Source organism: Lonchura striata, chromosome Z, assembly GCF_050655825.1.
Source record: "Lonchura striata isolate lonStrDom1 chromosome Z, ASM5065582v1, whole genome shotgun sequence".
Taxonomy (NCBI): domain Eukaryota; kingdom Metazoa; phylum Chordata; class Aves; order Passeriformes; family Estrildidae; genus Lonchura; species Lonchura striata.
Window position 1 is genome coordinate 26,210,457 of NC_140740.1, and position 120,465 is coordinate 26,330,921.

The following is a 120,465-nucleotide window of genomic DNA, read 5'->3' on the forward strand; positions in this document are numbered from 1 at the left end:
AATACCACCAATACATACTGAACAGGTCACTGTGGAAAAGGATGTGTTCAGAGGATGAGAAACTGAGGACTGCTTCTTCTGGAGTCCAGCTACTTGGTGAAGATTGCATTAAAGCCTGTAAAAATTTTTGCAATCTTGAAAATGAACACAATTAATTAAATCTGGTGTACAACTCCCTTATATTTTTTCTAGTTCACTAATCTGGTTTCACTGCTGAGGGAGCACTGTCCTCTTAAATTCATATCTACTGCTATCTGGGCTTAATTTCTCTCAGTTGTAACATGTGTATGATCAGTCTAGGCTGAAGTAAGATTCTTGCCTTATTTCTTTTTGAATTTTCCAGCAATGGAAGAACAGCTCCACCAACAAGAATTTTGTAGAGCTAAGCCTTCTCCAAGCTCTAGCCATATAACTGGACCCACGGAAGAGCAGTAGGAGAAACCATGGTCTAAGATGGAGACTTGGCAAAGTGTCTTCTATTTTTCAGCTGTTGTACTGACACAGGATTCCTGATGGAGCCATTGGCAGGTTGTTTCTCACACTCAGTCTGTATGTCACTTAGGAAGCAGAGGGGAACAAGTCTCACTTTTCAATCAATTCAGACAGATTTGACAGCAAAAAGTAAACAGCATTTGGCAAAAGTCACTCTCAATGAGAGTGTTGTTAAGAAAGTCACTCACAGAGAATATGCATACAACTTCCCTCCCTCTCATTTTTTCCCCAACCACTACAACGTGGAAAATGATAATTTAGGTTTGTTTTCCTAAAATTATGATCCCCATTGCTACCACATCATAGATTTACCAGAAGAGTTATTTCAACTTCCAGCTAAATGAGGCAGGATTTTTGGACATCTGCCCTGCTTGATTGATGCAAATATATTCTGGAAATAGACCACCAAACCACGATGTTAAAATACACTAAGTAATGTCCCATACATACAAAAGAAAGGAGAAACACAAAAGAGATCTGGAACTTCAGAACTGGAAACCCACTGCCACCCAGGTGTGAATATCCTGTTAAATAAGTGGGAGGTCATCTTGGCACATCATCTTGTCATCAATGCAAAATACCTTGCTTAGAATGCTCTTAGTATAAGATGAAGAGTAGGGTTTGAATGCCCATGGATGAGCAGAAAGAGTGCTTCAGCTAAACTTGTAGTTAAAACTAGGGATATACTCCCCACCTTGTGACATCAACACCCTCTTTTCCCTGGAGGGGCTAAAGCATCATCTTGTGGGAACTGACCAAAACTGTTTAAGTCACAATTGTATGATCCAGTTGCTGAACATAAACAAATACCTATAGAATTTTTTTGACATGGGGCAGAAAATATCCTCTTTCCTCCAGGGAGAAAAGATTATCTGGAAAGGACTTGGTCCAGCGAAGCCACACACAGCTTGGTTTAGCAGCTGCTAGATGAGCTGAGTGTCTCCACTGTGTCCAGTCTTCTCCTTTTGCAGAGGTGTTCTAGACACTCCCAAACTGAGCAGGCAAAGGCAGCAGTGAAAGGTAACAACATGCTAGTGCACCTATGAACATTGTGGTTGTCTATCTTCATGCCAGTAAGTGGGAAGTGTTTGAAGTACATTGAAGTTCCTGGGAGACATACATGTCTTTTTTCCTCTGCTGCTTTCTTTCTTTCTTGACAAGAACCAGTTTGGTCCTAGCTGGGAAACCCTTCAAGACCATCAATGCTTGATCTTCAAAAGAAGCCTGCTATGTAGAAGGAAGTACTGTGGGTCCTGCAAGTACTCACAACTAAGCAGCAACCACGTAAAGCTGTGCCAACTGCATTCTGGAAACTAGCATTCTAATGACAACTTTCCATAAAGACAGCTCTGAAATGTGTAGAAGACAAGGACCTATTTCAGTGCATTTGCTTTTGAAGGTAGGTCAGAGAACAGTAACTGCTCTTGCAATTGCATGAGAAGAGTGAGTCTAGTCTTTCCTCTAAATCTGAGCAGCGAGGCATGCTGTCATACAAGAGAGACAACAGAAACTCTTCTGATGCAGATTTCAGTCCAATTTTCTGTGCTCTCTTTCAAGAGGGTAAAGATAGTAAATAGCATTTACTGTTTCAGGAGGCTAATTCTCTTGTGGATCAAGAGAACAAACACAGGCTGGGTATCTGTACAAACAACCCTGCAAGCCAACCGCAGTGGCCTCAACAAAGTGTCCTTCCACCCTCTGGTGATGCTCTAGTGAAACTGCTCCCAGCATTAACAGTTTTCTTGTATGGTCACTAACACAAATACTTTCTTAAAATGTGGTCCAAACCTGAAAAAGACCAGTTTTTGTGGTTGCCCATCTGATTCTGTTGAACACATCATACTTGCAACACCTGGTGATTATGCCTTAAATCAGGACTTTGCCATCTACTTGGGGGAGAGGAGGTGTTTTAACGTAGTTTGCATTTTTTACTATTTTTTTTTCACAAAGACAGATACAAGAAAAGCTTAAAATTAGGCAAGTGACAAATATTCAATTACTGGCATACTATAGACACAATGACACTTGAAGCTGCTCTAGTGCCCAAGGGCTCTGAGCAGAATCTGAGCAACCATGAGTTACTGAGATCATTATTTTCATTACACCCACAAGTGATTTTAAATAAGCAGCACAAATGAAGCAAAGAAAGTCAATAAACCAAGCAGCTAGTCACTTCTGCCTGGTGGCATAATCTTATGTGTCCTCACAGCTCAAGAGGCAGGGTAAAGGACACTGCAATGTAAACAACAAGTGGCATTTTCCCATGAAGATTTTCCAGAAAGATTAGCCTGCTTTGAGACTGCAAGAAAATAGATATTGTAAAGCAAGAGCTGTCAAACGGTGTCATTTCAACACACAAACAAAATCTGAATAGATAAGCAGTAATTTTCATTTAAAGATCAATAATACCTTTTGTTTGTTTCAGCCCAGCACTGTTTTTTTTCAAAAATTTTCCTCTCCATTTCAGGATGGTAGAAGAATGACAATCTTGTCAGCTGAAGACATGGGGTAATATTTTGTCCCTCTCTTTTCTTGTCCACTCTTTTCTCTACCTGGTTGCAGCATCTGTTACCACTTCCATTATAGCTAGGCCATAGGAAGTGGCCCCTTATTTGAGGACCAGGTAGGTGCATGTGTAGAGATATCCATCAGAATTGCTGGTGTCACAACATTTCAAGTGCAGGGACAGAGAATGATGTTGAAAGCAGTAAGGGAAAAATATAGTTCTGATGGACTTTGAAGGGTTGATTCAAAATCCATTGAAGCAGATGTTTTTCCAGTCCCAATTTTGTGTGACTTCTATTTGCTGCTCTTATTTTTCCCTTACCAGGGACTTTATGAATTGAAACAACATTTTATAATAATTTTACTTTGATCCCTTCCCTCACAAGCCTTTGAGACCACTTAGGGGAGGATGAGAGAGACTGCAGTACAGAGCTGGGGAGACACCTCAGAGTTCCGAGAGAGGCCAAACCTGAAGGGTAGCTTCTCCACCCAGCTGTGTCCTCCATTCCCCAGACAGCTTATTTCTGGTCAGAGCTGACAGCTTGACATTTGCTTGTTGCTCTCCCTGTCACAAAGTTCACCTGCTATCCATATCAAAGGAGCCCACACATGGCAACATTTGCTGTGGGTGGCCATGTGCCCTTCCAGAGCCTCCTCTTGTAGGCATCACTGAGGTTCAGCCAAGCTGGCAGCGAAAACCAGGAGGGGAGGCTGGCATGGATTTTATGACATGTTGCAAATGCAGATTGTAAAAAGTGAAGCCTCATGTTTTTGTGGGAAATCTTCCTATTCTCTAAAGGTTGCTTACATCTCTCAAGAACTGCAAGTTCTTGTGCTCCAAGGAAAGCCCATTCCAAAATACCTAAAATGCAGCAGACCCTGCATGAATTAAGGCACTGCACAGATCTTCCTGAGGACTGCTGCATGGATCTTACTTAAAGTAAAACACTCTCCACAGCTGCTGAAAGGCTGATATTGACAGCAATACACTCTAAACATGAATAGAAATGACCAGAGGTACAATCTCCAGCTTTTTGTCTGGTGTAAATACTTAGAGCTTTCCAGCCATGAAGTTAATTTTAGCAGTGTGCAGCTGGAATGATTTTTCCAGGAGAAGCAAGCATTGTCATCGGGCTAGAGAAAGAGGTAACTAACCATTCAATGCAGTATTCTCTCTGAGCTCACATGAAAACTGGAATAGTCTCCCTCAAAAGATCTCTGCCTGGAGTTTTTTGTTTGGTGTTTTTATTTTGTTTTGTTCGGTTGTTTTGGTTTTGGTTTTGGTTTGGTTTTTTTCTTTTTCAGGAGGCACTGAAATGAACAAGTAACAGTTGTACTACTCTGTAAAACCCCTCTTCCTCATAGAGTCTTCCTCCTGCACCATGCCTCCCACAGTAATAAGGATGTCTCAGAGGGAATATAAGTTGCAGTGTTACAGGCATCACTACAGTGATGTGCTTGGTAATTGCAGCCTGAGCCTCAGACTAAGCCTCAGACCTAATTATCCACAAAGGTTACTATGGCTTTAGGCAAGACATTCCTGCATGCTTTCATGGCCAGGGATAAATATTGCATGTGCTCCACACCACACCAACTAATCTTAGTGACTTCATAGAACTGGTTAGACATTACATGAAAAAAAAGAAGTGATGCTGAATTAACACAGAAATTAATGTAGAGAATTTGTCCCAAAGAGATATCAACATGATTGTTTCAAGGCAAAGGAAAAACTGAGTGTCTAAACAAAGACAAAAGGGACAAAACTCTCCTGTCTCAGAAATTTGTTGCAAGCTGAGATGGTTACCTTCCTAACATAGTTATCTTCCTCCTGTCTCAAGCAGAGAGAGTTTAGAAATGTCAGCCCATCTTAAATGGGCCCAAAGAATGTTTTGGCCGTACATGTTTCAGAGGAAACATCCCTGGGGCCAGAGGTGGAGGGAAGCCAGGGAAGGGGCAGAGCAGCTGCCTGTGTAGGGGTTTGCTGGTGTGCATGGGGCACACGGACCATGAAGGATGTACTGTGCCCCATGGAGAAGGACTGTAGGCTCTTTGGGCTTTGCCTTTGCCAAGTGCTGCTGTTCAGCCACAAGCTCCACGCAAGGACACAGCAGCTCTTGTCACACGTGGTTTGCATGCATAATGTATGACTGGTCTGTGAACACCCGGTCCATTTTTCACTGCTTGAGAGAGATAGAAGATGGTCATATAATCTTTGTGGGTTTTAAGAGAATTCCTGTTGCTCGTTTCCCTCACAATCTGTGGCTGCCACTTTCATGGGAAGAAGGTCTTTTTTCATGCAGCCCAGAAGAAACAACTTGCATGTTTGAATTGGAGTAACTCCATGACAATTTAATAATCCGTACAGCCAAACATTATATCTGCTGCCTTTCCTCTTCACATCTTGTCTATTTCCTTTCATTACAGCTTCCATCAATGCAGTACCACAGACTTTGTTAAAACTCCTTGTATGGAGAAGGTGAGATTTTCAGTGACAAACGGGATGTTTTGTGGCCTGAATGTCATGTTACTCATCTGTCCTTATTCTTGATTTAGCCAGCATTTGGAAATGCTCTTTGTCATGATCAGAACAGATCTTCTAGGTAAGCATGTTCACAGCAGTGGTCTGTGTCAGTCCACGTGTGCAGGGGCCTGGGGAGGAGGGCAAAGCTGGGACACCCTGAGTAGGGAAACCCCAACAATAACTTCACCTTCCTCTATCTGAAGACACTGCAGTAAATGATGGAAACTGAACTGAGTCTCACCATTGTAGCTCTGCTAGAAACTATGAATTCTTGCCCTTCAGTGTTCCAGAGTCTGTTCAGCCACTTTAGAAACAGCTGTTTTTAAAAAAATTCTTCTTTTCAAGTTTAGCATCTATTTTTCCCTCTACTTTCCCAGAATAAGCAAAAATAATGCAACTTATGTAAAAATTTAGACTGTCCCTTTCAGAAATATCTCTTCTAATGTGAACCAGTCACAGTTTCAGATGGCACCACAAGATGTCAGTATGTTCACAAAGAACAAACCACAGGAAATTGTTTAAAACTATGCTGAGGCCAGTCTAAGGTTGCTTATTTCCCCTTCAGAACTCAATATTTACACAAAATCAAAGATTATGCTGAGTAGGAAAGGACTCAAAAGGTTAATCAAATCTAGCTCCAGGCCTTGCAGAGCACCACCCCCAAGAGTCACACCATATGCCTGAGACCATTGCCCAAACACTTACTGACACAGGCTGGTGCTGTGACCACTTCCCTGGAGAGCCTCTTCCAGTGCCCAACCACCCTCTGGGTAAAGAACTTTTTCCTAATAGCCTAAACCTCCTCTGACATAGCTTCAGGCCATTCCCTTGGGTCCTGTCACTGTCACCACAGAGAAGAGATCAGCACTGCCCCTCCTCTTACCCTCACGAGGAAGTTGTATCTGCAGTGAGGTCTCCCCTCAGTCTCCTCTTCTCCAGGCTGAACAGACTGAGTGAGCCCAGCCTCTCTTCACTTATACGACATGGCTTAGGAGAGCAGTTCATCCTGGAGAATTAAATATTCACATGGGAATGTGAATATTCACAAATTTGAATGTACCTGTGTTTTACTCATGGACAGAATCAAGCAATGGCCATGCTATTTTTAGGTAATTTTTAGGTATTTTTAGAATTTAGCATTTTTCCTGCCCTCTGTAGATTATTCCATGAAAGTGCTCCAAGTAAAGAGAAACCAGAAGAAGAGGTGCAAATCAGGGCTGGTGTTTATTGGAAATGCTCATGACATCTAGATTTCTGAGACATGGCCATGTATCAGATTTTATTGGTTGAACACTGGTAACATTTGACACCTATTTTGTGCCTTTGATTTAATGACCTCCATGGAATTGCTCATGAACAGACTTTCCCCATCTAACAAATAAATGCTGTTAACACACAAAGTGAGGATGGCAAAGAAACCAAGAAGTGATATTCACAAAGGGTGTACTGCCTGTACAGCACACCTGTCCAAGCTCAAGACAACTTGAGGAAGCAATAGGGATCATCTCAGACTTTATTTATGTCTTAGGCAGTCAACACATTCTCTCTCACTCGGAAGAATAATTACTAAGTTAGTAAGATCAAAGGTGACAATAAAACTTAATTATTTGCCTTGTCAAACTTGCAGAAGAGCTCTCCTCAAGTTGAACCACACACTGGACAAGCTTCCATATATATATCATTCCACTGAACATAGAACCTACACGCCCATGATAAGGAAAGCAAATCTGAAAGACAGATGTCTCAACAGGTTTAGGAGCTGTCTGAGGCTGCATGTGTTCAGCTCTACTTGTCTAGTCTGTAAGGCTGGCTAAACTTCTCTGTATTCAAAGGAGGCAAGATAATATATTCCTGAATAACCTATTAGGAGCCAAATTCTGTTTGCTTTCAAGCTATTTGTTGCAATTCATACCATGTCCAAAGAGATCATGTTATCATCTACAAGAAGAACTCAGGTTTTCTCACTTAGTTGAGAAAATCTTCATGTGTTATGTAGGTGCACTGGTGGTTTCCATCAGGACTGCAGCATAGCATTCAACATCTGGTGAGTGCAGATGCTAAAATGCAGTATCTACTGAAGCACAATTGTAGCTGTACTTCACTTCTGCTCTGTGTTATTTTGAATAATGTTGTGATCCATTCAGCTAGGAAAAGATATGCATGAAATTCATGGGTCAAGAGATTGAAGATTATAGACATAGAAGAAGAGATAAGAAATAGACAGGATATAACATATTTTCAAGTTTTTGACTGAGTCTTCGGCATCTTGTTCAGTAAATCTGAGAAAATGCCCTTCAGGTCTTGATTTGTGAGCACTGTGAGTACTGTGGATAACATGCTGGCATGATGGTTTTCTCAGGCAGTGGTTAGAGAAACTTGATGAACTTTGGGAACAAGCCCTCGGGTCCAAACATTTTCTAATACAACTGAAAGAAGTGAAACTGCTACTGGTATAGAAAAAAAGTAATGCCAACACCTTCTAACACCCAAAGGGAGCAACCGTTTCCCTCCTCAGGTCCTTCTTTAATAAGATTTTTTGTCTGATGCAAGAAGAACCAAGTTGCAGACCAATACATCATGTAGACTATCTGAGTCCTGTTTTTTCTCAAGTCTGAAATACATGTCTGTATTTCTACAGTGCTTAAAACCAGACAGCCATGGTGAAATGAAGAAAATGGTGCAGTTTAACTGTGTCATGAAGAGGGTGTTGTATTGCTTCAAAATATGGAATATGCATCAGTCTCACAGAAAGCCCCTTGGAATGAGTTTCACAATATGATTTGGTTTCAAGAGCTGAAATTTCACCTGAAAAAGTGGAGTTTGCAGACAGAAAGCCCACTGTTACTTCCTCTGTTTATTGTCAAAGCACATCCTGGCATAATGAAACATTTAAGTGTTAAACTAGATGTTTGGAGCCTCTGAAAAGAAGCTGACATTTCCTTTGTCCACAGGTTCTTTCACAGCTGGATACATGTGCTGTATATCCAAGTTGCTATGAGAGCATGAGCACAGTGCTGAGAGGGAACTGTCACCTCTTCAAAGGTGCTCGGGGCAGGGAGCAATGCACCAGCCTGGGTGAAGGGAGCAGGTGGAGGTGTGAGGTGGATTTAGATCTTACTCTTGAAGTACAAGGCAGGTAAGCTATTGGCTATGATTCCTCATTGGTCACAGAAAGTAGGCATACTTTTCCAGAGACAAAGATGGATTCCTACACATGTGGATGAGAGCTTTAGGCTTCCTCACTGCTGGAGTCTGTTTTCAATTAAAGTTATTTTAATTTTAAGTCTAATTTCTTGCAGCTTTTCTGACTGCATCACTTTCAGATATTAAAATATCACAAAACATCCCAAAGTACACACCTCCAGCTTACAACAGATTTAAATTTCAGTAAATGCTCCATTTAGTTTTTGAAATAAAAATCCCTTAACAAAGAAGAAAGGCTTCTTTGGCCTCTGCAAATGAGAAAAAGCTCTTCAGTAGAAAGAGTTTAGCATTAGGACTCTTATTTATTCACTGTTCAGAGAATTTGGAAGCAGATCTGAAGAGTGCCAGATGAAGTCAGCTAAATTTGCAGCTGTCTCATTCATAATCTACACTGGGAAATGCAGGTTAAGCCACCACCTAAAAACTGACCAGGCTGTTGCAGCCTTGGTGTATTGAAGAATAGCAGAACATATCCAGAGATAAAGACAAAATTGTTGCACAAACTGAACAAATTCCTGCTTTAACAGGCAAATAAAAACGGAGAAGAATTTTATTTTATATTTTTGTATGAGAATATACCTCTTTTCTCCTACCGCAGTTTTTAGAATCAAAACACTTATGTGGAAAGCTGGTCTGAGATTTTGCTTGAAACATTGTGAGCTTGCTAGATGAATGGCACAGAAATTAACAGGGATTAGAAGCCAGTCCTTTAGAAAAATAAATAAACAAAAAAAATTTCTAAATACTTCATTAACTCATGTAATAACTCAGATGTGAAGATACCTCTAGCTATGCAACCCCCTGCATGAAGCAGGACCCATTAGAACAGGTTACTGTGTGCCTTGTGCTATCAAAGTGCTGGTGTTTCCAAGGCTGGAGGTCCTGCAATATCTCCAAGCCTATCTTCCAGTGAATAACCACCTTCAAGGTGAAAAACCTTTCTTAGTAGGTAAACCAAAATGAACCTTTTTGCAAATTATGTCCTCTTGCCTCTTGCCTGGACATAAAGTCTATCCTTCCCCTCATCTCTGCAGGCTGAACCACTCTCTGCCATCCCTCATATGGTCCATTCTCCAGCCCTAACCACTGCAAGGATCTTCTCTGGTCACCAGATAGAATATACATCTTTTTGCTTGTTCTTTAATTGGTTTCACTGTATTGTGGCTTAATGGAGGTGACACCCTGGAAAGGGTGTGAAGAAATGAAGACACACTGCTGGCTCCAAGGGGACAACATTCCATGCACTGCCATGTTGTCAGTTGACTTTGGACAGAGAACAGCTGGCGGCACTGTGAATTGATAGGAGGCACAACTTTTATACCATGAAGTCCTCAGAAGAAACTTTATTTGTAAAGATGCTAAAAATATACTTTTTCAAAGTCTGAAAGAGTCTAAAGCCTTTATGTATTTTTCAAAGATGCCTTCTCCAGGCCTCAATTTCACATGACTGTTCCATTACCTAAGCAAAACAACACTTAAAATGCTTTGGCCATGGAGAAGGCAGCATGTACAAGGATGTTCAAGCATGTTTTGGTTTATTAGTTCTGCTACAGTCACTTGAGCAGATGAATGTAAGAGGAGAAACTTGCTTTATAGTAAAGAAAGAGACCTACAGCAGTGACAAATTAATTTCCATCCTGTCATGACTCATGACTCAGCGCTACAGTAATATTAACAAAACATCAGTTAAAGTGGTAGCAATTATTTCCATTGCTAATACTGACTCTGGCTTAACAGCATTTACTGACTTTGTTACACTGTCATAAAATAAACATTAATATAGAAACTAACCAGATTCACCACTTTTGAAAGAATGGACTTTATCTCTGCCCTTGAGAGAATCGTGTGTTGTAAAGGAAGTCAGAGGTGGAGGCATGAAAACAGCTCATAAAAAATCCCAGTGAGGACTTGCACAAGGCTTTTAGCAGCATTACATTCAGTATCAGAAGGGTTGTGGCTTTTGTTTACCAGGCAGACCACAGGTGAAGGCTACAGGAGTAGGACTCATTCAGTCCAAGTCAACTCTGCAGTTTTCTATGCACCACTAAAACAGCAGACTGGTAGGAACTAGTGTCCCAACAGTTAGCTTTTCTTGTGCTGTCAGTGCCCTGGTTCTTCAGCTGTGAGGAACAGCATTATCTGCCAGAATCCATGGCTAGATGTCCTTGTGGCTTCATATTAGATTATTCAGGATCATGTATTAAAAAAGCCCAAAGAGAACATGCCTTGACAAAAAAATTGTTGCAGAAAAACACTTTCTCAGTGAAACTTTGTAATGATGAAACAAAAAGGCCCTAGACAAATTATCTTAATAGTTTTTATTTATTCCTTTTGTTGAAAATTCCCAGTATTATCCAATTGCCAAATATTGGTTTCTTGAGCTATGGATGGGTCTTAAGACTGCATGTTCAAAATAGGGATTTAAAGCATGTAATTTCACATCACAGAACATTATTTCTTAAGGGCTGTGCTCCTCCACACGAGACAAAAATGGGGCCAAGTTTTAGTCTTCTCCATGAAATGTCTCCTACCATTGCAAGCTTGACTCCATTGGAAATGGGTATCTTAGTCTCTGGGAGTTTAACAGTAAAAATACCTGAGACCTAGTCCTGTCATTTTAGTGGAGAACATGTGCAAGGGAAGCAGGTAATTCTGCATGTGTCCTTAGACAGCATAGTGGCTCAAAAAGCAGCCCACACAGCAATAACTCATTTTCAATATAGATTTTTTTCTTTCAAAATGATCTTATAGCACAATTGAACTTCTTATCTGCTTTTCACTTGGTTGTTATCTCCCAAGCTTATCCTCAATCTTTCTTAAAGTGATCTCTAGTTCAGTAACATGCACATATCTAATATAATGCTCTTATGAGCCTCTCTTCCCAGAAATTCAGATGCCATGGCATCTAATGCCATGGCATTTCAAGACAGAAATGTCTTGATGAAAGATTGAGTTCACAATTTCAGATATGTCCCTGAAGTGCCTCATTCTCATACTTCAACCTTTGTACTTGCCACTGCCAAGGACTGTGTTTTAAAAGGAATGTAGCATTTTGTACCAAGTGAGGTTATTTTTCAGATCAGCTGATGCTTACTGCACCATCGTATCCCATTTGTCTTTCCTCAAACCTGAAAACTCCTGGCAGATGTTGTATTAATCCAAACTTAGCTCGATTTGAATGAATTTAAATAGAAGAAGATTATCCATACTCTATTCCTGTGGTTTACCAGTACTTTTAATATAATAGAGGCCTTGTATTCCAAAATTCTCCTGGGAATTAGTTAGTCCCAGGCTGCATTTTGCTTTTTAAGGCCTCACTTATTTTTCTGAGTGAGTTTAACTTGGCAATGTTCAATGATTCCTATAAATTGACTTTTAAAAAGTAATACATCTTAGATAAAATCAGGTACTTAACACAGTATTACAGAGTGATTATCTGAAGATTGAATAAGAATCCAACTTAAAATCAGGAGGTTTCCTTAAATTTTCTTTACTTGATGGTTTTTTATATGGGGTTCTGCAGAATCAATATTTGGTGCACAGCAAAACCTACACATAAGAGGCTTCTGCTGATGACTCCTGGTAATAATACAAAATCTTGAGAAATTAATCCATATCTCTCCAAAGAAGTGGAACAAATCTTTGTAATCCTGGTTAAAAATTTATATATATATATATATATTTTTTTTTAATTCTTACAGGAGTTATATTACTTGTTTAATATGCTTGTAATGCATATAAAATTAAAAATTAGGTCTTTCACTACAAAAATGTTCTGGCACCTTGGCAGACATTTTAGAACTCTCCTTTTGTTTGGGTGTCAGGGTTTGTTCCCTGTGAGTAGTCTGTGTGTTATGTAGGATAACACTGGAGAGCCTCCTGCCCTGCAAGAGACACCAGCCCTGCATATTGGCTCCCAGGCCACCAGTTACCTGCAACAGGATGAAATCTACTAGATTTCATTTTCTAATTGCTGTTCTATTGTCCCACTTAGCACTGTGTAAGCCCTCTGGTTCTGCTGCCTCATAGTGCTGGGTACCAGTAGGGAAATGTTCCCACACCTTGAGCCACCAGGGTCGGGGATTTTCTGGCTAGATTTATTTTTCCACACTCTTGATCTAGTACTAAAAGTGACAGCAGCTAATAAAGAGAGAAGCTACTGCTCTGGTTGCATAATTTCTTGGTTCCTGCTGGTACTCAGTGATTGATGTGGATATTTATATATTAATACCTCCATACTATAAGTTTGAACCCATACAAAGGGTTAAAGAACATTCCTTAAGCAGCAGACTGGAAGCAGACTCATGCTGCCTGCACCATAATAGCAAAAGAGTCACAAGATGTATTGTAAATTATGTCCTAATAGGCTTTCCTCTGATTTTAAGAACTCTTGCTTAGTTCCTCGGTTGATTTTTTATGCTTTTTAATTGTCCTGCAAACACCATCCTCTGAACTCTTGCTGAAAAGAAATTAGCTGCTCATCTTTTCAGTGGTGTTCAGAGTCAGTGCCTGACTTCACCTGGTGTAGGCAGCATTGCAAATACACGGTGTGCAGCCTCTCAGTGTGGCAGCCCAGGTGAGCCTGCTTCGGCTGCAAAATGCCATTCCTAACAGAGCAGGCCTGTTGGCTGCATATGCTGGTGAGATTGGGGGAATGACCCCAAATCTCTTTCTGACAAACACCACTAAGCACAGTTTTTTTTCCATTAGCACAATCCCCTTTGTATAAAACCTACTTCCAACCTACGTAGTGCCTTCATGTTTCAAGACCAAACTTGGCTTCTCCCTGCATCCCTGGTCAACTCCACATTTCTCAGGCTCCACCCTCTTCTCTGCCTATTGTGAATGGGCTTGTTCGTCACTTTTTTTATTGTTGCCTCCTTTCTTGCCACATGTAATTTGTTCTACAGTAGTGACACACCCAGTTTCATCTCTGATTACATGTGCCTCTTCCTTTCTTTCAGCGCTGATGTTGAGGCCAAGTAGTTGCAGAGTGGAAGCAAAGGAATATGTCTCATGGCACACAGACATCAAGAGAGGCTGTGCATTGTCACAGACAGGTACTACAGCCTGAGAGAGAGCAGCAGAGTCATTGCCATGAAACAGCAGGTCTCCATTAGCCCCAGCTGCTCTTACCTAAGGTACCTAAGGTACTTGCATAAGGTACTGTATGAGAGATTCTGAATCCTCCTGTGCTGGAGGACCACATTGACAGATAGGCTCTTGACTAGCACACCAGGAGGGTCACAGATCTTTTATCAAGCCTTGTAGGAGCTTGGACTGGGGCAAAGTGATGCCTCTGAGCTCATGCAAGGGAGAAGAGAGTCTAGACATTACCACAGTTGCTCAAGTAGCAGCTGCACAGAAAGGATTGCATAATTTTGTGCTTCTGACAGGCAGGGAGCAGCCCGTGAGGATTGCTTGAGCATAGAGTGCTACATTGGCAGCACCTTTGCTTTTAAGGATAACAGCTGATGAGGAAGAGCCTCATCGCTTTTCTTAGCAAATGCATATGGTGCTCTGTCTTTTGTAACAGAGCCATGGCCAGATGCAGCATCACTTGGCAAAGAAATTGTGATGAAGCATTCTTGCTGGAAATGTTGAGACATGCTTTCTGAAAAACATTTTGGTCATTGTGTGATGTATGGCAAAAACCAAGGTCGGGTGGGTCTGAGGGGGTGAGTGAAAGGTCTGGCAGAGGATTATGAGAGGTCTAGCAGAGGATTATAATCACCTGTGTTCCAGGAAAAACCCCAACATGTGAAGGATATGATGTTTAGCATGATTCTGGAATGTGGGCTTGTCCCCAGTCAAATCTGGGAAGTGCTTATTCCAGTGCAAAGTGCATGGTGGCATCCTTAAAGACTGGGAAACCATGCCAGATACATTCTCAAGTGTGATGGTGGAGACCCAAGGCCCCCAGGTCATCTCCCAGCATTAGGAGCTTGACAATTGGAAGAGCTTTGATTTATTTAGGAGAGGCCAAGCATCTTGCAAGGACATTTGGAAGTTTTGGAAGCTGAGAAATTTCTTCCTTTTGAGTCAAACTTTAGGTCCTTTTAAAAGTTAAGTTGTTAGCAAATAAGTGTGTTTTAGCCAAACCTAATGCTACACATGAATGTCATCACAATGTAATATAAAGAGCACAAGTTTTAGAGGAACACAGTGCATTTATTGAAATACAACAGGTAAAGCCCTGAAAACCTCAGAACCTCTGTTGAAATGTTGGACTTTGTTCTACTAATTTGTCACTGCAGAAGTCTGTCCCTCAGGGGTTTTTATTTTCTCTTATTTAGAGAGACTTTTTCCATTGAATGAAATAGAGATATCACATAATTTCTGACAGCCGCTATCCAAAAACTGCACCCTAGAAAAATTATGTCTGTGAATGACTCCACCAAAGCACACCATTCCTGTTGATGTGGGTTCTTGAACCAGCCCTGAAATCTATTGCCAGGGCTACACAAATAAGTTTAGCTCCAGCATTGTCAACTGTTCGGGTTTTATCATATTATGTAGTGTTCTTCTAAATGTATCAGCCCCTGGGGCTGGTAGATTATGTAAGAATCTCTACTTTTATTACAAAATAAAGTTCAATTTCCATTTTTTCCAGAAGAATTTAGGAATGTGACCATTAATAGTGCAGACAGTGCCAGGTTACTAACCCCCACAACCCTAATTTTCAAGGCAACTATGATTTTTTAAAGATCTGACTCATTAATTTTGAATGCCCGAGGGACACTAGTGTATTTTCAAAAATACAACAGTTCTTCAGATTTTCAGCTTGTTATCTTATTTTCTCAGCCTGACAGAATTGCCTAATTCAGGGATTTTTTTCCTCTGGATGTTTTGAACATTGTGGCTCTGTAATGCATTTCTGACATTCCAGAAGCAAGCCCCCAGGAGCCTCTGTCATACATCTGTTATTGATGTATGCCTTGACAAGTATGATACCACACATTACTAGATCCAAAATCATGCTTGTCCACAAAAACAAAAACAAAAACAACAACAACAAAAAAAAACAAACAAAAAAACCCCCACAAAAACAAACTAAAAAAAACCCTCAAAATCAAAGCAAAACAAAACAAGTCATCCCAAAACCAAAAACCACAAGCAAAAAACAAAACAAAACACCCCCAACAAAACAGTCATTTTCAGATATGGAATGTATCTTCTGGCAACTTTCTGTGATTACATTTTCTTCAGAATGTAAATTTCATCAAGGAAAGCAGATGTTTTTCCTTTTCCAATGTTTGAAAGCAGACACATAACTGCTGCGGAGCACCTGTGTTCACACCATGACTTTGTGTGCAGCTGTCCCCACATGCTTTTGTCATATTACAGGTACAATTGTTTCCTGCTTTTTTTGGCCTAGTATCTGGGGAGATTAAGTTATGCATTACCCAGACACATGCTATTATCCCCCTGAGGGAACTCCTGGAAGAAATGCATCTCATGTTGTCTGACCCCTGATAATGCTGGTGAGTGATGTTACCCCTTGCATGACTGTGCAAGGCTTTTCCTTGCTCACATGAGGCAAAGAAGAGAGCTGAGAGGAAAGAAGACAATGCCTCCACTAAAGTGTAGCTGAATTTTTATGCTATAACTCTGGAGAAAGAGGACAGGCAGCAGTGTTTTAGGGAAGCTTACTGGGATAAGCACACGGGCTGGGATAGGAATCACCAGCTGGTATTAGTGACAACAGCTACCAGAGCTAGGGCTGTGGTTTCTACAAGAGAGCTTAGACAGCTGCCTAATAACTGCCCAGCTCAGCTGGGTGAGGAAAGGAAAGTGATGGCTGTTCGTGAAAGGCAGAGTACTCCTGTTGGTGTGAAAAGCACACTCGCAGGAAAAGGCACAGCTTCTCTGGGGCCACGCAAGCTGAGGGAAGGCCAAACACCCAGATATCCGAAAGACATTTTGTTTGGTCTTGACTAAAATTCTAGGCTCTCTCAGAAAGTGGTTCCCTGACTTTGGGTGGATGTTGTAGCTCCATATATACCTGGAGATTGCAGTGATAGATGGTCCCAGATTTAGAAGCTCAAGGTGCATCCTATTCAGTAGCTTATGAGCTCTTTGAAACAGTTTTGGGCTATGTTAAAACAATTCTTAGAGACTGTTTGCATTTTAGAATGGGCCCTTGCCAGAAGGTGATGGGAAGGCTGTTCACCTTGAGTCATTCAACAGCACAGATGGAGACTGGTGGGTGGTGGTTGCTGTTATAAAGCCTTTTCATCCTAACCCGAGTAAAAAGAAACTGCATTTGCCTCACACATGGTACATTATAAGAATTTACAGGACTTATAGAATATTCTGTGTTGGAGGGGACCCACAGGGATCATCAAGTCCAAATCTTAAGTGAGTGGCCTGCATGAAGATCAAAACCACAACCGTAACATAATTAGCACCATGTTGTAACTAAGCAAGTAATTCAGACTTTTTACAGAAACTTCATATTAAAAATGCAGAATCTGACTCCTGCCCTGATTTGGCTTCAAGTAGGAATATAGATCCACTGAAGTTTCAATTTATGTTCCACACAGTTTCTGTGTCACAATATTCACAGGCTTGATTTAAAGTCTTCACAGACTGGATTTAAAATGTGTCCATGAGCTAAACAACTTCTTTCTTAGCTGAAGGTAGGGTGTTGGGAGAGAGTAGTTCACAGAGCAGAGCAGCTGCACAGGCAAACTCTGATGTACAGATAAGACAAAGAGCTGAATTATCAGCGATACCAATCAAATATGAAGTTCTCAAGGAAAGGCAAACTGGCATAGTTTCACTATTGCCAAGGGAATTATAACAGTTTACACCACTTGGAAATTTGTAGACATTTTGCTGAAAAATTCAGGTCCATCTTGCTTTTTCTGTCTTGCATCTTCAACTATCTTGTTGACACCATTAGAAATGTGGTCTCTGGTGTCAATGAAAGTGGGATTTCCATCTCCTGCTAAGAGAGGTGTGGGCTTCTGTGCATAACTCATGGACATCCCCTATGTCTTTAGATGGCTAGGGGAGAGTAATGAAGTTGGGATGCAATGATCAATGCCTTGATGTAGGACAGAGAGGGCTGCAGGACATGGATGATTTCATCTTGTGGCGCTGTGTGGCCTGACTGAGCAGTATGGATGACTCTGCATTTTGACAGGCTTGGTCTGCAACCACACAAGGATCTTACCATGGGAAAACCCCGCCTGCTCCAGGCATGCTGGCAGGCACTGCTCAGCAGCTGCTGTGCCTTGACCTGGTGCTGGGCAGGGGGAAATCCAACCTTGCTGCATGCTTGTTGCAATGGTCAGAGGAGATGAATTTGGCCCAGAGAATTTTTTATTCATCCAGATGCTCCAGAGTTTCTACTTCTACTCAGAGAAAAAAGGCAAATGCTATGAAAATATCCTAAGACAAAAACTTTCTACAGAAGCACTGACTGGAAGAATTGACTGATTGTGTTGTAAGTTATTTTAGGGGCTGAAACCCATTGCTACTTGCCAAGTATGATTTCTAAGACAGGATGAAACCTTGACCACTACTGCAAAGATGCTCAGGTATCGTTCTACTCCTGGGCAACATCTACATCCTGAGCCCATGCAGGTTTCCCTAGTGTGACCTCTTCTCCAGTGACCTTCTGACCACAGCAAATCTGCCACTAGTGAGGGAAGAAGATCCAAGGTGGAGATGTCCTGAAACAGTGACCAGAACATCCCATCTGGAGTGGGATGGAGAAGAGGGAGAGAGGGAGGGAGAGGGAGGGAGGGAAGGGAGAGGAGAAAAGGCCCTCACCCAGGCTAATGTACCTCTCTAGCTGCCATATGGGGAAAAAATGTCAGGGCAGGTGTATGTAGGACAAAGTCACTGCCACTCAGCAACAGTAGCCAGGGCCCTCGGAAAGGGTTCTAAGCCTGCCTTTTGAGTCTTAGCCTCTTGCAGAGTCACCCAAAATGGCTTCTGCCCTGTGTGATTTTCAAGTGAGTGTTTTGCTTTAGTTAGCTACGAGATGATTTTGTTTAGGTGCAAACCCTCAACCCCATCTGTATAATCTTGTGACCAGCTATACAGCTGATGCACAATTCATTATTCACTCACAATATTGTAAATGGCAGAAGCACATCCCACACACCTGGGCTCTAGGGGTAGGCCCACAAACTGTGAACATTGCCCTCACGTCAAACATATTAAATGATAATGATTTTATACTGCCAATCTGCAGGGACAGGACCCTCAGGTCGAGTCTAATGAAGTTAAAGGACTAATGTTGTGGATATGCCAATATTTTGGATCAGGTTTTCTATTTCTTTGTTCTTTCTCAAGACTAAACAAACCCAAGGAAGATTATTGGACTGTGCTAATAAATACTGGACAGAAAAGCATAACATCTCCTTCATTGTCACAGATGCCACATGCTATGCAGAACCTGCTGAAGGTTCTTCTCGCTGTTGCGCTTTCTTCCCTAGGCTTATAGAGCATGTGCAAACTCCCACACCTATCCCTCTTTTGTAGCATCTTATGGGCTCCTGAACACCCTCCTCTCACTCTGTGTACCTCAAATACTGTTAAATCTGCATAAGGGCACAAAACACCACTGTGGTTCCTGCAGAAAGCACTGTTCTAGTTGCATTTCCCCTGAAGGAGCCTATTGTCCTCAGGCAATTGTGTGTTGCTAAGAATGTTTCCTTGAGGCTTCTGTCTTTGGTTCTCCTCCCATTTCTTCCCTCACATCATCTGGATATCACTTTTGGAGTGTTTGCTCTTAAATGTGCTGAATGGGTTGGGTGTGTCTTTGGACCATGATCTGCCATTTGATTGAGGAGACGTACTCACTTATACTGCTGTGCTAGATATTGTGCTCCCAGATAATGCACAGCAATGTTTAAATAGCTGCCAATGTGACTGCTGTAGCAGGTAGACATTGAAATGATCCAAAATGCCATAGCCAAGAATGCCTCATTGAGTGAAGTTTGCACTGGGACCTGATCTCTGCTGTGCAAGCCTCTCTCTGACTGGGATGTCACCAAGGATTATGGCTTCAAATGAGCAGCAGGTGAACTCTGAGTAAAAAAGATCACAGGCAGCATTCTGCTCTCAGTTACACTCTATTGACGTCAGTGGGGTTGCCTGGGGTGAGCTCAGAGCAAAATTTAATTTCTCATTTTTAATATCTATAGACAAAGCCCCTCAAAATGACTTTGAGCATATAGCACAGTGTATAAAAACTCCTCAGCTACTCATGCTGTGAAGCTCTTCTTCCTATCAGAGCAACAGGAAAAAGCTATCTTGTCTGGAAAAAGAGGGTGGAGCTGTTTTGCATGTTGCTGCACGCTGCCCACATTCAGTGAAAGGAAAGGGGATAGGATGCCCCTGGGACCTGTGTGTTGCACACCTCCTGCAGCCGCTCATGGCAACCTGCCATCAGCTGGCAGGATGCAGCAGCTCCATTTCAGGTGTCCTGTTCCATTGGCAGACAAGCTATTGCATGGGCGCAGTACTTCTGAAACTTGAGTGTTTCCTCGTATCACACCCCTATGTTGTAACACCTCGGATCCCAGTTGGCTGCAGAGAGATGCTGTGAGTTTCAGAGGTGTCATGGTGATGGAAGGAAAAGGTATTTACAGGCCTATGATTCTATGATCCCACAGGACAGTTGATTTCTACACTGTGTACAGGACCACAATCTTTGACTTGAAGCTTGCTGTGCTAGAGGCTGTATGTGTGAACCAAGCTGGTTGTTTGCTTTTCACATGCCTATAAACTCTCACTGCTTGCCTTTTGCTCCTCCACAATATAAAACAGCAATCAAGAACAGCAAATAATGACAGACAAAATCTGAAAATTGAACATTTATTGATCTGACACATGAGATATCATATATATTTATTTCATTATGCTTTTCTTTGGTTTTAGCTTTAATTGTTTTAAAGAGATGTTGACAATAATTAAAATACTATACACAGGAGTTTTGATATGAAATAAATTTTATTTTGTAGTGACTATATTTTTGCAGTAACTGCCAATATTACTGTCAGATCAAGCTAAGTTTTTTTTTCCTTGGTGAGAACAAGATATTACAAGGTGCAGTATTCTGGGATCAAAATCAGTGGGATGTATTAAGTCCCTAATGTATTCCTGATGTGAAACACTTCCTTATTTCTGCAAAAAGGGACCCCATAGGTAGATGCTCTCCTTCATGTGGCTCTCATGGCCTGGAAATCCACACTGGGTCCCTCCTTTACCAGTTCCCTGAGCAGGGGTCAGTAAGAGCTCTGCTATAACTATATCTAAATGCAGGTCTTGTTTCTCACTTGCTGGGCTGTGATACCATGTGATGGAGAGCAGGTTTTGTGTGTCAACAGCCATCCTGGTCCCTAGATTGCACACTTCCAGTGGCAAGCACAGGATAATAGACTGAAACCAGAAGCTAAGGGGCAAGGGTCACCATTTTTTGTGGAACTCTCTTTGGGGAAACAGGACATCTCTGTCCCACTCCAGCTCAGCACCATGACAGAGTTATCCTCTGAGAGGAGAGGGTTATTGAGGGTGGGGTCTTTCCTTGTGTTATGGTGTGGGGCTGGATAACATCGGCATCAACTGAAATAGGAGGCAGATCTCCCAGCAGAGGAATTGGTTTTATATATTATGAAGTAACTGCATTCAGCTCACCCTCTGTGCTATATATACCGTGCACAGCTAGCTAGGTGCACGACAAGGATTATTTCTCTTTCTTTACATTGTTTACATTATTCCACCACACTAATTACATCTCATAACCCTACATAATTTTGCCCCACCACAAAACATAGTATGGCATCTTAGATTGTTCTTAGTCAATACTGTCAGATCCTGTCAGCTGAAAAATTATAGGGAAGTTTATAGCAAGATGATAGCAAGAAATTAATGCAAATTTTAGGTTCCCCAAATGCCACAAAATCTCAAGAGAATAAAAGAGGATTATTTTAGATTGAGGCATCAGAGCTTAGTAAGTGTTGAAATATTAGTAGGAGACCAGAGATTGGTCCAGATGGCTGAGGGCAGAGGCCAAACCAAGCATGTCTGAGGCCCTCAGATTTAAACACTAAGTGGGCCTTTGGGAACTGTCTGTGTTTCTTGAATGACTTTAGAGTAAAGCCTTTCTTTCACCTTGACAATTAAAAAATTAAAACGCTAAACAAAAATCATCAAGTGCAGGATAAAGAACAGCAGTAGTACAGCTCACTCCTTTAATATTACACTGAGTTCAGCATTTGCTGTTCTGACACAAGCAACAGGACCTTACTGGCCACATGTGTGTTGGAGGCTGAGTTGAATCCTTTGGAGCTGGTGGCTACATGAGCTGCTTCAACTTGGGATAACTATAAAGAAGCAAATTACACTGTGTAATAAGAGAACTAAAATGATGTTTAACTCCTCCCTTATGCTGGCATGCATTGCCAAAGATGCTTTTTCCATGTCAGACACTCAGGAGCTTGTGCTGCCTGTAGATACTGCTGGCAAAGTGGGCAGGGTGGAGTGGGTGGAGTGGTGTGACCATAACTCTATGACAATGTGACCCTGGTTCATTTTTGCATAGAAAGACACATGTTCAGCCCTAAAATGGGTTTCACTGTCAAATGTTTTGTGAGAATTAGCTGCTACCTAAGAGGCCAGCAGCTTTAAGGCAGGAAGCAGCAAGGCTGCATCAGGCATCAGGTTGGTACATGTGGGGACATGCATGTGCAATCTGTCTGAAGGGAAGACCACATAGTACATCCTTCTCATCTCTCTGCCGGCTGGAAGAGGCTTGGAGCCATGACATGGCAGCTTGGGAATTGAAAACCACTTGTCTTCTGTGTCTGTATACATCTGCTATCTTGGCAGGTTAGGGCACGCTCATTTTCTGGCTTACCTTCAGCAATACAGCAACAATCCAGGAGGTTCTTGGAAAGTATTGATGATCACTTTCTCATACAAGAGGTGGAAAGGCCAATGACAAAGGGTGTGGTATTGCACCTCATAGCAACAATGAATCTTTGAAATGTTGCTGTGTTCAGGAGAGGTGCCTGAGAGCAGGAAGAAAGCAAAAGTCACCCAGTTAAAGGGCAAGAAGGAGGATCCAGGGATCTACAGGCCAGTCAGCCTCACCTCAATCTGAGGTCAGGCAAGTCAATTACTACTCGGGCTGGGTTAGTGCTGACTTGCATTATTTCAGTGTAAATCACCGGATGCTTGGGTGATTAGGACCACTGCCAAACTGATTTCATTAAGTCTCTCTCTATCTGCCTGGAGTTTCTGCTGGAAATACCTGTCCTACCTAGCCTGTCTACTTAGATGAACATGTAGGACTACCTAGGGAGAAGACATCCCAGAGGGTGATGTGGGAGAAAAGGCAGTTTTCAAATAATTCAGTGGTTAAATTATGTCACATTAGCATGCAAAACTGTCAGTCTCCAGCAGAATACTTGGGAGAAGGAGGAAAGTGTACAGAGGTGTACAGAAAAAAGGTCCAGCATGGTTCTGTTCTGCAAACAGTTTCCACTCATCATAGTGGTGAAATATCAGGCAATTCATTGACTGCAAGACAATTATCTCTTCTGCCAACTCTAACAAACTATGACTTTCTTTTTATTTCTGCATTTATTTCAAAATACTGTATTTGTCACTGGACAGTTTGCAGTGTGAAAAAATGGTAGCTAGGTGAATGAACACAACTTGTTTTGTGTACTGAACTTCATGAACTAACTTCTTGGGAGTGTTTGAAGTGCAGAGAGATAAGCAGAAATCCATGGGAGCAACGCTTCTCCCACAACATCTGAAAGCTGGGGACTGGACTTCTCATTATTGTGTAGGCTGCTGGGACTTCATCTCAGCAGAAGCCTTGGGGCATGACTATAAAAAACAACAGATGTAAATACAATTATCTGTAAACTGCATGCATCTCAGCTTTGTTAGGAAAAACCCTAAGCAGAACAGCCAATAAGTAACAAACTCATAACCCCATGAGTAAAAATCAGACGCATTTTACTTGTATAAGGTATGCTTGGAAAATACTCGGAATCAAAGAAGGTTTGGCGTCACCAACATTTGTTTTTCATTGATTTCACTGTGAAATCATAGAAACATCTTTCCATGATAGGCACAGACGACCACTAGCTTCCCAAATATATTCTATGTTAGTTGTGTGGCATGTGTAGCTGGAGCTTGTGTACTTTTGCCCATGTATTCTCTCTACTCTCATGTACTGAGTAAATTTACATCCTTTCATTTTAGAGTAATGGAGTTCATTATGATCCTTAGTTAAAATATATGAAGTAGAGGAAATGAGAGATTAAGAGTACTGTGGTAATCCCCAAAATGCAAAGGCATTATTAGCATTTAACAGCCATTTCTGGCAGTGAAATTTCTAAATGCTGCAATTGGCAAATAAAAGGGAAATATTAATTTCTGCACTCATATGGATGGTGCTGTTTCAAAGGCCTTGTGACACATTCCAAACAGGAATCCAACAATGTAAAGGTCTTTGGCCAAGTCCCTTCATGAACAGAATTTTACACTAAAAATGCAAGCCACCTTTCTATGGAGAATTTTAATTGAATATGTCTGGACTTACATAAAAGAAATACTTGTAACTTCAGCCATGAATCAGGATTTCTCTGTTCCTTGGTAGGATTATTGTTGTTTCATCATCATCTTCTTGTTTTGCTTTTTTGTCATTGCTAGCTCCAGATTTTTTGTGACTGTTTCTGCCTTTATTAATCTTCAGAGGAACACTTGTCTAGAGATTGTTGTTCTTAATAAAAAATGGCATGTCCCCAAAGTAACATTGCTATTGTAAAGCCATGCAAACCATAGGGATTCACACATTCTGCACTGGTCAGTTTTACTCCATTTGCTCCTCAGAAGAAGCACTGCTGAGCCATGCATGTTCATTGCAGAAATGACTGTTTAGAAGAGGTTAAAGTTAAGAGTTTTGGCAAATAAAGGAAATTCCAGAGATCTCAAAGTACCTTTTACTGTGATGTGTTATGACTGCACATTTGCTTTCTTCAAACCATGCAGTTTAGTGCAAAGATCTCCTCTGATAAAATGATGAAAAATATGCGGAATCATGTTCCAAGAGGATCATCATCAGTTAGGTTCTTCCCGGACTGACTATTCATCTTTTTCCTTGCTCATGCAGATATTGCTCCCGCATCAGCCTTTCCACAGTGGTAAGCCTCTTCGCTCTTTATATAAATATTTATGTTGGAAAAACAGGCAGTACAAATTATTTGACATTTTTGGAAAATATAACATAGGGCTTTGTGGTAGGATGGGACAAGACAGAGTGAGTCAGAAGATCATGATTCTGATGTTTCTTTAAATCTTCCTAGAAAATGAGTGTTGATTGTCTTTCATCTTAGGCAGAGACCTGGTGGTTAACAAGATATCTCTAAGATTAAGCCCCACTGTCATATTTCCCTACAGAAAGGCACTTTTAGTCATCAATGCCAACCTCTTCTGCTCCAGCAAATGCATCTGTTAAGAAAAGAAATACTATCAGCAGGGCAACAGGTGGCATATTACAGACAATTTTGAAAGGTTAGAATAAGAGGGAGTGTGTGTGAGTGACAGGAGAAAAACTGGAAAAGAAGGGGACTAAGATGAAGGAAAAGGCAATGGCAAGCATTTTTTCCCTACTAGTGCACCTACAGTGTGCTGGAATTAAGGTCTGGTGACTTTGCAACACTGGGGTAGGGTACTGCCCTGGAAACGCATTTGCCCATTGTACTGTTCTCTGTTTGCTTAGAAGGAATTCAGAAGGGATTTGCTTTCTCTTGTTTCATGAACCCCACGCTTTCACACTGACCAAAGTGGATACACACCAGCTGGCCACGTCCATCACCACCACTGGGTGGAAGAATTCCTGATTATACTTAGATCCCTCAGACCCCACTCTGTCACTTGCAGGGAAGCTCGGCTTGCACACTGCTTCCGAAATGCAGCCGGCTGGGAAGTCTGCACACCTTGCCTGAAGGAGCTGGATGCCTTCTGGATCAAACATGAATGACCTGCTGAAGGTGCCCCTGCTGCATGTCCTCACCCTGGCAGCCCTCAGCTTGGCTGAGACACTTCTGAAAGGTTTGCTTTTTCTCTGCTCTTCTTCTGCCATTTGCTGGTGGAGGTTTTGCAATGGGGAAGGTGTCTCTGCTAACAGTAGGGTGGATGGTGCTGTAGCATTCTCAAAAAAGACAAAAATGGTCTGCTTTCAATGGTCACTTCTCTGCTTTTAAAAGGATAGCAGTGAAGACATTCTGACATTTGTGTTTGGAATTGAATTCTTTGTCTGTGAAGACCACATAGTCCATTGTAATAGGCAGGGGAGACCTTTGCGTTCAGCTTGGGTGGGATGTAAATTTCCCATGTGAAAGGAAGCTCAGAAGTGTTAATGGCTGGTAGCACCAGTTACTACTGAGCACAAGATCTGTTGTGTTCAGCATACCTGTGTAGGTTTGTAAATATATAAAACTTCAAAATAAATAAATATCTATGGTGTCTTTACAAAGAATATGTATATAAATACAAATATACACCGTTTGTTATAGCATATAACACAGGAGTTATTATACCTTCTTTCTGTCTTGTGTGCCCACATGTATATGGGCATATGCTCACATACTTTTAGCTAACAAAAGAATTGGTAAAAATATCTGTTTAGAAAAGTCTTTGAGGTACAAAATGCATCTTTGGTACCATTCTGGATGTACCATTTAGTAAACCTGCGGACAACAATTTTTGCTGAACGATGATTCAGTGTTACAATTCAATGCTCCCAAATTCAACGCTTACTAGAAACTTTGCAGCTTCACGTAAACAAAATGAAATCTTAAGGGGAATGCAAGTATTCACATGTTAGGCCATGTTAGCCCTGCTCTTGCAGGGCTATGCTTTTACAATTGTTAGTCAGGTTATTCCCAAAATGAAAAAAAAGAAATAATGTATCTTCTTTATAAAAATGTTTTGAAAAAAAAAATTAGTATATTCATAAGGTACTGAAATACGTTTGTGAACTTTACATTTTTGAATATTGTGGTAAGATAAGTGGTACTGGAGAGGCAAGAAAAACAAAGAGGACAGGAATAGATTTTTTCTGGTGTCACAGTGTAATGGAATAGATACATTCCATTTTCTAGGACATCACAGCTGAACTTTTTTTTATCATACGAACTGCAGTTTCTCCAGGTGTCTGCAGTATTGCAGAGGGACTGGTTCTGTTTTCGGTATTGTTTTGTTTGCCTGGCTGGTCTGGTTTCAAAAGTGTGAATCCAAATCCAAAGCCAACACATTTGGAAGCTTCTGGTGGGCTGGGGACAGAAGGAGATTTGGCTTTCTCATGGTCCCGTGACCAGCCTTGTGTCATTTTTCTATCTCGGGAAACTACAGCTGACATCCAAAAAAATGGCACCTGTGTGGCTTTACACATATATAGATTAATTTATTTTCAATTTATTTAAAGCCCCAAGGATACCTTAAAAATATCAGAAAGCCCCAGTACACACACATGGAGAGGCCTGGCTCCATTTCTGTGTGATGGTAGATATGTCTGTACACTGTTCAGCTCTTATTTTCCTGTGTTAAAATATGGTGATGCACACATCATGAGTTTAGAGTGCTTTCTGGAGAAAACATGGACTGACACCAGCACCCAAGCTGTTTGAATGGCTTTTAGAAGTAAGTACCAACTCAGCCATTTTGGAACTCTGTTGCTGCCTCACAAAATGACAGCAAGTCCCACTGCTCACTGCCCTCACTTGGGTTAAATATCACAAAGGTGAAAAGAGCATAAGAGAAAATTATACATCCCTATTGCTGTCATGGTTGCTCTTTGAGGATGTAGAATTTGGGAAGGCAACTTTAAAATTATTTATTTTCCTGTTACTGTGGTGCTGTCAGTTTGGACACTATTTCCTTGCAAGCATGCAGCTTGATTCTGCCCAAAAAGGTGTGTGCTGGCTTTCAAAAGGTACCAGGTCAGATGGTGTCTATGCAATATTCTGTCATCTATTGAATAAAATACACACTTAGAAGTATGTAACTGTTTCTAGAGAATTTATTTAATACACAAACCTGACAGGTCTTGTTTGTCCAAAGAACAAATATTGTCAGTATGCATAGCTGCTCTTGGTACAAATGTAGTTTTTTTTACTTGTGGGAGTGGCTGTGTTTATTGTTACAACCGTTATAAAAATGGTTGTTTTGAATTATTGTTACTGTAAAAATTTACATTTTTCAGGTTTAGAAAAGCATCCTTCCAGAGATCAAGAAATGTGGACAACAGCAACGGAAACATACTATATAAAATTAGATTGCAAAATTCCGGGGTTAATGCCATTAAACACTAATAAACTTTGTCTCATTTAAAGTAGACAAGATAACCATTGGTAGGGGTTATTTCCCTAAGACAACCTTCAGTAGTAGCAAAATGAGGACTTTACAGAAGTTTTCCATTTGGTTTCATTGGCATGGGATTCATCTGGGGAACAATACAGATGAATATTTCTTTTAATGTGACCCAAAATTACCTAATAAAGTGATGCATGATACAATTTGAAGCAGTGATCTTAAACAATGAACTTGGCACAGACTTGTTCTAATTGAAGTTTCATCCACGTGACCTTTAGAGCTGTCTTAGATATAGTTTTGAGATTTACATACATATAGTCATTATTGTTAATCAATGATATGATCCAAAGTCATAAAATCTAGAACTATTATTGAGGCAGATTCATTCAAATGAAACATCAAAAGCATTTAGTTTTACATAAACCTGATAGTGGAAGCTGATCTTTTCTTCCTCTAACTTCATTCCAGCAGAACTCCAAAGACATTCTAATTTTGACTTCCATGTAAATTGAAAAAGGATTAAGGTATTGACTTTCTATTATTCTCAGTCACTTAAATCTCAATGTCTTATCTTTTGGTCATTCCTTAGAGAAGAAAGGGTAAAATTTGCCTGAATTTGAATCTCACTGTACTATGGAGGGCCGGTAGATACACAGCAGTTTGGATTCTCTGTGAAAAAGTAATGGACCAGTAACTGCTATGCTCAGTGAGGAACAGGAAGACTCCTGAATCTATGATATATTTTCAAGGCTGTGTTTCAGGATTTATAGTAAAAACTAATTTATCTCAGCACAGTTGTCTGTGAAATCCACTCCAACCAAAATGGATGTGAGTCTCTTGCAGCCATTGGTCAAGACATTCAAGTGTTTTTGGAGACAGTGGCTGCAATGAATAATATGAGCAGGGAAAGTGAGTGGCTAGGCTTATGCTTTGATCCCTTCCAGCTGTGCTTCAAGTCTTTCACCAGAGCGATGGCAAATGTTTCTAAAGATACATTCAGGTAATGTATGACTACAGGTCTATGATAATAAGCATTAGACATAGCTATTAAACTTCTAATCCTCACACTTCTTGGTTAGAAAATGTGAGAAAATGAGAATGTGTCCTAGACATGACACAAATCTGAATGACCTGAATGGTCTTTGTAAGCCTGGCTTAGAAAAATACAGTGCTATATAATGGGTTTGGTGTTTGTATATAAGAGGTTTTTTGTTGTTGTTAGTTTTAATTTTTTGTTTGTTTGTTTGTTTTTTTTAAAGATAAACAGTAGAGTGAATAAATCCTGTAATAGTGACAAAAAAAACTCCACCTCATGCACTCATAAGGAGGCACTTTTCCCACTCCAGGGGCAGGTCAGCTTGGCTTCAATTTGTGTGCTGCCCCTTGTACTTCCAGCCTTGTAGCAGTGGGACAGCCTCACCTGTGTCCTTGCACTTTGCATGAGTCTCAAGAAAGAGATGGGTCAGAAGCACAGGATGCACTGACCTTGTTGGAGCTTGGTTTGCTCTGTTTTGCATCTTATGGAGAGACCTCAAAGGAAAATGCCATTGAGTGACCCTGCATGGACATGGCTCCCTTCACCAAAGGTGTTTGGCAGGCTGTGTAACTCTCTCCAGTAGGCACCAGAAGGCCTTCTCATTTTCCCTTCTTCACACAGCGCCCTTGATCAGCACTCCTCTGGAAACAGTGGATGCCCTGGTGGAAGACATTGCCAAGTTTGTCTGTGTAGTGGAGTCATATCCTGAGCCGGAGATTACATGGACACGCAACAGCATTCCCATCAGGTAGGGAGCAGCACCAACCCTCACCAGCACCTTCTGCCAAAATAGGCAGTGCTTCTTCTAATGATACATATATCATGGAGATATCCGAAAATACAAAAATGGGTCTGTGGCAGGTGAGAAAATGAGTGGCTGTTATTAGCTAGTATTCTGTATTTCCAAGGGAGTGGTAAGAGCATTTGAGAGTTGCTCTTGCACTTTTACACACTTGAGCTTGCAGAGATCTGGTTTCTGCTGCAAGGATGTTTCTCTCCAGCTTCAGACAATTCAATCTACTCTCTTCCTTAGTTTATGCATTTATGAAGGAGGAGGATGCTGTATAATATTTAAAAGGAGTTTAGCAGGACTTGTTGTCTGTCTCAATGTTCTTGGAAACTTTGCATGGAAGGGGCTGAGCTGTGCCATTCTTGTTTGTTTCTAGTTCTGGATCTGGAAATTGTCTCCTCATTGTTATGTACTGTCAGACATTAACCACCAAGCATCAAGATGTCAACAAAGAAGGCAGACTCCTGGAAGTGTGGAAATGTGTTATGGAAGTTGCTATCATTATTTTTACGCTTTTACTGTAGACAGGTTTCTACAAAGTAAACTGTAATAGATCTTCTAGCTCTGAAATCACATTACATCTGCCACATGGCTTTACATCAGTTTCTCATTCTAAATGGCTTTAAGTGACTTCCTCTGTGAGGGGAAAATGCAGTACAACACAACTTTGTGTAACATAGTCAATACCCGGCCTCCAAAGGAGATGTGCATGTTGGGCAGATGGTCACCTCACTATTGTGGTGAAACATCTAAAAAGCTTTTGAACCACTGGCATAGGAGGCTCCAAATAAGTCAGCAGCAGAAGGAGATCTCACTGCTTGAAAAACTGCTTTAGAGTAGGACAAAGCAGAAAGTTACAAATATGAATATAGGCCTTCAGAAATATTTTTTTAAATTGTCTGCAATCTTAGCAAAATTTGGCCCTAATCTTCTGACCCTGGCTTTGTTCCAGCATGGAGGTCTATAGATGTTATTTCTAAATCAGGTCACCTTTCTCATAATTCCTTCCCCATTGGTGACAATCATGACTGAAAAACAAAGCAGGGAGAGGAAACCATCCATGAAGGACTGTATCTTTCTGTCCTCATGTCTATAAAATGATCATTCCCCACATGTTTTAAGATAATTTGAAATACAGATAATTTATCATCTCAACTCTCTCTTCCAGAAGCCCAACACATCATTCTTAAAGCCATTCTACTTTCTCTCTGAGACACAGTGTTTTGACCAAAATGGAAAATAAAGATAAAAACGCCTCTTCTGGTAAGGCCATAGAGCTCAGGTGCTTCACTCCTTTACTGCTTCTTCTGAAGCAGCATTAATAACAGCAAGTGTTTCCTTTCACAAGGTATTAATATTCAGTACTGCTGGATACAAAAGCTCAGACCAAAGACAGAGGAAAATATAAGATTATTTGATAAGATACTTGTTACTTTCTAAAAACTCAGATGAAAGTTTGCACAATGGAAAAGAATCAGATCAGAAGACTTTTTTTCAGAAAAAAACCACCATATAAATGTATTTCTGTGCCTCTCTCTGTGTGTGTAACAAACTTCAAAGGGCCTATATATTGAAAGCAATTAATATCGGTTATTTCATTTCCAAAATTTTCTTCTCTTGCCAAGGTCCCATCATCCTGGACAGACAGCAAAATTAACCTTCAAAACAAAACAATATGTAAATTTTCAACTTCAATGGGAATAGAGCCAGGACAGAGAATAGAGTCAGCACTAGTCTTCTGGGTGTGCCTTTCCTTTTAACATCAAAACTTATGAAAGTAAATCAGCAGGTGCCCAGTGCTGAGTGAAATGATTACCTGTCCCATCTTCCAGAACAGGGCTGCCTACAATGAGCCTTCCTTAGGACAAGCAGGAGACGGAGTCAGCATGTGTTTTACACTAAGGATGACTTCATGGCACTCCTTCTTCCCACTTTGGAAAAGAGGAGGGAGATGTAATATTGAGAGATGCAGTGCTGTTGAAATGAAATACATGCCTAAAACATCATAATGATACATTCAGATTAGTCAATGACTACTGTAAAAGTTTTAACAGTAAAAGACAAACTTGACATATGTAGTGGTCAGGTATTTGTGATTGCTTGGGACAAAATCCTCAGGTCAGAACCCTTTTTCCACTGTTCATTAGACTCAAATGAAGGTGCTTCCAAAAGCATCAATAAAGTTGTGAACATAAAACACAAAGAAATTTACTATTAGTAGTGTCTATTTATACTATTTGTTTATATTTTTCATAGCTTTGCAGTGAAAATCAATACATCAGCTCTCTGATGTCTCATCGTCTTTCTTTCTGATTTCCCTGGCTCTCACACTTGAATATATACTTCCCCCCTTCTCACATACCACACTACTCTTGTCATGCTACATATGAAATTGGTTTTTACTCCACAGACTTCATTACAATATCCTGTATTTTTGTTGCTCCAGCTTCAGGGCTTCCTTCAGTTCTCTGAAATATCCAGGTTAAAGCCTGCTGTCATTAAACTATAGCTATCTTTGAATCCTCTAACTTTCAGATGGCTTCAGTACATTTCTTTGCTTGTTTGTTGGTTTGGTGGTTTTTTTTCACAACAAGTAGACAAAACTACTCCAGGATGTAGACACAAAAGTTCATGGTTTGTGGTTTGTATTATTTCGCACAACTTTAAAAATATTTCCATAGCTTTATCTGTTTAATAAAAAAAAACCCAAACTTTTTTTGCTTTGTTTTGTTTTGTTTCCTGAGGAAGAAAAAACAATTTTTAAACAATTTCAGCTTTTGTTCCTATGTAAGCATCTTTCTCTTACACTGAACAATGATACCTAAAACAGGACCGAGCCAGAACAGATTATTTGTGCTTATGCCTATCCTTGGCCAGTCAAAATCACAAACATGATGCCTACTGATTTTACCAATGTCTGTGTGGAGGAAGAATTGCCACTACACTAGTGACAGTCAGGAACTGCATGGTCTAGTGAGAAACTGAATCTTAAGTCTGAACTCAGCATTTTCAGCACATTCCCTTCTTTTGTGGGTTGAGAATTAGAGGTAGAGCTTATTGCCATTTGTAGTGACATAGCAGTCTTCATATTTGAATGCAATTCCCTTTCTCTGTCCCTGGTTGTCCCTGACAATCTGTGCTGTGCCCTGCAGGCTGTTTGACACCCGGTACAGCATCCAGAGGAACGGGCAGCTCCTGACCATTCTGAGTGTGGAGGACACTGATGATGGAGTGTACTGCTGCACAGCAGATAATGGAGTTGGAGCAGCTGCGCAGAGCTGTGGGGCTCTCCAGGTGAAAATGCGTAAGTGGGAATGCAATTTCATCCTGACACCATGTGAGTGTTTAATTGAAAGCCTGAGAAAACTCCAATCTATGGCTCCTGGGGATCCAAGTTCAGGGCAGACCCATGTTCCTTGGAAGCTGGGTTCATTTCTTTTAGTCAGAGACATCCCATATGGGAACATAATGCAGTTGAGATTATTTACTTTGAATAATACACACTTGTTCTAAGACCAGAAGACAAAAACTGATGCTTTGAAGAATGCCCCTTGTGCAAAACTCTGTAAAAGAGCAGTTTGATGGATTAGACTTCTGCAGCAAAACTGCATAGGTCCCTGGTGAATTTTAATTGTAAAATTTCACTAATCACATTTCTTCCTGAGGATGGCAAAATCAACCAAACTATGTTCAGATGCTCTCAATAGCAGCGTTGAATGGTCTGGAACACTATGTTGTAAATCTCATCATCCCATGTGAAAGGCGAAAGACTGCTCTTGCTGAGAGATCCATATGTGCCAAACTCAGTAAAGCTGGACTCACATGGCTAAAGTTATTTACACAAACACTTTAAAAGGTAGCAAAGTATCATCTGGCTAAAGCATCTGTTTGTAGAAAAGGATTTGTCTGCCAATAGGATGACTCTCAAGGTCTGGTAATGCTGGAACTTTGCATCATCCCAGTCACATGCAGGTGGTGGCCAGGAGATGATGGTCTCTGAAACTTGTTTTTCTGCTGGTTGATTATCATGTAAAGGCCTCAAAATGTCAAGATCTCCCAAATACTGAGATAATAATAATTTATAGTCTCAGCTCAGACTAAGGCAGGCCATGTTCTTTCAGTAAAATGAATTTAAATTTATCCCTCATTAACTTTAAGAGAGTTTGATGGCTTTTTCTTTAAGGCTCAGTTGTCCTTTTCTCCTTCAGCATAATTATAAATCCTTCAGTTAAGGATATTAATTGTGTTTACATGCCCTGCTTGTTGAGCTGGAGGCAAGCCTGGGTTAAAACTCTTTCAAAATCAATTCAATCCAGATCTGAGCTTTGAGACAAGACAGTGTTTACACAGTGAAAAATGTCAGAACCTGCAATGCTAACATTCTTCAATACTGGAAATACTCTCATCTGAATTTGGATTTAAGCCCAGGCCCTAATTCAAATGACTGTCAAACTCCACTCAGGAAAACAAACAACGCATGCAAGTTAGCTGCTTTTGCTGCTTTTTAAACTGAATGCTGTGCAGAAGAAAGTTCTTTCTTACCAAATAACTTCCAACCAAGAAAGACTGTTTTCTTTTTCAGTAACACACAGAAAAAAGCCATAAATTTTTTGATGTCATTTCTGAATTTGTCTTACTCTATTATCTTGTAGCTTCATTTCAACTTTAATTTTTGGCTTTTAAAATTTTAGGACCCAAAATAACCCGTCCACCTGTAAATGTGGAAATAATAGAAGGATTAAAGGCTGTTCTTCCATGCACTACAATGGGAAATCCAAAACCTTCTGTTTCATGGGTCAAAGGAGAAACAGTTGTAAAGGTGAGTAGAGAATGGTTTTCAATAATGTTGATTATTTGCTAAAGCTACTGTGTTAAATATTAGCATTAGTTATAGTATTTGTAAATTCTAGTAGCTAGAAAGGAAGCATTTGGAAAATCCAGGGCTCATCTAATAAATATCTTCATTTGCAATAATTCTACATACAAACCAAATGTTCTCTGTGTATCTATATTTTATGTGTTATATTCTTGTTACTACTAAGTATGGCTAAATATTGAGGAAAGCACTTATGAGTGTTCTCATAAATAAGAGTTCTTTTGAAGTTATGATTCATTGATCTGCAAAAGTAGCATTGAGTGAATGTGTCATGACAATGCTGAGCAGGATGAACTGGCCCAAAATCCTTGAGTTGTAGGACATGTATAGTGTTTATGCATGTAAGCCCAAACTTTGTAAAGAGATTTTTTTATGCTGTTTGTATGCAGCCTGCATGTAGAGTCCTCACCTCAATGGCTCCTTCCTCTGGCAGGAGACTGCTCGCATTGCCATCCTCGATTCTGGAAATTTAAGGATACACAATGTTCAGAGAGAAGATGCAGGACAGTATCGTTGTGTAGCCAAGAACAGTTTGGGCACAGCCTATTCAAAACCTGCAACTGTGGTAGTGGAAGGTGAGTGACTTTTGAACCAGTCTCAAGCTCCATGTGCCAGCCCCTTGTGCATACCCAGTTAGCCTGAATTAACCTGTAGTATTGTCTTGATGTTGTCAAAACCACCCTGGAGGGTAATAAAAAAAGGGAAAATGAGAAGGAGAAGGAGAAGGAGAAGGAGAAGGAGAAGGAGAAGGAGAAGGAGAAGGAGAAGGAGAAGGAGAAGGAGAAGGAGAAGGAGAAGGAGAAAAGAACTTTTACCTTTGTGGACTTGAACATTTTCTGCCCACTAAATGAACACCAGATTGATTTTTCAGTTTCTAGTCCTTATGTACTCTGTGTCCAATTCTTAGTACAGAAGGAATTTGCTTTGTGGTGTGAACCACCACCAGTTTCAGAGTGCTGAGAATAGTAGACAGGGGTACCAAAATGTTGGCAACAAGGCATTTTCTCTTCCTGAATCCTATAAAAGACTTTGGTTTGGTCAAGGGCTTGTGGACTGAGTGGGAGAATGTCTGATTTAGTAGATTAACAAATTTTTATTTCTGATTCAGGATGACTGCAATGCAGAAAGTAGAAAAGAGTCTTTGTTTGCTTCGTAAGCTTCAAAATACTATTGCAAGTTACATTTGGCCTGGAGCTATCAGAAGTTACTTAGCGTGCATTCCCATTTCTAGGAGGAACATAGACTTCCTTCTGGGACCAGTATCAGATATATTAGATCCAACTACATATTACTGTAGGTCTGCTATTTTCCTAAAATATGCATGAATTTTTCAGGGTTTTTTTGTCCCTTTTTAATATTTATACATACAGACAGTTTATGCTAGAAATTCCTTAAATTGCTTTAAAACAGGAAGGCAACTACTCTTGACCTAGGTTCAGAGCTGTACTTCTCCCAGGCTAAAAGCGATGAAGCAAACTGAAAACTGTTGGATCTTGATGTGAATAGCCTGAGTCCTGGGTTTTAGTTTGGCCTATATCATTGAGTCAATGGGCAAAGGCTTGTCAAGAGTTAAACTTTGAATGGCAGATACTTGGTGCTATGAACACAAATGCTGAAGGGCCTCTGTTAATGCAATTCTTTGCTCCAGATCTGCCAGAGCCAGTCAGGAAATCTAAAACAAACAAGAATTGCACCAAAAATCCAGGCTGCTAAGGTTGATGGCTTGTTTTTCTCCATCTCCAGATTTATGCAGTGGCCTGTTAATTCAAGGACTGGCAAAATAAATCACAAATACCCTACTTTGGGTGTGTGTATGTGCGCTCTTTTTAGAAGGAATAAGATTAGTTCTTAATTGATCAGTGGCAGGTCAATGCTTCCACACAAATGGTCCCCTCATGTTCCCTTCATGTGTTGAATGAACAAATAAATGCTCTCCTCTAGGCTTACCTTGGTTTCTTTGGTAGGAAGCCTGTATAATATACCTAATTTCAGGTGATCACCCAAACTAGACAGACACATGTTTAGGTTATATTTTTGGCTTCCACAATCCAGAGGTATTAATCCTGACTTAGTACATAGAGCGAACTGTGCAGGATCCATTTGCTCAAACTGACAACAACATTCGTAATCCTGACACAGCAGCTTGCTGCAAATCCCTTTTCCTCATAGTATTTTAGATCAATTTTCATGGATATTTAGCATAACTAAATGTGCACATACCTGTGCACTTTCCTGCAAGTTGGTACGTGCACACATCACCCTCATACACCTCTTTTATAATTTTTAGTATCCCTCCAGTCCTGCTTCTCCTACCCCATTAGTATCAGCGTTTATAAATAATTTCAAGTAAATAAGACATTAAAATTATTCAAAGTGGGAAAATCACACTCCAACATTCTCTGAGCATTCATAGTGTTCATAATATTTATGGAAATTGTTGTTTATTGCTTCCCTGTAATAACATTATAATTTTTTTTTTTAAATCTTGGTTCTAGTATTTACTGGAGTCCCCAGCCTGCATAGTGTGGTTTAATATTAAAATAAAATGAATAAGCATGGCTGGTTAACTAGGAATATTTAATTCAAGGCAAGTGTCCATTCAAGGAAAAGTATAAATATTTATGCCTAGCTAGAGCTAGATCACATGGATCCTGATTTATTGTGTGCTTCTATTTTAACGGGTCCAGCATTAGTCCTGTGTGGCATCCCACCCTTACATGGAAGGGAACACTGAAGGATAATATGTCCTTGTGGTTGAAAGGAATTACAAAAGAGTGCCTGCAAAAGCTTACAAAGTTTTATTAATAAATTACACATTTGGCATGGAATTGTGTATGGTAATCCCTGACCTCCTATATAAGCATGGGGCAGTGGGTTTTGGATAACAGGCTAGGATGAAAGAAGAGGGACTGAAAGAGAGAGATATGGATTAAAGAGGAGGAGGGAGAATGAAAAGAAGAAAGGAAGAGTGTGATATTACCAGTCCTGGTTCCAGCATCAATCCAGATGATGGGGTATGCAGGCCCCTGGAACACTTGTGTGTCCAGGCTTTGTAGTCCTTTTTATAGTGAAGTTTCCGTTCACTGGAGCTAAATTTCTCACTCACAATGCAAATGAGTTATCATGTGCAGTCCATTCTTGTAGACCTACGTGGGTTGGGGGGTTTCAGGGATCTTGGGTGCTCTTGATCCCCCCTTACATTCCACGCCTGCTCATCGGCCTCATTCCCATGCCTCAGCTATACTCTCTTGTGGTTAGCTCTGGGAGCCAGAACAAGGACACTTGTGCCAGAAAGGCACTGTCCTACTTCCATAGGGCCCCTTCCCCTTTCTTCAGTCATGACTGGTAATTGGCTGTCGCTACCAGCAACCCTTGGTTGGCTCCACAGTTATGTAGCTATCAATGTTTGAGACATACACATTAGCCCCTTGTCTTCTAGGCTTCCACGTCTTGCAATTAGCTTAAGACATTGTTGAAAGTACAAAAGTACTCTTGAAAGATTGACTCTCTCCCTCTGCAGGCAATCCGGCTCCTAAATGTGCTTTTGGTCAGGTGCATGCTTAAATTACTTGCTCAGAAATTGCAGCAAGTCACAAGTACATAGGGTGAACTGTGCAGGATCCATTTGTTCAAACTGACAACAGACTTGTCCCAAGTGTTTACACTACAGTACTACTTGTCTGGTTTCAGTGGTTCACGGTAGAATTGTTTGAAAAATGCTGCTATTTTGATTTTCCAAATATTTTTTCTTCTATTCCTAGTCAGCTTTCCTCAACATTACTGTCTCTATTTATTACTTTTAAAGCACAACTTTAGTATTTTAAGATTTTATTTTTTTTAAAGCAAAGTTGAAATGATTTGGGCAACAGGCTTTAGATGAAAATTCAGATGAAGTTCTTGTCAGGAAAAAGAAACCACTGAAGGCCTCTCTTTGGGGAACCAATTTTTCAGTTTTCACTAGTGAATGTCATGAAGGAGATAAGAATTCTGTAGGTTCTTCACTCTGCACAGACCAGTCCTAAGTTAGAACAGCCTATTTGCTTTCCCAGGGGAGGTTTCAGGAACCAGGGCTTAGGACATGAATTATAAGAAGTTAATCCTGGGTCAGGATTTTAATTAAAAGGATTAAAAAGCCTGCTTTTTTACATCTTTTATCCAAGTCTGGGGCAAACTCAGATGAATTTGGACAAGTGATGGTGAAATAGATTTTTTTTCTTTAAAGGCACAATCCACAAGTGGTAGATACATAATCATAATGGACATAATTGGTTTGTGAGAAAAGCTTGGTTCCTGACTGGGAACTGTGTTGAGTCTATGGACAGCACTGCCCTCACTTCAAGTGTGCCTAGGGTGCCTGGGGACTATTAGGAAAAAAAACAGGCCATAGAGCATCCCCTTGATTTGACATCAGGGAACATGCTCTGGAGATAAGGTATGGAGAAAGGACGAAAGAGGCAAGCATTGGCCAAGTGAGTCAAATGAGTGACTACACAAGATAGGCATCACTCCTGAGGAAGAGTTCCACACAATTTTTATTATCTTGATGTGTCCTGTAGCAGTAAAATGATACATGTCTTTGGTTCAGTTCTGAGGAATGTCTCAGAGGAGTAGGGTTGGCTCTTTCTGACATCTGCTGGGGTCATTATAAATTAGTTCTTCACTAGTGAGCTGGTTCACAGCTGTGCAGAAGCTGCAGCTGTGCAGAAGTTGCATGGTTGTCTTTTCCTCACTTGGTTCTTCTAGTTACAGTCCACTCATATTAAGAAAAAAATTCCACTAGTGAAAGTAGTGGAATGAAGCAGAATTTCAATAGGCAGAAATAATTGTTTTGGCTTTCTGCAAAGTCAAACAAATAAGAAATGATGAGTTTGTTTGGTCTGCTAAAATTAGCATGTGAAGATGACTTCCTCTTCCTACTGTACATCCAGAAGGTAGAAGGTACATTGAGATACAGAAGGTAATGTGTGCATTGAGATAAAGAAATAATATTATAATCCTGATTGTTTGCCAAGAAATGAGTTTTTAATTTCTTGGAGGCAATATTTCTGACCTGCAGTTTTGTATTCATTTTCTATCATCTTAAGCATTTTGCTAACTATCTTTTTAATCACTGCATTATCCACTTTGGTAGTGTACACTTCTGCAAAACCTAGAAGAGTATTTATATACTCAGTGAAGCAGTACATTGCCAAAGGATTTCCATAGAGTTTTGTTGTTTGCTGTGTTGATTCTCAAAGTGAATCTCTGGCTGAAAGGTTCCAGAATTAATCCAAGATTCAGGTCTATGGTTGAATAGAGGCATTCGTTTGCTTACATAATCTGTAGTTCACACAGATATCCGAAGGCTGAAGTTTATTGACAGATGTTGACTGAGATGGCTAAGATGCTCCAGTTTTGTCTGAAATCTGAAATCACTCTTTTGGAAATAGAGAAGCAGTTGTCATCAGTAGTGTTGAGATTTGTCATTAAATGTAGAAATAACCATTGATGAAAGTGAAAACTTAGGGCAGGGTATAAAGATTTAAGCTGTGCCAAGAAGGCATTTTTGGGCCTTCTCTGAGCATTTGAAATCTGTAGGGTCTGTAAGACCTTTGGTTTTTTTCCTTTATGCATTAGACAGCTATTTATGTACATAGGCCACAGATGTGGAGGAATTTTCATTTTTGTTGGTATTTGCAGTGACATTGAATCAGTCCATTAATAGCACCAGTTCCACAAAAGCCATGCTAGAGCTTTTCAGGTTCAGCTTCTGGGCCTGCTGCCTAAAACTGTACAGTCTCCAAGATCTGACATAAGTTAAGAATGATATTCCCCATATCCATTATGTATGAATTGTGTGATATTAAAAGAATATATTTAAAGCCATGAGCTCTTGTGTGGTAAGAGGCATGGGAATATTCCTGTTATGAGCATGCTTATCACTCAGACACAGAGTGAAGCTGCCTCATTAATTTTTTCTTAAAATGCAAAATAAATTCCATTGGATGGTTTTGCTTTAATCTCTTACTATCTTTTTAAGATATTGTCCTTATAGTCAGTGTTCAGATTATATGTAATTCCTGCATCAAATAAGAAGCGTATATTGCAGAACAGCCAAAACCCAGTAAATTTTGTTATGATTTACACCTAACATTGCCCCTTCTGGGCTCAGTTTTTTTCTTTGTTTTGGAGAATGTTTCTTTTGTCCTTGGGGGAAGGAAAGTGCCACTTTGTGAATTGGTAGAATTCACATGAAGAAGGGCTCTCGTTCTTCTTCATTCTTCAAAACAACAACAACAAAAAATCACAAGAGAAATTGAAAAATTGTCTAAGAATTTCTGACAGCTTAGAAGCAACACCTGCTTTCACCTGCTTAAATGCAAAAATGCCATGAATCGCATTTCAGTTGAAAGAGTATTTTCTGGAAATTAAAGTAAATTGAAAGAGAATTTTCTGGAGTTATTGTCACTGAAATGTACAAAGGGTTATGGTGGATTAGGCACTACTAACACAACAGAAGATAAAATATTTTTCCGAGTGTTATCCTTTGAATCCAACAGCAGGATGTGAATGGCAGTTTTCTGATGTAGGAAGACAGTGTGAATGGTCTACTGGAATGTAGTGTGCAAAAGTTTTTTCTTCCCCTGAGGGTAAATAACAAACTTCCTGTCTTTCTAGGTGTTGTTTCAGCTAGTGAAACCTCTGAAGTTCCAATTTGCTTAGAGATGCATTTTTAATTTTGAAAAGTGTAGAAAAAGGCAATAAATACAGGGTCTGCTAAAGAGTATGTGGATGGTGCTGTTGTTTGTGTACTGAGTTAGATGCAACTCCATCTTGTGAATTATATGAAACTGAGCTTGATCTCCACCAGCCTGTGCCCCCTGAGATTTGTGGAATTCAGGAATATACTGTGTGATAACCTTTAGTTTTGAAGTCATCACTCTACAGACACAAGTCTAGAAATTATCAATCATTCCTCTGTAAGGAAACAACCAAGCAAAATAGCCAGGGCAAACATTAGAAGATGCAGCGTATTTAACAAAAAATCTACCTGCGTATATTAACATTTTTGGTTCAAATCTCTGCATTTTCCAGCTGTCTGAAGAGGCATGGGTTAAGGACTTCTGCCTTTCTTTAATTAGGCCATTAAGTGCTGCTGCTCCACTTCATCCTGTGCTACTATGTGGCAGCACATAGAACAATCAAGAAGCAAGGCTCCTTATACTCCCCTGACTTAAATGTTGTTTGGTTTTCTTTTCAGCCCTAGTAGATAGATGACTTTTCCTGGCAACATTTTATTGCTTATTACTAGCTACTAAAATAATACCCTGCTACAGGCCACAAAAATGTTCCCCTGTAAACCTCTTCTGAAAACTGCCTTAACCTTAAAAATAGGAAGATTTTCCTTGGACAACCATCCCTTCAGAAGAAAGGACTTGCCAGATTTGGTCCATATTTTTATTTTAATCATGTAGTCTAATTCTTGTGCTACTGAGGGGATGGCAGACTAGTTGACAATAGACAGCAATGCCATTGCCACTTAGTTGACAGACTGTCCCCTGTAAAGTACTAGTTTCCTTCAGCTGTTTTTTGGATGTCTTATACAGTCTTGGGACAGCTTTGCATCACAGATAAATCAACAGACTAGCAATTCTCATCAAAATTAAAGTAACAGGAATAAAAGCATGTATTTAGTGCAGAAAATTCTATCAGTTTGGATAGACCACATTCCAGAGGTAGTCTGAATTTTGAATGAAAACTGACTCCTGATATGCCATCCAGAAAGATTTTTACATTTTTGTATTGACCTGCCTGCACTTGGCATAGGTGATGTAGGAAAGTGACATACCAAGAGACCACTGAAGCAGCCCATCAGCGCTGTTACCTTGCATTTCCTACAGATTAGATTTCAGTGTGAAAGCTGAATTTTTATCTGTATCATCTTTTGAGGCAGAGTGTTTTGGGTCAGGTGAATTGCCAAATAGGAAACTGGCAAGGTTCTTAATCAAGTATTGGGTGAAACTTCCTCATGGAAATTCAAATACCAACACTGAAGAAAAATCTTTGGCTTGGCCTTGAGCAGAAGCAGAAACTCCAGGAAAGGATGCCTTTCCTGTTTGTGTTGGTGCTGGCATACATACCTGCAGGTAATGTTTTATGACAGTAAAGGGTGAATGCAGCAGTTTGATTTTAAACATTGCAAAAGGTTTATGGGGAGGAAGCATTACAAGTTTGCCTGTAATTACACCAAAGTATTTGACTGACCTCAGTGGGGTGGTGTGGGCGTAACTGAAAACCCAGAATATCTCATTAAATCTCCTCCTACCTGTAGCACTCACCAGAGTCATCCCAAGGTTCTGAGATGCTGTAGAAATAATCATGGCCCTAATTACAGGGTAACAGGGCAAGCTGTAGGAGGAGGAAAACAGCCTCAGACCTTCAGGAAATGACAAGTATGCGTGAGCTATTAAATTTACTCCTGAGGCTTATTCTGCTGTGACAATAGCATGAAGTTCATGCTGCCTTTGAGCCATTATTGCAAGGGCCTCTTGCAATGAGGAGCTGCAGTGAGGCTTCGGACAAGACAAAATTCTTCTTTAAAAGCATTTGAGCCTGTTATTTCCTTTCATGTAAATCTCTTTCCCCTAAAAAAAGGCCTTGGGAAGGCACTTGAAAAGTTTATGACCTTCTCACATCATTGCATGAATTGTGGTTTTAAGAGAAAAAATTATATGGCAGTTAAAATCCCTCTCCTAAACCATTGGCTAGCTAGCAAGCATGAGCTTCCCACAGTACAATGAAGAGAGTGTAGGAGAGAATATCCATAGCTATCAGATAAAGGGGACCAGAGCAAATGAGACAAATATTCTGAAGTGGCTGGAGCTCTTCTTAGACCCTCACCAAAAGGGCACATCAAACAGGGAGTTGAGAATTTGGAAAAAAAATGCATCTCTGTTGTAGGAGGAGCTAGATGAGTTGTCAACACTAAAAATCAAGTTAAGGTGAGAAGGGAACAGGCTCTCTGCTGTCGCCAAACCAAGGAACAACCTAGCAGCTACTGCTAGTAGCACTTTAAAGCAGATGAAGGGTAGTACTTTTCACACGACATGTAATTAAATTTATGGCATTGCAAATACAAGTGGTGGAGACTAGATGTCATGATGATGAATTAATTATCTCTTTTTTGGTTATTCCAGTGATTCCCCTTAACTGTTTTCTCAATTTCTTAGAGTGGGAGAGGGAGACTTGTGCATAGCTGTGATTTTAATGCATGTACACAGACTGGTAACCTTGGCAGTAGTCATGGGTTGTGATCATGAGTAGAACAAGCAAAGGAATTGCTCCTTAAACAAATCCTCCACCTTCAGGAGGCTGGGAACTTCCTTTCAAATTTCACATTCAGTAGTGGGTAGAGGCAGAGATAAATGCACCTTATATGACTGTACTGTAGATGAGAAAGAGCATGGGGAGGTTTAAAAGGGGAGGTTTAAAAGGCTCTTTCCTTCAAAGAAACCAAACACATGTATAAGACCAGCAATGACATGAAAAGAATTTCCTCACTCATTTCCTTGGGAAGTAATTTGAACGCATTATCCTCACTTGTCCTTGAATCTACTGTTTACTCTGTATATATAGATGAACACTTGTACAGAACAGGTTTTATATAGTCACACAGGATATAAGCTATCTATTTACATTTTACTCCTGGTTATTACATCTTTGCGTATTTGTGGTGTCTCCTTTTAGGATTCTAGAGACATCTACATGCAGTGTAAAGTCTTTCACAGCTGAGAAGTTAGTGGCTGGTATGTTTTACCTTCACATGAATACTTCTATGAACGCAAATTGTCCTACCACCCATAAATTAAGGAGTCCACCCTAAAATAAAGTTAGCTTGAAAAGTTATTGCCTTGATAAGAAAAATTTTCTTTTATATCAGACACTAGAGCTTTTAATCTGAAGGCATATGATTTAGGATGGAGATGTTGTGGTTTGCTCCATCTTCCTTCACACAAATCTTGAATTGTCCCTGGTGCCCATCTCATAGCCTCAAGCTCCAGGTTGAGTGTCTATGTATTGGTGTCTATTGTGGCCTGTGCTGCATGATGCTTTAAGGACTAAGACAAGACCCGAGTCTCCCAATTAATATAACAGGAGCCAGAAGAACTTGCATCTTACCATTGCGTACAAAATGCAGATATTTCAGGTGTACTGGAGGCTTATCCTCCTGGGTTACCACAATAACAGGGTGAGGGTCAGTGGATGTTGCAGAACTGCTTGCTTACAGCTCTTCCTCACCTTGCTCTTTTGGGCCCCATACATAACAGTGCTGTTCCTTGAGAAATAATACAGTGATTGTATGGATTTCTTACAGTGTGTGCACTTTTTTTTGTTTTGAAAACTTGTATACACATGGTTCTCTAGTAATAAGCATGTTTGTACATAGATTAAATAACACAGGTAAGCAATTTGATAGAGATAAATGGAAGTGTCTCATATCAACTTTGCGGGAGCTGTTTTGCTTCTCTTTGTATTTACTTGGTAGGCTTACAAAAAAAGATAAGTGCTGCAACCTAGGTAAGAAATAAGTGAAACTGACCTTGCAGTTATCTTGGGATTTAATTATTGACTCATCCTCATTTTGGAAGTGCTAAGCCACACTCAGAACCTGCTGCTGCTGCGAGAGGAGTGGTTGATTCCTTGTCTCCTTGTCCTTGCTGGAGAATATGTTCTCTGAGGTGGGATTCAGTTCTGTCATGTCAGCTGCAAGATGCAGAGACTGTATCTTGCCTGGTCAGCCCTGGCTCTTGGAATGTGATTAGCCGCTGCACACAGCTTGGTGTGACTGTCTCCATGACTGCTGATCCATGAGCATGGTGTGTGGCTTGTTCCTGGCCCTGATACTTTGAGATTTTTTTTTATTTTATGCAGGTAATGTTAGAAAACACATATGTTGCAGGTTTCTATGTATTTAAAAATGTATTTGTCAGACCTTCCCTCATTTCTCACCAGTGGGAAAGAAATGGTAGTCCCTCTACTTTTTACCCCTCCTTGACTACCTGGTTTAGGCTTGTCAGGAAGAGTGAATGGTTATGAGCTGAATGAATCTGAATGGGGAGTTAGGCAAATGGACTTGATTTCTCACTGGCAAAAATCACAGTGGCACAAGTTCATGATTCTTCAGAGCATACATCTAGCAAGCAGAAATGTTTTTTCTACAGCTTAGTAAGCAAAGTCCAAGCCTAGAGACACCTCTGCAGACAAGAAATAATTCTGACCTTTCACGCTTCAGGTACAAAAGACTTGTGGGGGCACTGACAAACATAAACAAAAAATACTTGCATTTTGACGAAGTACTTACACATGAATTTTGCACAGTGCAAAGTCTTTACCAGGATATTTATATCTGGAAATCTTCCAAGACAATATGTGGTTTACCAGTTCCAGCAGCAATGGATCTCAGCACAACACTGGATGCAAAAGAAAATGCATTGTGCACACAAGATTTACCTTTACACACCGTGTTCTGCAGCTTAATTGAAAAAAAAAAAATATGCGTAAGACCTGGTTTCAGTCACCCAAAAGGCCATGTTTCACTGATAAATACAAAGCAGGTGGGGAAAGCAAGGCAGATTGTGATATTGGATCTGACAGGATGGGCACATTGGGTCTGGCTCATGGATGAGGGCAGGCTTTGGATGCAATGGGAAGGGAATGTTGCCAGGTGGTTGCCAACACAAATTTAGCTCCTGGCCTTACCTTGCTTTGGACTACTAGGGATGCAGATGCTTTACAGTATGCCAGGACTCTGCCAACAAACTCTTGGATGTGAACACCTGTGGATGTTGACAGGCTAAGTTAATTAACATAATGGGAAAGTGTTACTCATATTCTCTTAAATACAGGGTTCACCAAAGCAACTATGGCCTCTACATAAAAAGCAACCTGTCCCACACCTCAAAACTAGTGCTTGTCTGGTCCTGGTGTTGCCTTTTTCCCAACCTGGAAATAAAACTTGAGATCATTTTAGTAAGGAGGTAATATTAGAGTGGATCTTTATTTTAAGGCCTTCAGGGGAAATATGTCCATAAAAGCCCACCCTCCCTAGGATGAGTGTATTTTTACAGGTTTTAGGAAATTAGCATAATTGATAAAAAAGTATCAATTAGGAGGATAAGTGGTGATGTAATTCCCTGCTCCAGGTCAAGCCCCTCTCTGGAGTCCCCAGCCTCGGCACTAGCTGGGCTTTGTCCATGAAATGTGTCCCAAAGAGTTGTAGGCCTTGATTCCCAGGAGGAACCAAGCCAGCAGAGGGGCCTTGACCTACCAGGGCTTGGAGCCCTAGAACTTCTTTTGTCTTTCTGACTAGGGAAAGGCTATGGAAAAGTACTGGGAAAACTAGCTACTAGTACAGTAGGCTACAGAGCTACAAATATACGTGTGGAGCATACAGAGAATATATTAAAGTAAAAAGGCAAAACCCAAACAGCATCACTGGTGTTCTGGGCATCACTTTGTCCTTTACCCAAAGCAGCAGCATGGCCCCAGGCCACCTACATAGATGTCTGGTTGTGACTGGCCAAATCCAGACTTCAAAAAAAAAAAATAGGCCTTACCCAGACTGAGGGCAGGCATCTGCCAGGACTGCGGGACCAGACCCCAAAGCTGGGAAATGAAAGGAAATGGGAAAAAAAGTCACCTGGAAAGAGTTAGCCATTCAATGTGGAGGCAGGGGGGAGGGCATGCTGCTTTGATCTTTTAATAGTATAAGAAATTTGTGACTGAATTAAAGCCCTACTGTTTGGACTGGGTGATGTTACGTAATTCTCAGAAATGCGAGCAGCTGGCCACGATACAGATACCTCCTAGTAAGCCCTGCAGTGCACAGAACATCATTTACCACGGCTGTAAAAAAATACATTTATTAAGGGGCTTGGGAGTGAAATTTGACATGCTGTCTTGGCTTTTAGCTGTTTGGATTTCATTTACAACTTCTCTGTTTTATTTTCCACTAAATAAATAAATAAGTTAAGCTGTCTTTGCTCACTTTCCCTAACTGCTTTTTGGCATGCCTGTGGGTGAACCCAGTGCAGAGAGCCCAGGGGTATTGATGATGTTGCTAACCTTCTAATGGTAATGTAGCAAGTGAAGGCAAAATCCAGATTCAGGAGGATGCGCAAAAGGCAGACAAGTAATGGAACTATTAGAAATCATCTGATTGTTGGAAAATTTCTCTCTGAGGAAAACTGAGAACAAGACAAAATCCTGAGCCTACCAAAAAATGTGAATTTTACAAACATTTATTGCTACTTCCTGATCCCTCCTCTTTTTGCCTTTCACTCGCCTCTTTCTGCCAGCTACACTACCACTAGATTTGCCATTTTTTATTTGTTTTTGCCTCTTTTCTTTACTTGTGGAACTGGGGGGTGGAGGAGGTGAGGGAGGGGGCAGTAAAATCATGGTTTTGTGGACTGTGTTCTGCCATTTAGATACAGGACAGATCTTGTTGCTCATGCAGTTGCCAAAATGGACCCTAAGTTCATCCTGGTGTTCTTGCCCTGCTTTACAGTGGAAGGTGACACTGGCTGCACTTATGCAACCCATCCTGACTTTACCACAGCACTCAAGGTTGAGAGCAATATCAGTGTGTTGATCATCTACCTGTAGATTATGTGGTTGAGAAATAGGTGATACTATTTTTTTAATGCTGTTTCCCAAAGTGATTGGAAAATATCACCCTGGATTGGTCAATCAGCCATGCTCCAAAATCTGCTAGGACCTGGAAAATATGGCCCTTGTCCCAGAAAATTTCTCATTTAAAAATAAAATAATTTAATCCCCTTCCTTCCCAGTTTATTCCAGTTATACCATCTACAACTACATACTTAAGGTACATAGCTGAACTTTAAATAAACTATTTGAAAGCACGCAAATGTAAATATCTTAAATGTTAAAGAATAAAATCTGTAACTTCAATTTTGAAGGTCTTGAAAAATGCACATGATAGCACTGGGGATAGAAGGAATTTCAATTTTTCCACACTTTGGAAATCAGCTTTGTTCCAGATTTTATTTAGCCATCCCTCCCTGCAGTACTTGCCACCAGAAACATGTGAATGTTTAGGATCTGTGGCTGGATTTTCTGTCCCTATATTTGGTGTTTTAGGATTTTAAGAATGGCCTGATGCTTTACCATCCCTGTGCTGGTAGACAGCTGCTTACCTAGCAGTGTGCTGGGCTGCTAAAGCAAGTGCAGTGATCAGTGCTGGTGGTTGGACCCTGGGAAGAGGAATGCAGCTTTCTTACCTTCTCATAGGCACCAGTCACGAACTGGGCCAGCCGTAGTGCTTTCTGTGGCTTTGCACCCTGCCTGTGCTATTGCCATTTTCAAAGTGTGTCTTTTACCCTCCTGGCTGAAAGATCCAAGCAGATTTTGGGAGAGCAGCTAGTACAGAGGAGGACATATGTGCCACTGTCCAGCATTAGCTAACTGGAGGCTGGTAATTTGTCACTTTGGTATTAATTTTACTGGGCAGGATCTGAGCAGCAGAGCCAGAGAGAAGCATCAGGTGGGCAAGGGTCCCAGCAGCCTACTGGGCAGCACAAGAAAAGCACTAAAGACCGTATTCCAACTCTGGAAGCTAACATGCTGGCTTCAGCTGGAGCCATGTGAACATAACTGCTGCCAGAGGACAGGCCTCAAAGTTTAGTATTTCTCCAAATGAAGTATAAAAATAATTATGAGCTTAGCCTGCAAAACTTGGGTCTGAATTCATAACCATCTGGTGTTAATGGCCTGAAGCGAAACTTCAGACAAAGGTTTCATTTTACTTATTCATGAGAAAAGCTTCTGGCCAGTGACTACAGCTTTGCTTATTACTGATGGAGCTTCATATCTGCTGCCTCACTGAGGGGTGAGGGAGTGTAGAAGCCTGATGCTGCTCTGCTTTGACTTTAGGCAGGTAGCACTGAGCAGAGACAATGGGATTGCTTGAAGCACACAGAAGAATTAAGAAGCCAAATATAATATTTATCCTTTTGCCATTTTCACTTTATTGACATTAAACTTAATCTTTCAAAAAGCCCCTGCCCAAGAGTTTGTTGAAAGGTAAAAAGGTTTCCATGCTGCAATTAACTCCTACACTACTTATCTATGAGCAAAAGCTGTTTTTAGGCTCTTTGTCTAAACAAATCTCAGCTGCATACTAGCTCAGAACTGAGTAGAAGGACTATGTGGAAAGCATATTATTTTTTACAGTTCAACTGAAATTTTGCAGACAAAAACTTCCCATCCCAAATACTGGGGAAAGATGTTCTAATTCTGAACAGGGCAAACAGAAGATGGTGACATGGTGAGGTATGCTGATAAGGAGAAACACACATAAAAGTGGCAAACAAGATCTCAGGCTTTTCTGACAACTCCAAGAGACACTTCACTGCTTATTAAAGTTTCTGATGGAGATTTTTAGACATTACTGTGTGGTCCAGAAGGTGTTACTCACTAAGCATGAGAAATTTGAGTAAGAAATGGCAGTGCTTTTGAGCCTGCTTCCATACAGACATTCTGGTATTTTCATGAAAAGTTTTAGGTCAAAACTCAGATGTTCCAGGTGGGAAGTTTCTCTTCTCTGCTTTTCTCTATGCGGTCCAAGTACAGCAGCTTGTTAAGACCATCGAGGTTGTGTTTCTGGATCAAAATAAGTTTTCAGCAAAAATACTTCAGTTGTTATTTCTGGCCAACAATCCTCCCCCTTGTCCCCTCCCCCAGTCCCCCCCACCCCCCCAGCCCTCCCCCTCCCCGCCCCCGCCAACAAAAAACAACAACAACAACAAAAAAGGAAGGGAGGGTGGGGTGAAGGAATGCTTATTTTGCTTATCTGCAAAGTACTCAGTGACCATATTTCCACAAAACAAGCAAGAGCTGTAGAAATGAGGAGCCACTTTAAAAATCTACTTTTCCACTGCAATCTCATCTTCCTAAAACTTTTGCCAGCCATTCTCTCATAACTTGATGCATGATGTTAGACACTTTCCCCTTAGGGCAGCTTGTTATTGCATGGAAAATGCCAGTGTTTGCAGCACTCTGTGGCAAGTCTTAATCACTGCAATCAGACTGAGATGTTTATCTGACCCTTAACCTTCATGGCACATGTCCATACTGGTGGTCCTTAATGGTTCAGACAGGTCAACCTGGGAAGGGCAGCATGGTAGCTTGCTGCTTTTTTGCTGAAAGCTGTTCCATCTGCAGGCTACTGAAGGGTTTCCTCTTGGCTTTCTTGCACATTACCTCCTCTGAGGATTTGGACTCGACACAGAAATTTCCAGAGGTAAATTTTAGTCTGTAAAGTGCAGAATGTAAACACACTGAATATTTTTTCTTCTCCTCCTCATTTGTTTCCCAAGAATGTCACTCACTGGGAAGTCTGGTCTAGGCTCTACTTTTATTCATGGAGCTGTGACTTACATCAAGACCCTCTGGGGAGGGAGTACCCCCATGTCAGCACCAGTCTCAGCTTTACATTATCATTCAGCTAGTACCTTTGTCTTCTCTTACAGTGTTTGCCAGGATCCTGAAGGCTCCTGAATCCCAAAACATCACCTTTGGGTCCGTGGTGACATTGCGGTGCACGGCAACTGGCCTCCCAGTCCCTACTGTCACCTGGCTGGAAAATGGGAAAGCTGTAAGTGCCTCTTTTTCATGCTTTTGGCACTGGAGGACAAGGACTGCTTTCAGCTGGAAGGGCTAGTAGTCAGCACCAATGGTTTCTATTCCTTCCTAACTTAGCACCTTGTTTTTCAAACTTTTTTTTTTTTTTTTTTTTTTTTGAGTCCAGATAATCTCTCTGCAGCAGTTTTCTCTGGAAAAACATTTTCTCCCTTATCCAGGGTGTTGTGTTCATTTGTTAGGATCTGAAAAGCCCAAGATGAAAGGTGCTTTAGACCCTTCCAACCATCCTCCAAGGCAGAATTTCTAGGACTTCATCGTGTATGTCTGCAGCTATCTTTCCTTTTTTAATAACGTGGTAACAATGAGGCAAAACTGCACATTTGACAAAGTAGCATAAACCAAGGAGTTAGATAGAGCAAATTATTTTGAGGTCAAATACCTTTGGACCCACATTATGCACAGTATATTTGAAGAAGATAATAGATCTCTAGGCTGACGTAGGTGAAGTGAAATATGTTATGAATTTATCTGTGGGCAGAAGCATGTTCTTAAGAAAGGCACACCCTCTTCAGTGGCAGGCACCAAAGGATGCAAATCCACTGTGTCTTGTAGGAAAGATTCTGTCGTCTAATGATTCTAACCAGTTAATACGGATGCTTGTTTTCAATTTGCTTGGCTTTCATGCCTGTGTGTAGGCTGTTGCAATGCCCTCATTTCAGTGAACTGAAAACCTGCTTGACACCTAGTATTGCCTGTGTGGAAGTGAGTGGGAACCACAGTCATGGCAGCTCCGCAGCCCAAGCCTACCATAGCTTCTCTCTAGTCTTCAGGTGTTTAAGGTGAACATATCTATTTCATACTCTCCTTGGTCTTTTGACAATTTTTTAAAGGATGTGAACCCCAGAGCATGATACTGTGGAGGCAGGAGAAGTGTCTGCTGAGTGCAGGCTGGCAATTTGCCTCTGTCTTTTCTCATAGACCTCCTATGAGCCCCAAGTCCTTCTGAGCACAGGCTGATCCTGACCATTCCTGTGGAGTTGCTGGTCCAGAGGACCAATAAATCCCCTTGGTTCTTCAGGGGGCTATCATCATCTTGGTTTATATCTCCTCCCTCCACACATTAAAACACGTTATTAAGACCCCATGGCTACTCTGCAGTCTGTCTTGCCTTCCTTGCCTCTTCTATACCTCATTGTGTCCTCCAATCTGATTAGGGCTAATTTTCTATATTGCTTCAATGTTGCTAGGCAGAGCAGCAAAGGGATCAGATCAGCCTCTGCTGAGACCTGTGGGTGCTTGGTGGTTTCTGGCACTATTTAGTTTGAGACAACTGCGGGTGTTTTATTTAAGACTTCTTCCCCACTTTGCAGGAGTCTGGGGTACCTGGAAAGAGCAATATATTTCCAGAGCAAATATCAGTGCTCTGCTGAGATCCCAATGAGTGTGTCCCACAGAGTGCTGAGGTACATGAGATGATGCTCAGCCCCTGCCTGAGCCACTGCCTGACTGATCATATCTGCTCTGCCCTATTCCTGTCTGAAAAGTATAGCCCAGTCCCAGGAGGATAGTGCTCCTCACTTTAAATATGGCAAGGAAACCTTAATGAGAGCCTGTCTCTGGGAGAGTCAGCAGGAAGCCAGTGGATGGGACATGGTGAATTTGAGGGATGGCTCATAGCAAGGGTGAGTAATTGATGATGCCTCATGCCTGTGACATTAGGTCTCTGAACACCAACCTGTAATTGTCCTGAGGTTCAAAGAACAGGAGTCTGCTGAGCTTATTGAGCTTCCCTGGAAGAGGAGTATGGAAACTGCTCTGTGCAGCAGCTGCCAGACCTACCTATTTAGAAACACAATTAATTTTCCTCCTGTTATGCACCACAGAGCATCATGTACCTTATAATAGTTTTCCTTGCTACCTTATAGTAGTTTTCCACATATCCAGGAATAAATGAACCAGGTGTGAAGATATGAAGAGGTCTTTAATTTCCTGGTAGCTGAGGTGATGTTTCAAAGGCTAAAAGGAGAACTCCTGGAAACAAAATCTCAGGAAATGTGTTTGAAAAGGAATAGGAATCAATTAACACAAAGGAACATCTTGAAGTTTCCAGTAAAGGAAACAAGAGATGGCCAGTGTGGAAGTCCTAGGCACCACTGCCTGTGGTTTTCCACTGTACATGGTGCATACTGCTTGTACTGCTGCAGTTACTTGAGCAACCTCTTCCTCCTCCATCAATCTGGAATGAACAATCCCAGCTGTCTGAGCTCAGCAGGCATAGTCCAGTGCTGCCAGATGTGGAACACCTGAGACCTGAAGAACCAGCAGGGAAAGAAGACTGGACTAGCACAAGATGCTCATGGCAAGCAGCCACGTATCCCACCAAGATGCTGGAAGACAGGGGTGGCCTATAGGAAACACCTCCTTCCCACTGAGGAGGTCCCTTCACCATTTTGGTTATGAGTGATTTCTGGAGAGAAAGGGATTCTAAAACTAAATTTGAGCAGGTCTGTAACAAAAGGCATATCTGTGAAAAAAATATCACCTGGGCTCCCACCTTCTTGAACTGATTTAATGTTATAATACCAAATATATCCCTGCTCCCTCCATATGCACAGTGGCTGACATACCTGGTGCAGTACTTACAAACTGTGCTGGTCTGATTATTTAGTGATTTCTTCCCATGAACATTCTTTCACTACAAGTCCAAGTTGACTCTGAGAGACAAAACAAATACATTCTTTTCAGCCTTTTCTTTTTATAGAGAATCCAATCTGTTTACAAGACATGTTACAACACTGATTAATTAGTTCCTTCTTGGTTTTTCAATTATTGCTGTCAATACCCATGGGTATTTAATTTTACTGAAGGGTCTCATTGAAAGCACATTTTTACTGATGTCCAGGGAAGTCAGATTGATATTTCTGTCTTAGTTACATGTGTAGGTAGAGTGCTTTGCCGGGGAGAATCCTGGGAGACATTCTGCAATATCCTTGGAGTCAGGTCGCATCTAGGGGGTTCACAGGCAATATGCCTCACTTCAATTGTGTTTGATGCTTCCTATCAGTATGAAGGTTAGAGCAGGCAATGCTCTCCTTCCTACTGCCATTGCAAGACAGAGTATGTACCATGTATGTACCATGCTCTCCTACTTCAATGAATGCCATATTGGCAGGAAAAACTTGATGGTAAATCAAGGTCAACTGGCTAAAATCATCAGGCTTCAAGCTCATTTAACTGTGAATTACTGATTCAGGAAAAGAGCTGGCCAAAATCATAGTATTTTCAGCCCCTTCCATATTTCTAGATACTAGATAAGAAAACTTACCAGATATCTGCTGAAGTATTGGAGCCAGAGCACTTTCTATGCTCATGAGTGCTTTGAGAGCATTGCAGTGGTTATACTAATCCAGAATCAACGACTTCCAAACTATTTTCTTTTCTTCCTCTGTATAGTGGATGTTCACAAAGTCATCTTGTGCTGTTCCTTCCTGAGGCATGAAGAGGCAAACAATCTGCAAGAAACCCTGTAGTAATTAGCCAGCTCAATTATATAAACCAAATTCTGACTATGACCCTCTTGATTTGAAACCTAATTGCAAAAAGTATTGCTGAAGTGTGAAATAGGAGAGATCTTTTAACATTTATTTCTCTGTGTGAAGTCAGCAGCTATGAAAGTGCCAAAGTGATGCCAGCAGCTTTAGGTCTTTGCCACTTTTGTCTCCTTGCCACATCTTCCTCTGCTAATTTAAGTGCTTGGGACTCTGTCTCTTATATTTTTCCTTGGTTTGCCTGTTTGTGTCTTTGTTGGAAGTATTACTGAACTGGACTTTTACTCTTTTAGGTTTCTGTGGGGTCGATAGCAGAAAGTGTCAAGGACAGAGTGGTTGATTCCAGACTGCAAGTGTATGTCACCCGACCTGGCCTGTTCACTTGTCTTGCCTCAAACAAGCATAGCAAAACTTTTGGAGCTGCAAAAGCAGCAGCAACCATCAGCATTTCAGGTATGCAGGGAAAGAAGAAGCCATTAATTTTTTTAGTCTTTCCTGCTAGGGAAGAGGAAAGGGGTGTGGAGTACTGTGGTGGAAGAGGGGAAGCCTTGGAGAGCTGAAAGTGTGTGGGGGCCTAAATTTGAGTACAAGCACATCCTCCACCAGGCTATTTCCTCATATACTCTTACACTTCGGAGACGGGCATAGCTGTCATTTCTTGAATGTTTGATGCTGTCTTGTACTTTGTGTCCCAGAAGCACACTTGGTAAGTTCATCCATATGGAGGAAGTTGTGGCCATGACCCAGCCTTGGTATCATCTAACAGCAAAGTGAAAATAGCTTCAAGCAGTTCAGCTTCACAAGGGGTTGGCATCCAGAAAGCAGGGTGGCTGCTGTCAAAGCAGCACCCTGCCTTGCCCGAAGTTATCTCTTCCCTCAGAGATGACTCCCAAATATGAAAATGAATTTCCAAAGAGGAGAAATACCTCTGTCAGAGCTAACTAACAGCATTTGCCATACAGAGAGAAAGGTGGTAGCTTGTGCCATCCATCTTTGTACAGGCAGAGGGATTTAGTAAGAGGAAAGAGAAATCACATTGGACATGGGATGGTAGCCCTGGTTCTGCTTTTAACCAGGCATGTACTTGTTTTCTCTCTGTGCCTTAGCATCTGCTTTCTTGAGGAAATGATCATGACCTTTCCTACACTGGACATTGAAACCTAGCAGTAATCTCTGCTCCATAATGTACTCAGCACTTGGTACTGTATTTCCCATCCCCACTTCTGCTTTTAGCCAAGGCCTACAAATGCAGTGGAGCAGGCAGATACTCGGGGCTGGTGGAAGTTATACTCCTCCAGGCTGTGTGTGCTCAGCTGGAGAACTACCCCCTAGTCCTGAGCAGGAGGTGTCTTGGCCTTGCCCCAGCTCACAAGGCTCCAAGGGCAGAGGTGCCCTGGCCCTTGGCTGATGCCCAGTGTCTCCTCCCAGTGCTGGCACTGCCCAGCTCCCTGTGGCATGGCAAGCAGGGCCACTGCTGCCTTGCTGCATCTCCAGCCCTGGCTTCTCCTACTTGTTACAGCTGCTGTCTGAAATAATGGGTATCTATGTGGCTTAAACAAAGGATGCTACCTGCTGGTTACATGGGACACAAAAAATCAGGATAAAAGTGTGGATTTATGGTGTAAAAGTCCACTTCAGTTGGCACTGCCATCAACAATCCACTTCCTCCTCCTCATTCTTTCTCACTTTATAGTGTTCAGTGTTGGCCAACTTTTCTTCCCCACAAGAAGATACAAACAAAGGACCAGAATTTAGGTGCATTTTTTTAATACAGCTTACAGTTGTCAGACACATTTCCTAGCATGGAAATCTTGACTTATGCATCTCAGAGGGAACAATGAAGTGTCACTGATGTATTTTCAATTTCTTCTTTCTCCTGGTTCATCACAATTCCTGGATCTGATGTGTCTTGGCAGAATGGAGGTAAGAATGACTTTTTGTGGTTTTGTGGTGGCTCTTTCTGGGCCAGGGAGAAGAAGAATGATGAACCAAGGGGGTTTGGTTAATTTGGCTTAAATGAAAGGGTAGGATTTATGCATTCCAACTGCGCAGATGAGGTTCACCTGTAGGGATCACTGAGCTCCTTTACAGAGGCATAATTGGAGGCTAAGCTTGGGTGGTTAACAATGGTTTCGAGTCAAGCCAGCAGTATGGATATTTGAAATATGGTAGTGGGGAGAATATTCTGAAGGAACTTCTATTTGGTTACTGATCCACAGTTTCCCTTGACTTTATAAATTTTCATGGCAAAGCTTAATTGCAAGGTAAACTCCTACCTGTTCACAGTTAATAAATGCAACTTGGTTTGGTACTCACCATACTAGGGCAAGAGAAGGCTATATTTGTTCCAAGCAGAGCTGTGGATGAATAAAGGCACTCACATGTGATGAGAAATGAACTTCTGCTTAGTAATTTTTTGCAGGACTGAACAATTTAGCTGGCTTTTTCTCTTTAGAATCCTTCCTTCTTTCTACATGCTGCACTGGCTGATCAGTCTGGAAGGAGAATGAGAATGTTAGCCTGGGAGATGGGCTGGGAGCTTCTGGCCACTGTAGAAAGGAACAGAGCCTGGGAAAGTCTGACCAAATGGTTTTGCCACTCTGCTGACACAGACTGCCTTCAAAGGCTATTGCCTTCATCACAGGAGCTTGCAAGATAGATTCAGGAAGTTTGTAAGTGATTAAGCCGCCACCCAGTGATGATGGCAGACTTATGCCCTACACCTGCACCCATGCAGGTATGACAGTCATGGGGACACAGATAAAGTGCTCAGCCCATCTGTCCCATAGGTATTCTTATTTGCTGCATGATGTTTCTTTTCTGTGATAAACCATTGTGAAAACATGTTGTTGCTACTTCTCCGTTGCAACTTGGTCTATGCCTCCTTGCATCTTTTAGAAAAGCAAGGAAATGTAATGTTAGCACTGTTAGCTCTTCTCAGTCTGCCTCTGGAGTCCCCTGAAGTCAGCAGCACAGCTACCTCATGCACACCTGTCCCTGTTTTTGCCCTTGAAGCACAAGAAGGATGCAACTTTCAGATTAAGCACAACAGGAATCATTAGGGAAATGTAAATAACATGACCCCTGCCATGCCAAGAACAGTTCTAGCAGGCTGCTGGGATCAGGAAACCTGCTGTGTGCTGGGGAGATGTCATGGGCTGTGAGACTAGTGCAGCATGCTGGGGGACTCCCGTGTCACGTGAAGATGTGTCCATGGATCCTGGGATGATGCAGTGTCAGAGCATCACTGCCATTTTGGTAAACCCCAAGGGATTGGTGCCTTCCTGTTTTGTATCCAATGTGACACAGAAAAAAAATTGAAGAAAAAATTCACATGGAAACCAAAACAGAGCAGCTAAAACAGGGACAGGGATTGTTATCTATAGAAAACAGCCTCTGAAGAACAGAAATGTGAGCATCCTCTGTACTCCCTTGTCCATGTACCTCCAGCTTTCTGAAAAAAAAACCAGCAAGAAACCCCAGAGCTAACAATGGGTGATTATTTGGACAGGGGAAAGAAATAAAAGGCAAAGATACAAATAGCTCTGTTGACTGCTCCAAATGGTTGGCATGTTGTGAATTGAACTCTCTGACCCTAGTTACACTGACCGAATGGCAGTGGGGACAGCTGCACCCAGCCCTCCTCTCTGCCCTGATTTGGCCATGCCCCACACACAGGGAGTCTGTTTTCACAGCTTTGCCTCCCATACTCAGGACACTGCATCCCATGGGCTGCCTAAGCAGGGGGTACCTCCTCACCTGCAGACCTTGCTGCTGTTGGGTGACCATGGGAGCTACTGGAAGTATGCCTGACCTGTGCTTTGCCCTTACCCTACTTCTTACTTTTGATGGCCATGAGGAGGAAGGGAGGAAGGAGGGGGAGAGAGATCTCCTTCTAGAGGAAAATAACACGGGAAAGATAAATAAATGGCCCTCAAAGAAGATTACCCTACTGTGATTTTTACTGCTGCTGCATAGCTGTGTCTCAATGCTATGTGTCAGGACTTTGCAAAATGGGAAATGTGGTGAAGAAAGAAGATGCACCTTGCAGAGAAACACCAGGAAGGAAAACACAGAGACTTATGCCTTCCTTGTCTCTGAGTCCCCTATCTAAATGTGTGGAAAGGTAGGATCAGGAGTGGTGCAGGAGCTGAGGAAGAGCAGGCAGGAGCTTGGTCTGACCTTGTAAAAAATTCCCTGGCACATGATGGGTTGAACTTACCTGTGTCCTGCTCATCAAGTCTATCTTAAATTGAACCCTGGTTAGACAGCAGAATGAAAAATCCTGAGTTATCAGAGGACTGCAAGCAAGCAGCAGATCTCTACTGCAGGAAAGAAGGAGAGTAAAGTATTTTCCTATTAGAGCCCAGAGGCAGGGTGAGGGGCCACGCCAGGTCATGGTTCTGTGTGATCTCTCAGTCCTCAGTCCACTTATTACTTTAACAACACCTGGTCAGAGCCTCATCCCTGGAGCTCACCTGCGCTGGCACCAGGGTACCCTGCAGAAGTTTCATTCTTGCATTATATTAGCTGGTTTTAGTGCTATAAACATTTACCATCTTCTCTGCCCTCTGTTAGACTTATACATGCCACTTTATTCAGAAACAGGGCCATTGTGCTCATGCAGATGTTTATATCTGAGAGCTTACTCTGTGTGTGTGCTCTTGTCCTTGACAGCAAGCTGTACAAGGGTGACGCAGGCTACTGCAGCACATACAGAGGTGAGGTGTGTAGTGCTATCTTGGTGAAGAATGCTCTTGTTTTCTTCAACTCCTCGTATGCTGACCCAGAGGAGACCCAAGAGCTGCTTGTGCACACTGCCTGGACTGAACTGAAAATGGTGAGTTCATTCTGCCAACCGGCTGCTGAGTCTCTGCTGTGTAACTACATCTTCCAGGAGTGCAATCCCTCGGGAGCTGGGCCAGCTCCAAAACCAGTGTGCAGGTAAATGAAGAAAAACATGCTCATATTTCACTTCCATTTTGTGGGGATATGTATGCAGCAGGGGAGTGGTGAGGGACTGTGCAGGCTTGCAGAAGCAAGTGAAGCTGAGTTGGGCCCTCTAGGTTTGCACAGGTTTTCCCTTTGCTGTCTCCTCTGTACACACAGACTGATTCAGCTTTTGCTGTGCTCATTGCTAGGGTGTGATCTGAATTTGAAGTCCAGACCTCTACATTATATCAAGTGTTTGGAGGACGGTGTTGAAAAGAAGTATCTATTTGAATTATATAAGTAGCTTCAATAATTAACATATTGATTCCAGTTATTGGTATCTTACTATGCCCATATGTGTGTTTTTTATTACTATAAAAAGATATTACTTCTTTTGAATTTTGACTAAATGCAGCTCCAGAAGATGCAACAAATCTGGCCAAGACAATATACCAGCCATTTAGCACTTCCTGCTATGACAAAAATGTGACAAAAATGATGAGACCAGAGACATTGCCTGTGTAATTGTACTTGATAAACCAAGAACCAAAAACTACAATTGTATCCTTCTAGATGCAGAAAAATGTGCATTGAAATCAGGCTGACAGGGACCCTGAGGAGTCCAATGCATCTCTTACCATAGCTAATCTACTGTTGACAGGTATTTGTAAACACATCCCAGTGACAGACACTTCTCTCTCCCTACACAACCTACTGAACAGCGTCGTTGTTCCTTGTCCTCCCACCATGGTCATGGAGGCGAGTTTCTTTCTTTCCTCTTTGCAGTAAAATTTTACATCTTTCCCAGATTCTCTGGCTAGAATAAAACAGATTTTCCCAAGCCCTGCACATAGCTTTTGCTCTTCTGCCCAGTCCAGGTTTGGTTATTTTTAACTATAATGGAATTATGATTGCTTGGTGTGCTTTGCAGTGTACAGCCCCACACACATATTAGGCAAAGCTTTCTTTCTCCTGTTATATTCAGCCCCTAAAAACATAGTCATTACAACCCTGCCTAAAGTTCACTGCTTTGTTCTTGTCCTCTTTAAACACATTTTAAAATACTATTCAGATCTGGAAGATTCAGAAGAGTAGCCCCAACTCTACTGTCCCAAATAAAATACAAATCTTTTCTACAGACATGGCAAGCACACCACTTTCTGGACTTGGGCCAGATGTCTAACGGCAATAATTTCTCCAGGGATGTAGGTGCTTTTTAAGACAATTAGCAACATGTTGTTTTTGTAATCGGGACCTTTTTTGTTGCTTCTCCTTTAATATCTCTAAAACAAAGGCATAGAGGAAAATCCCACTGTGAATATTGACCATACATTTAGCTTTTTATTTGGTACCTATGCTGCCTAGTATTCTACCATTGACAAAGAGGTAGCATTTATCCTATGAAACAAGTTTATGTGCAAGTATCCAGAGATAATCATGCAGCCAGGTGCTACTGTTTGCTTTTTGCTGGCAGGCTCCTCTCTGTCACCTCAATATTCTGCTCTTTGTCATTGTGCCCTTAAATACATAATCATTCTGCTTTTTTTCAAGATGAGTGGCAGTATTTATATCTCAGCCACACATGCACAGCTCATCAGTCAGCTAAGGGTTTCATACATTGCTCTGCAAGGTATTTCAGTTAGATCTCAGCCTTGCTTCATTTGCTTCTGCCCATGAGTGGCCTTGCAGGACCAGAATTCACAGTGATTTGACTGAACACCTGTACTTCTGGGACACTTCTGAAGTCAGAATTATATAAACTAACATAAATATGCACTTAATTTTGATGCACCTGGGCTAGCAGTTACAACACTTGCAAATATGTCTAAATGTTAATGGGCTTGCCTGGACCTATTTTTCTTCAAATCCATGAGTCAATGTTGGTTTCCATTAATTATTCCTCCCTCCTTCCACCCTGATTTTAATGCAGCTTTCCTCATAAGAAAAGTTCTGGAATAGCATCCTTCTCGATTCCTGTCCTCAGAAAGCATCAGCTGGACAGCAGTTCTTTCAGAGACCAATACTCCTTTTGATAACTCAGACATCTAATATATACTTCTTTATGGCTGAGAGAGGTCTGGGGGCTCTTGAACACGTCTCACATGGTCTTAGTTACTTTGCAATTCTCTTAACTTCTTTTTACTGACAACTTTATAGCTTTCTCCAGAAGCTGGCTAGACTACACAAGTTTTCAGCTGAAACAGTTCATGAGTAAGAATTTAACTCTCTCAGATATGGGACAGCTCTCCTAGTTTTCCAGGGACATACTGCCCTCAATGTATGTCCATGTATTTTTATCTTATTATTATTTATTTTCTTCACCAATTTTTCTCTTTCCATGTTGTTTTCTTAGTGTTCATTTGGTTTGGAAGCTAACTAGCAAGAATAACAACTGACAGGCTGAGTAAAGGTTTTATAAAAGAAACCAGAGGGTAAAACAAGATTAAATGAAACAGAAGAAAGCCACATGGGAAAAACTCACTCAATGTAAATTTAGATGCAAATTGATTAAAATGAGAGTTCTTAAGGGAAAGTGATGTCTCATCTCATAATTCTTGATTACATCTGCCTCTTGTTGCTGGCTGCTATTGCAATAGCAGAAGTATCCCCAGTTTCTGTTTCAATCACTGTTGATAGGAAGTGATCAGGGTCTAGGGAACAGTCTTGTGTTGGAGAAAGTCTCTCTTTGTCTGGGTCTGTGTGTCCCCACCTCCTCTTACAGAGTCTCTTGTGGTCCCTAGAAACACTGCTGGCACACTTGCTGTTTTCTGCCATTACTGTTCTTTGTCCATCTGTCAGTTACATGACATAACATTTCTAATAATAACCTGAAGTAATCTTTGCTTGTGACCTCAGCAAACTCTCCACGTGCAGCATCGGGTTCGGGTGCTACAATAATGGTATGAGCCCAGCTAGAAGTGATTGACCATCCCTCCCTCTGGCTGCGTTACCATTCTTCCAGGGTGCAGATAGCCTTCCTTTAACCCTGGAGCAGACAGCATTGCAGAAGAATGGCCTTCTGCATTTTGCAATTGAACACTGAATAAAGGGCTTATTTAAGAATGCTCAGGATCAGGAATGAACAGAGCTAATTCAATCCAGGTCTCCCAAGTCTCAGCCAGTGCTTCAAATGCAAGTTTTTCTCATTTCCCTATCTAAGCATTTCTTTACTTCACAAGGTCATTCCTGTTCCACATGTTGTTTAACATAAAAAAGATAAATTTGCCATCTGGCTGCATTCTGGCTTCCATGGAAGTGAGGACAGAATAAACTAAAACCAAACACAGAATAGCTGGGCATTGATGACTTCAGCCTGCTGAATTGAGAGGCATCCATTACTGCTGCAGAAAAGCTGTTGCTCTAGTAGATTTCTCAATTACCTCCATCCTTCAGGTGCTTTAGAGGGTTTGCAGTGTTGTTAGCCATTGCTGAAACTCATTACCATCTGCTCTTGTTAAAACCATTGTATAATTAAGGAGGTTGGATCAACGTGCCAGGTGGTGAATTTGACTAAATCCTTCACCACACACCTCAGAAGTACATTTCTCTTTCTGCATCATTGTGTGATAGTTGGAAGAGTTGTGGATCTGGGTAAGACTTCACCTGAGCTGTGCACGAGAAATCTCTGCACATGACCTCAAAGCTAATTTTGTAACCCAGGCTCTCAAGAATGGCTACATAAATAAGCAAATCATTGATAAATTGACCAATACAACAAATCCACAAACTTCCCAGTATGGTGTGTTTTCTTTTTTTCTTTTCCTTTTTTTTTTTCCTAATGTAGGTATTTTTTACCTTGCCCTTCTTCACAATTTCTCATATAAGGCCCATTTAAAAATACAAAACACTTCTTGTCAGTAAATGTTTCACATTGTTATAGAGGCAACACATTAGATGGGAGACAGGTCACTTTTTTACCAAGCAATTTAAAGATTTTGCTGCAAATATCTACAGAGGAAAAAAATAGATTTAAAGGTGCCTGTAGAGACAATTTAAAAATCCTGTTTTTTAATTCAGTGAGATTAAAAGTATATGGAAATGTTTAATATAAGAAGGCTGCAGCTCGCCTTTTGCTTTTACTAAATGACACTTCTACTGTACAGAATTTACAGAAGCCAAGTGAGATTTTTAGGATATACTGAAAAATTCTAACTCTAGAAATGCGAAAGAGACTGTTTACAAGAGCATGTAGTGACAGGATAAAGGAGAATGTCTTCAAACTGAAAGAGGTTTAGATTAGATAATAGGAAGAAATTATTTACTGTGAGGGTAGTGAGACACTGGCACAGGTAGCTGCATAAGCCTCATCCCTAGAAGCATCCAAGGTCAGTTTGGATGGAGCTTTGAGCAACCTGGTCCAGTGGAAGCTGCCCCTGTCCATGGCAGGGAGTTGGAAATAGATGAACTTTGATGTCTCTTCCAACACAAACCATTTCATGATTCTATGATATTTATTAGAAGAAGATGTAAAAAAAAAAAATCTGTAGAAAAGATAGGAATTAACTCCTCATGGCTTGGTGTGTGTTGTGTTTTGAGCATAACCCTGCTTCATTAAAAATGTAAGTTTGTATGTTTCTTAAAGGAAGCTGTTGCATTTCATACAGTTTCTTTTATGGTTTATGAGGCAACCAGACTGGCTATAAAGAAGTGTCACCCCAATAATGGATTTCTGTCTGCCTGATAACCCCTGCACATCATTGCTAAGTGCAGCCATTTTTTTATTTCAAGCCATTGACAGCTGTATTTCACTGTTTTTTGCAAAACAATGTAGAGAGAATTGCCTTGCTGTAAAGGATCTCTACTGCTTTAAGGAATGGCTCTCAATGGAGGAGAACTCTCAGAGGGGAATTTATAAGCCAGGACTGATGCTGCTCACTCTTCCTGAATGCAACAGATTGCCCAGCCTGCACCAGAATCCCAGCTCCTGTACCCGAATCCCTTTCTTTGGTAAGGTAGCACATGCTGCTGATTGTCCAGAGAGCTGTGTTCTTGGTAAGGGAGAGGGGAAGGGTACAATCCATAGTTTGCAACTAAAGTAAAAGCTGATGGTAGGTACTGCCTTGTCAGCAACTGTGCATGGAATTGTGACAACTGTTTCAGCTGTTTACCTCTCTCATGCAATTGGGGTGTGGGAAAAATCCCTCAAGTAAATTAAGCCTGGATCTTTGTTGAGAAGACTGCAACAATCTCAAAAAACAGTTTTAATGATAGCAAAACTGCCACTCAGGTGATTTGGAGAGAAACAAGCTTTTTAAGCACTGGTAGGGAGGTAACTTTTCCCTGTAACATGCTTTTAAGTGAGTGTCCAGTGATATTGCATCCTGGACAATCCCTCCTTACATCTTGTTTTGTCTTTTTACAGATTTTAAGAAGGAGAACATAACCAGTAAGTAGACTGCTCAGACTCTATGTTTTTAGAGATGGACATGATATTCTTTATTAAAGCTGCCATTTGCACATATTTTTGTGTTTTCTGCTGGTCCTGGCTGGCTGAATTTAGATTATTACTGAGGAATATCTGGGTTCCCACGTCCAAGGCATGAGGAACATTTCCAACTCTTTGGAGGTTGGGGAGACCATGGGTTGGTAACTTTTTATGAGAGAGGCATGGTGGTTTTAGATGGTACCCTTCCCTCCAGCTATTTCCTTTTCTATCTACACATTGCCTATCATTCCCTTCTATCCATATTTGTATTTCTGATTGTGAGGTTGTTCCAGCCTTGTATGTTAACAATATGGTTACCTATGACAGGCTGGCCTTGCAAGACCTTAAGCTCCCAGCACTCTCCTCAAATCACCTCTGAGGTCTGGCTGTTTCTTGCATGAGCCTCCCATGACCAGTGGTGAGATCCAGACATCCTCTGCAGTGCTGCTTTGGCTTCTGTCAGGCTCTCCCCTGCTGCTAGTTGTGGCTGAAGCACACATATCCAACTCTTCCAGTCATGTGCAATTGCAGTTTCAAGCTCAGCCACTGAATTTGCTTCATTGGAAAAAGGAAGCATCTCCCTCTTGCCATGCATCTAAGCAGGGGCGGTTTGCAGATTTGGCAGTGGCAGGCACCTTCTGCATGGAGAGAAAGGGAAAGTAAAAAACAACAACAACAACAACAAAACCAAAAAAAAACCAAACCAAAAAAACCCCCAAAAAAACCAACAAAACCAAACAAAACAAAAAATAAAGCAACAATTTTTGGGAATATTCTTTCATGGAAAGATCTGGGCTCCACCTGACATCCCAAGACCTAGGGGCCTGGTGATTCAAGCACAGAGACAAGGGCTTCAGCACCCTCTAGGCCAGTGCGTACAGCCTGCAAGTGCAGCCATCCCTGCCCTGGTGGAGGGACCACAGGAGAGGGGTATCAGAATATGAGTGGAGCATTTAAGGGATGGCTTCCATCTCCCCACAGATGTTTCAAGACGTATCCTCTGTCTCCTGTGTATTACATAAGCACGAACTTTTCTGTTTGGAGTCCACAGTATTTTCCCAGAGTGGCATTGCACAAATGTACAATATTCAGTCATGGACCAGGAAGATATAACATTTTAGTAATATTTTAGTAACATTTTAGTAATATTGCCCCCTCTTTTTTCTTTAGACCCATTGTTATGTGTACAAGGCTTTGTTGAGCATGAACTGAACTGTTTTCTAGCTTGTTATCAAATTATTCATTAATGTCCAGGTAGACCACCTATATTATTTCTCTGTCCTTATTGTAGGAAGACAGTCTATGAAAATATCTGGATTTCCAGAGTATGAAGGATTCAGAGGCTCTTTGTTAGTGTTGCTCTTGCCCCTAAAGCTCTCCACATTCATCCTTTAAGGTGTCCCACTGACATTTATTTCAGATCTGTGCAGAAATCTTTTTCTTGTTTATTACTAGCTGTATCATGAGGTATGTTTCAGGCACTGCTTTCCTTACCTTTGAATGTGAAACAAGTAAAATTCTAGTCTCAGGTACACAAGTTTGTTCCAGGACAGTTTAACACCCTCTGATTAAGATGCTTCACCTCTGCAGAGCTACAGGTGCTGGTCATGTGGGGCTGCTATCTTATTGCAGATGTGAGTCATAAATGGTATTTATGTATCAGCCAGAGAAATCCACATTAGAGTATTTCACTTTGCACTTGTCATGGGTTTAAATGTTCCCATAAAGTCCACAGTCATTCCTCTACTTAAGGGTTTGGATGCCTCAGGGCTACATGAACTCAATCCTTTGTTTAAGCTCACTCGACTAGAGTTAACACTTTAAAGGCAGTCTACCTACAAGTGTATAGTGTCTGTTACCTGCTGAAGCCTCAGTAAGCTAAGAGTCTATCACAATATGTAACTACAATTCTGAGTGCAAGAAGAAAACAACAGATAGTCATTATGATGCATTGACTATGGCCCTTGTACATGAGAAAGAGTACAGTCCACAAAGACAGCCTTGTGTCAAATTTAGGTCAGCCTTTACACAAAGCTTTCAGGAAGATGAAAAATATTTGCTTAAAAAGGTCATTATTTTAGAACACATCATGTTTCTTCTTGTTCTTCTTTTTTCCTGAGCTGCAAGATTATGAACATAATTATGACAAAATAATTTGCTGGTTTGTTAATTTTCCTATAAAGGCTAACAATGCAGTGGACCCTAATATATGCCATCTATTACAATGTTAGCCTCGGCTCAGCTGAGTTTAGAGATTATGTATTGATATCTGTAAGGCTGCATCTCCTCTACTGTCTTCTCCTCCCTAGACTGTGCCAGAATGCATTAAACTCTCCTATGGGGACATGTGTCCTATGAGGACATTAATGCACTTTCCTGCAGTAAAATCTCAAGCTTTTCTGCCTAATTTTTCTGCAGCCCTGTATATGCAGTGGCTACACTATCTTCATTATAAAGAACATTGTTTTATACCGATACCATTCCTTAGATCATAGTTCAGATCATACTTCAGGGTACTGTTTGCATCCACGCTGAAAACCATAGGCTGTTTCCAAATAAACAGAGAATAAGCACTGTACAGAAGCAGGAGGAGGGCAATTTTATGAATCCCAACTCCCTGCTACCAACCTGAGGAACATGAGCATTTTCCTATTAGTGCCCCAGTAAGAATGCAGGCTGTGAAACAAGGAACCAGTGCTGAGATTTGCTTTCTGCCTTGTTTGGTTTGGGTGAGTTCAGCATGGTTATGCCCTGCACTTTCTGCATGATGTACTGTGAACTTGGTACTTGCAGCTCAACCATCACAGGCACATGGCCTGTTTTCTCAGTCTGAGAGAGCTGCAGTGCCCTCTTTGAACTTTTACCAGATTTCCACCTATGTATTGAGTGCAAAATCCATTAGAGAGTAAACAGAAGGCTAAGCAGTACCCTTCCTGTGTTGTCTAGTTCTGCGTGCTTCACATCTGATGCTGCTACATGGTCTCATGTAATGACACAAACTTTATTCTTGTGAGTCTCTGCTGCAGGACATGGTCTAAGATGCCTTGACCCCGTGTTTTTTTTTCTCTCCCAGGGACTTGCTACAGTGGCAATGGCCAGTTTTACCAGGGCACAGCCAATGTCACAGCATCTGGCATTCCCTGCCAGAAGTGGAGTGATCAGGTGAGTGTCAGTGTGAGATCCTCCAAATGGAGAGCTGTGCTCGAGGTTTGCTTTTCCAAGGAGTTTCCTAGAGTCAGGGAGCCCAGTCTCAGTGAAAAGGAAAAATGGGGAACAAGCTGCCTTCATTCTTGAGCTCACTGGTGTTTTATAATCTCATAATATTTCAATCTGCAAGTTTCCCTTACTGTGTCAAGATGTGTTTGGCTGAAATGCTGTTTCACCAAAGGCTGTCTTCTTTCATTCCTTTGGTTGTTTTTTATTTTCCCCATTTTGTTTTAATAATAATAGCAGGAAAATCATGCTGAAACTCTAATACAATTTACTTCCTCCTCCAAGGCTCCCCATTTGCACAGGAGGACTCCTCAGGTTTTCCCTGAGCTGTTTGATGCTGAGAATTACTGCCGCAATCCAGGAGGTGAGAACGAGCGTCCCTGGTGCTACACAAAGGATCCAGCTGTGACCTGGGAATACTGCAGCGTGTCTCCATGTGGAGATGGTAGGCAGCTACACTTTATGATTTCTGCCACTGTGGTTGTTTCATGGCCATGCAAGGTTGTTCACACCCTGAGTACACCAATCTGTTCTGTCTTCTGGATTCAGCTATTCTGGGTCTTCTCATAGTTTTATGTTTAATGTGCCCCATGAAGGGGGGAAAATGAAGACAGATGAACCAAACACCTTCCTTAGATTATATAAATGCCAAAGATGAAGTGAAATGTCCTGTGGTATTCTGAAAAATTGATAAATTGATTTGTCACACTGTTTAGAAGGTAGGGCTTCAGGCTGTTTTCCAAAGTTGTTTAGTTTAGGCTGATTTTTTTTTTCAGTAATAACTGCCCCTCCAATTTTAACTAAAAATAAGCCTAAAAATGATGGAAACATCTTTGTTCTTTGTTAAGCCTTTGTGTAATTTATTGTTCAAAGAACAGACCAATTTTTGAAAAATATTTCATCTAAGATTCCTAGCTTCTGGATTTCAGTACTTAGAAATAAGACTGCATTTGGGAACTTCCTGCATTGGTGAACACAAGTAATTGTCAGTTTAGCTGGAAATTAAGAAGAAGAAGAGTTTAAATTTCATTCTGTTCTCAACCATTACATGCAGAGTAGCATTTTCTAGAATGTCTCAGAAACTACTCCACAGGTAGTTATGTGTTTTTTTCCCCTAATAATTCAGCTAAGTGTGCTTTAAACTAGTTTTTCATATTTGCCCCTTAAATACACTGAGATGCAAATGGCTGGGGCAAGAGGATATTTTGGGAAATTTTCACTCTGTAGTTACTTGGTCTAACACTCCTTCCTGCAGATTCCTTTTAGGACACATGATACATTGTGGTTTACATTGTGCACCGTTGATCTTTCCCACTGCAGACATTACTATATTTGAATACTGTTGAGACTATCAGATGTGACCTCCCATTTGTAACTCTTGTGAATATTCTATACCAAAACTGTGTTCCGAGCTTAATGGGAACTACATATTAGTCTTAGCAGATCTTAGATTTTCACATGTGGCAAACAAATGGGTTTTGCTTCCTGCAAACCAAGCTTCCCTATTATGGTCCTCTCATGTGGTCATAGGGCTGTATCTGTAATGTCAGTAATTCCCAGGGTGACAGGCTAGCTCTGTAAAATCCTCTTCTAGAAAGCTCTATACACTAGCAGAGGCATAACCCTCTGATTTTATTTGTATTACAGCATTGTTGTCCCTGGGAACAAGAAAACCAAATGGAGAGACTCTAAATCTTCCCCCTCCTCCTCCATTCTCCCCTACATACTCCATGACTGTTATCATCTCGATCATCTCTAGCTTTGCTCTGGTTGTGTTCTTTGCCATTATCACCCTGGTTTGCTGCCGTCGCCGAAAACAGTGGAAAAACAAAAAAAGGTAAAGCTTGGAACTTAATTCAGTGCAAGAAATGCTGCTTTGGAAAAAGGGCTTTCTTGTTCCTGAGAGCCAAGTCCTGTGAACACCTGGGAGGGGAAAGTAGTAGCTCTCTCTTTGCCTGTTGGCAGCCCAGTATAGGTTCTGTTGAACTCCTGTGCCAGAGCAGAAGGTGACCTGGTGACTAGCGACATGGACATCTTGCTGCAAGGCTGCTTCAGTAGCCCTGCTGCACCTTCCTTTTTCATCCAGAAAGAAATAAGCTCAGGAGGAGATGTAGCTAGTTATCTCCTGGCTAAGGGCTGTGCATACACTGACCAAAAATTGCTCCATTTCTTCAGAGAGTCGGAGACACCAACTCTCACCACTCTGCCCTCCGAACTGCTCCTGGACCGGCTGCACCCCAACCCAATGTACCAGCGCATGCCTCTTCTCCTCAATCCAAAATTGCTTAGCCTGGAGTATCCCAGGAACAATATTGAATATGTGAGAGATATTGGGGAAGGAGCATTTGGGAGAGTCTTCCAAGCCAGGTAAGCACTCTCTTTGTGAGTCTTCTTTAGCTGAATGTACTTGTGAAAAATCAGCTCTGGAAATCATCCCTCCGTCCATCCATCCATCCATCCATCCATCCATCCATCCATCCATCCATCCACTCAAATGCATGCGTACACAACATTCAGGTTTGAATAACTATTTTTGTTGTCCACTGCTATCTGTCAATATTGGTTAAACCTTTGCCACAAATTACTCTTTTCTACTTTCTAGTACAGAAAATGCCTTACTCACATACTAAAGTCTGGTGTAAAAGTTCAGCTAAATTTTGCCAAGAGTACTGCCTGTGATCTATTGTGAAGTTCTTGCATTTCCCAGTATTTACAAATTGTCAGTGTGTGGTGAGCTCCATTATGACACCAGTACTGCCCTTTGTAATTATTTTGTAATTAACAAAAGTCATTGCATCATGCTACAATTCAGTCCAAACCGAATTTCAATTTGATTCTGTGGCAAAACCAAACCAAACCAAAAATCCCCAAAAACCCCTCCCTACATAAGCCAGTGCGGAGGCAGAGGGGGGATGGGTGTATGGTCATGTGTCTCTTGTGTCCCAGCCTTAATGGAAAATGCACATCCAAGATTTATAGATGCTTGTGGGTGAAAGAAATGGCAAAAGCCAGAGTATCTGCAAAAGTATACATTTTTTTATTGGTAAATGACTCACCTTCCATGGAAATAGCTTTTATTGTCCCTAACCTCCTGTATTAGCACAGCCCACTGGGTTTTGAATAAAGGGGTAGTGTGAAAAAGAAGGGAGACAAAAAGATTGATTAAAGATAGAAGGAGAGAAAGAAAGGAAGAAAGGAAAAAAAAGAAATCAGTGGTCCTGGCTCCACCATCAATTCAGCTGACAGAAAGTTTATGGTCTCAGGGCACATGTATACCTAGGTTTTGTGGGGGTACCTTTTTATAGTAAAATTTCTGTGCCCTAGAGCTAATTTCCTCACTTTCTATACAAAGTGATTTATCATGGGTACCCCCTCCTTCCAGACCTTTCTGGAAATGGTTTGGGGGCTTTGGGGGTCTTGAGTGCTCTTGATCCCCCCTTGCAGTCCATTCCCACCTACTTCTCAGCCTCATTCCTGCGCCTCTGATGTATGGTGTTGTGCTTATCTCCAGGAACCAGAACAAGGACACTTGTCTCAGAAAAATGTTGCCCTACCTCTGTATGGCTCCTTTCTCCAGCCATAACAATCCTCGGTTGGCTCCATAGCTATCTGGCTATCAGTGTTTGAGTAACATGCATAAATTCTCTTATCTCTACACTTCTACAGTGTCCTCTTTAGTTAGTTTCTCAATTTTTTTTTTTGGAATTTGCAGCCACTGTTAAATGTTTTAAACCTAGCATATTAGAGAACAGCCCAGTTTTGATAATAGCTTGGGAAGTGAGGTTGCATACTTTCACAAATGTGAAAAATCTTTAATTGACAACCCCAAAAATGAGGAGGATGGAAGATATCTAGTTTTTCTTGACAGGATCCATAATTTCTGCAAGACAATCTTTGGACAATAATGGTTTCCTCCTAAAGTCCCATCCCCAAATTCCTAGAAGAAAGTGTACAGTTCCCTGCTTTGTCAGGGCAGTAATCTTTGTCATTTGCAATTAACAAGTATGGAGCATGGCTGATTTTGTAGCTGTATCTAGAATAGTGTATGATGACCTCATAAAAACCCAGGGAAGGTTTAGAGTCCCACCATGGGCCAATATCTGCTTGGTGAAATGCTTCTGTTGACTGCCAAAGTAAAGGACTATCCTTGCAAAAAGCAGTCATAATGCAGGTATTTGTAATGTTTATAGTTAAGCTGTTGATTTACTTGCTAGAAAATTAGTTCCATACAGGTTAGACATGTTACAGCTGGGAAACAGTTTAGATAGCTGTGATGGACTTCTTTTTTTTTCTAATGAAGAGATAAACTATTTCTAATGGAAGAAAAGTAAGCATAGTTTTCTTTATTACTGAGAGAACTAAAAATAACAAATTTCAAAGGGCACACAGAGGGATTGTCACAGATGCCTAGCCTGTGATGAACTATTAGCCTGGATGGCCAAACACATCGGAGCTTGAAACAAGAACACAGCTATAGAAACTGCACAACAGCTGTGCTTGGGGCACTGCACACCAGGGGCACAGGGCAGCTCTTGTCCCAGCCTTAGCACAGCACTCAGGGTGCCCTGAGGTGCATCACCTTCCTGCTCATGCTGCAGGAGTCTTCACCTGTGTGAGCAGGGAAGACATTCTGCTTCCCAAGTGCTGCTTTGGCCCTACTCTGGGAGCTTTAATACAATTTGAGTGCTTCACAGACCTTTCTGAGGTTGAAATTACTTTCATGGATATCAAGAAAAACTTCTCAAAGAGCATTCCAATGTCACCAAAGTGCTAGTTAATCAAGTGCCAAAGTGGTGTAAAGATATTTCATGTGGATTTCATACACTTCAGCACTGCAATTTCTTTCAATTAAGCCTTTTTGTTATTGTCAATGGAAACTGAGAGAAAAAGACACAGGAGAAAAAAAGGAAGTATCACATCTTATCTAGCATTTGCAAAGGGAGAAATACCATATCCTGAGAGATGCTTGCTCTCTGTGGCTCAGGGAAGGAGCCCCAGAAATATTGCTTCTTAGGGACCTCCTTTTTTATTACAATTTCTATCAAAAATGCCTCCAAGGCTTTATAATTCCTTATAAGATATGGACATTTCTGTGCACTTGCTGGCAGATCAGTGCAGACTTCTGATCCCCTAGTACAAGCTGTGTGTCCATCCAGGTTACTGAAATTATCAAAACTCAAATTATTGCCGTCCCATCTCAGAAGGATAAAATGTACTTTCCTGCATGTGTTAAATGGACATCTTGAGCTAAGTTTAGCAATCCTCTTACTTCTCTTGCTCTCATGTTTCTCGCTCTTCTGTAAACACAGCTCTGCTGTCAGTGCCAAGCAATGCCTTTGCCAGTTGGCTGCTGTGAGTCCTGATTCAGTGTTTACTCACTCCTGGGTCAAGCAACATGTTAGGACAGGAAGTGTCTAGCCATCATTTACTAGCTTCTCCTGAAAGGCTGCTGTCTTCACCAGGAGCAGCTTCACACTTGGAAGGATAAGGAAGTAACCATGCTTAAAACAAAATTCAAGACTGGCTCAGGTCTGTGACTGCTAGGTCCTCGTGGCTGATTCTCCTCCTGGGAGGACCACGCTGGCCTCACAAGGCTGCCAGAGCACCAGCTCTGTGCAGTTCAGCGCAGACCAGCAAGCAAGTTTTCTTCCAGAGCTGGAGCTGTGTGGTCCAGGCTAAGCCTGAAGATCAGGATTGCCTAAAAGCCTGGATGTGGAGTCTTTGCTAGAAGGCCAATATGGAGCTTTTGCTAGTAGGCTGGTAGACCTACTCTACAAATGCACAACTTGTTGTCCCTCCTTAGGGACAAGGCTGTTCCTAAGGTCAGAGTTTCTTGACAGAAGTCTGCTCATGTTCTCTCCATCTGCAAAGGGTATTTATTTGACCTGCTGCTTTATATATAGCTGAAAAATAGTGTGGATTCAGACTAATACAGGTACAAAATACAAGTTCAGACTGCTCCTCATTTTTTTACATAGTTACTGCTTTGGAAAGAAAACCTGACTGGGATCTTAAGTCAGACATTGTCCAGATAGGCTCAGAGTGAAATTCTTAACTGTGCTGCTGGTTAGTTCTTTGAACGGCATGTACTTAAATGCCAATTGATGCCTCTGGTGCACAAATCTATTGGTGATGAAGCAGGCAAAGGACTGTTGCTGTCCACCCTGTGCACAGTGTAAATTTCTCCTCAGCTTTTCATTAATTGCAAGAGAGATTACATAAGTTAATTTCTTTTTATGCTTCCCATTTCTAGGAGAAAATTAACCTATTTTTCAAAAAAAACTTCCCCTTCTGGCTCTTCACATGAATTCTCCAGGTTCAGAGGCAGCAGTTTTCCACTGCTACCCTGTAGATGTGCCCCTGTCATTACAGCATGAAAGAGGTCAAATTTGATAGCTGTCTGCCAAGACTTCAGACTGTGCCAGAGCAGTGTGAGTTTCTCAGGTCTGCTAAAAACTGTACTGCATCAGTATGAGCTACCAAAGGTGAAACTTCTTTTACCTGAGGGCCAGTTAAAAGGCATTGTGCAACTTAACCTCTCTTGGTTACATTTAGGTTAGTTTTCATTACAGAATTCAGTGAAATTGGGTGGCTGGGTGTGCATAAGCCTGGGGTGAGTTTCTGTCTCCAAAGCAGGCAGGACTGAGTTCCGTCCACCCCTGCTTTGGCTTTGTGCTGGGTCTGCTAGTCGGAGCTGATGGTATTCTATGAGACTATTTGGAAGACATAAAGCTGTCCTATTTTTACTTTTAAATTCTCTATTTGTTCAGGTTGCTGCTGCTGTCTCTAGTGCTGAGAACTGACAGCAGGTGGTAGGTGCTCATACTCCTCCCCTCCTACTAGACAGGGAACTGCTGCCAGCACAGGGGAAAAGAAGGAAGACATTGTGCTGTAATGGAGGCAGTAGCAGACAAGTGTGGGGTCCGATCCTCTGCTCTGGAATGCCAGACCTCCTTGCCTGTGTGCCTCAGCTGTGATGTAGCCACCTCTGATTCCTTTCTTGATGGACACCCTGCCATCCAGTGACATTTGACATTTACAGCATCCAAGCACAACTCTTGCAACTGTCAAGAGAAGTAGAAGACAAGGAAGTAGAAGTCTGAAGTAGAAGACAAGGAAGCTGGAGTTTGCTTTGGAAATCGGAATCTCCTCTAGGTGCTACTGAGCAATAAAATAACCTGGCATTTGAGCAATGGGAGGGCAATCAGGCTGGTGTAGCAACATGAATGGGCACCACTCCCCATGGGCTCTGGCTGGCTACCTGTATGGAATGTGTTCTAGCTGCAAGGCCCCTGGGAAGAATTTGTGCAGGACACAAAATGTGTATCTGAGGTTTACTGCATGTTTGAAGAGTGGAAAAATACTCTTCTCTGGCAACAGCTACCTAAATCTTTGGCAAGCCCATCTAATTAAACTTGTTGAAGGTGCAGGGATCTGTGGATAAGAAAACAAGTTTGTTGCTCTAAGCCAGGATTCTGTTTCCTAAGGATTTGTATTGGTAAGCTTCAGTTGAAGATTTGCAAGTGTATTTACACACTAACTTGTTTTTCAGATAAGGCACAGGTTTACTTTGTCCTGTCATGCATTTCCACAAATCTTGAAGAAATATTAACTGTTTTCTAGACCTCAGCTACACCACATTAAATGCAGCTGAAATTAGCAAATGGTTTTATAACTTGTTAAAGGCGCATACACATGCCACAAACATACACAGAGAACAGTAACAAAAGGCTATTTTCCTTACAAAACCAAGGGAATACACTTCATGTAATTGTTACTTTCACTCTAACAATAGCCAGATATACCAAAGTCACTACTGCCAGGTATGGGAAAGAAGGCTCTTTCATAAATGTAATAAAAAATAGGTTTATTTTTAACTCCACTGTTACACACCAAAAGTGAATTGTTTGGACTGAAGAGTCCATCCTGTCCTCCATTAAGTTTATGATGTGATCTCCAGCCTAGGGAGCAGTTGCTTCTTACCAGCCTGTTACTTATTTATGTCTTTACCGGACATAATATTGAATTTAGACCTACCTGAACCAAATTAAAGACCTCTATATTGCAGTCCCAAGAGATGAAACTGGGCTTTAAGGTTCCTTCTGTTTGTTGGTTCTGGGGCCTTCCTTTTTTTTTTTTTTTTTTTTTTCCTGGTCATCTTCTCCTTTTGCATCAGAAACAGAACCTACATACCTACATTTAGTGTTGCATGTATTCATCACTGATGGTTTCCTCTCTTACCTTTCCTTTCAGGGCCCCAGGGCTGCTGCCATATGAACCTTTCACCATGGTAGCAGTGAAAATGCTGAAGGAGGAAGCATCTGCAGACATGCAGGCTGACTTTCAGAGGGAAGCAGCTCTCATGGCAGAGTTCGACAATCCGCATATCGTCAAGCTTTTAGGTATCTCAGTGAGGCATCCTGTTGCCTTAACAGGATGGTGCATCACATCAAAGCCTCCTCATGTTGCACTGACTATACTGCTGGCCATTTTGCTGCCTAACTCTGTTTCCAGTCTAATAACATTGATCCAGATGTCTTACAGGGAAGATGTGAACTTCCTAAACTGTGATTTATTTTATGGGTACTGAAAAGAAATAGCAAAACTCTTGCTAGATTCATAGGCCCCACTTACTATTGTGATGTCTGAACACTTAATAACATTTAAAAAACCAAAATTAAATGAACAAAAATCCAGCCACAAAAACGGTCTCTTCCTTTCCTTCCATTCTCATGTGAAAGGAGATACTTCTTTGTTGGATTTTTTTAAGAAAGTCTTGATCCTGAAACTTGGTTAATAAGGCACTTTTTGAGAAGAAAGCTGCTGACCAAAAATATTCTTTTAGAAGATTGTATTTTTTTTTTCTAAAGTAGATGCTGCTGGCCACCTTTATCTAGCAATCCTGCTCTAAGTTGCTGTATGCAGATCTGAGTCTCATGAACAGGGGCTTCTGAGTTCTTAATTTATTTCAGTAGGAAGCTCCACAACATTTTGGATAAACCACAATTTAGGGAAAGCTGGGTTGATACAGGTACTTTGGCTACAGAAAAGAGAAGCAAGAAATGCACCATGCTTGACTAAACTTTGTGTTTATTGTTAACATATTTCAGGCTAGAAAAGAACAAAGGTACAGGCACAAACTCTATGACATAATGGGGTTGTGGAGAAATAGCCACATTGTTAAAAACAGCTTAGATGATAAATGTTTCATGTACACTTGCCATGCTTGTCAGATCCTGATGTCATCAGATTGGGAACAGCCATTTGATTTTCCTCAAATATTCAAATATTAGGTCATCAACCAGAATTTCAGTTTTCACAATAAGTTGCATCACCAATTGCTAAATGATGACCCTAACAAAGCAAAACACATGCATTTTAAATGTTGGCCTTTGCTGGTTAGCAGTTAGGAGCACAAATATTACTATATCACTGTATGATCAGTAAGGCTCATGGAAGTGTGGTTAATGCAGGCCCACCAATAAAGCTGATAAAGTGCCAAGCATGTGCCCTTCAGTAGGACTGCATTCTGCATCTAACAGATATGGCAAATGTTTCTGTTCTTCTATCTGTTTTTGATTTGTCTTTCTTTCATTTTTGAATATCTGTCATGCCAAAAATAATTCCTCAACTAAATTTATTTGCATGACTTGTTTGAAGAAAAGAAAAATCCATAAGGGCAGGAGTTTCTTTGCAATTTCCACTGAACCCTTGAACACTCCTCTTGCAAATACTTTTGAAGTCTTTCTGCATATGTGTCATCCCTACAACAACATTATTTTTGTAATAATACAATAATCGCAAGAAAGAAAAGTATTGAAAAAATAACATGATCAGAACTTTAAATGTTACTTCCTGAAAGGCCTTGCAGTTGCACCTGAGAAGAGGCAATACTTAAGTTGATGCTAACTTAAGCAGGATTGGCCCTTAATTAAACATAGCTCCAAAACTCTGTGTTTTACCTGGGATGTCGAGAAAAATTGTGCATGCAGGCTTGTACATGACTTGTTAGCATCATCCACAGAGCTCAGCATTAGATCCCTGATGAAGGAGCTTCAAAAGAGGCAACATGCATGATGGATGCATGCGGAGTGGATGGTATTTGCATGGTCATCTCTCTCTTGTTGAAAGCCTCCCTTTTGTGTGAGCATTTTTGTGCTTTTTGGCTTTGGCACAGCAGAACTCTCTTTGCTACAGAAATGACCTGTTTGGTCTGTCCTCTCCCAGGCGTGTGTGCAGTTGGGAAGCCGATGTGCCTGCTGTTCGAGTACATGGCCTACGGGGATCTGAACGAGTACCTGCGCGACCGCTCACCCCGCAACCTCTGCAGCCTGGCGCAGGGCAGTGGGGACACGAGGCTGCGCCTCCCGAACCCCCTGGCGCTGTGCTGCACCAGCCAGCTCTGCATTGCCAAACAGGTTGCCGCTGGCATGGCGTACCTCTCTGAGCGCAAGTTTGTCCACCGGGATTTGGCCACCAGGAACTGCCTCGTGGGGGAGAATATGGTGGTGAAAATTGCAGATTTTGGTCTCTCGAGGAACATGTATTCGGCTGACTATTACAAAGCAAATGAGAACGATGCCATTCCCATCCGTTGGATGCCCCCTGAGTCCATTTTCTACAACCGCTACACCACAGAGTCTGATGTGTGGGCCTATGGGGTGGTGCTGTGGGAGATCTTCTCCTACGGCATGCAGCCTTACTATGGGATGGCTCATGAAGAGGTCATCTACTACGTGAGGGATGGGAACGTCCTCTCCTGCCCAGACAATTGTCCTCTGGAGCTCTACAACCTGATGCGCCTCTGCTGGAGCAGGTTGCCTGCTGACCGGCCGGGCTTTGCCAGCATCCACCGCATCTTGGAGCGCATGTACGAGAGGGCCGTGGCCAACATGTCTGTCTGAGGGATACGTTTCCTTCCTTGTCTCCTGTGTCCACCTATTCAGACTGACTTGGACCAGCGCATGAGCTCCTGAGCAATGGTGGCTTGACACAATGTCCCACTCAGGGAGGAGAAACAGTTCCACTGCCAAGCAGAAATATAGACTGTACCCCTCTATGCACCTCCTTGAGCAGGACTGTACATGCCAAACAACAGGGCTGACCTTTAGCCACCAAGGACTCCTCAGGTTGGTGAGAGTGCTGGTCATGCTAACCCAGTACTTATATTTAGCATTTCCAGGAGCACAGAGTTGCCCAGGGAAGGCAAATTTCTGTTTCTTCCTAAGCACTGCTTCTTCCCTTCCTAACAGATCCCACCATGCCCTTCTGCATTTGCCTTCTTGGCTTTTACCTTTTTTCCCCCTTTCTCTTACATTTTCTAGTATTATTTTTTAAAAAGGTTGCAGAGTTCAATCTTCTTTTGGGGATACCATTTATTATGTTATTTTTGCAGAGTGTTTACTATTTTGTTTTTGCATACTCAGTCATTTTTGCAGAAAAAGGATGTTTCTAAATCCATACACCACTTTAATTTTCCTTTTGACTTCCACTCTCTCTCATTGCAATAACACTGACAGAGTCAAAACAGGAGCTGGACCACTGGCAGCCACCTGCATCTAGTGTTACAGAGATAGGCAAACGCCTGTAAAGCGTGACACTTTCTGTTTTCCAGTGTGGGAAATCCAGAGTCACATTCACTTGATGTTTGTTAAAGTCTCACCTAAAAGCTTTCCTTAAGCATCTCAGCACATCTTACCTACCTTCCCTTGAAGCAACAAAGCCATTTGGTACTGTGGGAGAAATTAATCCCAAAGGCCTGGTGCTGCACCTCATAGGCATCCAAGGGGTATTTATTTGCCACTGCATGGTCCTCACCATGCCAAAAGCAGGAAGAACTGCATCCCCTCTTGCAGAAGCATGGCAGGTTGTATTAATTGCTTATTTCCTTTTCCTTTACAATCTTTGCCTCCTGTTTCTGGTTTCCTTTCCTGACAGACTCTCCTAAGTCTGACTACAGTATTTGCTGGCCACCTTTCCTTGTGCTGCAGGTTAGAGACAGAGAAGTAAGGAAGGTGCATGTCAGCCACCAGTGTCCTTCTGGGAAGGTGCATGTCAGCCACCAGTGTCCTTCTGGGACAACCTGTCAGTTAGGAGAAAGTGGAGAAAGTGGGTGCATGTAAGAACTGCAAACTGTCCATCTGCAGGGCAAAGATGAGACTGCCTCAGGTACAGATAACCCACAGCCCATCTCCAAACACCAAAGGTTTCTCTGCTAAAGGTTCTCCAAATTGTAATGGATACTTCAGTACCAAAGAAAATTTTATTCTTCTGGTGACAGGTGTGACCTTTTAGCTCCTTGTGAGTGAGGAGCAGTTATGCCAGAGCTCCGTTGCTAATACAAAATACAGCCTGAGGCAGGGATGTGCACTATGACTATAGAGCAGGAGTGCAAATGAATGAGTGTTTAGTGTGGCTTCTGTAACTGGCACACACTGGTTTAGCCTACACAGAAAGCAGCACCAGAGAGCAGCTATCTATGGTTTCTGAAAGGTAAGCTTGAAAAAGTCTGTGAACCATTATAAAGAATAGAACTGGAAAGTCCATACCTTCTTCTGCTGCTCTCCTGTTTGTTTGGGGTTTTATTTTGTTGGTTTTGTTGGATTTTTCTCATATAACCATAGTTTGTTCCGATTGCAGCCACAACAGCATGATTTAATGTTTTCAGACCACTGCTGTCGCCTTCAATTGGAGCAAAGAGCTTGCAATTACCAAAAACAGTGGCAAGAAAAGAGATCTGGGCTGCAAAATGTTGAAATGCTAAAATGGTATCTGCACAGTGAGCACAAAATGGCCAGTGTTGTCTTACTCATTTAGCAGTCCTCATCATGCTATCACACAACAGTTTACTGAGGTCTGGATGCTAAAGACACCCTTGAAAATCCCAAAGCCCTCAATTTCAATAAAAAATTTTACTGGAGTTCCTTATACAGTTCCTTTTATCACATTATGACCACGTTGCAGTGTACATAGTTGAATTTGTTAGGTTGTATCAGCTCCCTGTCTGTCTTCCCTGTTCTGAGGAGGCAGAAGTGAGGAGGCAGGTCTGGAGGGATGAGGGGGTGATGCTGAGCTGAGTCCAAACACACAGCCCAGGACTTGCATCATCTCTGTAAGGGAGGGGGCACATTCAAGATCCTTGCAGTGCTCAAGGTATCAGGCATTTTGTCACACTCTTTAGAGAGGACAGGGTCAGAAGCTGTGTGTGGGTAGTGGTGTGGGTCCAGGTACCCAGCACCTCCTCTGAAGCTGGAATGATTCTTGTGCTAAGCAAAGCGCGCAGTAACAGGTGCAAAATCTGCACCATGTGCTAAATGTACACAAACACACCCATTTACAGCCTGGAGGACAGTCTGCCTTTCTGTCTTCTAGGATCCCAGTGCTGCCTTCAGTTGTTCATTCTCCCATTCCCCCAGGAAAATTATTTCAAAACCATAATCATAGTCTTCTTCTTGTTAGCTGCCTGTAATGCCACATGCTAGGAATTTTCACTCACTTTCTTTGTGAAAGAAAGACTCGTATAAACTTGGAAGGGTAGCCCTTTTAATCTCATTTTTCTAACCCAAACACATGTCTCAGTGGCCCCCTATTTAGGATAACAGTGGAAAATTTGGTCTTCCTCATCCAGCATTCCAGCCTTTGCATTGTAAGCATATACTGAAATGTGAAGTAGTCAGTGTCTGCAGGTCAGGAGGGGAAAAGCTTCCTTTCTTGCAGGAGGAAAGAGATAATTTTGAGACAGAGAAGCTCTCAGCAATACATTCTCCAGGGATGGTAATCACTTCTGTGCACTGATCCACCAGGAGGGCTTAGCACCTAGATGGTGCTGTCCTTTGAGGATTAAATTGTAGCAGGATTTCTGCTGCCTTAGTGTGTAGCTGGATATTACAATTTTCTTCTGCTGTATGCTTTTCAGCTTGCTAGGAGCTGGAGGTTGACTGCTTTCATGATATGACTTCTTTCACAGATTTTTTTTCTCCTCCTTATGTTTAAAATTCTGATGTCTTCATTATGTGTTATACAGTGTACAATGCCAGATTCTTCTAGACTTTCTGTACAACTATCATGTAACATGAAATTTTTTGAATGGGAGTAAACAAAGGGATTATGAGAGAGTAGAAGAGCAAGAAAAGTTTGTTGCTCAAAAAAGTTGCTTGGAAGCAAAAATATTTTGCTTTTCTAGTTTGTATTCATAATTCGTCTGGAGAGAGAGGATGAATCAAAAATGAACATTTTTGTGCTCATTTTAGAACATTTGTATCCTGCAAGGTAGAACACTTTTCTACATTTAGTTCTGTCCATACTGGCCCAAAAAATATGGAATGCTTCATGATTTTGCATGTCACCCTTGTGCAGGGACCATACTAACATGCAAATTTAAAATTAACCTTTTTGTTGCTTTGGTTCCCATTCCCACTGATAGCAAAGGGAGCCAGCAATCTGGGCAACTGGATAAGAACCCCAAGAAGAGGATTTGCAGCACATTTTATGTACCTATTCCCTTTGCAGGTGTGCTGCCTTGAGCACTGGCAGCACATATACATCTTTATCCTGGGTGACACATCTTTATCCTGGGTGACATATGTGAAATCTGACCAACTGAACAACACAGAAATCCTTTCACGTTCCTGTGCCTTTATTTAACAGGTGCATTTAAAATGCACTTTTATAAGCATAAATTCCATAATTGATTGGACACTGTTTACAACATGATCAAGTTTGGTTCAGATCCTCTCGAACACTGTAGGCTAAACGTAACTGTCTCATCTCATTTACTCAAGGGAATATACTAGTTAAGTTCTTATTCTGTGAATGTTTGTTATATCTTTATAAATGATGGCTTTGAAAGACATCCCTAGCAGAGATGTACATTTCTCACTATCTAACCTGTGTAACTCCTGTGTGCAATATTTTATAAAATAAAGAGACATTGAAAAGGATAATACTAGTTCTGTTATCTCTGTTCTTTTCCTTCTCCAGCATGTTTCTGGGGTTTTTTTGCTTTAGTTTTTGTTTTTGTGGGTTTTTTTTTCCTGAATAGGGATATGTTTCATTTTACTAAAATATCTTCATTACAGTGATTATACTGCAGGCAGTTGCAGTAATAAGTTAATTTATTATGTGTGCTGAAAGGCATATTGTTTTGGTGGGTTAAATTGGGTGCTGTAGGAACACATTAAGAAATTTTACATTATGAGAGCACAGTAAGGTGGGACAAGGGAAAAGAGAATGTTTTTACAGTAATGTAGAATGGAGTCCCTTTATGACTATTCCAAGGTGTAAGATTCCTCACACAGATAGGAATGACATCTGTCTCCCTCCAAATATCTGCTGGTATTTGTGCCTGGATTCTGGTCTCACAGCTAGATGTGTGGAATTTAAGTGTGATATAAAATCAAAATGAAATTGTTTGTTGTTTGTAGAATACAACTGAGCAAAGTTTCATGCTTATGAGTTTATCTAAAAGGCTATAATTTCTTTTTTTCTGCACACGATCCTTGAAGATGAACTCACTCAGTAAGTCTATGGGAATTTTAACTATTTAAAAATAAATTGCAAATCTATTACAATCAGAAATGGGGAATCAAACAAAACTTTCTGACTACAATTAGTCAGGCAAATTGGAAAGTACATTCTTTATTTCTCTCTCTTCCCCTTGACATCCCCCAATACAAAGTGTTTTCTGCAAATCTTCTTGCTAGAAACCTTAGAGGAAAAAATGTTTTGTAAATATTGCTGAAGAAGTCATTAATGAATTAGGAAAGGAGTAATTTTTTCATCTTCTCAGTCAGATTGAACCATATTAAAGTGTTGACTGTTACATGCCAAGTTTTTTAAGGCACAAGAAGTGGTGCACTCATTTCCCACCACCAAATGAACAGACTTTTGAATATGTAGAGAAACATTCTTCTAGCCTGGCTAAAAAGTTGACCCTATGACAGAACCTGTTGTCTTCAGCAATACAATCTCTGCCAGGCTTCCCTCCTTCCAACCCCCTTCTGAGGTCACCTGAACCAGACAGCTCAATGTGATGATGTCCCCAGTGCCTTGTGTCACCCTGAGTATTTTGGGTAATTCAGCCATCTGCATGAAGCAATGAGATTAACTTGTGGCTGGGAAAAGCAGAAGCATGTAATAGATAATTTAATTTTCCTTGACTTTTATATGTGATTTTGTAAATGCATATCCTTTTGTTTGTGTAGGTGTGTATGGGAAGAGGGTGAGCAAGCTTGATTTGTGGGGAGGGCAAAAGAAGTTTCACTAAATCCTCCATGCAAATTCCTTGTTGTGTGTTTTCATTCATTTGAAATCTTTGTATCTTCAGCTGAATGTAATGACATCTAGCTTCCTCAAAGCAAAGTCCTAAGAGGCCTTTGCTAAGTTTCTGTCATTGCAGTGATGTGGGAGATGCTGCCCCTCTGCTGCTGGTGTGAAGCTCAGAAGTACCATGAAGCAGCTTTTCATATTTCATAAAGAATCCACAGGATTTCAGTGGTGTTCAAATGCAGGATTAGGATAATTTTATTATTAACAAGAAGGAAAAAAAGAAAAAAAAACACCTATCAATTCACCTATTCTACCAAAACCACAGACTATCATAATAATGTCACGGGTGTTTTACAAGTTTCTCAGCCTTGGGAGAAAAATTATGTACCCATTCACTGACAAATCTTTAGAAACTCACCTTTTCATACAGTGCTGTGCATAGCCAAGAGCATTTCCGGGAGGCCTCTGTCCGTACTTAGTGGCACAGTGGCCAGTTGTAACTGTAGAAAGGGGAACATATGAGGAGTTTGAAGCTGCCATTAAAACCAGAACTAGAAATTTTCTTCAGTGCTGGAGTGGTAGCCCTTAGCAAAGGTTATACTTTACACCACTGACATATTCATGTGCTAAAACAGCATCTTATAGTATCCCACAAAATTTAGTATTGAATAAATAAGGGTTTCATCAGGAACTGATAGACAGAAGATTTTATGATAAATCTGGACCAAAAAGCAATAAATTAATTAATTTATTATATTTATTGAAGAAATATTTTTCTTCTGACTGCTGGGATGCTTTAAATCTTTTTCCATTTATAGGCCAGTGTGCTTACTTTGACTGTGAGATAACCACACCATACATTTCTACAGGGCATGAGTGAACATATTGAAGCACTTGTATGTTTATTTGCCCTCCTCCATGGCTCTTACATAAAAGAGATGTTACACTTTAGGAGTTTATATAGGCTAGCTAACTTTTATGTAAACAAAAATCTTAATGGAAGAGGGGATCTGTGCAGAAATGAGGAGTGCTAGATGAATGAATGGGCATTATTCACCTTCTGGATGTTGAGATCATGCTGTGCTAAATTTGACTTCTTATTTAAAGCAGTGCTAACTTCAAAGCAGTGACACTGAAGAACAGGAGTGCTTTGGTTATTGTGAAGAAGCCCGTGTCTGGCTGCAAACAGAGGAGATGGTGTGGGACCGCTACACAGGAAGTGCAGCAAGAAGTAGGGCATTCGTCAGCTGAGGAGCACACCATTTTCCTGAGCGATACAATACCAGGCACAGTCAGTCCTATGCTAGACTATCTCAGATTCGACCGACATTTATTTGCAGTGCTTTTGTTAGTTTTTCTTCTGTTTAGGAACACAATGAGTTCTCTTGATGCTCATGCTCCAAGACTCTGAACTCTCCACACCTTGTGCTCTTCTCAAGCAGCAGGGCAGCCCTGCTCTCTTTTCTTTCCTCCCAGCAATGCACCACTTTCATCTGATCACAGGGTCCAGGTAGGTGTCTGTTTGTGGAGCAGGGCAACATCACTAAACAAGTATGTTTCCACACCTCTTACAGTGGTGAAGCTGTGGCTTTTTGGCCCCTGTATAGAGCAGCACCATCTCTACCCCCAGCAGGTACCTGACCCACAATACAGATGCAAGTCTTTTTGGGGCTGGGAGGCTGCATTTGGTTTGGAAAGAGCTCCTGGAGAGGACTGTACAAAATGTTCAGCTCAAAACTTCCAGCAATGAAAAGCCACCCAGGTTTGGGTGTCAGTACTGGCCCTGATGAACTTTGCCAGGAGCGTCTGCATGCCGCTAGGCTGCTGAACAGCCACATTTCAAGAGAAACTGCTCTGATTTATAGCTCTGTGTCAGTAGCACATTGCAGTCCAACAGCTGTGGACTGGCAGGGGAATGGACAAGACAACTTGGTATTGGTATGTCTTACATGTGAGATCTTCATGTCAACAGCAAAGCATTTTAATGATTTGTCCTCTCAGTAATCTCAGATGTGAAAAACTGTGACTGTTTGGGCACCAGGTGACACCTGTCTAGACAAAACAATACATTTTTGGCTAATCTATTTTACTATGTACCTCACCTCATACAGACACCACCCTAGGATACTTACAGACTGTGTTGAAGAGAATTGTTGTCTCTTTTGCTAACAATATGCACTATTGCCCTGAGCCTACAGGACAGAAGAGTATTTGATTTTGCTTGTGTGAGATAAATCCTGTCAATAAGAGAGATAATCTGCCTATTTAGAAACATACCCTGACTCAGCAAGACTTACACAAATATTTTTCTTGGACAGCTACCATGCAGTCAAGTAGCTGCTACTACTACACTTTTACCCTTTTATGCCAGTCCATACAAAGGATTATCTGTTAGCAAGAAGTTTTTTTAAAAATAACTTGAGATAAGATGTTAAATTAAATTCTTACACATGAAATAAAAATATCTCTGTCTACAATAAAAAATATGCACAGTTCATGCTTTTGGAACTCTGAGATCCTCTTTGCCTTCACTGGAAATTCTCACTTTACCCAGAGATTAGTGGGGCTGATAATTATTCACTGCTTCTGCCAGCACTGAAATGAAGAGGCTTCCAATGAACTTCAAAACAAGGATGCAAAAAATCACATATTGGGCACAATTACATGCACAGGAGGCTACAGATGCCAAAGTATGAACAAATTTAAAGAAAAAGAAAACAAAACAGATTACAAAAAAATCATATGGAAGAGGCCTGTCAATTTACATTACATTTGACATTTTTAATGCTTTACGCTGCTGTTTGCTAGAGCATTTTGGAGGAACAAAGAGCAAAAACCTACTTTATGGCTGTTGGTATGATCTGAACTGGTGCTTTTCTTAAACTATCTGCTGGTAACTGTTGGAGTAATGATACCAAATATCTGTCCTTCTGATACATGGTTTACTGCTCCTCTTCTAAGATTTCTTTGCAGAAGGGCCTAGGTTGTAAAATCTGGGCCCAGATCACAGGTGGCTCCTACCCAAAGGATAATTGGTTGGTCTGTCCTTGGCATTGGCATGTTACTGGACAGAAAAATGTTAACTTTTTGTTTTCTTGTACTGTGTTTTACTTTCTCTTGGATAATGCTTATAACACCTTCTGAACCAGAACCTGAGCATCCTTCAATAGGCAACTGCCCGGTGTGCACCTGCTGGGCTGCAAGAATCAGAATAAAATTCTCGTGCATCTCGAATTGTTGCTACCCACTGACTGTGTCAATGACTTTTGACCATGTTTCTAGCTGACAGAGATGCAACAGTATTAAACATTGAAGGGAAATAACTGAAAAGCATAAGGAAAAAAGACTACATGATACAGAGTAAGAAGCCAAGCTCATTTGCAGAGGAAGCTTCTAGGGACTGATGCTCCTACAACTGCACATAGTACCTACACTTCAGCTGAGAAGTCTAACCCTGTGATCCCACTCTGGCAGATGGGATTGAACACAGACATTTTCCAAGTTAAAATCACAAGCACCTGTGTTTGGAGCACCTGACCCTCAGCAAGCCATAGGGAAATGTGCACTGACAGGTGCATGCACACTCCACTGGATTCTGAAGTCCACCTGTGTCCCTAAGGCAACCCCTGCACTGAACTGATTTGGTCACACACATCACAGGGTCATGTAATAGTCTTCCTGCAGATTTGGCAATGCCGTAACTTGTAAAACACCAGCACAGTATCAGCAGCAGTACTTAGCAAGTACTTTTTCCATCTAGTCACTAACAGCCCTCAGTCCTCAGCTTTAAATGATTGCAGCCAAATGCAGTTCTTTCACTTCCAAACCCTGAAACCATTGACCTAAGCAGCTGGCTGCCTTGTGTGTCTCCTGGGGCGATCTTTTTCCAAAGAAACCCATGATTCATCTGCAGATGGCTCCCTGAATCAGCAGGCAGCTCCACCCACAGCCAAAAAACCTGACAATCCCAGTGCTTGCTGCCCCAGCAAGGATGTGAACCCAGGGCTGGCACGGGACACTCCGCATTTTCAGAAACTCCTTGCTTTCTTTCAGTCTCAGTGCTTGGCTGGGTGGTAGGAAGGAGAAAGACTTGTGGGACACACTGTTCACAATGGTGGGGATTTGTGTTGGAGAGACACTGTGATACTGCAGGACAACATCCACAAGGCAACCCAGGATGGGTGTGACTACTTTTGGGATGGCTTTTCTGTCTTTCTGAAGAACACAATTTGTCCTAGCTGAGCAGCAGCAAGTGTGTTGATGCTGTTACCAAGTAACAGACATGGTGGGATACAGCAGGGATCATTTCTTGATCTGCTCCATTTCCTGGGGAAGGAAAAGTGGGGCAGAAGTGTGAGACTCATCCTTCATTCTCCCCTGCATTGTTAGTGCAGCTTGCTGACCCTTGAATTTGAACTTCCCATGATTTTGGTACTATCAGGAGAATGTGGCTTGCTCATAACATGCATGAAAATGCCAGCCTCACTGTTGACAGAAAAGTTTTTGTAATATCAACAGTCTGCAAGACAAAGATTTATAACACCTATGCTGCTGTAAATACATACATAACACAGTTTTTCGAGTGGATGCAGATTCATGCTAGAATTATATAAGAATGACCTGTACTTGACCTCCCCTTGCAGTTTCCCGCATGCAATGAAAAATATTCTGGTGACAAACTTATTATTGGATCCAAACAGTTTAGCAAATTTCAGATATAAAAATTTCTGGTAAGCTGAGACTCAAAATAGCCTGATGCTGCCTTCAGCACTTCTTCCAGATGTGCAGTTTTGGTGGCAGATAGACAAGGAAAATTTCCTCTCTCCCTCTTTCCCCTTGCTTCAGAGGTACTTCCATAAAGAAGAGCCTTCTGGTAGTCCCTGCCTGTCTGAATTAATAGGTTACAGCAAGCTCTGAGGGAGTGTCTTTCCTGCCCTTCCTATGAGATTTGTCTTATTATTTTTTTCTTTAATTAAATGCATATTTCAAGAAGGCAAAAATCTGGCAGTTTGCCACCTACAGCAGTACAACTTAATCTTGTGGGTCTCCCAGGTCAAATGACAGGAGGGCACTGGAAGTCCCCTGCCTCCTAACACTTGCAACAGATCCAATGCAGCAGCGGGAGAGCAAGAGGGAAAAACAAGGAGACATAAAATACTTTGCTTGGTTCCATAGTTGTTACCTAAACCTGTGTGGTGGGAAGAGAATGCTGTAACTTGTGGCTCCAATCACCACATCCAACTCATTATTTGAGGTTCATTCAATATGAGATAGTATAGTAAAAAAAGGGCAACACTGACAGGGCAGAAATTATGATGTCTGGCTCCAGATCAGAAGGCTGAAGGATCAGCTTTATTAAAACTATACTAAATTACATTAATACACTATTTAAAGAGACACTATTCTATTCTACATACTTACTTCTTACTTACCTATCAACTAACTACTAACAAACTTGTGACTGCCTGCTGAGGGTCTGAGACACAGCTGGATTCAATTGGTCATTGAACCCAAACAACCTTCACCAGAATCCAATCAAGCAATCACTTCAGGTAAACAATTCCATTACCAAATTCCACATGGAGAAAACAAAGGAGCAGAGATAAAGATTGTTTTCTCTTCTTCTCTCTGTGCTTCTCTTGAGAGACAGAATTATGTCTCTCTGCCCAGAGAATGTGAATGCCACAAGATAGTCTGCCTGTTGCTGAGCAAGGAGAGATTCTCTGCTCCTATTGTGAATGGATTGAGATCAAGATAGTAATTAATCCCTATTGTGTATTTTGTATGAGCTTCTGAGAGCTGCTATGAAGTCAATAGGTGAGAATACTTAAGCAGGCTTGCCCTAAGGGTGTGTGCAGTTTATCCCTTTCTGAGCACAGAAGTTCAGTATTTGACAGAGACTTGCCTATAAACATCTGACTAGGAACCAAAAACTTATTGCCAAACAGGATAGTTCTCTGAAACAGGTTCAGCCATGTTCTTTACACTGCTCTGGGTAAAGTACAGACAAAAATATGTTATATGTCATTACAACTATTACATTTGGCATAATAGGGTCTCATTCAGCTCTCACTGAAGACAGCTGAACAATTCCCATTGACCCCAATTAGGAGATGGCTACAATTCATGGCCAACTGCAGTTAAGTTAAACACAAATCTGAGCATTCCAAAAGCAATAAGGAATGCTGAATTGGCTGGTTTTCCCTGGGATTGGCATCTCTGGAGGTTCAAGATGACAAATGTACCTGAACCTTTCTTTGAGAATTTATTTTACAAAAAAACCCAGGCCCTTAGAAAGCCCTTTCATGGGCTCTTTTTACCAGTACAGAACATTAACTTCTTCAAGAAAGATACTTTATAAATCAGTTAAACTGAAACTGCTAAAACAGTATTTGGGAAACCGAGGCAGAGGGTGAAGCTATCCATTCCTTTCTTTCATTTTAACATATATTACATTAATGATTATTCCCTGACTTTCTTTGACAAAACAATGACAAATTTCTGCAGTTATTCTGGGGCACAAAGCATTAATGGAAAAAAATTAATACTGCTGCAGAGTTGGAAATGGTTTGGATTACACATGTTTCATCATCACTAACTGTGGTACTGGCTGGGTACTGTTGCGCTGTCTCTGTTTCAGTGTTAATTGGCAAAGGAAAGAGAAGAGCTGGAGGAATCAACTCTCACAGTGATTGCCCAAAATATTTGACAGTCCTGTCCAATGGAGACCTTCCCCCATCCTCCTTTCTGATCTTGAGAAAACAGGGCAGTAACTCACATGACTCTTCAAGTCAGGCTGCTATACTCTCCTCCCTCTAATAAAACAGCAAATTGAGGACAAGATAAGGATAAGCATTGCACTCAGTAACATTGAGGTTTGTAGAGGCTGAGACATGAGTAGTAAGTAGCTCTTGGCTGCCTAAAAAGCTACAGGGCACTTCATCAAATGGAAACACAGAAAGTTAGAAAATGGATGGAAAAAAAAGCCCAAATAAAAATCACCTGTGTTCTTCTATCTAAACAGAATTAAGAAATTTCAGGAAGAAGTAAGTTTCTCCCTCCAAAAATAAAAAAACAAAAACAAACTCAAGAGGAGCTATAACTGCTGTGTTCTGTGGCTTGTGCTGTGGTGTGGATCAGGGTCACACAAGAATGAGCTATACAGGTGTAAAGATGTAAAGGGCTGAGAAAGTGTCAACAGGTTTGTCCAGTTCGGATACCTTGCAGGAGGTGTGTGTCTATTTCTTAGGGGATGTTGGACTTACAAAATACGATGCATATTTAAATCACACCCACAGATCATGCTGCCACAATGGAGACAACAGCACAGAATATTTTCTGGGGGAGGAGATAGAAAATCTGTTAACTTCCTTGAAGACAGGGAAGCCATGCAGAGAGACCTTGAGAAATTAGAGGGCTCAGGAATCATCAACTGTATGAAGTTCAATAGGGGACAATACTACATTCTTCATCTGTGATGGGGCAACCCTGGATGTACAGACAGAACAGGGAATAAGAGGCAGTGTTCCAGAAGGGAACCTGGGGGTCCTGGTCAATGACAAGCTGAACATGAGCCAGCAGTGCCCTGGCAGCCAGGAGGGCTCCCATATCCTGGGGTGCATCAGGCACGGCATCACATCTGGGCAAGGGAAGGATTGTCCTGCTCTGCTCTGCACTGGGGCAGCCTCTCCTTGAGTGCTGGGGGCAGTTTTGGGTGTCACAACACAAAAAGGACATTAAATAGTTAGAGAGTGTTCAGAGAAAGGCAACAAAGATAGTGAAGGGTCTGGAGGTGAAGCCCTGTGAGGAGTGGCTGAGGTCACTCAGACTATTCAGCCTGGAGGAGACTGAGGGGAGACCTCACTGCAGATACAACTTCCTCATGAGTGGAAGAGGAGAGGCAGCACTGATCTCTTCTCTGGTGATGGTGACAGGACCTGAAGGAGTGGCCTATGAAGGAGGGTTTAGGTTGGATATTAGAAAAAATTCTTTCCCCAGATGGTGGTTGGGTACTGGAACCGGCTCCCCAGGGAAGTGGTCTCAGTATTGTCCAAGTGTTTGGACAATACACTTGGGTGCAAGTGTTGGGCCAGGAGTTGGACTCAATGATCGTCAACTTCCCTTCCAAATCAGAATTCTGTGAAAAGCAAAAGTCATGAGGAAGAGCTGGCTGAAGATAATTTAATAGCTCCTTCAGTTCAGTTCTTCTTGCACGCCCTGTGGGGGAGATAAAACTGACTCTTGGCTAGCTGATATCTCTTCCAGGAGGGGAACAGAAAAGGTTTAGAGCTTTTGTTTCATACTTTGTTTCTGGACCACAGTTCTCTTTGCCTGCACATTTCAAGTGTCTTTGTGTGTGCTCTCAAACTTGTGGCAATGTCTGCCAACTCAAGCAGTCTCAGGCCACACACACAGCATCTATGGACTCTTAGAAACAACAGCCATTGCATTTCAGGGCAGGGAATTAGCTCATAAATATTTACAAGGCTGTCAGTTACAAAACTATTAACAAGACAGCTCTGATCAGAATAGGGGAGATGGGCCACAGCATGTCTGACTAGTCTGGTAGTTGCCCAGCAAAATAATTTTTGAGCGTAAGGAAAGCAGTTTTCCTCCTCCTTCCTCACAAACAAAGTAAGAGTGTACACTGCAGGATGGCTGCAAAATCCAGTACTGCTCAAAACATGTCCCTTGAGGCTGTATTTTTTAATCCATAAATAAGTATACTTTTTTTTTTTTTTTTTTTTTTTTTTTTTTTTTTTTCCAGAGAGACTAACTTGTCTCCATAATCTCACACATTGCTGGAAACGGAGCCTGAATACATCAACTTGATCATGACCCAGAGTCCCAGTTCACAAAGTCCTGGCCCCACTCAAGCCAGTGCCAACAGGACAGAGCTAAACATCACTCCAGTATCCTGACTCACTGTTCTGCTTCCTAATGAGAAGACGCAGCCATGCCTAGGGTCTCCTGAAGACACACATGCTGCTCTCACCCTTCTCTTGGTAGCGAGATGTGGTATTCACACCCCTCTGAACAGAGAGATACTGAGCTTTCTCAGGATTTCTCCTGAGAGAAGTTGTGAGAGAAGCAGAGAAAAGAGAATCAAAACAGTTCTTATCTCATTTGCTGCTCCTGTGTTTGTGCCCATGTGGAATGTGTTCTGGAGATTGTTTATCCATTGGTGATAGTTGTTTGGGTTCACTGCCCAATTGGATCCACGTGTGTGTCGTGTGTTGGGACTCTTAGGAGAGACTCACAGGTTTTCTAGTTAGGTGTTAGTGGTAGTTCTTGTTAGTGTAATATAGTTATAGTATAATATAGTTTAATAAAGTACTTAATTAACCTTCTGAAATCATTGGATCAGAGCATCATTCTTCCTGCTGATTGGACTCTGCATTTTACTATAGCGAGGTCCAGGGACATACCAGCAAGATGCCTCTGCCTGTGGGCTTGGTCCTAATCTCCCTTGGAGCGCCTGCAGCCAGACCACACCTGCAGGCACTAAATCAAACCTCTGAAGGCTATGCTGGCGTTTGCCAAAACAGAAATTCACTGCTGCAAACTGGGAACCATCCTTGTCTGAAGGAACCAATTGGCACTCTTCAAAGACAGGCTCTTGGAAAATATAAATAGGAAGCTGTTGGTATTTTGGTGTTTTTTTGGATAGTTTGTTGCTTTTTTAAACTGATCATGGTAAAAGACCTGAAGGCTTAGCACAATGTTTTGAACAACAATATGCACCAGGGCATAGAAAGGAAAAGATGAGCTGTAGTAGATAGGTGCGAGACCCTTGCAAATGGGGAAATGAGAAGGTTGATATAGATGCAAATTTTTTCCTTGATCCAAATCACATGAGACACAAACACAACCCAAATTATCTGGGAGTATGCGCCAGATTGCCTGAAGCAAGCTCAGCAACAGAGATTGAACAAAACTTGGAGCTTCTAGTTTGGTGAGAAGTCCACAGCTTTGTGAGACAAGGAAAAGCCTGAAGCCCATGTATAATGAACAGAGTGAAAGTATGTTGCTCCATTTCCAGTTATTTCTCTTCTGCTTCTTCCTTCTCTTCTGCTTCTTCCTTTTGACCTAGTGGCATTGGCTTAGGTCCTGTTCTAACTGGCACACTTTGAGGTAATGCTCCAAGCACATCCCTGGAGCACAGAAAGCTATCGTGCTTTAGCAATGGTATTCACCAATTAAGTGCTCTCACTGAGACTCTCCAAACCATGAGCTGCTTTCTTGTTATCCCTCCCTTTCTCCCTCCCTCTACAAGTGGCTGGAATTGAGAACTGGAGGCACAAAAGGTGGAGATAAGAACATTTTACTGGAAAAAAAAATGAGGTAGGAAAATGAACCACAACAGCAACAATAGTAATTGCAGAGGGTGCAAGAAAGAGGCAAACAATTCACAGGAAAACCTGCACCACAGTATGCCAACCTGGCAGGGACTCCTTCTCCTGGGAACAGATCCCCAAACCCTCTCACCTGGCAATGACATGAAGTAGTATAGGATATTGTCCAGGTCCTATCCATGCCTCCTCTTGGCTAATGTAAAAGTCCTGGCTGGAAATAGGATAAAAGATCTACCTACATAGATTTAACTTAGGGGTTAGGTCTTAAAGGCAAGTTTTTTAGAGAGAGCCTGCCTCTTATTTTGCATAACCCCAGCACTCAGCTTCATGTATCTATGAACCCATTGAACTCGGGAAAAGGAGTCAAGAAGCAATGGCATGAGAGCAGCAGCCTCTTGGCATATTTTATCCACTAGGCACTCAGTAAATTATAAGTCTTAAGCCATGGTTCAAGGAGTTTTTTGGTGAGTACTTCTGCTCATCATTGGATCTGTGTGGAAAGATTCTGAAATGACACACTTTTTGCTGGCTGGTTTGGCTCTCAGCTCTCTTCATGGATACATGAAAAAGTGGGGAAAGATGCAATTTTGTTAATTTTTCCATGGCTCTTGCAAGGTATAGAAATTCAAGGTGTTGGATGTCTTTTAAGGTGTACTAGGAACAAAAGGACCATGCCAGTAGAGGCTGAAAATCATGAATCCTGCTTAATTTTTTTCTGCCACACCCACTCCAGGGAGTTTTTCAAACTTCACTACACTTCCTATCTCCAAACTGTTGTGAGAGAACAACACACACATTTGTTTCACCAGTGACCACATGAGACATTCTGATGTCCAGTGAGATGAAACAAGATGACAGGCCAGGTGTTTCCAGAACCTCTCATGCAACAGGAATGGACAGCCAATAAAAAATCTCAGATTTTTGCCAAAAATGACAATAGTGTACCTAATGCTGCCCATGCTGTCTACCCCTGAGGCTGCTCTCAAAAAGCATGGCACTGGCAGATCTGTTATCCTACAGATGCTACAGAGGTGAACATCTGCAGGGCCAATTCATAACACAGCTGAAGTAATGGCATGCAGTTTCTTATGTCCCATGGAATGAAACCCTCCAGCCTGGATGTGAGTCCTAAGAGCAAGTCAGTCTGGCATTTCCACTGAAATCTTCAGTTTCAAAGCTCTGTGTGCACTCTGCATACTCTGATCTCGTGGTAAGCTATAGAGACTACTTGTGACTGTTCTGTGTGTGGTCAGGAGGTTCCATGAAGATGTTGAATAATGAAACAGACTCCAGCATGTTCTTTTCACATCTCTTGATTTGACTTATACTATAAAATGATAGGAGACTGAGACCACAAGTTTCTGAAGATATTTTGGAGATAAATTTACAAGTGGAACAAATAATGGAAAATTGTTATGATTAAAAAACCCTGAAATATTTTGTAAAAATCAATGTCACAGTATGAAAGGACTCACTAGAGTGCTACTTCTTCTTTGCTGAGGAGCAGAAATAAAAAATACCCTCAGTTTTGGTGGGACTCAGTCTTCTGAAATAGAAATAGAGGAATTGTAGGATTTTTTTCTGGATGGAGATCAGGTCTCTATTCAGGGTTTACTTCATTTGCAGACTTCTTGCAGAGAAATATAAAACTGTATATGTAAAGGATAAAACTAGATGTCTGAGGAAAAGCCACATTCTGAGGAATGCAACAGATATTTTCCAAAAATAAGAAGGATTTGGAACAAGATATGCACTTTCTTCAAGACACAGAAAATATTTGTCTAAGTCCTTTTCTGACAGGCTGCAAAAGGTGCATAATGCAATGAGTTAACTCTCACTTTATACTATACTTCAAAATACCACCTTTTCCTTATCACTGACCTCAATTCTACTCCTTTCCTCTACTCAGCAAAACAAATACATGCATGTTTAATTTCAACCATGCGCTCAGATACTTTGCTGGAGCAGTACAGACACTTAGCTCATGATAGAAGCTGAATTTTGCTGGGGTTGCTGTGACACCCCAGTACTCCAGAAACTGACAAATCTTACCCCACGGACTTTTGCAGAGCTTGGAATTTAATCAATTACCCCATGGGAATCTCTCTGTATGTGGGGGGTCAAGCTCTTCTCTTTAATAGAAAATGGGAGCTGAAATGTGGCTCTCTGCTGTTCCCAAACACACCCAGAATATTTTTTTTGTATCCTTTGCAAGATCTTCTTTTCCCTCAGCAAAGCTGTAGGTCCATGAACGCCCTGGTGAAATTACAACCCTGGACTTTGCAAATGCTTCCTTGCCCATTTGTCAAGAGGAGGAATGCATGCTGCAGGGGGAATGTAGAACTTTTACAAGAAACAGCAAGTATCAGGTGTTGCAATATATATTCTACTTAACGCTGTATTGGTGACAGGTTACTTTTTATTAAAGAGCTTAAGAAAGAATGGGTAGAGATGAGAGTCCTTAGAGGACAACCTGTTGTCACTCAAGCCTTATGTCTTCATTCTGTGACAGCAATGTCCACTGAATCAGAAATAACAGAACAACAAAAAAAAACCCAACATAAACTGGTTTTCAACTAGTTTTCTCCTAATTAATACTGCAAAGTGTAGAAACATTGTAGGATTTTTTTCAGAAATACAATATCCAAAGGCCTGTGCTGGCTTTCTGAAATGTTTTCATTACAGGTGTCTGTATGCAATTTATAAAGTCTCCCACTTTGTCAGCAGGCAAAACTCAGGAGGACACATGTGCCCTGCCTACCCTTTTATTCACATGTGCCTTGTCAAGTTCTTTCCAACTCCTTTTATTTAGTGAAGATGCCACATAAATTTCTGGCTGAGGTCCTGCTACAGGTGGGAGAGAAACTCTCCCTAAAGATGTGATCTTCCTGCATTATTCAGTGCAAAAAAAAAAAAAAAAAAAAAAAGTGCCTTTCCCTGTCCTGTGCAGCACGTAAAGTGCTGGAGCTCCTGCAGTCAGCACAGTGAGAAGAACAAGGTCTTCCTTTGGCAGGTCCCATCTGTGGCCAGGTGGTGACTGTCATGTAAGAGAAAGGTCACAGCCTCTGTGACATTACACGCCTCAAACAATGGGGCAATGTCTTTTGAGCAGAGAAACTACATCTCCCAGAGGGGAGCACATATTGTTTCACGCCCTTCAAGATGGAAGCTGTTACAGGGCTTTGATTGTGGAGGTGCTTGTGCTTGCAGCTCTGGATGCCCTCTCAGGGCAGGATGTTCCTCCGCTCCCTAGCCAAGGGAGACTTATGAATAAACTATTAAACAATATTGTTGGGGGGAATTTTCCAGGAGTTCCATAAAACACTGTGGTCAGTTGAAAACAAAGCAAGGCCCAGTCCCTGGAAGGAGATGTTCAGAACTTCGGAGGATTGAACTTGAGCTGAGCCAAAACAAATCCCAAGGGACAACAATAAATCAGCAACCTCCATTCCAAACAAGAGTTTCCGTCAGATTATCCACTCCTGTATTGTTAGTGCTTTAGTGTCAAGGTCCTGAAGAAAGCATTCTCTGAGACCAGAGGTCAGAAAAGATTCTACAAAAGTAGCAGACACCTCTTCACCTCTCACAGTTTTCTGGACCACACACTACTGTAAGTTAATGGGCATGCCTCCAAAGGGAGGAGAAGAAACTTTGGCAATGTTTCTAGCTACAAACATCTTTGCTGCTATTACCTTAAAAAAAATGTAGTAAAGGCCCCCTCAGCAAGCTGTAGAGACTGCCCCAAGCCAGTACTTTAGGAAAACTCTCTGCTACTCCATTGCAAATTCCCTCAATATGAGGGCAAAGACAGTCTGTCCAAAAACAAGTCTGCAAAGGTATGAATTGTGTCAGGGAGACTTCTATCTGACACTGCAGGCTACCACAGAGGTGCCATTGATGCAAGAAAGTGCAAAGAAATTGGTTTAAAATCACAGATTGGGCCTTTTAAGGCAGCTTGTGAAACCTGGCCATTCAGTTCTCTTCAGGCTATGGGGGACCTGAGTGATCAGAGTTTAATTGGGGTAGGGCAAAAAGCAGGTGAAAGAGTAACACAGAGTTACTAGTTTCAAACATCTAGTTTCCCTATCTAATTGCAAACACAAGCATCCCAGTTTACTCAATTTCAGATAACAGATTCTGCATATGCTGGTTTTGAGTCTGGGCATATGCTCTGAACATTTCTGTAGCTGATAGGAATATGCTAGAAAAATTCTAGAGGAGGGACAAGCAAAAGTGCCCTAAAGGCATTATTTTAAACTAAAAATAGCTTCTAATGAAATGCCACAACTTTTGGATGTTTGAGTCTAGGGTAGTTGTTAAGCTTTGGTACCAAAACAATGTATTCATTCATGGTTTTTCAAACAATATCTAACAAGCATTGTCTTAGTTGCTCAGAGGTTGTGTTCCCCATCAAACCTCTGACATTATCAGAGATGTAGCTGTACACCGTATGGTTTGAATGCCAAGTTTCACACCACAGATTTTGAATGTCTCCATATATTCCTTCAGTTGATCTCATGGTTTGAGTATGCTGTTACATGATAATTCATTACATATGAAGAATTATGTCAAAATGCTGAAGAAAGAGGCTGCCAAAGATCCAAAAAAAAGAGGTGACATAACTTTCTGACAGAACAGAAAAAACACTTATGCATGCATTTATTTTCTTATCAGATGATTATGTGAATCAGAAACGATATTAAGTTAATGTCAAAATTTAATATTATATACGATTTAAAAAGATGCAACAAGGTCACACACTCAAAAGTGACTTGAATTGATGGATTTACACAGCATTATTATGTTAAAATGAAACAAAAGTAAAAAGCAGAAAGTATGAAAGAACTCCTTAGGGCTACTGCAGAAAACACAGAAGGGCTGAAACTTTGTTCATTCCAGAATGGCACAGAGATGAGTGTGCTTGATGTCTGATATGTGTCATTTTTGGCTTCATGCAAACTAGGAATTTCACAGAGACCAACTGTTTCAGTTTATTTCATTCCATCAATTAAAAAAAAATAATAAAAAAGAACCTGACTATTTTTTATCCTGAGTGTAATGAAGGTCTGGAGATGCTGAAAATGTGGGTGCAGGGCCAGAAGGGTCCTTATTTCAGCAAAAGGGACTGGTGAAGACCTGACTTTGAGGTCTTTGGACCCAAACTTGTTGCCAGCTAGAAAAAAAGTGCCTAATATTTGTCAAGTACAAACAGGTAACTTCATGGCAGGAGAGCCAAGAGAAGTGAAAAATAGCAGGATAAGCTCTTGGTGAAAATAGAAAATTGCTGAAAATCTGTGTGCACATATAAAATTAATATATTTTTTCTCTTCTCTGCCTCTTGCCTAAGACCAAAATTATTCAATAATTCAACTAAAAAGTGGATTCCTGCTATCTTACAGTGACAAAACCCACACACATCTTTATTCAGATGGTCTGACTCAAAAGATAAGCCAGGGACAATTTTTGAAGATTGTGTTGCAAAGTAATCAAATTAATGTATTAAACACCTTGAGAAAATTCAGAATTGGGAAACTTCACACAGGCACTCACCATATGTTTTCAATGGAAAAAAAAAGGTACACATATCTTCCTTCATGAAAGCCAGCATCTTTATTGCCACCAGTCTGCATTGTACCACATCAGCATGGGAATGAGCCACAGCCACTCTTCTACTCTCTTATCTTTGCACTGTACTTCTCCAGCACAATGCAAAAATGAAACAAGAGGAGAAAAGTGAAATTCAGAGATAAAAGCAAAGAGAGGCAACATACTGAAAATACATGGGAAAAAAAAAGACTCTGAAAGGGCAAATAGCAGGGCTGTTCTGTTCCGCTGGGCACTGTAACATGACAAATAGCTCAGGATTTCTATTATTTTATTACAAGCAGATCACATGCAAGGGCTGGATTATCTATCCTGAGCAGCCTGCTGCTTCCTGCTTTTTGGTCTTTTTTGTAAAAAGCTTTTTATATTCCTCTTCAGGCTTCCTCGTTTTGCTTTTGCTGGTGTAGCTGAGCTTCTGACAGCAACAGGAAACATGCTGGTACATGGCATTAAACCATGGTGCAAGCTAGATCTCCACCCAAAAGATTTAGAAAGTGTCTTGTTTGCAAAATACCAGCTTTCTCAAGATATAAATCACACTAATCTGCCTCATTTTCCTGCTGATGTGAATGGAGCAGCATCTACGGGGAAAGAAGGGAGAAGGCACTACTATTTATGAGTTCTCCAAGCCCTGAAATACTATACTAAGAAAAATTTAACTGACAAATACCAAAAAACCCAAATGAAACCAAAACATTCCAACACGGTCTCATGTATCCCCATGATTTCCAGGTGCTGATCCATTAAAAGCCCATGAAGACTACAGGGGGCATGTCACTAGCTGGGGCTGTGGGAAGTAGCAGGGACAATGTGAAGCCAACATGTCAGAGGCTCATTTAACAAGGTCTCTGTGTACAGATGGCCCAGCTATGGATCATGAGTGACACACAGTGGAAGGGTCTGTGAGCAGAGAGAGATGCAGCTAAAAAAAAAAAAAAAACAACAAAAAAACCCAGAAAAGTGTGCAAAACTAGAGAAAAACCGCATTGTACAGGACGTCTTCACAGCCATGCACCCATGTGGTGCTCCTGGGCTTTCATAAGGGGACTGTAAATAGAGAAGAAGGGAACAGAAAGGAAAGAAAACCCAACCCCTTTCTCAAGGGAAATTTTTGCTTAGAAAAAACAAGATATTAGAACAGGTGCTCCTCTCTTTACCCTACAGTTAAGCACAAGGCAAGTTGGAGGAAAAAACCTTCCCTTTCATGCTCCCTTAAGAGCACCAAGCATACATATTCTTCCAAGCTTCAGCCCTTGTGGCCAACCTTTGCTATAAACCTTCCCCTCTCAAAAGTGAGTCTCTGAAGGTTCTCCCTTGCCAGCTGTGTCCTTAATACTCTGCTGTGCTAATTCAAGATATTTAGTCCTTAAAAACTACAACCAGCTCTACAGAGAAAAAAGTGGAAAGTAGTTTACCCCCAAGCATCTCTTCATGAGGTTTCCACAGGTTTTCTAATAATCTGAACTGGCATGCAGAAGATCTGACTTTCTAATTGTGTGATGGTGTTTTTCCTAGTTTTGTGAGCCAAGCTATTAAAACAACCTTGTTGCCTTCTTTTATGCTCTTTCCTTCTGTTAAAGCAAACAGACAGTTTTTACTTTACTGCAGAACAGTAAGGACAAGGCAGGGTAAGTTTAACAAGTTAGTTAGGGTACAGATACATTTTCCAGGGCCAGGGCCGGTGGTTTTGTCATCTGGAGGAGTGTATTATCTGCTGCTCCTATGTGCCTGGCAGGCACAGGGCCTCACCCATCCTGGCTCTGACTTCTGCATTGCAACTCTCTGAAAACATCTCACACTTGCTATCTCTCCATGAATCTGCAGACATTTTTCTTCTTCTTTAAGGAAAAAATCCCACTTTTAGAATAACGGGGCTGAGCGATCTATTCTGCTTTCTTTGATCAGTGTAAGTTGTACTTGCAGAACATCTTTGAAATAAGAGAATCATGTCATGAGCTCCAGTGAAGTAGAGACAGTTATTATTTGTTGCAAAACAGGGACTTTTGTAGATGAAGAAGGATTAGAAATTAACCATAGATCATAGTTTTCATGAAGGCTCTTATAAAAATGGCTTGAAAAAGTTTTTTAATAGGTGCTTAATAGATTGCCTTAGTGACTGGCAATCAATTTTAAGGAGTCTAAAGGGCAATGAGTTACTTGTAGCCTTTACTTTTTTCAGAGTTACTTGAAATCCTTCATGACACATATTAAACATGAAAGATTTAAAATCTTGCATTAACCTATTATAAATCTTTTCCAGCATAATTTCCATCCAAGTTACAACTGAAGCTTCTCTGCAGTGCACGATACCTTTCCTGTCTGGTGGGTGGATATTTTAGAGTCCTGGAGAATAGATCCATGCTACTAGGATGACTTGCCTTTCTTGTAATCTTCTTCAGGATAAAACTTTAGGTTTAAGAAACTGAAGAGGGGCTTTGATGAGGCTGTGCTGATTAATAGGAATTGTGGTTGTAGTTCTGTAGCAGTTTTTCATTAAAAATAATGGGAGTTATTACAAAATCTGCTAATGATTTCTTATAATTTTAATTTCAAGGCATGTGACTATGAGGAGAGATTTGGAATGAGGTAATTTTATTTTTTCCTCTTCTTTAGGGTTGCTTTGGGAATAATTTTTCATCTTTGCATATGTTTGTACCACTGCAATGTGATTATATTAACATACCAGTTCTTTGGTCAGAAAATTTTTTTCTTACTAACAGCCTCTGTGACTAGCCAAAAATTCATCCCAGGACAGTTTCATGGAAAACAGTTGCCAGCTCAAAGAATTTTGATTCATTAACCAGACTGCTGATAGGAGCTGGGCTGGGAATAGTCTTGAATTAGTTGTATGAAGTAATCCTCAGACTTTCCCTATGATTTGAACAGTCTCTGCGTGCGTGCAGCCACTCATCTTCTTCCTGTGACTACAGGAATGACAATATAACTATAACTGCAACAGTCACAGTTAACTGTTCTTTAAGTCCCACTAAAACCAGTAAAATTGGTGTCACAGATCAATAAATAAATGAGTCTAATAAATGGGAAGACATTTATATTACATTTATGCATCTATTTTTATTCCTACTCCAGCATCTTTGTTAATAGCATACAGCTACAGAAAAGGAATGCTTATGCAATACAAAAGGGAGAAATTCTAATACACACATAAAAGAGAACAAAGTGCTGTGAAAAAAGAGGAAAAAATGGCCATAAAATGCAAATCTATCCTGTATCTTTCCAAAATCATGTTAACTACTCCCCAAAGTCCTGACTTTGTTTTCTCCAGCAAGATTATTTCAAGTTGTGGAATCCAGAGAGCATCAGAAAATATCTTGCCTGATTCATATATTTGCTGACCCAAAACACAGTTTTATAATTGAATCAGCCCTTGGAGGAGTAATTGTCTGTTTGTTCAAAAGCATTTTAAAGGGCTTAGCAACAGAGTGAGACTGAATCTCACATGTGACACTCCACAGCACCAAGTATGCAGCTTATGAGTTTAGCATGCCGTTTCTCTGACAGCACACACTTTCTCTTGCTCTAAGATGAAAGGATAGCCAGAAAAGAGCCTCCCAGATACTTCTTTCTGTAGGATGGGCTCATTTGGGATAAAAACCAGAATAATTTTGCAATAATCTTTGCACATGCAAAATACCAAACCTTTTATTTCTTCCTGCTGGAACAAATCCTCAAAACATATGCTTTGACCCTAACTTAAGGAGTCTAAATTTGCTGCAATAGTCTGGGTGGTATCCAAGGGTTCTTTGTAAAGTTAGGACTTAATGGTGTTAGGTGATGCAGAAGCATTCAGGAAATAGAATAATTTCGTCCCGTATTTAAGAAAACATGCAACAGATGGGGGAAACAAGAGGCCAGGGAACAAGAGAGAAGAGAGTAAGGTAGCAATATAAGCATATTTTCAGATAGACAAGTGCAGCTAATTTGTTGAGAGCTATCATTTGAAGGCCACCCTCTGGAGCTGTGTTTCTTCCTAGATTGTGTAAACTGCTTTCACTCTTCTTACAGCACTTGGACACAAAGAAACACTGAGATTGAATATTCCTGAAGAATTGTGCTTGGGACAGACAGAGTTACAGATGAGAGGCTTTTTCACAAGACGAAAAGTTGAGCTCAAACCAGAGAGATGTGTACCTTAAATAAGCATTTTGAAGATAGAAAGATTAAATTAATATTCAGATTCTGCACTTGCAGATGGTGTGAGCCACAAACAGAAGAAATTTTCTAATGGAAAGTAACCTGAAGGAGCTGTGAGTAAAAGCAAGTAATCAACAAGGAGTAGAACTGACTGTCAGAGCATCACTGAGTCAGGAAGCACTTGGAAGATGAGAAGTATGGTCAAAGAAAAATGATGAGATGGAGAGGTGAAGAGGGAAGAGCCCTGTTGTATGGCAACAGAGCTGAAGCAATCAACATGCCCAGCTAGTGGGAACTGAGGAATTCTCCATTTTTTTAAGGAAGACAGCTTGCTTCTGCAGTGCTAAAACTAAGTTTTAGCAGCCTGTAGTTACTACAGGCAGTCAGACTTTTCCAGACCACCTGTAGATTTTTATAGGAGAAAGGTCTCTTAATAAACACCCTTTCTTGCAATAATTCATCCCACAAGAATTTCCATTAATCCTTTGGCCATCACATTGCTGAAATATGTATTTTCCAGCTGCAGGAAGAGACTTGTCAATATGAGCAGCCCCAAGTAATGGGATAGTTTTTTACAGCACATCTCACGTAACTATGGTGCTTTGTGTAGTTTCTTCAGGAGCACATGTTTTGATTCACTTTAAGATAATTTAGAAGACAGACTAGATGATTAATCTGCCTTTTCTGGGTGCACAGCTAAGGTATGCAATGTCAATGGATTTCCATATTCCCATTTCACTACAGAAAGATGACAGCTGTGGATGAAGAGATCCTTCTGTGCCAACGCACGAAGTTTGATCCGTTTCTCCCAAGGTCCACATTCATCCTGGAGGCTAGCATCAATACAAATGTTCTGGAAAGTACTTTGAGGCCTTCTGGCATGCAAGGATTTCTTGGTGGTAGATGGTGGCTGCATCTAGTTTCTTTTTTCCACACAGTTGCCTCAGGACAGAAGCCTGCCTGCCTTTCCCTCACTCAGGTCTGCTGGTAGCTCAGATTTCAGTTGGGTTCACAAGCATTCCCTGGCTGCTGGTGTTTGGGTTGTGTCAGCATGAATTAAAAGCTGTTTCCATCCCATAGTAATTGATGTATTCTAAACAAACAAATCCTTTGTACTGGTTTTGCTGTTTTCCTCACCTGTAGTGGCATTCTAACACCAATTTTATAAAAAGGGTAATGCAAATGTTACAGAAAAAGACACCTTTGGAATCATGAGGAAGTTGTTTTAAACAACTATATGGAAGAGACATTCTCCTGGGTGAAAACTGTGTGCACTGGATTGGAATATTCAAAGCAGTAGTTCTCAAACTACTTTGTAATGACACCACTGCCTGGATTAGAGAGAAAACCCTCCATATATGCAGGCTGTGCTTTCAGTTTCCATTTCCTCTTTATGGGTCCCACACTTCCTTTTTCCAAAAAAATTCTCCTTTCCTGCTGTTAACACCTCTCCATACTGCGAATGTTGTCATGACGTCTCTTTCCTAGGCTCATCATTCAGCTGAGTTCTCTCCTTACCACAAACAACTATGAGCGCTCATTCACAAAATAATAGGAAATGCAGTCAGCACTCCTGACATGTCTGTGCTATGATGGATCATTTCTGGAAAGACCTCCAGCAGCCTGTCCTCATTCAACTGTTTACTCTGTCAGAGTTTACTGTCTTGTACTTCAGAGTTTGCTGAAGGCAAGTCATTACAGAACGGCTCTGGTCCCTCAGCCCTTCTGCTGCAGCTGGAAATAGGAGAGGCACATTCTGGGATTTGCAAGGGCTGGCTGATTACTGGAATCTGCCTTCTAACTCCCAAAAATAATTAACAGAGGCCAAATATTCTAGATATTCTCTAAAGATGGACCATCTTTATGCCTGAAGCTATGAGCATTCTTCAGCTGATTAAGATCAACATTTTGGCCAATAAAACATATGCCAAAAAGTATCCTTCAGTAAGTCTCCTATATGTGTCCTAAGCTTTCCTCTCTCCACACCACCCCATGACCTCTGTTTACAATAAACATCACAACACAGTGAGGATTTTCGCACAAGAGAGTGAATCGTGCCTTGGCAGAAGTACAAACTTTGAAAATGCTTCTAAGAACAGCTCACCACATGGTCAAACTGAGGTGAAGAAGGAGCTTATATGCCAAACACTGCACCTGTATTTCTGGTTGTCCTTCTTTTCAGTTTACTTATCTGCTGAAAAATAAATACCTTAAAGAAAATCACTGTATACCAGTGCAAAACTTATCAGACTTATATAGCAGATAAAAGCAGTGAGTATCAAACTGAATGGTAAATAGTGTTATCCTCAGGTATTTTTAGATTTCTAGAAGAACACTGGGTAGACAAACATTTTTGAAAAACTGAAAAGTAAATACATTTCTATAGTCAAGTTCTATGAACACAAAGTTTTAAATGTCTACAATATATAAAAACAATTACAGGAAAAGCAGGTTGTTCCACTTACTCTAAAACCTACCTTTGATAATATTGACAGTGCCTCTGTCTCTTGCCAAGGGTGCCACCGTGTTACTGGGTCTCCAAACTCATGCTTGCTTCCCCAAAGAGGATAGTGTACCAGAGAACAGGCATTATCCCCACTGGATGTTGATCACTACCTGATTTCAGAACTCCGGTTTTTTCACAAAAACTGCTGACTGAAAATTTGCCAAAATATGTCTTCTATGAATGGCCCACACTTTGTAGCAGCAGTTTTGTAGGAGATTGTAGAAATGTTTCTCCGAAAAACATTTGCACTGTTGGTTTAAGATTCTCACTGGTTGTGACAAGGTTAGCACTAATTCTATCTCAAATAGCGTGGAAAGGTTTTCTTTGGAAATCTCAGCCATTGCATTGGTTTTATTTCAAATTTCAAACTTAATCTCCACCTTTAAAAAACTCCAAAAATATTATGAGGATAATGATTAGGACAGTAGGAAATCCAGGATCCAGGGCAACACTCACTCAACTACTATGAGTGACCCACAGCCATGCTTGTGCTTTCCACAGCCTGATCACTTGCTGTCACAGAGACAAAGTCTTAATACCAGTCTTTGGTACAGGGAAACTTTGCCTTGATCTGAATATTGGTATGGACTTGGCCTTTTTTTATATCTTCATGAGTTTTCAGAGATTATGTCAAAGACAGGTATAACTCCTACTTAAAAAAGTGTAGAAGGCAGTGCCTAGGTTTTGATCTTGGTCTTAGAAACATACATCTGGATTTGATTTTCTGATTGCAATAGGATCATCTGGCATTTCCAGAGAAACAAGACAAAACCATGACTGTTTGGGAGATAGTAACACCACTTCCTGTATTTCATTTAATAAACTATTCTGTAAACAGCTTAAAAGATCTATTTCAGTAGGAATTTAAACCTGTGACAAATGATTTTTCTAGGGTATGCTATCTGCAAAACTGTGCAAACAAGTTAATGATCTTATTCCAGAAGCAGTTCCCACCTGTGCACTGAACATTGCAGCAAATTTAATGGAGAATTAATAAAAAAGGAATTCTATTTTTCTTATTAAAAAGGGCCACTTGCCTGCCGGAAGGGCATTTGTTTCACCTAATGGACAAATGTACTTATAAAGTAGACACGAATAGTTAGTGTTGTGCATTCCAGCTAAACCCCTGGTGTAGTGCCTTCTTTTCTGCTTCCAGGGAGATGTCCAAGGGCTGAGTGGGTACTGACATCCTGAGCATCCTTCCTTCTGAGCATCCTGAACATCCCATACAGACGCTTGGTGCTGGGAAATTTGGGAAGCTCTGTGCTGGCTCCTGGAGCCACTGGTGAAACTCCTGTTTCCTTCCATGGTCGGGATATTCCCACCCAGAAGTGCCTGAAGTCACCAAGACTTTCATTGCATCACCTTTAGTATCCTGGAAGAGGATAGCAGACCTCTGAACTCAATGATCTTGCAAAGCAACTTAAATGAGAAGGCTTTAATGTGCCATGAGACCATTAGAATTTCATAATTTAGTTTTGCTAGAAGGAAATCCCTTCCAATAGCACCAGCCTTTTCTGTCTTGGATGTTTTATTCACATTCAGTTATGTTTGCAATTTCAGGGGAAAATCCTTTTTGCCTTTTGGTCTGTCTCTACAGAGAGACGTAAGCACTCTGCCATGAGGCTTATTTTGAGCAATTGTACTGCCTTCCTTCTGAACTTAATTATTACAACAAAATTCAGCAAGAGTCAAGTTGATTGTTTCAGCAAAACATAGCTGTGGCCATGGCCTTGGCTCTGGTGTGGGAAGCAAGGAACACGTTTCCAGCCATCACAATGGGGAGGAAATAAATAAGTCCAACTGAACTAAACACAACAGGAAACAGTCTGGCAACTGGATGGCTTGGCCTCCATCCTGACAAGAGTGTGGTGCAACTCAGTCCCAGTGAGCTTGCAGCTGGCACACAGAGGGTCAGTTTGAAATGGTTACCAGAGCCCTTTTTTTCATCTTAGGATTTATGAATGAAAATTCTTGGTTTCCCCTGAGGAATCACCATGCCTGGAAGGACCATAACCCCAGGGGAGAAAAACATGGAAAATTCAGGTCATGTTTTTTCATAGAGTGTTGTGGATTCATCCTCCCATCCAACAGCCATCTCACCTGCTAGTGAGTATGATGCTGTAGGTTCCAGAAAAGATCCTCCATAATGGATCTCATGTTAACTACATCTGCTCTAACAGATGGTGCTCTGTGTTTCAGTCATATTTTGGAGCTAAATGTCTCTGCTTCCTGTTTTTCAGGCAAGGTCCAGTCCTTTACTTCTCTCCTCCCAAGCACCACTGGTTCCTCTTCAACAGCACTCCGCAGGCCTACATGGTCCTGTTGATTTTCCATAACCCTCCTCAGCAGCTGTATGGGTCTGGGTTTAAATGATAAACCTGCTGACTAACTCAACCCTTCCAGGTTTTCAGGAAACACAGCCATTTCCTGATAGACTCTACTTCAGCATCCTACTTTTCAGCAGGTCCTTTGATGGCTTCCTCAGTTCCAGGCCTGCAGAAAATCAAATTTAGCAGCCCATTAGTTTTCTGTCTGTGGTCCAGCAAAGCTTAATCACAAGGAGTTTTTCACTTACATTTAGTCCATTAATTTTTTTTTCTACATATTTCCTTTTAGTTTATAATCCCTGAACATATATTTTGCTTTCTTCCTTCATTACTGCTTTTTGGTGTCCAGCTGCATTCTTATGTAATTCTCTCTTTCTTCTCCAAACTCTCCTCCAAGAATGAGGTAAAAAGATTACCAACCAGCTCACGCCCGAGCTGACAGTGAGTCAGCTGGGTGACAGAGCCGTTTAACAGAGTGACTTGAGTCCTGATGTAGAAATGGCATAATTTGCCGTTGGAAATATTTTCCCATGAACACATTCATTTATTGCTCTGGATTCGGCAAAAACACATTACAAAGAGGTATTTCCCATACTGTAGAACTCATGGTGGAAAGGGAGCAGATGGCATAAACCTAATACCCCTTACTGAAATGGAAAACTTAAATACTGAGGGCTAATTGCCTAGTTGTATATAACATGTAGGTGTAATTTCCGTGAGCCAGGCGTAATTTCTGTGTTTGGATTCTTGGCACAATATTTTATTCATCTGGCTGTATTTCCTCTTGCTTTTGATTATTCTTTGCATTTTCTGACTTTGCCCCTTGTCTCTGGATTAGAGGCAGACCAGAAGGGAAGGTACAGGGTGCACAGTGCCTGGACTGCTGCACTGTATCATGTGGCAGCCTTGTGCTTCAGCACTGAGCCCCAGGAGAGGGGAAAGCACGGGAGCTAGAGCCACAGCCCTCCTCAGTGCAGTGCTCCACTGCTGACTGTGGGGGCAAATCTAGCCACAAATGGGCTGGGTATAATTAGGGAAGAAGGAGGAGGGGGAGGAGGCAGAAGCCCACCCAGACCGGTGGTGGGATTGCAAAGGCTCAGGAGCTTTATTGATGGAGCATTCTTTGATGAATGACTGGATCTGCTTTGTTTTTCACTGTATGCTTCACTTACAGACTGTGTAAACTAATGAAATTATGGGGTTTCTTACTAAACTCACATGTATGTCACTGCCAGTTCATAGCAAACAACATGGCTTCATTGTAAATTTATATGCTGTGTAATTTTTTTTCACTCTTAATGGAAAACACACTGTTTTGTTTGGACCATCTCCAGGCGTTTCAGTAATGGAGTTACTCATTGAAGGTGAAGCATGTGGGAGGTTGCTTAAGCAACATTACTAGTAAAGCCACTTATTCTGAATATTGGCTGATCTTTTACTTTATTTGGATGAAGAGCAATATTTTCAAAAGTGTCTGAGCTACTTAGGAGTCTATGGCTTACACCAGAAAAATTTTACTGGCACATGTTGGACTGGATGTGATGTTTTCCTTCAATGCTTGTTCCTTCAGATAGAAATACAAGACACTAGAACAAAGGTGCTTTTTATTAGTGCAGTTTCTTTTAGTTCCTGAACCAGATTAACCTGGACTGGTACAAGCAATAGGAGACTAACATGGACATCTTGACACAAGCTGAGTTGTGTCTCTTCTATCCAACTCAGTAAAATGAATGCAGCCACCTTTGTGCATATTTAAAGTACTTGTGAAGAAAACTGTTTTTGAATTTTTAAGGGCCAAATTACACTAATAAAACTTGATACTTCTTCAGCTATGCAAATCCTTGTTGAAAATGTTAGCCTTGCAAGTAAAATAACAGAACACAGACATTAAGAAAAAAATCCAACAATGCTATAAAGACTTCCTGTTATATCACTGTTCATTAGAATATAAATAGAAAAAGCAAGAACTTTAATTTTGCATAGATGACTTAGATGTTTTTTCTTTCACCACTGTCTGGTGCTCACTAATGAATAAAATGTCTACCTTGGCTGTTACTGTGCTGCAGGAAATTTAAGAAATGCTATTCAAATCTAGACAGAAAAAAAATCCCAGGATGCTCACATCCTGCTGCCAGTACCTGCTGTGGGATGGCTTCTGCTGCTGCAGTGCAGCCTTTGGGCCAGACAATGCAAGCCAGAGTTGTCCACTGTTCAGCACTCACTGAAGCGGCAGAGGGGCCAGTAGGCTGCCATTTTTCACACACCTCTGGAAGAAGCCTCTCATGTTTTAAAAGCCATATGTGTTATTTTGTAGGAGCTTGCCTTGGTAAGGACAGGCCAGATACTGGCCACACAGCCACACAACAGACAAACAACAGTGGGCCTCAAGAATAAGAAGCCACAATTGATGACATCCAGGCAGCTTGTGGTGAGGAGTAAAGGACTCAAAAAGGACTCTGGGACCAGCTGGGGATGGCCATGCAAATCAACAGCCCATAACTGGCCAGAAGGCTTCTAGAACATTCTGTGAGAGGCTATATTTATATTATTTATATATATTTATATTTATATTTATATTTATATTTATATTTATATTTATATTTATATTTATATTTATATTTATATTTATATTTATATTTATATTTATATTTATATTTATATTTATATTTATATTTATATTTATATTTGTTTGTGTGTGTGTGTGAGTGTGTGTGAGTGTGTGTGTGTCAGCCCCACTTTGGGGTCTTTTGAAGCAGCCTCTTTTGTTTTGCATCTGTGTTTGTGCCCTTTTATTTATTTAATAAATATCTTTAGTTTTGGCACTTCAGTTGTACCTGTCTTTTCCTTGTTTCCTGCACCATTTGACCACACCATTGCTGAGCTCCCAGCAAGTTTCCCCGCACACCCTGCAGATCCCTTGGGGGTGTTGTTGCTGGCCCATCTCCAGCCGATCCACTGCCTGCAGGTCAGTGAGATCACTGGTGGTCAGACGTGTGCCTCAACACTATTTGACCTGTCCTTTATTATGGCTGAGTTACAGCAACTGAGCATGACTTAAGGACAGCAGAGAGGATTGCATCCCAATGTGGTTCACTGCAGAGCACTTTGATACCTCCTCCTTCTCAAGCCTCAAGACAAAATTTATATCCTTGCTCTCTGGGCCAGATCTTGAATCCTTACATACCATTTTATGGGTTCCTTATAACCATATCAATCCCAATTTAGTGGTGTTCTGCTGTATCTCCACAGAGATTCCTCTTTGTAAAGTGCTAGAGGCAGACAAGAGGGTAGTTCCACTTGTCTCCATTTCATATAACTTCTTCCAAACATTTTTTGCTATGTCCCTCTTGCAACATGACCCTGTGGCTCACTAGTGGCTGTCTCTCCTGGTGGGCTGCTTGGAGCAGCTGCCCACCTAGGCTGACTTCATACCTCAGAGAGACAACTGACCCCCCTCCACAGCCTGGTTGGTCCCTGCTGTCCTCTACACCATGCAGCCATGGTAGGAGGGTATATAAATAATAAAACTGCCCTGACTGCCCCCCCTTCCCTGAGCTCACAGGGTGCAGGACAGGTTCAGAAGCTGGCATCAGTTTTCAAGCACAGTTTTCAAGCAGCTAGGTAAGAAATGGTTTGTTTGAGAAAGGAAGTTGTCACCCATGGATTGCTGTTAAAAAAAAAAAAAAGTACTTTCTCCCTTTAGTCTTGTTCTTTGTGCTTTCCCAGGATTTTGGAACTCTTACTTAGATTCAGGGTATGTTCTTGCCTACAAAAAAAAAAGCAAAACCTTAATGCTGCCCACTGTTTTCCAGTTTTCTGCACAGAAGTAAAAAAATAGAAATAAAAATACACCCTTCAAGTTTTTCCTGAAAGTTTTCCAATCCTGCAAGTTTTCATAGAGTTTGGCTAAACAAAATCATTGCCTGTGTCATGACTGTGTTTTATGTGTGCCTTTAGAATAAGTCATTAAGCACATCTGGTGTTCTCAGGCCAAAGGAGAGAGACATCAAGACACAGACTGTGCGTGTGTCCAGCTGTCAAGTAAAGAGGTCTGACAATCAAGGTCTCACAATTCCCACTCTCCTGTGCAGTCTCTCTCTGGTAGATCAGGTGTGGATGCCTTGTGCTTTTAAGCATCTGGACTGAAAATCAGGTTTTCTATATAGAGAATATGCAGGCTTTTTCAGGAGCACAAATAGGAGTGTGCATATGTCCAAACAGCAGGAGAAAGGACAGATGATCTGAAGACTAAACACCAGCTCACCTCTAAGCATGTTCATGCAAAGATGTAGGAATGATGTTTCAAAAGTAAAAGAAAAGTCAGTCAACCTTTTTCAAACCCTTAACCCATTCCACCTCAGGAAAGTCTGTTTTCCTGATGAGTCTCTGTAAGAAACACCATATGGGCAGCCAGCTCACCTGAAGAATATTGAATTAGCTGTAGAGGCATATATATGATACTGACATTTTCCCTGACACAATAATTTCCAAACAAAATAATTGTCACTTGTTAGCATATATTTGTGGCTCGAAATCAGACCTCACTGTGCTCAGACATGAGAGGGGTCTGGAAAGCAGTAGCAGCTGGACTAGCTCAAATCAGGCACATTTTTGAGTAACTCCCTTGAACTAAGGAGTGTTTACATATTTTGAAAAGCAGGATTGCAAAGAGACACTTGAGGACAAGAAGAATGTACAAACTTAAACATCTGTGGCAGAATAAGCAGCAAAATATCCAGATAGCATGAACTCTGGAAAAACAGAGAAATAGAGAACCTCCAACCTATATCAGGGATCCTTGAAGCATCCTTCAATCTTTTGAGTGGTAAAACACCATTTATATAAAAACACTTTAATTTTGTGCTCAGTATGGGTGGTAAATAGGAAGGCTTCTCCTTGTTTCAATTGGCCTTTTAATCTCTTAATAAATTAGATGCACTTAAAACAACAAAGTTTTTAATCAGAAAGAAAAAAAGTAATGCCATGAAAGGGGAATTATTCTTTCCTCTTGAACAAAAGCCACAACCAAGAATTCTTTCCTGAACTTGCCAGAAGGCCTTTGAAAGGTTATAAATCACATTCTGCACAGAAGTTAGGGTAATCTCTTCTGCATTGTCTCTTCCTTCTCACAATTTTTCACTTCCTTTTTCTTTATGTATTGTATTTACTTATTTCCCATTGAATCAGAATGGTTTTGGTTATGAAAGATCTTTAAGACCATTGACTATAACCATTAACATATCACTGTCAGGGCCAGCAGCAATCTATGCTCCTAAGTGCCACATCTACACATCTTTTAAATACCTCCAGGGATCATGACACCCTTCAGGAATCATAGATAAAGATATTAAACCAAACTGTCCCCAAAACTGGGCCCTGGGGAACACCACTTGTGACCGGCTGCCTACTGACTTTAATTCCATTTCCACCTTGTCCTCCAGGGAGTTACAAAGGAACTGCATCTGTGGGGTATAACCCCTGGCTGTCACCTTGAAGCTTGCCACAAAGATGGTTTAGGCTTTCTGGAGGAGGCACAGAGAAAGGCAACACAAATGGGGAACTGGAAGGACTCCAAGGGGTGATAAGAATATTCAGCAAGAGGTTGGGCATGCAAGGACTAGAGGAGGGAGTAGCAGATCTGTAACCATGTGAAGTCTAAGCAGTTAAGGAGAGAAAGGCTTTGATTAACATTAAAGAGGCTAACTTGCATCTGCTCCTGCTCGTGAGAGGCAGTGCTGCCCACCCAGATACGCCTATTCTGAAAGGGCACAAAAAGGCAAAAAGCAGGAAGGGAGCGTTGGCCCAGGTGATGCAGGGAAATGCACTGCAGGCTCCAAGCACTGTGATCTCAAATGTGGTGGCTCTCTGTTCTCAGATCTCCAGCTCTGCACATCTCCTACTGTGTGCTGAGGCTGCAAGCTGCAGCGCTGCACGTGTTGTGTGTTTAATGTTAACAGATCACCATATAAACAGTCTGGTTTTCCCAGCAAATGGTGATCCAGGGCTTAAGCAGAAAATCCCAGAGGTATTGCAGTGCATTTTCATGAGACATGATTTATTTTGCAATTGTATGTTTTGGCTTTCTGCTCATTATGTCCAGTAATCAAACTCTATGGGGCTGCTTTATATTATACATGCCATGCCATGGAAAGCCCAGCACCAAGGATTAGTCATGAATCACCAGGATCTGGGGAGATGAAAAAACTTGAACTCTTCTCATTTTTTATTTTTGTACTTAATAATGCTTCAAGTGATTAGGAACACCAGCTTCTTTTTCTGTCATTTTTCTGAAGCAGACACTTGGCTTCCATCAGTGCATAAGTGAATGGCTTCTCTAACAAAAGGCAGGGGGCTAATGAACCCTTTACATAAGTCCTCTTCTTCAAAATGTAAAATAGGATTTAGCAGAAAAATAGAGTCATCAAGACCTATACTCAAACAGCACTGAAAGAATAATTTTATTTCACTTCTGCCCTCTTCCTATGGCTATGCAGATCTATGTGTAGACACATCTATTTCTATACATAAGAATTTCATATACATGATACAACCAGATTTGCTTTAGTTAACCTTCTATGGTGAAATCCAAACTGGGGACACATTGTAGGAGAAACATGTCCATGCATAAAAAAAATGAAAGGAGGGTGAAGAGCAAAAGGAAAAGGAAAAAAAGCAGAGGAAGGAATAGGAAGAGGGAAAAGAAGCAGTAAGTTTGTTTTCTCTGTGCAGGAAGTGTTTTCTCTATAGCAACAAGATGAGGTCTGAGGTTAAATGGTGCAAATGTGGACTTCAAAGAAAGGAAGGTGGGCATAAAAGAATCACAGAATGGATTAAATGATTTACTGGAAATAACCTGTCCCTTTGCTGCCCCTGTGTTTTAGCCCTATGCTGTCTCCTGGAAGAGAAAAGCCTGTGCCTCGATACAGTTTTTGATTAATTCTCCTCCACATTCAAAAATACCAGTTCTCCCAAAAAAGGGTATTTCTTTCATGCTCCATATTACACATGCCATATACTTTATTGTACTAGATACAACCTCTAAACATTTACAGTAAGTGCACTTAGTAACAATATTGTTTGCCAAAGCTCATTGGCTCTCTCAATACTTTTGAATTACAAACACGGCTTTATTTAAACAGGAAAAATTAACAGATTCCTGAGTCTCTCACATATACTTTTGGTTATCAGAATTTTATCACAGACAAAAAGGAACATTTCATGGAGGCTCTTATTAAAAAGTTGGCAGCTATCAATGTGTTGGATTTTCATATACTGCAGAAGACAGCAGCATAGTTTAATATCCTCCTGCTCTGTGTTTTCCTTGTGGCTTTTTTAGTTTGTTTTGTGAGGCTTTAATTGTTGTGAGGTTGTAATTGTTTTGTTTTGGTTTGAGTGTTTTGTTTGTTTTCTTTAAATATCAACCTCTTTTTTGTCTTCTTGATAGATTTAGAAAAGAGGAGCTAGGTGAATAGCTTCTTAGAAAATCCTCTAAGAGAGGAAAATAGAAGGAAAGATCCTTATCTTAAGATAATTTTCTTAAGGAGCTGTGGCTGGGCAGGTGTGGATGTCAGTAAAGCTAACTCTCTATTGAAAATGGCCTTTCCAATCAAATGGAAAAGTCAAGCAATTTGTCTGAACAAATGAGATTGCAGTTGCAAATCCCCTTATAGACATCAGTGTATAGCACAGACTGGTGCCTCACAGCAAGAAATGGTTTGAAAGGACAGGTACACTTGCAATAACTGGAAAGCCCGTAACAGGACCAGAAAAAGGAAAAGCCTGTATTTACTTCTGCAGCGAGTGGAAAAAACTAGCCAGTTTGCTAAGACTGTTCTCTGCCAGCTACATCCAGTCTTGCAGTCAGAAGAGACCCAGAACAATGACAGGGATACCAGGGATGGGGTCATGCCTCCACATGGGCTGGGGACAATGCCCTAGAGAAATGCCTTCGCCCACTCTGCTTTGCATCACTATGATTCACACATACTGAAAGACAGACCAGGGGTATTTGCATCAAAGCCTCTCCATTTGGTGGTGTTTTTTTAATCCTACCTGGTAAAACCAATCTACATGGTGGACTTTTATTTCTTTCACAGAAAAATCTACGTTTTTTGTCTGTGGATACCCACTGCAGACAGATCTGCCTGCAGCAGTGTCACAGACAGAAACCCTAGATGGCTTTACAGTAGTTAAGTATAGTATCTGGCAGCATAATCTGGAGCAACACAAAGGTCAGAAAAAGCTACAAAACCTGGTTCAGAAGCAGACCCCACTTCAGTTTCCCCTGACACACTGCTCCTTGGGACCCAAACTAGTCATGGTTAAACTTCTGCCCACCACACTAGTACAGACCAAAAGGTAGTCCATAAATGACCTGAAAAGTTTAATTTCAGTGCAATCCCATACTGGGACAAATTTATGTTGATATTCAGAAGTTACTTAGAAGAGGAAGGAGAATTAAAACACTGGGCATAAGACGTGTCCTTTCCTCTTTGACATCCAAGTTACCCTGGCTTAGTTTGCCCCATGAAGACAGCAGGGCTGCCCTTTCCCTTTCACCAAGTGGCCTACTCTGAGCTTTTGCTGCCTGATTGTTTAAATGCTGCTACAGCTGCAACTATTTGGCAAAGGCAGAGTTAATAAAAACAATGCGGCAACTATTTACAAAAACTCCATTACTGGTGCACTCTGGACAGAGAGGTATGCTGAATTTTAGGAACCACTGAAAAAGCCTTTTTTTGGTCTGCTCTCTCTTCTACCTGTTTTTAGTATCTCAGTCAGAAGCCTGAAGCTGCCAAAAGATCCCAGAATACTCAGAACAAAAAAGGTCCTGACAAGGAAATCAATGTGTCAAACATACATGGAATATATTTTCAATAATTTATAAAACCGTGCTTTTTCTGACCTAGCTTCCGTATATCTATCACAGCAACAGGGAATTAAAATCCAAAGGCCATATTTTAATTAGTTTTCAGATTTATACTGCCACTGGAAATACATGAAGTAGAAAAACACATTTTTCTTGATCTGCAAATGATATTCCTTTTAATACACAATTTCCCACCACTACAATTGCTGACACAAACACCATTAGATTTGAACTTCAATAGGATTTACTTGGACCAGAGGCAATCGGCAACAAAAGAATTTTAATGACTGTGGGAGGATCGTTGGTATTTTAAGAAATGTTCTAAAACCTTTTGAAGATTTGAGATAAGTAAAAATAAGTGGGGCAATCTTTTTCCCTAAGTACTTTGCACCACGTTTTCACATAGCAGAAGTGAATTCTACAACTGCACAAAGAGGCTGGAAAAATCTGAATAGAAGACCAAAATTTAAAAAAATTCTGAGATGACAACAAACAGCTGGGAATGATTCTAAGGAATACAGCAAATGAATCCTTCTATTCTAGGCTCTGTTTTTTATTCTCTTCACTCACTGGTGCTTTAATTTCATTAGCTTGCAAAGAACTACTCAATTCACAGATCAGACTTCTTAAGGATATAGGAACAACATGTCAACAACACAAAGCACTAATAAAATTGTTATATAGCAGCCATATGCTCAGTGAATTCCTCTAGCAGAATTACATAAGCAATGTTCCTCCTATAGCATTTGATCTGAAAAATTGCACTTCATCTTTTAGAAGAAAAACCTCCTGTTTTCAGGCATGCTCCTGGATTAATATACCTGACAACTGAAATTTAACTGCTGTTAAGAGTTCAAAAGGTTCACCTTTTTGAATTGTTAAGTGCCTCCTTGGATTGAACTATATACCCGGACAACAAAAATGCCCCCTGTCAGTCACAATGATGACAAAAACCTCCTTGGGCATGGGTCTTCACAAGAGGCCTTTGGACCCACCCATGTTCAAATAACCACACCACTCATATTTTCAAGTTATTCACCCATGGCTTCTCTAAACCCACCAGACTTCCAGCAGGTTAAACTAGAGTGAATTATTTGCTGTTATTTTGTAACATCATCCTCCCACCCTATACAGATGAGATTCAATAAAAGCATGCAAATAGCAGTGAAAAGAACCCTTGGAAAGGGCAACTGCCCCAGCCCGAAAAACCCAAAATCCTATAATAAAGTGTCTATGATCTACTTTTGTGGGAATGTTAGGGGCAGGAAAAAGTGCTCCTGCTGGATCCAAGGAAGAAAGCACTCTTGGGAAAAAGAAATTGTTTTTCAGTCAGATGTACCCTGTCTTTGGAGGCAGTCTTACCCCCTCCTTTCTTCTGCTTACCTGCACTACTTCAAGTATCAAGCAGGCACTAAGGAAAAAATATGAGTGGATTAGTAAGAAGATGCTTTTAAATTAAAAAGTTCATACAGCCTGTTCTTCTGTTTCTCAGTACAGTCCTATGAATAAAACCAAATCAACCTGAACAATCACTTGCTCTAAAACACAGTCAGAGAAAAGACCAGTTTTGTTCAAAGCAAGTGGATATATTCAAAACCCTGGTCAACTGGCTGACAATGTAATATTTATTTTCTCTGCCTATTCCACCTTCCACAGTGTCCACACAAAACTAGCATGACAGTTCAGGTGGATTTCAGTTTTACTGAAAGCAGTGTCATAACTCCTACTTCATTCAGTGGAGGCAGGATTGTTCACTTGTTTCTCTTCCCTGTCTCAGGCACTGAACTGCCTATTCCAAGCAATTTTCTGTGCGGAAGCATAAGATCCAAACATCTCCT

The 120,465-nt window shown here is 41.1% G+C and overlaps 2 protein-coding genes and 1 non-coding gene across 3 annotated transcripts; 2 read left to right on the forward strand and 1 right to left on the reverse strand.

Annotated features, from left to right (window-relative positions):
* Positions 1-1,846: 1,846 nt before the first annotated feature.
* LOC110467751 (uncharacterized) lies at positions 1,847-21,891 on the forward strand. Its single transcript, XM_085566203.1, has 5 exons — positions 1,847-1,891; positions 2,960-3,000; positions 5,422-5,473; positions 8,470-8,654; positions 9,757-21,891. Exons 1-5 carry the CDS (start codon positions 1,847-1,849, stop codon positions 9,803-9,805), a joined length of 372 nt encoding a protein of 123 aa, XP_085422329.1. The 3' UTR covers positions 9,806-21,891.
* A 147-nt stretch (positions 21,892-22,038) lies between these two features.
* MUSK (muscle associated receptor tyrosine kinase) lies at positions 22,039-92,867 on the forward strand. The gene is made up of 17 exons (XM_021525011.3): positions 22,039-25,813; positions 29,733-29,859; positions 33,054-33,205; positions 34,593-34,720; positions 35,211-35,352; positions 51,313-51,437; positions 55,266-55,425; positions 56,889-56,895; positions 59,650-59,916; positions 64,676-64,851; positions 65,267-65,290; positions 68,403-68,491; positions 68,828-68,987; positions 70,190-70,379; positions 70,718-70,909; positions 76,796-76,944; positions 78,770-92,867. Exons 1-17 carry the CDS (start codon positions 25,717-25,719, stop codon positions 79,444-79,446), a joined length of 2,862 nt encoding a protein of 953 aa, XP_021380686.2. The 5' UTR covers positions 22,039-25,716; the 3' UTR covers positions 79,447-92,867.
* LOC146763740 (U6 spliceosomal RNA) lies at positions 82,853-82,970 on the reverse strand. Its single transcript, XR_014951737.1, has one exon. It is a non-coding gene; the product is annotated as a U6 spliceosomal RNA (small nuclear RNA).
* Positions 92,868-120,465: the final 27,598 nt, after the last annotated feature.

Bases quoted from the DNA above. Each gene is read 5' to 3' on its own strand.
- LOC110467751 (XM_085566203.1), top strand. From the start codon at position 1,847: ATGTGTAGAAGACAAGGACCTATTTCAGTGCATTTGCTTTTGAAG. The intron at 3,001-5,421 runs GTAATATTTTGT...CTTTCATTACAG, and splicing joins TTGTCAGCTGAAGACATGGG to CTTCCATCAATGCAGTACCA. The intron at 8,655-9,756 runs GTAAGCTATTGG...TCATCTCTGCAG, and splicing joins ACTCTTGAAGTACAAGGCAG to GCTGAACCACTCTCTGCCAT.
- MUSK (XM_021525011.3), top strand. From the start codon at position 25,717: ATGCCTTCTGGATCAAACATGAATGACCTGCTGAAGGTGCCCCTGCTG. The intron at 59,917-64,675 runs GTAAATGAAGAA...AAAACAATGTAG, and splicing joins GCTCCAAAACCAGTGTGCAG to AGAGAATTGCCTTGCTGTAA. The intron at 65,291-68,402 runs GTAAGTAGACTG...TTTCTCTCCCAG, and splicing joins TAAGAAGGAGAACATAACCA to GGACTTGCTACAGTGGCAAT.